This window comes from Xiphophorus couchianus, chromosome 7 (genome assembly GCF_001444195.1).
Source record: "Xiphophorus couchianus chromosome 7, X_couchianus-1.0, whole genome shotgun sequence".
In the NCBI taxonomy this organism is placed as follows: domain Eukaryota; kingdom Metazoa; phylum Chordata; class Actinopteri; order Cyprinodontiformes; family Poeciliidae; genus Xiphophorus; species Xiphophorus couchianus.
The window spans coordinates 14,850,448-14,994,626 of record NC_040234.1 but is presented as its reverse complement, the minus strand read 5'-3'; the positions used below and the strand labels follow the sequence as shown (position 1 = coordinate 14,994,626).

The 144,179-nt window shown below is 37.8% G+C and overlaps 3 protein-coding genes across 5 annotated transcripts; 2 read left to right on the top strand and 1 right to left on the bottom strand.

The window, feature by feature from the left end:
• The first annotated feature begins 3,283 nt into the window (after window positions 1–3,283).
• Window positions 3,284–8,400, top strand: sox21b (SRY-box transcription factor 21b). Of its 2 annotated transcripts, XM_028024495.1 has the most exons (6): window positions 3,284–3,389; window positions 3,545–3,667; window positions 3,971–4,045; window positions 5,974–6,070; window positions 6,510–6,626; window positions 6,765–8,400. In XM_028024495.1, exon 6 carries the CDS (start codon window positions 6,778–6,780, stop codon window positions 7,522–7,524), a length of 747 nt encoding a protein of 248 aa, XP_027880296.1. In that variant the 5' UTR covers window positions 3,284–3,389; window positions 3,545–3,667; window positions 3,971–4,045; window positions 5,974–6,070; window positions 6,510–6,626; window positions 6,765–6,777; the 3' UTR covers window positions 7,525–8,400. The 2 variants fall into 2 exon arrangements, with proteins under 2 accessions (XP_027880296.1, XP_027880297.1); XM_028024496.1 differs by lacking the exon at window positions 5,974–6,070.
• An 18,911-nt stretch (window positions 8,401–27,311) lies between these two features.
• dct (dopachrome tautomerase) lies at window positions 27,312–32,510 on the top strand. The gene is made up of 8 exons (XM_028023424.1): window positions 27,312–27,833; window positions 27,915–28,214; window positions 28,895–28,995; window positions 29,090–29,256; window positions 30,344–30,523; window positions 30,631–30,766; window positions 30,857–31,058; window positions 31,540–32,510. The coding sequence occupies exons 1-8, from the start codon at window positions 27,545–27,547 to the stop codon at window positions 31,710–31,712; spliced, it is 1,548 nt and encodes a 515-aa protein (XP_027879225.1). The 5' UTR covers window positions 27,312–27,544; the 3' UTR covers window positions 31,713–32,510.
• Window positions 32,511–32,740: 230 nt separating this feature from the next.
• Window positions 32,741–140,464, bottom strand: LOC114148266 (glypican-6-like). Of its 2 annotated transcripts, XM_028023422.1 has the most exons (10): window positions 139,947–140,097; window positions 102,793–102,951; window positions 90,638–91,029; window positions 85,722–85,887; window positions 66,740–66,870; window positions 65,949–66,092; window positions 64,356–64,385; window positions 39,290–39,426; window positions 37,339–37,514; window positions 32,741–36,672 (listed from the first exon to the last, which is right to left on the bottom strand). In XM_028023422.1, the coding sequence occupies exons 1-10, from the start codon at window positions 140,095–140,097 to the stop codon at window positions 36,467–36,469; spliced, it is 1,692 nt and encodes a 563-aa protein (XP_027879223.1). In that variant the 3' UTR covers window positions 32,741–36,466. The 2 variants fall into 2 exon arrangements, with proteins under 2 accessions (XP_027879223.1, XP_027879224.1); XM_028023423.1 differs by lacking the exon at window positions 64,356–64,385 and having other exon boundaries at window positions 139,947–140,464.
• Between the last annotated feature and the right edge of the window lie 3,715 nt (window positions 140,465–144,179).

Below are 144,179 nucleotides of genomic sequence, written 5' to 3'. Positions count from 1 at the left end.
ACCAAAGAAGCCTAAATCCAGGTGTGGAATATGGCTAGCTTGTATTTAACCATAAACCAGACACAATCAAGTCCTCCATGTAGGACAGAGGAGATGACCAAGATCAAAGGTCGACTTCAAAACACTGTGGTGTTTGGACGTGGAAACAAATTGATGTTTTTCAGCAGGTTGGCTCTGGACGTTCTTATGACTGAAGATTTATGGAGAGATGTACTCTAGCATTTTTGGTAAACATCCGAAGAAGACCCAACAACGATCCCAAACACAGCCAAGAAAACTGTCAGTTTGTTTTAAAAAAAATAAAGCTGCAAAAATGGCCGCTTTTCTCAGGTGGAATTCAGTTCCAAATCTGTGGAAAGAACTGATGATCAGCGCGATGGGAAAACCTTCAACATTTGACGACAGTTTATGAGGATGAATGGATCAGTAGCACACCTGAGAAATGCTGGCGACTCGTCTCTACATACTAGAGATGTCTTGAAGGATTGTTACTGACATCTGGTAGGAATCTTGTGTGAATAGCCCCATTAGAAATATATTTACTGAGATAACCGCCATGTTCAATACTTATTCTCCCCACTGTATGCCCTCTGGGGGGTGGCAGTGATCACAGTTCAAAAAACTGACTTCTCAAAGGCTAGGAAAGGCCGCTACTGTTATTTTTTTCTTTAATGATACAGGAAGCCATTTGATTGCTGCCGCTATTTTGTGTGCCCCTCGGGGTGCGGAGATATTCTGCACTGTGAGATTACGTATAATACTTTGACAAGCGACGGTTTAAAGATGAAGGTCTTATCAGCCCCGGCGGACTCGTCGTGCTTCTGTGTTGCCATTCTCCCTGGGTAATGTGCTTTCAAAGTTTGTTGTATCTGTCAGTTCAGGTCCTCGAAGACTCAGCTGACAATCACTCCTCTTCTCTCACCATCATTCACAAACACACACACACACACACACACACACCCCTACACAGCCCTCAGGCCCAGTTGCCTGTATGAGTCCACAATGTTGGATACACACCACTCTGTGTTGTATTTGTGCACGGCTGTGTGTTTCATTGTGAATTGCAGCTCTCCTCACCAAGGGATCATGACCACTATCAATAGTATTTCCCCCTAATGTGATTAAGTTAATACTGCGCTCTATGAGGGGATTATATCTCAATTCCTCTTGATATGCGTAATATTTAGGTTGTGGTTGAGTAAATATTTTGGTTCTTCACCAAAATAATTCCCACTGAGACAAAGACACACAATTCTGCCCTAAGGAGCAATAAAGACTGTATAATTAGAATGATTAAAGAGCTGCACAACTCATTTGGCACTTACTGAATGTATTTTCAGAACACAAACCTTCAAAATAGGTCACATATTTAGACCACAAAAAACTTTATTCACATTAATTACACTTTTTTTATTTGAGACATTCAGTGTGACTCATTTGAAGTGATGCTGAAGTCGCCATTGTCTTTGCAAGCAATCCCATCATAATGTTGCCTTGCTCTTAAGCACATTTTCTGTGTATTGTAGCAGCCGTAAAGGCACTCATTAGACAAAATGCCATCTAATTCAAATGCATTCATCTTTAAACTGTAATCAATTGGACCGTTTTACAACCTTAAACTGTTTGTCATTAGCACTTTATCAAAGGAGAGATAAGACTCTGGGGGTAATGGTGCATGATGGTGACAGAGGAGCTTCTCGGTATGTTCCAAGTCGTGCAATTAAAGATACTATCCAGTTTTTTTCTTTTCATAACAGATGTACTCTATAAATAAAAACACACTTGGGCAATGAAGAATGGATTTACAGAATAGGATTTTAGAAACTTGAACGGTGGTAAAAAGCTGTTAATTCTGCTTTGTTGGCATTTGTGTCAGTGACATCACAAGAGGCACAAGAACAAAGCAGGTCAGGTGGCATTAAGCATTAGGTCCACCTGTTGACGTCAGCAGACTGACAAACACGAGAAAGTTTGGCTGCTTTGAAATATTTATAGGTTTTTTTTTTTTTAAAGACATTTAAAACTACAATTGGCAAGCTAAGACTAATATTTGGTATAAAATAAAATTGGCATTTTATTCTATAAAGATCACAAAGCAAAAAGATTAGGTTGAATTTAGTAGGTGCTAAGTCTACACCTTTGTTTATCCATGCATTGTGGTCTAAACACATTTAAATAAATTATATATGAACCCCTATTGTAATATTATTTTTTAGCAGACATGCAAATAGCTGTTGCTTTTCTATTTTAAATTAAACAATTGTGTTATTATTATGTATTGGGTAAATACAGTATGGTTTATGTTTAAATGTCATAAAGCCAAACTACTTTAGATAACCTGAAAAACTTTTCTCCTTATGACTGCTGAGTTATTTCTCATTTTTTCCATCTGGTTGATTGGTTGTAATGATAACAATGGTAAATTCTGTATACAGCCAATTTGGCAGTGTTAAATCCACACTGTGTAAATTCTGTTTGGTCCTTCTAAGAATTGGTGTTAATTTAACTCTTTTAGAATTATTTCAACAAGAGACTGAATATTTTTTAACTATTTTAATTGTTAAAATTACTCAATTTTAACAGACAATTTTCTGTGTAAGTATTTCTGCTGTTGTGCAAGACAAATTGGACGCAATGATCAGATCATATTTATTTTTTTTATATAACAATTTGGCCAGGAATGATCATGGAAGATCTTTGATAATGAAATCTAATGAAACCTTAGTTCTTCTCACAAAACACCTGTTGGCACATTTTGCTGCAGCCTTTTAAAATACAAGGAAACACCTGTGAAGGAAAGGGATTATGATTAAAAACATACAATTTAAAAAGACAAAGATGACAGATGATTAACTGAATATGGGATGTCAGCAGATGGATGTATGAATGGAGGGTTGATTTTAAACTGGTAGAATTTATTATTATTTATCAGAAATTTACAAAGAGAAAAATAAATGGAACATTTTTTTCAGCAGATGAAAAACTCTGCATAAATGGAGTTTGCTTGATTTTACACAAAAGCCTCAATAGCAATTTTTACCGCTTTACTGGGGAATGTATTTAAACTGCTTAGATCTGTTTTTATTATAAAAAATAATTACACTTTCCACAATAATATTCCCACTTATCCTTCTAAATGAATTTCCAGATTTGTTCTTATCTTACTGAATCTTAAATCTGATAATTGGCCATTAGAGCAGGACTGGTCTTCACAAGCATGCGGATCATCAAACAGCTCAAAAGAGGGAGGCTGACCACTTTTTTTTTTTTTTTTATCCGCAGTTTCCCTCTCTGCTCGGCCTGCACTGGAGCAGCCGCAGCTGTGGAGGATAAGGGGAAGATGGAGGCAGAGCTGTGATCAGGCAAGCAGAAAGAGAAGCCCACATCAGGTACACAATCAGGACCCCTCCCTCTTCCTCTTCTTACAAAACCTCCCTGATAATGAGCAAACTTTCATGTGGCAGTAAATACTCCCCCTACTTTGTGGGGGTTTGAAGTGCCAAACACCAGATATTGTTGTTTACCCTCTCTTCTTCTTTCATAGTCAAAGAAAAGCCATCTGATAGCAAGAGGTCAACTCGTGTTCCCTTGAAATCAATTTATTCCCAGACCCGATTCCTCTCCCTCCTCCTGCTGTGGGAGAATAAGAGCTGTGAAGGATGAGGAGGTAAGTAAACATCCCACAATATTCTGTAGTGCATTTGCTGCTCAGACTTGGATTATCCAGGGACTCCTCATCAACTTTCTTTATAATTTACTGTGCCTTCTCCAGCACTTGAGTTGAATAAAGTACTGAGTGCTATCATGGAGACTCTCGCACCTCCAGGGGACTCCTTTAACAAAGTGATGGCTTTAGCGCTTTAGTGTGAACTGTGTGCGATCTGTCCAAGGAAGGGGGAAAAAAGACCCCATGGGCTTGTTGTTGCTGCTGTCTGCTTTCTATTTGCATGATATTCTTCCGCTTTTTCAGCCTTATCACTGCTTCGCTGTGAGGAAGGCAGTGCTGGCTGCCGTCTCAGAGGTTGGACCTAAGCTTTATCAGCAGGTAATTCTGCCACTCTTACTAACTCATGTTGAATTATTTAAGTGCTATTTCTAGGAGCCGTGTGTGCAAAAGGAAGGGGGACCGACTTGAGTGTTTATTTTCCTTTTAATCAGATTTCAATGAATCCAGAAAATGCCATAAATGGATGTTCTCACCTTCTGATGATTTGGGAATGCATCTCTGGAAAAAAAACAAAACATATTAGTTTCTCTTATTTTGATATGTAAAGGTATATGTATGAGTTAAATAAAAATGTTGTGATATTTTGTAACCAAAATTCCTAAAAACAAAATTGTGATTTTGGGCATTTATTTGGAGGAAGTCAAAAATGATCAAAATAACTAAAAAGATCAGATCAAACAAAAATGCAAATAAAACATCTTATTTTAAATATCACAATAATTTTTTTTTTCACTTAAAAAGCATTCAGAAATAATTTTTGTTAGGAATAGCCCTAATTTTTAATCACAGTAGTTGAGCATAGCCACATTTCTTCCGCTCATGCTGTTGGGTTTAAGCGATAACCTAATCAGTACCTTATTAAGCAGAATAAGAGTGCTGGTGTCGAAACTCAGCAGATAATGCTATATGTGGAGATGCAGAATTGCAGATAAAGCAAATTGATTTAATAATGTCAACTGAGTCAATATTCTAGGTAAAGCCTTTTAGTAGATCAAATCTACCACTAACACTAGAAGGCAACCATACCCACCATCATGTTGCTTGCCTAATTTGCCACGACAGGCCACAATAAATAAATAAATATGAATATTTTGATGATAAGAAAACACACTGGATGTGACATTAGGACATGCTGAACTGGGCCAAAACATCTACACGGTTGAAATAAGGGACTTATTTATGATTATTTATTATTTTTAAATGGCATTCCAGTTGTCTTAAATATGAAATAAAACTGACGTAAAGCGGAAACGCGAAGTGAGGGGGCTTATCAAAAATAAAAGCAAAAATGAAAAAAGAAAGAAGGTAATCCTGAAGGCGTACATGTGTGCAGACACTTCTGCTCCGATAACAACTTTCACCACTTGCAAGGAGGCTGCGCATGCAATTGTGTTTGCACGCTTGTGTGATGAGAGGCTACATGCTCCTGCCGAGGGAGTGGGCCGCTTCTCTGCAGGAATGTTATCGGGAGGCTGAATGACAAGGCCGACAAAACAGGGCGGGGGGGCGGAGAGGCGCGGCGTTGAGAGATGCTCGGGTCGGTTTTGAGGGAAACAGGTCTACCTTTCATCTGGCCCTTTTTTGTTAATTTCGCGCGGATCATCCTCACCTTGTCAGGTTTCCTCTTGAGACAAAGGTGCGCGGCAATAAATCCCTCTTTAATCCTTGTTAAGAGATTTTTTTTAAAGTCTCAATTTAAAAAAAAATGTAAAGGACATAATAATAATAATAATAATAATAATAATAATAATAATAATAATAATAATAATGTGCAAGCTGATTAGAGCGGACCGTTAAAAAGAACAACTGGAGTGAATTGAATGTTATATCCTAATTTAAGCGCTCAACCTGCAGCTTAATTTGTCATTTATAATATTGCTCAATGCCGCTTCTTTACTTTTTTTTTTTTAACATATAATTATGTACAACAGGAGAAAGTGCCAGAACAAGCCACTTAAAGCCTACAGTTTACGCAACAGGTCCCGCTGATAGCTGTAATTGCTTAGTTGAATATTGGACAACCTAATTTCCAGTTGTCGACTCGCTGCCCTTGGGAAGGTCCTTTGAAGTGAACGTGGAAGTGGGAGGGAGGGGGGGATTTCAAGAAAGTAATTAATTTTAACCGAGCATGATTAGAAACACTCCAGACCTGCTCGATATTTTTGCTTATTTATTAAGCGAAAATAAAATAAAAGTGACAATATATATAAAAAAATGAAAGAGCCATTCTTTACCTTTCTTCTTAGAGGGGCGCGCCACCCACGAGGAAGAGAAGACCACCTTTAGGATGAGAAGTGCGCAAAGTGGACAGATTTTTCTTGGAAATAGATACATGTGAATGAGGTGATACTCTTGTTTTTTTTTATATAAAGGAAAAGATTTTATGTAACTTAATGTACTTAAATGTGCAGCTATTAGAAATAAATCTTAGAATAAAGCCATAGCTGCCTATGAAACAGAGGCTAAGAAAATAAGCTCCTCATACAGGTATAAAAAGGATAAATATCTCAAAGATGAGATATGTTCAAAAAGTCACAGTGGAAATTAAGAGAGAGAAGAAAAAAAAAAATCAAGGGTCTAGTTCTAGTGCGCATGCGTGAGCGCCACTTTCACTACCTGCCACACACAATCCGGTATTTCACATGGGGCAAGCGGGAGCTGTCATCCACTTGTGTATAACGCTGCTGCTGCGCGTTTAGGCTGACAGTCTCAGGCGACAAGGGAGAACAAGACAATCTTTCCTTATTTATTTATTTTTTATTATTGTCATTTTTCACTTAAGGTGAATCAACTCTGGATGGCACTATGACGCTGAAAAGATTTGAACTTTCATAAGGACGCAGAAACTTGACGATTTCTCCGGATAATCCACGGGTGGGATGAAGAACTAAAGTCTAGAGTGAGTAATCTTACCAGTTTGAAAGAATAACATTGTTATGAAGCTGATTGTCTTGTGTGGGTGGGTGTGGGGTGTGTGTGTGTTTTCTTTTCTGCCTGCTTGACGAGTTATTAAACTTTGCTTTATATTTTCTTTTAGAGTTTGAGACAGCATGTCTAAACCAATGGATCACGTCAAACGCCCGATGAACGCTTTCATGGTCTGGTCCAGAGCCCAGCGCAGGAAAATGGCTCAGGAGAACCCGAAGATGCACAACTCCGAGATCAGCAAGCGGCTGGGAGCGGAGTGGAAACTTCTCACGGAGTCCGAGAAGAGGCCGTTCATCGACGAAGCCAAGCGGCTCAGGGCGATGCACATGAAGGAGCATCCAGACTACAAGTACAGACCGAGGCGGAAGCCCAAGACTTTGATGAAAAAAGATAAGTTTTCCTTCCCGGTGCCCTATAATCTTGGGGAGCACGACGCGCTCAAAGTTAGCGGACTTTCCGCAGGAGCGCTCTCCGACTCCGTCATCGGGAACCCGGACAAGGCTGCGGCGGCCGCGGCGGCCGCGGCTGCGAGGGTCTTCTTCAACCCGTCCATGTCAGCGAACCCGTACTCGTTTTTTGACCTGGGATCCAAGATGACCGAGCTTTCCCCGCCTTCCTTTCCTTACGCCTCTCCTTTGGGTTACCCGCCGGGAGGGGCGGCGGCGTTTACCGGGACTGGCGGCGTTGGCGGTGGGACACACACCCACACTCACACGCACCCGTCACCGGGTAACCCGGGGTACATGATCCCGTGTAACTGTACGGCCTGGCCCTCGGCGGGACTCCAGCCGCCCTTAGCCTACATCTTGCTGCCCGGGATGGGGAAACCTCAGCTTGAACCTTACCCTGCATATGCTGCGGCGTTATGATAGGCCCGCTACAGAGATGACTGTGACTGATCTGTTCATGCAAGATTTTTTATTATGCATGCAAAAACTTGTACATGTGATGAAGTGCTCGTCCTCTCAAATATCACATGTGTATGTACATTGATTAATGCCTTTATCTAAGGTAATGCTTATTTAGAGAACTCTCTAATCTATTATTGCTCAGCCAGGAAGACGACTGAACAAGGAGCAGAGATTTGAGCTGTTGAGCATCTTTTTCACCTGCAGGACTGACCTGTTGGAATCATGGCCAATGACCCCACCCCCCATCCTTTCTCCTGCTTCTCTCATCAGGACCACAACTGTTTACTTTCAGATGGGTGGGAGGGGGGCTTATTATTCAAGGATCAATGAGGAGGACTGCCACAACACTGTAAATGTAAATGTGTACAGATCCAAAATGACCTTTAGTTTATTTGCCGTTATAGGCTTTAGTGTTTGAGATATTTCACTAGAAACATGGTGTATATATTTTGAGGGTTTTTTAAAAAAAACCGTTTTATAGATGTCTGTAATATTTATTGTTTTAGTGGAATTTATGGTGAGCCAGACAATTTTAAAAAAGGACAAGACATTTGCACATGAATCTTACAAGATGTAATTTATTTTGAAGCTTTCTTTTTCTTTAAATAGTAAAAAAAACAAACAGAAAAAAAAAGTTTGGAAGCAGTTGGAAGTTTATTATAATTTTCACCATTCCCACTTCTTGTGTCATGTGCAGCAAGGGAAAAAAAGACCCCTTTTAACTAACTCATATGGAATTTGTATGTTTTGTGTTTTCCTTTAACATCCCGTTATGTACATCAAACTATTGTTGAGCAAAAGGACTACAATAAAACCTATTCGGATTAAACGGAAGGGAATCGCTGACTGTATAGTTCTTGATGAGATGAACAAGATTGGTATCTTTTCTTTTTTTTTTCTTTCTACCTCCTCTTGCTCCTGCCTCCTCAGTCCAGGTGAAGTGTAAGGTATCCTCCAAAGGCCGCTTTTGTCCAAGCTTTGAATGGCATTACAGGGCGGGGGGTGTATGAGGGGGAAATCTAAATCAACCCATTGTTATCAAGAGCCAAAACCTTATTTATCACAATTTTAATCGGAAGATAAAACTGTGCCCTGCTCTAAGCTTTCTTTTCCCATGCAGGGACAAAAAAGCAGTGGTGGGAAACAAGCTCCTCATTGAGGATCTAAAATAACCTGAGTGTGAGAAGAAAAACAAAATAGGTTTAATTTAAATAAATGGGTGCACCCAAGAGAGTGTGAGTGAGAAAGTGTGTGTGAAGCAGGTGCGGACTGTCCGAATCTCTCAGCAACATGTAAAGCACCAAAATGAAGCAAGCCGTCTCTTCTAGATTACACCGGGAGATTAATTCATAAGGATCAGAGCGATTATGCAAAACTAATTTGGACAGTCCAGGGATAATTATCTCCGACACGGTTAATTAAACCTTTTCAGTGCTTTGCTCTCCATTGTGACACCTCGATCCCTTCTCTCCACGGAACTTCCTCCTCCTTGGCCCCCAGAGTGACGCGCTGTGCAGGCTTTCAATTCATTTCAAAGCTGGAAAAACAAGAAAAGTGTCTGATTGTGTACTTGCATTTATTTATTGTTATTTTTATATCTTGGGTACTTTCAGCCTTAAACAGAAATTGTTTTTCTTAAAAAAAAAAAGTATTAGACATGGATTAAAAATTTAGGCATCTTTTAATAATGTTCTGATCAAATCCCTCTACAAAATGATCTGTTGAAATAACCAGTAAGGTTGCTGTAATATTTGTATGCCTTTAATTTGGAAAGCTTTAACTGCTGAGTGATGCCAAGATAAATATTTACAATCAAACCAATTTTTACAAATGGTTTACTTGAATAGGTATTCAAGTAAATTTGTCAAATTCCAGACAATTTTAGAATATCTGGATATTTACTCCTATTTAATAGTAAATAATCAAAATTAAAATTTTATTCTAATTAAGGCATAAAATGATAGTGATATACAAAAAAACCCCAAACATCTTAAAATATGGCATGTAAAATTGCATTTTCTAACAACAGCTAAGCTTCATTAGCATCAAATACATCTGGGTTAAGAAACTGATTTTGTTAGCAAGTTTAACTTTAGCATTAGCACTATAAATAAAATAATTAAAACTGGATCCAAACTTTTAAAATTTGTTCTGAAAAATGGACATTACCCTCACAAACACAGCTAAGGTTTGTTATTACCTGACAATGACTCTGTTAGTTAAGAAGTTCGGCTTGATAGCAAGTTCCTTTTTCGGGTTAGCACTGTCGCTAGGCTAGATGGCTGAATGCAAGCCTTTTGAATCTGAGCCAACAAGTTGACATGCAAATCTGCCTTAAAATCACAGCTAAGATGTGCTGTTCATTTGCAAGAACTGACTCAAGGTTTAGTTTGCCAGCAAGATTGACTTTAGCATTAGCGCCTTCACAAAACTCATAAAGTTTGACCCTACGTTTTTGCTCTTGTAATTAATTTTTTCCCTCTGTCAAAACTAATTGTTCTTTATTTTGTCTAAATTGATAGATTGGCATTAAAAGCATTGTAAATAGATATATTAGTCTTACCAGACACAATAAATGAGAAACAAAATGACCAAATAAACTTTTTCAGTAAAATTATAATTAAAATGTGGGATTTGTTACCAAAATAAAATAATGTTGCTTGAAGGTGTGGAAGCCACTGTTGAAATGAAGAAGTGTAAATTAGTCCTTACTTAGTGTCAAACATTTTAATGACTAAAATTTAATATCCTCCAAAATTCCGTTTTGTAGTATAAATGAAGTTGAATTACAACTTCCGCGCATTTCTTTCACTTTCTTCTCTTTTTATTTTATTTTTCTTAAGGAAAAGGGGGAAGAAAGCTGAAAGAAGTTCCTTTTTTCCTCGGGCTCTGGGAGCGTTTAGATGGTCGAGGAGGTTTTGTCTGGGAACAAAACATGGGTTGGGAGGTTTTTGTGAGAGTGTTGTTTGTTGAAGTGGAGCTCAGCAAAAGCGGCTGCTTTCCCTCATTGTGATGAAAGCAATCAGTGGTATTTGGAAAACTGTTAGCATTGTCCACTTCTTCTGTGTCCATTGTGGAGGATTTCTTTTCACAAGGTTTTTTTTTTTCTTTTTCACCCGATCCAGCTGGCCGGAGTGAATAGCGGTGCAATGTGTACACGCTTTGTCCCTCCGAGCCCTTCAAGTAGCCCACGTTGAATGGAGTGAGTTGACACTGCATGACAGTGAAACAACATAATAAAAAATACATGAGCGCATGAATGGAGGCAGGCGCATAAATAAATAAAATGGGTGGCCAAAACTGGATAAACTGAATGACAAAACGGTGAAAGGGGGACAAAAAGATATTTAACACGCTAGATTAGCATTAGAATGCCATCTACAAGCCAGAACAATTGATGAATGGGTTTACCGGCCAAGAAAGAAATGGACTAAATGCCTTTTGAATAGATAGGCTATGTTTTTTCTTTTCTTTTTCTTCTTTTTTGGTTAGGGAGGTTAGATGGGAACCGAATGGGAAAGGTGGAGATACAGCTATGGAAAAGTTTGAGAAAACTTTAAAAATAATAATAATAAAAGATTTGGAGGAATATTTGTAAGAGATCAACTGAAATGCATGCTAACAATCACCATTACATTATTAGACTAAGGAATATTTTGAGATTTAACACTTTGAATTTGGTTTTCCAATATTTTTATTCAGATTGTTCTTCATCAATACAAAAGGGAAGCATATTTTAATGTGGCTGAACAGAAGATGACAGAAGTAGCTGTGCTGTCACAGACATCTGAATAAATCCAAACACTCATAATTATTCAGGTTAAATAAAGATTTAACACAAAATTTTCAGGTGGCATTGGATACATTTATTTATCTTTAAGGATAAAAATTATTTACTTATAATTAGAATCATACATAAGAAAGTGTTTCAGTCTTTACTTACAGTACTCAAAAAAACACACACACATATATTTCACATTTAAAAAGAGAGGGAGAGAATTTAAAAATAGAGTTAATTGTAAATGCTTGCATTTTTCGTGTAGACTGCTGTATTTAAAAAGGTTGGAAATGTTTGCAATCATGTGATAAAACAATGGAGAACGGTTGTCATACTTTTATTATATCGCAGGTTTTTCTAACCTTTATCTGAGTATGAGCATTCAGAATGAGTTTTGCATCCTTTACGACTGGATCATCAAAGTGTTAAACATACATGCAGATTCCACTAAAAAAAGTGAAACATTTTCTGGTTCAAACATTTTTAGAATATTTACTGTATACTTTGTGCTTTACTTTATACACTAACAGTCACTTTGGAGGTTTTTGCATCCAATTTAAAGCGACGGCTGCCTCATGTTTTCATAAGCTGCCTGCCTGATGCCCTGATATGATTATATCTCAGTGTTAAACCCTTTATGTGCCTGTAAGACATTTGTAGAAGTGAGATTAGGCAAATTAACATACATATGTATCACCAGTTCAACCATGTTGACCTCAGAGGGCTGCACAATAGTTTGCTCATCCCTAATTTGCCTGAGGGCCAACCCTGGAAGCTGGTGGATTATCACCTGGTTTCAATGGCCTGAGATGGATCATTTCAGTATTTTTTTCAGACATGAATAATACATCAATATCATCTTGTTGGAGGATGTTTTCTCAGTTTGTTTGCAGAAGTCTGCTCCTTGCTCACCTGGCTGTCATTGCATGTGTGTGTAAGTGTGTGTTAAACGCTGGGAGACATATACAGCCAGCCCCGGCCTCTCTGCAAGGAACCTCAAAGAGTCTGATCACTGACTCCTCCATCTCATTTTAGGCAAATCAAAGTGTGAAAAGTCTCTCCTGAAGCAATATCTCCATCATCAGGTTGGGTCAAGAATGTTTATGAAGGCTGTGTGTCATATTACCTGTAATCTCCAGAGTATGAACCACTGTATTTCTTACTTTCTCTATGCTCCCAGGAGGGGGAAAAATGCCAAAATTATCTTGCATTGCACCTTTTCCGCAACACCTCAACATAGCAAATCAAAGCCTCAAAACCGTACATGTCGCTGTGCCCAAGGTCACCGAGAGAAATGAGAAATCTCTGTGTACTGTACAGTCCACCCCCATAAACATGCCACACAGCCCTCTGAAGTCTGACTTTGCTTTAAAGAGAGTCCAAGTTTGTTTAATAGTACATAATGCAATAAGTCGATGCACCCTCACTGGAGTTCAGAGGTAACGCTTGAATTAGGTTGGGGGGCAAGAAGGTGGATGGAGAGGAGGAGCTGCTGAGGTGAATTCTGCAGGTGAGACGGGTGTACTGACACAGTGTCTAACAGAACACCAGGCTTTACACTTCTGAAGTAAATTGCAATAGCAACAATATTTCACTATAACTTTTATTTACATCTGAACTGTACCTTTATATCAGTGAGAGATTTTTGAACCCTGACTAAAGCTGAGCAAATCTTATTGCAGTACTTCACTGAAGTGTTTGGAAAGTTTTTATCCAATTATAATGGCACATGTGTGTGTTTTTCATTTCACAAAACAACTTTCATTAATTTCAAAAATAGGAATTATATCTTCAAGTTGGAATTTATTGCACATCTTTCGGCATGTACTCTACCCATTGTCAAAATTATATGTACAAGCTTAAATATGTACAGTACATTAACCCCCAAGATTTAGTTAAAAGTCCTATCCAAAAAGATTTGCACATTTGCAGACTTGCATATATATATATATATATATATATATATATATATATATATATATATATATATATATATATATATATATATATATAGTGTAGAAAGAAAATGAATAAAAATAGATAAAAAAATGTATAGGGGAAAAAGAGAAAGGATATTGAACATTGAATATATGAATGAAAAAATATTTAATTAAAAATTAAACCAACAAAAAACAACAAAAATATATATATATATACATATAAAACATTTATTAATAGCACTTGACAATAAATGAACATTGCTGCATATAAGAGGAAACCATTTCAGGGTGTATTAAAGCAGAAATTATGTGAAGGTGTGTTGTTTCAGTGGTGAATGGCAAACTTGTTTTCTGACCCAAAAGCTCCCACTGCTGTCTAAAATACCTCACTACACTTTTGTGGCTGTGTTTGGATTTAAAGGAGTTGAAAGTTAATCAAAACTAATCTTAAAAATAAAAAACTAATTAAAAAAATAATTAAATTGAGAATAATTTACCTGTTTTAGTGGGACACAAGTCACCTTTTATTTTGACGAGATTAGACTTTTTCAAAAACATCTTATAGATGCTAAATAGTCACTCAAATCACAAAGTTAATAACCCAACAGACGAGGCGTGAGATTATTCTCTGTATCCATCAATAAGTAGAATATTGTCAGCGAGCAGCCTTAACAAGTGTTCCTTAAACTGACATGACATTTTTTGTTCCATTTCCAAATGACCGCTGGCTGAGATTGCTGGCTCTCATATTAATTCTCAGGTTTTCAAGAGAAAAAATACATCTGTGATACGTAGAAATAATGACGTTGAAGAGCCGATGCCCTCAAGGAAGAGTGGCAAAGAATTATATCTTTCTTTAACACAGGACACAGGCAAAAAACGATAAGTACCTGTCACTTGGCATACTCTCAGCTACATGTGCCTATCAATGAAAGAGATTATTTTCCCCAGTTATTACAACAAAGATCTGCGGGGCTCGAAGATTGCACCTTTAATGAGAAGGAATGATTTCCTCCTGCACACTCACAGCCACACTTGGGCGAGTGAGCTGTAAAGCCATCACTCCTCTCTCCTCTCCCCAACACGAGCCACCCACCCCCTTCACTCTCGCTCTCTCTCAATTCTACTCGAACTTATTAAAATGAAATATTGCCAACATTAATGCACAGGGATTATTTATTACATTTTAACAGGATTATGGTGTGCAAAGCTTGATTTAGGATCCCCACACTTTATTGTGACATTGTGGCGCAGCAGTCAAATTCCACAGACTTGTTGTAATTAACAGCGACAAAATAGATCATTTCCGAATGATATGTGGCACCAGAACTAATCTTTGCATACAGAAATTGTTGGATACTGAATAATACATTTACTAGATATAAACTGGCTTTCCTCATCATTCTGCTTTTAACTTGTCTTAATTTTCCTTCTAAATTGTTTTGTACAATTGCCCAAGTGTCAAAATACGATAATTTTTGTGTATATATATATATATATATATATATATATATATATATATATATATATATATATATATATATATATATGTATATGTATGTAATAAATGCAGCTTTTTGCAGTTTTATGATCTCTTGCTGGAAAATCCTAGAAGAATTTAACTATTAATTTATTTGGGCACGTTAACTATATTCCAAATGGAGAAATACATTTTTCAATGAAATCAGGTTTTACTAGACTGTCTGCTGCTTATACTTTGCACATCTTCCTTTTGCTGTTAGTCTTAAGAGATTTCATAAGGTTAGTGGATAATGAGGGATCCTTGTACTTTGGTCTCAATCTAAGGTGGTCTTGGTTTGTAAAAGAAAAACATGCAATGAATATTTGTTTGTTTTTTATAGATAAATCTGAAACTTCACTTTAAAGAATCTCTGTTTGGTGTAAAACAACTTCATTAAGGTTTTGAAGTACAGATGATTGAAAGCAGTCCAGTTCTGCAGCTCAGGCTCAAATCAGAAACCAAGACTGCCACCGTGTCCACATGAAGACACCTGTTGGTGTTTAAATGTGGTTGAAAAGTTGGCTTGAAAGTTCAAATTTTATTGTTTTAGGGGAACTTTGGAAAGAACCTGATGTGGGTATTCCTTGTATGGTTCAACCACTCCAGCCTGATTAGCCTTTTCTGATTTGACGAAAGCCCAGTGTTTCAGTTAAAGTTCCCATAGAGTTCAGCAAATAAGCAGCTGTTGCGTGTAGGCTATTTTTGCACAACTAACTTCTGACCTTGAACAATGACTAGAAATCACGGATTACTGACTGTTTCTAGACATCGCGTGTACATCACAAAAGTGCACAAATAAAAGTCAGATCTTTCAACACTTTTCAGCGTGACATTGTCCTGTCACAATAACAGAAACATTTATTTTAAGGCTTTTCACATATCTTTTCTTGATGTGCCAACAAGTGTGGAGGAATCTGTATGAATATTGATCTATACTTGTCAGGTTCCCCCGTCCCCTTGCAGCTTTGCAGACATGCTGGAACAACCATGCAGATGCCTGCCTAATGAAAATATAAAGAATGCAAGTGTATGCACCTTGATGACAGCATAGTGGTAATTTTGTGTGGGCACCTTATCACATTGAGCAGAAAACATGCCTTTAATCTCAAAACATGCCCGGCTTGTGAAACGTGCCATTAGTTATACTGATGAAGGAGCATGACTTCCTCCTCTAATTGGGAAGTGATGCGAAGGAGGTCCTCAGAACAAATCTATTATAAATGGTTCTGCTACACATCACACGCAGGGTTACCTCATACGTCCTGCACGCTTTAGCCACACCATCACTCTGTGTCGGGGGCGAACTGTGTTGTGGACATTTTTCATGTTCTTTGTTACCACAAAAAAAAAAAAAAGAAAAAAAAAAGGGGGTTGCTCTGAGGGTAATGGCTTTTGAACGTGACGTTTATAGTTGCTTTGTTTGCTTGTGTGCCGGAAGAAAAGACATCCATGAAAGGATGTGAAAGAGAAAAAGCAATCAAATGTCTGGCCTTCACTCTCACTGTGCTGTTATAAGAAAGACGACACAAGGCTGGGAGCTGCTGAAGTACCTGTAGACAGAGAAACATCCCTGTTCCGGTTCTCCTTTTCTTTTCAGCCCCAAAATCCATCAACAATAATAAAAAAATAATAATAACCTGGAGTTTTATTCATCAGCCTCAATTTAAAGTAATAAATAAATAACTGCCTGACACATATGACAGGTCTGCTGAAAAGTGAGAACTTTCAGTGTGCTCATTCAAGTACACTGAGGTTGTATGCAAAAAATAAAATAAAATGGGTCAAGTAGAACAGTGCTCTTTGACAGTCCTTTTCAGATTGAAATCAAACCTTGCTGTTGCACCATGTTTTCCCCCCTCTCCTCCACATATAGACTCATACAGCAGACACAAATGAACTTAAGTGTCTTTAAAGCCAACCTCTGCTCTTTGATATTGGCAGAGACAGGTGTAAAAATATACAGAGCTAACGCGCAGAGATAATAATAAGAGATTTATGTATGTAGGGCGCAAAAGAAATGCCGAGCTGATGCCTGCTGCTGTCAGGTTGGTTTTCCTGTTGCGTCATTCACCGTGCCAGCCATGCAGCGGAGCCAAATGTTGCAGAGAGGCTCCACTTCTGGTACCACGTGCCACGTGATCTTCTTGTCAGGCAAACAGATGTCTGAGCGCTGCGGATTGTTGGATGTCTGCGAACGAGAAAAATGAGTAAACAAGTTGAAATATTGCCCCTCCTTAATTTGATGCACAATGCATCCTGACAGCCAATTCAGTTAAATATCCAGTGTCATGTGTCAGGTCCTTTCTGTTCAGATAGATAAGTTAGTTTGGCTGCAAGTTAGTAGTTGACAACCCCATATTCCGACTCAGGACAATGAATCGCATGTTTATGCTGTTCCTGTGTATTCATACCCCATTAACATTTTTACATTTTGTCACATTGAGACAACCAACAATGTATTTTGATCGAATTTTATGATCAAATTATGATCAACGCTAAGCATAATTGTGAAGCAGAAAGAAACAGATGGATCATTTTAAAAATGTTTAATAAATAAGTACATCAAAAGTATGGTGTACATTTATATTCAGTCCTCGCTAATCTTGAGAAGTCATGTAATCAGTAAGTAGAGTCCACTTTTCGGTAATTTAATCCCAATATTCAACGGATTTGTAAGGGTATAAAAGGTTTGTTAGAGAACATTAGTGACCAAACAAAGTCTTAAAGATCAAGGAACACAGCAGACAAGTTAGGGGGATGAAGCAAGAGGAGTGCTTGATGAATTTGATTAACCACTGGTGTGCCAGAGAACAGCCCAACCCACATAAGCTATTAACCTCTAAAGAACTAGCGAAAAAGGAGGAAGCATACCAAGGATTATGTGGTAAGATGAGACCAAACTATAACATCACCCATGGAAAATGGTTTGTGTGGTGGAAAACTAATACTGCATTACAATAAAAACTCCATTCCCATGGTGGAACATGGTGGTGGCAGCCTCAGGCTGTTTGGGTGATTTTCTTCAGTAGAGACAGGAAGGATGGTTAGAGTTGATGGGAGAATGGATGGAGCAAAATACAGGATAGTCCTGAAATAAACTTGAGACTTTGGTGGAGGTCTCTAGCTGAAGAATGAACTTAAAATGCTGCCAATACAATAAAAAAGGTTTAAATAAAATCATATTTCTGTATAAAAATGGCCCAGGAAAAGCCCAGATTTAGATCCAACTGAGAATCTGAGGTGTAACTTGAATACTGAGTTTTCTTGCATCCAATTCTGAGTTAATTTGAGTTAATCTACAAAAAGGAATGTTGAAAAATGTCAGTAATATCCCAAAAGATCTTCAGCTGTAATTGCAATAAAATATGCCTGCTTTCACTTTACAGATTTTCGATGAAAACCACAGCTATGAACTACCTTAAGTAAATCTATCAAATAAAACCTTCATAGGATTACAGTATGTTATGTGACAAGGTTCAAAGAGTGTAAAACCCTTTTCAGGGCACCTTATTCTGACCCCATCCAACCTTTTTTTCTGTACAATCAATGCAGTCCTGGATGATAAAAGACCCCAAGTGAATGGATTGTGTGTAATGTTGCAGCCGGCAGCGATTACAGAGGTAACACGAAGACTTGGAAGCATTAGTAAAACAGGGTTTATTGTGTGTGCTAAATTGCTGGACGGCTCCAGGGCTGACATTTAAAACATAACATCACTAAACAAAAAACACATTAGAGGAGAAAAGCTGAGCAGGGCGCTTTAAGCTAAACCTGAAATTCAAGTTTTTGGCGAAGGCGACTGACCCAAATTTCCTGCCCCTTCTTCTCCTTAACATGCTTCTGCGAGCTCGGGCCCCGGGGGTGACGTATCCCTTACACTGGGATTGCCAGTGCATTTACATAGCATGGTTAATGAGAGATCAACACCAGGAAAGCGCTTCAAATATAAAGCTTTCTCTTGAAAAAAAATAAAAAATAATATAATGAGTGAGCGATTGATCCATACTCAAACAAGCCGGTTTGCTGAGTTAATACCAAAGGCAGATTATAGCCGGTGCCAAAAGTGCCCTGGCGTGCGACGCCTTTTGCTTAGAGCATCCCCAAAGTTGTCATCACATTAGCACATGGTCAAGGACTACATCCTACCACTCTCATAATCTGCTTTGCTGCACAATTAGCCTCCTATAATAAGGCAGCTGTCTGTCAGGCAGCGGGGAGTTTTACCCAGGATGGATGGATCGCTTACTGCCACTGAAATATAGCCTCTGAGGTTACTCTCTTTTCAAGTCAGCACCAGTTCCCTCTGTAGGTGTGAATATGGTGACAACATGGAGGGTTGTTCTTTTTTATTGTGCCAAACATCTATTGCACTTTGATGAAGCCAGACAAAAGCTGGATAAGGAGACTGTGGGGAGGGGATGGGAGGCGGTTGATGAGAAAGCACCCATGGCCAGGGCGGATGTGGTTTTTACCTCAGAGAATCAGATGTTGCAGAGTGGTGAAACAGCAACTTTTCTGAATAAAATAATAGATAATTTTATTGCAACAATGGCATAGAAACTATGGGCAAGAGAACAAAAATAGCAGGAAGGGGATGGGGTGGGGAAGGGGTTTGAAAAGAATAAGAAGAATTCAGTGCTGCTTCTTGCGAGGAAAAAGAAGAAGGAAAAAAAAAAACATTGATGACACCCGGTTCCATTCTTCCGCTCTCCCCTTTCTCTGCTCCTCGCCTCGCAGCACGGCGGGCTAAGCTGGGAGCTGTAATGTCATTAAATTGCAAATGCTTTTTTTTTTTCATTTCCGACACACACTGTTTACTTATCTGGCAAAAACATATGTTGGAAGGAATCCGTTAAATTCTGCCCATTGCCTTGGGTGAAAGTGCAATAGAAACGGGCCCACTGAGCTCCTTCTGTCGTCTCCTTTTAGCACTTTGCCTTATCTACAAGGCTGCTTAGCAGCAAACTGGCGAGTTCAATGAAAAATGAAGATACAGCGCAAGATTAGGGGAGAAGAACAGTGACGGGGGAGAAATGCTCGGAGAGAGGGTCATCCCATTGCAAATGATTTCACTCCTCTCCATCTGCATAAATGACTATTTTTAAGGCATCTCCAAGCGTCTGTATATTTTTCTCACTCTGCCACACATTTAATTTCACGCCCCGTGTTCTGAATATGCTTAAATGCATATCTCTGATGCACCTTTAAGCCAGAGGAAAGAGGATGGGGGGGAGGGTGGGAAAGGGAGTGGGGAGGGCACGAAAGCAAAATTAAAGATAAAATGGTGTGATTTGCACTACAAGTCTATTACTTTATGGCATTTACATATAGTTTACCTCTGCAATTCCAAGATTTTCTTCTACCAAACTCCTATCAGTACTTGGGCTTGTATAAATATGTATAAATCTTTGTTGAGGGAAAAAATAGAATTCCTTGCGCTGCACTGGAAAGTTTGAAGGGTGCACTTTCTTGCTTCAACTTCTCCTGCGCCCACAAGACTGTCAGCATATCTTTTTGGAGGGTATTCTTTGCTTGCCTGCCTCATAAAAAGGCACAGACTCCAAGCACTTTAGTTGGACAAGTGGGGAAAAAGGATCTCGGGTCAAGACTTGGCCTAACCTTCAGCGGAAAGTGCCTGGGCGAAGCAATGAGTAGCAGAAGAACAACTAGCACTCCTTGTACAGCATGAAAACTGTCATACGGGGTAAATGTACTAATCTGATAAAGTGCAACTACCTGTGTGCAGCTGCTGTGTTGTTCATCAGTGGCAAAGAAAGTTGGAGCTGTGAATGAAAAAGCCCGCCCCTGACAACAGAGAGAAGACGAAGGCTGTGGATTGGCCTGGGAATGAAAAGGAATCAGAGAGCGAAAGAGAGAAAGAGGAATAGAGAGAGAGAAACAGAGAGAGAGGCTATTCAGAGCACGATTCCTTTCCTTCATTGTCTGCCTGCTCGGATTTGAATATGCACACTCAAAGAAGACAAGAAAAATGCTTTAGCCTCTCGCTTTGTTGGCCTTCTCTCTCCTCTTTTCTATTTGCAATTAAATGCATTTCAAATGGAACAACTGTACAGAAAGCATTTCTGATAAGAAAGAATTCCATTGCCTTTAACCTTCTTTGTATTGGCTTTGCAATTTCCAAGCGCTCTCATTATGAGGGCTGCACAATCAAAACATATCTCTGAATAGAAAATGCCAGACAACAAGCACTGTAAGTAGTGCCTCATTGAAAATTAAATTGCATTTAAAGAAATATTTTTTTTCCTGTGTTCCTTCATGCTTAAGCAAGCCTTAGTGTCTCTGTTTTGTTGCCTTGACAGGGACCCTTGTGTCCTGAGCAGATTCACACAAACCGGTCCGAAGCATGGGGATGAGATCAGTCAATTAGAATTAATGTCAGCTGGTCATTTATGGCTAAAACACCCTCCATGTGTCATTGTTGTTTGCTTTGTGTGCAAAGCATCAGCTGCAAGAAAAAACCCCAATCTTATTCTCCAGACAGGGAATTTTTATATTATTTTTTTTAAGGATTTGAATGCTGTAAATAACTCCAAACCCTCTCTTACGAGGTTTACCCCTGCAGCACTTTGTAACTTATCAGGGCTGCCTTGTGCCTCCTCTAATGCTTGCATTATGCTCAAATGTAAATCGGTAAGCTGCCAGAGCGGTGGGCGGGAATCACTGAAGAAAGAATCACTGAAGGGGTCTAGCCAGAGTTCTGATTGGGGCACAGAAAAATAAACAGAATAATTTTTTTGTGTTTCTGAAGCCTTCCCGAACAAGAATGTATCACAATGCTCTGTTGAAGTCACACATAATTAAAAAGAAGCAAAGATTTTTCTCTAAATAAGTAAAATGTGACACTTTTGCCTTTAGCATATCGTATCTGGCAAAGTTTTGTAAGTTGAGAACATTAATTTTGTTTAAATGCCAACACCGTTATTAAAAGAAAATCTCTAATATATTCTAAGTGAATGATGCCCAGGGGTCTGTTTTGTATTTTTTAATTTCCATCTCTAATAGTACAAGAGACTGATTAGTAATTAGGACAGAACCATTTTAACGCATGTAATGAGCATTATAGGTTTCCCATATGCTCTGATGAAAACGGATAGCATCTCCGTCAATTTGAACGCATGTTGACCTTTAATGGCAATTATTTTACAACACTCTCCTTCATGCTGCTTGTCCCCCAATTGGCTTTACAATGTAATGAGAATATCACAGGGATCTCCCAAATAATTGACCTAAAGCGTATTTTGCAGCATAACTATTAATCTTATTTTACAGTGAATAATTCTGAAGTGGGTTTATACATGCACAAAACTAGTGCAGCGGGATACGTGGCCCCCAGATATTAATTTTGAGATGGATAGAAGTCTTAAAGAGGATTAAAACTCTATACAGGCGACTCATTTCGCATAGCTGCATGGCACCTAGCCTACTGTATATATGCTGTCAGTCACTCCCTGGCATGGTCGAGATTTGAAATGGTGACAGTTAAAGTACAAAGATGTTCAATCCTAGACTATTTCATGGCATATTTGGTGGAGGAAATGCAAACTGTTAAAGCCAGTCATTCCAGAGAAGCAAAGGCAGACAAACACAGCAACAGTGCCCCCCTCCTATTGTGAATAGGCACTGCAGGCGCCCATCTTTTAGTCGTATACATGCATATTTTTGTTCATTATGAAGAAGAAATACAGACATATGAGTAATGCGTCTTTCACTACACCTAAATTATTTCATAACAAAGACACAAGCAGATAAATCATGCACGTGCTAATGGTTTATGTATTTATTATTTTAAATGTCACAAAGCTTTAATAACTACACAATTGTCATAGAGCTCTTATAATATATGTACTTAAAACATGTGAACAAAGGTGTTATGGTTAGATAAGGCCAAAAACATAAACTTATAGACTCCATGCAAAATGTTATGTGTGGCCGAAAATTAAAACAAACAGAAAATCAACCTAAACACATGATCCCCACAGTCAAACATGGCGATGGCAGCAGCAAAAACATGGGGATGCTTTGCTTTACCCTGAAAAGAGAAGGTGGTCAGAGTTGATGGGACAATGAATAGGGCTAAAAACAAGGAAGAAGACTTTGTAGATTGTAAAACACTTAAGACTGAGGCAGAGATTTACCTTCTAGCAGGACAGCAACTCTAAACATTTAGCCAGATCTGCAGTGGAATAATTTAGATCAAATAATATCAATATATTACACCAGCACAGTCAGTATTCAGTAAATCCAGTAAACCAAACATCTGTGACAAGAGTTGAAAATTGATGTTAACAGATGCTCTCCATCCAGCAGCATTGAACTTATGCTATTAAATTAAAGTTGAGCAGAATTTCAGTCTGTGCAAGTCTTATGGAAACGTAATGAAAATGGACGGTCAATGAAACACTTGAATTCAAATCACTTCTTTATTTTGAGACAAATCATAACAAATTTAATCTCAAATTGTGTAGTCAAATTCAGATAAAAATACAGCACACTTTGAGCACTACAATAAAAATCAGCTCGTCATAAAATACCAACTGAAAGTAAAAGTTGCATATTAAAGGAAATTGGTTTTAGATAATCTCGTGAATTGTGAAAACTTAAGAAAGATTTATTTTCAGTTTTAATAATAAACAGATATTTTTTTTTCTTGCTTATCTGGTCTGTTCCAAAATAGCTTAATACATAATTAAAGACCTCAGTAGAAGACATGACTAAACACCAACAAGATTTGCATTCTGTTTTCTGTTGCATTTGCTCTGGGCTGATTTGAAAGACTAATATGAATATGTATTAGAAATCTCCAAAAGCCCAGTAGTGCTGGTTGAATAGCTCCTCAAGTTCCATATCGTTAATGAAACAACCAGCCAAAACATTGAAATTAGCACCTTCAATTTGGACACAGAGGGCTGTTCTCTGGAAATGTAACTGAAGTGCCCTCAATTAAAAATGTGAAAGGCCTGTAATATCAAGCCAAGACATGTTGCTGCTGTGAAACATGTTCATGGTTTAAGTGTTAAGTGCAACACTCACCTGTTGTCAAAGAAAATGGAAACATATTTCTCTGTCTGCATGATTCTGTCCCCCCCCCACCCTGCAGTTTTCTTTGAAAGACAATAGACACAAGAAATAATAGATTCAATGCTTAATAAGTACTCATTTAGAGCTTGGTGGAATATTATCAGTCACCCAATGTTGAACCAGAGGAAACTGAATAACTAAAACTCTGTGTGAAAAGACTAGCTACAATAGACCAAACAGGGCTATTATTTAATATGCAAAGCCATTCTCCATGTTCTTTCTCTGCTTTACAGTTTTCAAAGGAGCATATTGGAAGAAATGCTGCTTTCCAGCGCTGAATGTTCAAGATCTTTTTATTAAATGTGTCTGTAAAGCTCTTAGCAGCAATGTATTTAGCTCTTACAGCCACGTCCTGTGTGTCATTATGTGCATTTATTATTTCCTGATGGCTCTCTGGCACCATCCTGTGTTTCAGTGGGAATAACAGATTCCACTAGAAATCTGTCAGTGCTGAAGGAGCAGTTTTCAGTAAATGGCTGAAATGACTGAAACTTCTGTGCGGCACTGATAATCTTGCTGAGGAAATGCAACACAGCTGGAATGCTTGTGTTGATTCTGAAGTGTCACAGTTCAGACTGAACAACAGTTTGATGTAGCATTATTGGAACGTAGCTTCAGTTTTTCTTTGTGTGATTTTTTAAAATGCAAAACACCCATGATAACCAACAAAATATTAAATTCTTTAAAAAGAAATATTCACATATTGATGTCAAATCTTATATTTTACTTCTAAATAAGAAAGTGACTACTTGAGTTTGAGCCTGTGTTCTTCATTGGTGTCCAGGTAGTTAAATTTTAAGATAGGCTGTCAAAACAAAATAAATGCAGAACTTCTGGTCTCTGTCTACTTTCTCTATAGAAACTTCACTCTGTCCTTTGTGTTTTCCTTGGATAACGCCCAGGGAAGTTAAACTGCGGTAAGTCCCATGATGTCTTTTTGGAGAGTCATGTTAGCATCTTGTGTTCTGCTCTTGAGGTGAAGATATTTGAATGGGCAGTGCCTTTATCTTGAACATTGTTGTGTCAGTTTTGTGTCATTGTTCAAAACTGAACATTGTTGTGTCAGTTTTTCTTTTCACACTGTTTGTTGTATCATAAATTATAAACTGTATTATACCTGAGAACAGCAGGATTTGACAAAGTGGCTAACAAACTGCATGCTCTTCATCATTTACCAGCAGAGACACAACTTAGGTTTGAAACCTCTATCTTGGAGAATCGTAAAACACCAAAAACTGTCAGTGAAATTCTGTAAGACAACTACTATATAGTCGAAAAGCTAAATATTTAAATATCTTCATATCTCAATTCCAACCTTTTTTTTTTCTTTTTGCTCTATGGTTCTTAAATTAGAAGTTATTAACTTCTCCTACAATGCCTCTTAAACATAGAGGACCGTGTGCAACATTTTGTCTGGCTGAACAATCAGTCATACAAGCAGTTCGGTGCCATGTCTAAATCAAAATCTAGACCAGTTTTATCAATAAAATGTTTCAACAAACATGAAATCGATAATATGATCCTTAAATGACACACGAATATGGAAAATTTTGCAAGCAGTAAGTAAAAATATTAAAAGTAAAAGTAAATGAATGAAAAAATAACTAACTGGAGTTAATTACATTTTCCCCAAATCAAAATAAAAATCTAAATAAATAAATTAAAAAAAATTAATTAAAAGATACAGTATATTGTTTTGCTAATACTCAAAAGACTGCTCACACCAACCCTATGACTGAATACGATCCAGGAGTTGGAGGATCAAAAGCTTTCGAGAAAAGTTTGAATCACCCACATTTGTGCCTTAAGGGAAGTAGGACTCAGATATCATCAGTAAATAACAGAGATTCCACATGACTCTCTTGTATTTTTTAATTTCCAAGAAAAAGAACATAAATAAAAACATTTATGTTTATATAATGTGGTTTGTACAATGATAGCTCTTACGTCATCCATTTTATACTCACAGCTTATTTGACATGTGATCATTATATAATTTTCGTATTTCTCCTATTACTCATTTATAATTTTCCAAACAGGCATAGGGAATTTTTTTTATTGTTTACTTTGTTCAGCAGACAGATGTTTGTTATTGTAGAAATGTAGACTTCCGCCATATTTTCCCTTCAAGGGAAATACCACGTTCTGCGTAATATAACAAAATCATCTCATTGTTTCCTTTTATCTACCACATTATCCTCTGATTAGATGCATCCGGAAAGTATTCACAGAGTTTCATTTATTCCACATTCTGCTATGTTTCAGCTGCATTTCAAATTGTATTAATCTCTTTCCTCAAAATATTTGTCTTTATATGGAATTTTCTGAATAGCCTCTTGTTAAACCTGGCCTTTCTGAGGTCATGCAACTGGGCATGTCAGATGCCCAGTTCCAGGAAACTGGGCATCTGACAAGCTATCATATAGGTGGTCATGTGCTCAGAGTCTGACTCCCAGCTCAAAGCCCACACCCCACCCTTCTGTTTTTGCTTTTTGTATTGGCTTGAGTTTGGTTTAGTGATTAAGTTCAAGCTTTATAAAGCCCATTTTTGTTGATTTTTTTTTTTGTGTTGTATAGACTGAAAAAAACAACAACAAATAAGTCTGGAAAACAATGAGTAAAGTATTAGGTTAAGTTTTCAATTTCAATTTTGAAAAGGTGAAACGCAAATAAATAAGAACTTCGAAGCATAATGTCATGTTCCGTGTTTTTCTGTGTGTTTATTTTGAGTTTCCTGTGTCTCTGAGTCTCCTTGTTGTCCTGTCTCCCCTTGATCATTCCCAGGTGTATCTCGTTTCTGTGTTTACCCTCTGTGTATTTAATGCCACCTGTGTGTCTGCGTCCTCGTCGGGTCCTTTCGTTTGTCTAAGCAGTTGTGTGAAGTGTGCTCTGTCTGTCTTTTGGTCCATTCGTGTAGCCTGTCGCTACCAGTGTTGAGCCTTAGCTTCCGCTCAGCTGTGCTGCCAGGTTTTTGGACTGTTCAGGAATATTGTCACCATTAAATCGTCATCATACATCTCATCTGGGTCTGCTGCGTTTCCCTCACCGCTTCCACCACCACCTCACACCAACTTATGACACATAACGAGCAACAAAAATATAACAAATTTCTGGATGAAATGTTCCTTCTCAGAACTCCAAAAATCCTGAGAGGTGGCATTGATCTGAAAACTGATTTTGTTTTATTGTTATTCTTGTGAATGACTCGACCGCAGAGAACCACAAAACATCATATTGTCTTCAGCTGCTACATAGTAGTATTTACAACATAATAGCCCCTTCAGACAGTTACTTGGTATCTTTCCAGATCATGCTGGAACTCACAGCCTGGCTGTCAGGTGATCATCACAAGACCAATGTCTTAATCCTCCCCAGCCCTACAAAAGCAAGAATGCACATTAGAGGCTTTCTTAATCTGCACGCAACTAGCTGCAGCACAACGTGATTTGGTTTTAAGTGCTATTTCCACAGATGTTAACTTTATCACTCCATCTAATTTGAAGATTCACAGCAGCAGACCGTGGTGGAGGGAGATTCCACACTCCTTGGGGGGGGCGATCAAATCGACTGCCTTACAGCGACCGCTTGATCTGCAAACTGATTTTTCACCACTCACTGGAAGAAACAAATAGGTGGAAAATGAGAATCGTGCTGGTTCTCGGCACTGTGTCTTTGCTGCTCTGCGTTAAACCTGCTGAAGCTCAGTTTCCTCGAGCTTGCTGCACAGTAGAGGGGATCCGGTCCAAGCGGTGCTGCCCTGCTCTGGGCTCAGATCCTGCCAACGTCTGCGGTTCTCTGTCAGGGAGAGGGAACTGCAGGGCTGTGCAAGTGGATTCCAAACCCTGGGGGGGACCGTACAGACTCAGAAATGTTGATGACAGAGAGAGGTGGCCCACCAAGTTCTTCAATCAGACTTGCAGGTGCAACGGTGAGTGAAAGAAATTTGTGTAAGCCATCATAAGCCCACCTTGAGTATCAAGTATTTCACAGTTGGCTTTCTGTGTTGCAGGTAACTTTGCTGGCTATAATTGTGGTCAGTGTAAGTTCGGCTGGACTGGTCCAAACTGTGACCAGAGAAAAACTCCTGTGGTGAGGAAGAACATCCACTCCCTTACCAGCGGGGAAATTCAGGACTTCCTGGATGTTCTGGATCTGGCTAAGAACACCATCCATCCAGACTACATGATTGCCACACAGCACTGGCTGGGTTTGCTGGGACCAAACGGGACTGAGCCACAGTTTGCCAACATTTCCATTTATGACTTCTTCGTCTGGCAGCATTACTACTCAGTCAGAGACACTCTCTTAGGTAAATCTATATTTATGTATTGTCTTTATCAGTGTATGTTTTATTACAAAAAGTAACCAAATTACACTTTATTGTAATGAGAATGAGGCATATTTGTATATTTACATATTATGGACCACCTACTGCGTATTACTGTTGACGTATTCAGGAGCTCAAAACTACTTCTGCTAAAAATATTTTGTTTTATATTTAAATACAAAATGAAAATCTAGAATAGATTGTACCATACCAACATCATATAAAAGAGAGATGTAAATACATTTTTAAAAACTGCTGCTGATAGAATAACAATCGCTATTATTAGTTATTTTCACTACTTTCTCCATCAGGAAACAATTTTTAGTGTGTGAAAATACACAAGTCTTTAACAGAGTTATGAAGATTAACTCATAAGGTAGACTTAATTTCAGGGGTATGCATTTATAAAAAAAAACAAGATGTAACTTTAGCAATTTTAGGAAAGCCCTGTGTTTAAATGTAATATCCAAAATGATCTTTTATTTGCCCAAATATTTTGCTGATTAATCAACAATATCTGTCTGTATCACATTATAATTGGATTTGAACTTGTTTGATTTGAAAAAGCTTTGACTGAATTGGATTCTGTTCAACCTTTTTGGCCTGATTGTCTTATGTAAGCTTGAGATCATGTTAGTTGTTAAATAATACTTTTCCTGCAGGTCCTGGTCGCCCCTTCAAAGCCATAGATTTCTCACACAAAGGTCCAGCATTCATTACCTGGCACAGGTACCACCTTCTGAGCTTGGAAAGAGAGCTTCAGGTAATGTTATCTAATTGTCAGTCAAGCATAAGTGCAACTTAGATTTTGTGTAAGTAGAAATAAATAAATACTTTATTATTGTTTTTTTCTGCAGAGACTGACAGGCAATGAGAACTTTGCAATTCCTTACTGGAACTTTGCCACAGGACAGAGTGAGTGTGATGTGTGTACAGACTCTCTGCTTGGAGGCAGGAACCCAGACAACCCTTTCCTCATCAGCAACCAGTCAAGATTCTCCAGATGGGGAGTGGTGTGCAACAGGTCAGCACAACTAACGATAGAATAATACTCTGCCTTGGAAAAGCTTTTGACATTTTGTCATGTTGCAGTTATCAACTTTAATGCATTTTATTTGAAATGTCAAGATCCAATGGGTGGAGACAAATCCTGGAAGATTTGATGACTTTTTGTGTTGAGTTGTGGCATTAATGTGATAGTCGCAGCCAACAGATGCATCATGGTTTCCAGATTTTAGACATCAATTAGACAGATATTTACACCTCTGGATATTTAAACATGTGGTGCTTTGTTTGAAAGCCAGACTATATAAGACACACATAGGCAAATATGTTTGGCCATTTTTTTTCTTCTCCGCTCCAGGGGGTCTTTTGTGGGCTCTAGTGTCCCTTATATGAAAGTAGGCTGACAGGAAAGGGGGAAGGAGAGGAGGGAAGACATGAGGCAAATATCATCGGGTCCGGGAGTCGAACCCACGATGGCTGCATCGAGGACTCAAGGCCTCCAAACGTGGGTCACGCTATCCCCTACGCCACCACAGCACGCCCATTGGCCATTTTTATTTGCAAAAGGGCTCAAAGTCAGTGTGGTTGGAAGGAAAGGATCAATATGCACCAGTTGCCACATTTTTACAATTGGATTTCAATTTGATTGGTCTATTTTAATACATAAATTTGCTCTGTTATAAAACACTCAGAGTTAGATTTAGAATCATTGTTTGACTGTAAACTGAAACTCAGCCCTTGTCTTAAGTATTTGCAACTTCTAACATGATTTCTCACAGGTATTTAGCTCTACCACCTTATTGCTATCTCTGGACAGCTTCTTTGATTTGAAAAAAAAAGCATCTCCCAGACAAACACTGGCATCACAAAGTTTCACTGTTATGGTTCTGTTTTCAGGTTGATGTTAGTTTTCCACCTCAAGCTTTTTGCATGAAAGTTAAAAAGATCAGTTTTACTCTCATCCAACCTTTATGCGAAATGCAAAAAAAAAAAAAAGAATAAATAAATGTGCATAAATATTTTTCCAAGGCACTGCAGCTCTTGCAGTTACAGTGAATGTGCATCCACTTCTTTCTTTAAAAAAGGCATTTTTTTTCTCCTTCTAGCTTGGATGATTATAACCGTCTGGTGACTCTTTGCAATGGCACGAATGAGGGTTTTATTCAGAGAGGGATGATAGGGAGAGCCAACATGTCTCTACCCACCATGAGTGACGTCAGAAGCTGTTTAGGAATCAGAGAGTTTGACAGTCCTCCATATTTCACCAACTCCTCCTTCAGCTTCAGGTAAAACTCAACAGTTTGTGTTATGAATATGATTTTGGCTATTAGGCCACAAAAAATGTAGGGTTTGGTAGTCATAGGTCATTGATTAGCTTGTTTTAAATGAACAGAAATGCACTTGAAGGGTACGAAAAGCCAGACGGAGAACTAGATGATACGGTCGACAACCTTCACAACCTTGTTCACTCTATGCTCAATGGAACCAGCTCTTTGTCCCACTCTGCAGCCAATGATCCCATCTTTCTGGTAGGAATTCAACGGTGCATAGTAAAATTTGAGTATACAGTTAGGTTCAAGCCAATTAACCACACTTTTATTGTCACTTCAAATTTAAAGGTGCTCCATTCTTTTACCGATGCCATTTTTGATGAATGGATGCGCAGGTTTGTTCCTTCCAACGCCACCTACCCGGATGAGATGGCTCCTATTGGTCACAACAGGGACTATAATATGGTTCCTTTTTTCCCTCCAATCACTAATGAAGAGATCTACGTCACATCGGATCAGCTGGGATACTCTTATGCTATTTCCCTCGATGGTGAGTGAATACTGAGCTAACAATAAAAAAATTTTTTTTATGATTACGTAACCTTTTTAATGCATACAGAACTCAAAAGTGCCACAATACAACCAATATGACTGTATAAAATTGTGCACGATTGTTTAAATAAAACTGAAAATATACACATAAAGAAATTAACAAATGGCTATTGAAATATTTTAGTACTTCAATTAATTAAGACCAGTTTATAAATGCTTAAATGATTAAAATAAATGGAATGATTAATTAGTTTAAATTCATTAGGAATGTTAAATAGAATGTATAATTATTTATTTATTATTTCTGTTTTACATTGAAGTGAATAAGTGGGATTTGCAGTGTTATAGTGTTATGAAAACTATAATAGTTTACAGTTAGATGTTGTCTTGTCTTTGTTACAGCACGAGTCGTCACATACTAACCCCACTGACGATACAAACCTTTGGATTTTCAGAGTATTTCTCCTTTCTTTCCACAGATGCAGATGAGGGAACTGTGTTTGTGCTGGGTTCCACTTTGGGAGGCGTCTTTGTCGGCCTACTGGTGCTTCTCCTTATCTTTGTGCTCTACCTGCGTCAGAGGAGAAACAGAGGCTTTGAACCACTGATAAGAGCCGATTTCACAAACAGGAAGTACACAGAGGAGGCCTAGCTGTCACCTGTTGTTCCAACATGCACCTCAGTGCTCAAACTTACCTCAGCGCAATGGAGCTGTCAGTCTGTGATGTTAGAAAATTACTGATCCTATGACTGAATAAAAAAACCCTCCTTTTAGATATTAAGACTAACCATAGAAGAGTTCTCTGAATCATGCAGTGCTTTGCAAAGGTATTCACATGTCTTGGACACCTTGAAATTGTGTCATTTTACTACCAAATATTTGAAAAGCTGTTCACTTTTTGATGGAATTAAAACCCCCAAAATTAAAACTTGTTGGTTAAACCCACAACAGTGTTTCACTGCCCTTCATGCTTTTTTTGAAAAAGCTAAGTAAGTTAAGCCAGTGTCATATATCAGTCTGTCAACAGTGGCTTTCTTCTTTTTCCATAAAGGCTAGATTTGTGAAGTGCACAGCTAATGGTTGTTATATCAACAGATACTAGCAATTGTTTTGCTGATGAGTTTCCATAGGCCTATTAGCAACTTCTCAGGAAATGTTTTCCTTACCCAGATTAGTCAGACGACCATGCCTTGGTAAGCTTGTAGCGCCAATCCATTAATTTTTAGATGATTAATTTATAAGAAAATCAGATATGTTAAAAGCTTGGGATATTATTTATTAACCTGCTTTTGAATGTCAGATATCTTTCTATTGTCCCATTTCACATTTCTATTTCCATTGTGTTTCTTGGGCTTCCTGATACAGTTTGTCTAGAAACCCTCAGTCCGCTAGAGATTTGTACCGAGTTGGGAACCGACTGCACTGGATTTTATTTAGGGGCACCAAATTTTCATTTGTAAAAATAAAACAATAAATCTGTCATCTTCATTCCATTCCACATTTCTGCATTATTTTTGTTGTGGGTCTGTCTTTAAATTCAGTAAAGTTTGTGATTTCAATGAAACAAGTAAAAAGGTTTCTGCAGTTTTGCAGGTCACAGTGTAGGAGTAAATTCTTAATCCTATTCTCAATCCTAGTAGTTTTTTTTATACCTTTCACAAAGTTATAACAAGGAGAAATCTGTTTTAAAAATGTTTAGAATTTATTCTCAATAGTAATAAAACAAATGCAATCATCTTCACGGTATGGTTGAAATACATTAAGGCATCTTCGCTCAACAAACTCTCTACCTCCAAGGTAAAAGTAAAAATAAATGTGACTTGTAAAGAATTGATGTAATTCAGCACTGGGTTAGCTGTTGTTTTTAACCTTTTATTGCAAAAATATTAAAAGTTCAATGATTTAAAAACAAAAATGGCATCCTGTGAGATCAATAGTCAGAATAAAGAATAACTTAAAAAAAACACATTGAGTATTTTTTCTGTATTGTTGTTCTTGCACTGTGGATGTAAATGAGTACTTCAAATAATATTGAAAAGCAAAAGTTTTTCTTGATACATTGTGAAGGGCATGACATAGGCTAATTCTGTGGATGTGTATGCTCAGTTGGCCTGCTGGTTATGAACCTGACGGGCTCTCAGAGAACAGGGAGCGCACATCCAGGCTGGTTTTGTCCGCGCCCCTCAGCGGTGCCAAGGTCTCTCACATTCTCTGTAAGTACGCTCTACTGAGGAGCTTCACTGAAGCATTCAGCCTTGTCCAGTCCCCACAGATTCTCATTTCACAGGTGACTGTGGTCGGCTTCAAGCCTGTCTGTGCTGCAGACATAACCATTCAAGCTTTCCAGATAAATTCAGGGAGTCATTCTTAGCATTCCCTGTCACCACTGTGTGATGTTTGCTCCCTGCCTCTCTTAATAACTCCCAGACATACAACAAGTATGGTAATATGTACTTATATATTCTTTTCAATTCTGTCATTTGAAGTTGACATTTTTAAATACTGCCTGGGATTAGAGTAGAGCAGTTACTCAATATGCAAAGAAGTAGCATGTTTTTGCGTTTTTCTAAATGTAGTTCCAGTAGGTATGAAACATCTGATGATAGTTGGTAAATACGTGTAATATATTCTGAGGATGCAGCACTACAACATGATACAGTCAGTTAATTTAAATTCATGTAAAGTTCACAGCAGCACAAGAATATAGGTTTGCTCTTGTAGACCAACCGAATAATTTTTATTTGCATATAATTTCATTGTAATTCAAATGGAAAATGTTAGTGGGAAACTTAATTTGAGATGCCCAATAGGAATCTCCTAACTTGATTGTCTTCAGAGCCACAGGTGTGAAAGATTTTTCTGTATCTGGTTAGAGATTAGTAACCTGAAGTAGATAACTCTCTTAGTGTTTTGTTAAAAACATTACATTTGACCTCCTAATAAGTGCTAAGACAAAAGTACATATGTGCCATCATCTATTACCTTGATGATTTGATCAAGGTACCTTAATAGATGATCTAATACCCAACAATATCAGGTAATGTTATTAGGTAACATTACCTAATGTTATTAGGTAACATTACCTAATATTGAAAAAGTTCAATATTAGGTAATGTTTAATGGGTTTAATTTTGTATTTAATGGCTGTGTTAAATAGATAATGTTTTTTACAGTAAAGATCGGTCCATAGTCCATTGAAATGACTTTTTGTTTCAGTGTTATCCGCACTTGACTTTGTTCAAAATAGTGTTTACATAAGTGGCGTTAGCTTTTTCAAACAACTGACTTGAACAAAGCTGTTTCTCAGTTCAGAAGCATGAATTGCTCCCTTGTGATATCCTGAAACGTATCACAGGGATCACTGGTTTGCTTTAGGCTTTTGTCTCTAGCACATTTATCTGTCTTTATGCTCAGACATTATTGAAAATGCACACACAAACATACCTAATATTATAAGCTGACGGTCTAAATCAAGACTATTTAAAAGAAGTAGATTATGTTGAGTTGTTTCTTTACTCCAGTTCTATCAGTATTGTGTCAAAAAATTCATGTTAAGGTTTTTCTATGTACAAAAAACAAGCCTAAGACTGAAGCAACACTTAAATGGATTCTGTCACATCTACCAGCTATATAAGGATAACCAGTATAACAGTGAGGATAATTCACATGAGTGAAGGGTTTTCTAGTTCGAGTACTGAAGCAGAATCAACATTTTCTGCTCATGTTGATCTCTTACAATTCAAGCAGGGAATTCTGTGCATGAGAAGAGGTTTATTGATAGTTTGGTCAAACAAAAAAAAATGTTTTATGTGAGCAGAGAGACTCACCTGGCAAATGCTAGGCTGCAAAATAATCAAAGTGCTAATTAATGTTGAGAATTGTAAATTGAAATTTTATGTGGTGTGACTGTACACAAAAATATTAAAACAGTGAATTTTGAATATGAACCAAATCTGTTTTAACCTGTGTGAATTGAAAGTACAACTAATTCTTGTGAAAAGTGAACTTGCATAACAATGGTTTGAATGGAAAAACACTAAAATCTATTCTGTTTCAAAGTTTGTTTAGTATAGAAATATCATTGTTATGGACCACAGACGGCAAAAGTCTTCATAATAAATAGCTACAGACCAAGGAGAATAATCATCTCCTGCATATCTTAGGTCATTTAACAGCTTTTGAATTTCTTATCTTTCATCAATGTTAAGACACTAAGAGAGTTATCTATTAAAGGTAAATTACTGATGGGCCATTTCCTCTCAATTGAACTCAGCTTAAAAAATCCACAAAAGACCCTTATGGTTGTAATAGAAAATTAATAATTAGCCACTGTAGCTACCTACCTGTTCCATTATTGATGAAATTAAATTATGACAGTATTTATCCCTTTAAACTAGAAGTAAATATTTTAAACTATACTGAACGACCACATCTTAAACAAAATGTTACCATAGCTGTTTAGCCATAGAGCTACATAACAGTAAATTAGTGGCATATTCTCTGCAGATAAAACAGAAAAAAAACCCTCTTAGAAATGATTTTAGGTTCTAAGCTAAGTTAAGAAACTGGCAAGATATGAGCATATTTTGCAGATTATGGAGTTGGTGCAAGGCAAAGTAAATAAAATGTTAATCCTAACCCTTCAAGTCAGCTGTAGCACAAGGCCACTGCTGAACAGATTTTGTGAGTATTTGTAGGTTTTTGCAGATTGTGTTTAAAACAATATATGCATCTACAGCCCCAAAATGATTGAAACTGTATGAAAGATCTCAATTTGCATTCACAAAAAGGAAATTGAAAAGAATTGTTTTTCCTTCACAAATCAATAAATGGCATAATGTTATATTTAATCAAATTCTAACCAAAGCGGACATGGTTCCTGAATCCTCTTGCACTTAGATGTACATCACCTCTTTAAAATATATTATCAAACATTTATTAAGCTTATTGTACCTTTTTAAGGTGCATAATTTAACCACATCTCTTTTTACATTTTCTTCAGACAAAAAAATTCAATAAAAAAAACTCAAAGTGCATACTATATTTTTTTTCCAATTGGAAATCTATGTTTATATTTGCCATATGTGAAAGAAATGTAAAGATTTATTTATTTTTTTTAAATCTCTGAAGCAGAGTTTGTTGGATCCACATCAGTTTTAGAAACTGAAATGATTTCATGAAATATAAAGTCTAGGGATGGAACTGCATGATTTTTGGAAAAGTGGAAAATCATGATGTGGATGACTACTCTCTTTCTCAGAGCAGAATCCTGCAGCATCAACGCTGGTAGGCTGAATGCTCTTTGCTTGACTGTAGCTCCAATGTGCTTGAATACAAAAACTGCCAGAGAGGAGAAAAAAGGGGACAAAAACCCTGCAGTCCATATCTAGCTTGTTGCTCCATCATTATCTCCATTGTCGGTGCAGAGTTAGAGCTAGCAGAGCCAGCACGGTTGGCAGTGCTATGGACGGTGCATGGTGGGGGGCAGAATCCTCCATAGGCCCGCTCCGGTCGGCTCTCACCACTGGGGCTTCAGTGGCAGCGCTGTACATGTCTGTGGTGCAGCCCTCTGTGCAGCCGCTTCCGCTGCCTGAGCCGCTGCCTTCATCACCTGAATTACAAGAGCAGAGCAAAAAAAACCAAAACGTAAGAGTTCATCATTGGTAATTCAGAATCAAGGCTGACCTTTGATTTTCTGAGAATAGGTCATATTCCTTATAGATGGAATATTGTACCCTCTTACAAGTTTGTTAAAACATATTTTGTACAGAAACTCCTTTACGTAAAGTTTGCTTTAACATTTCCAGGGCAGTAAGCAGTAGATTTCGTGTTTTAAGTAAATAATGATATTATCCTAGCCAGCTACATGGGGGCACTCAAGCTTTGTGTTTTCACATTTAATTTCTTTACCATCATCCCAAGATGATCAAATGACCATTAAGTTCATTAAGACCACATACATAGTAACCAAACAGCAAAATAACATTTTAAATCCTTATGCAGAAGCACACTTTTCACATTTTGCACATTTCTTCCCAGGGAATTGCAAGACATGACAGATATGCATCCGTAGCAATACACATACTTTAAATGTGAAGAAGGACTTCCTGATTAAAAAATACTTGCAATGTCTTTGAATGTGTTCTCATGTAAGAAGTGTTTTTCAATGTTCAAGCAAACAATAAAGATGAAAAAAAACTATGACAGCTGCCTAAAGCAAAGCAGAAAAAGCATTCTGATTCATTCGCCTGCATTACAAAAATGGCTAACAGCTTACTTGTGTCCTGAAAGTAGATGTCATTGCCATTGTATGCATTTCTCAGCTTGTTGGTCATCACCCTTAGAGCCATGATCTGCTGACGGATGAAGGTGTCGGGTCGTGTGATGTCGACGCCCACCTCAGGGTTATTCATCTGGTTGGTAAGGCCATCCTTTTGGACTTCAGGAAAGTATCTATATTAAAAAAACAAAACAAATTCAATTAGCCAGGGGTACATTTTAGAAAGGCACTCTTTATGCAAAGACATAATTCAGAAATAATTATCGTCACAGGCTTTAGGAAAATAAGCAGCACCAAACAAGTGCTTGGAGGGTAGACTAATTCCACCCATAATTGAAATATGTCTAATTTTCATAAAGCGATTGGAAATTGGCTCTTTAGGTTTACAGCAATGTTTGTAAAATGGGAATTTGACACCATAATGTCAGTTAATACACTGACACACTTGTGAGGTATTTCTTCGGGGAAAAGTATGTCAGCTGCCTGCTCTCCTGTTGGATAAATAGGTTGCGGGTCGCCGTGTGACAGAATTCCACAAATCAGGTGACACAACAACGTTTGTTTTCCCATAAGCGCTGATCATTCTAGCTAACATATACCCCTGAAATGTCACTGAATTTGAAAAGGTAATGTTTTTGTTTGTTTTTTGACTCAAGGATGACAAAAAATAAAGAATGATATCCTACATTACGAGCCTTGCAAACGTGTACATATCGCTTGAGTATTTTCACATTTTGTCATTTTAAATACCGTTTTATGCATTTGTAGTTCATTTTATGTGATACACCAACACAAAACAGTGTATAATTATTAGGTGGAAGAAAACACAGAAAATCACATTGAAAATTTGTGTGGGATGCCTTCATATTGAGTTTTATTTACTATGACACCAGTAAAAAAAATCTAGTGCAAGCAATTGAGTTTTCAATCAGCTGAAAACTGCAGACATACCAAGAAATTGGTAGGTCAGGTACTCCAAAAATCTGACCTTTATGAAAGAGCATTAAGATAAATGTTGTTGGGGGGGGAAAAAAGCCATAAGAAGCACTATTTACAGCGTATATGCAGGGGACGTTGCTAACATTTGGAAGAGGGTGCTCTGCTCAAATCAGGCCGAAACTGAACTTTTGCTCTTTAATGCAAAAAAGCTAACATTGCACATTACTCTGGACACGCTATCCACACAGTGAAATAAAGTGTGGGCGATGTTTTTATTCATCAAGGACAAGAAAAGTGGTCAGAGTTGATAGGAAGATGCTGAGTAAAAATTACAATCTGAGCTTGAACTATTTTACTATTTTAATCTGAGCTTGAACTACAAACAAGAAAAAGCAAGATGTGCATAGCTGATTCTGATTCTCTAATCTTTAATCCCTGGAATAATTGGAGGAAAATGTGCACATTTGCAGAGCTTAACACAAACATGGGTCACACAGATTTTTATATGTAAATGATTCTCCAAACATTCGGTTTGGTCTAACAATCAATGACATTGACAAACATGATAAAACATATTGAGGTTTGTAGTTTATAATGCCTGAACAAGTAAATAATGCTCAGTAAAGATTTTGCAACTCAGAAAATAAAAGTCTGTGGGCAGTGGAAGTTTTTTTTTCAAGTAAAGAAATCAGATTAAGAGCTAACACCGAGCTGGCACAGCCTAATTAAGAACAAAGAGAAATTGATTCTCTAAAAAACAATATATTTCATACAACTCAATACATATTAAAGGAAAACCGTAACAATAAAAATGACACATCCTTTTTTTAATTAAACAGCTCTAAATGAAAAAATGCCCAGCTCCTCCACAGTGCACTGAAATGAAAAAAGCTTTCCTCTTAATTCTAGGATCAGACTACTTAACGTCAGGCACGCTGAAAAGACTTTGGACTTCTAAGTAACCTTTTGTGTTAGTCTGCATTAAGCTCCAGGGCTGCAGTCTCCTTACCTGCCCTTGGTGTGTCCATTCCAGCAGTCCTCATCACTGACGTTTCCGGCAGTCACTCTGTCCTCTACACACATTGCCTCGGGCAGGCTCGACCAGAACTTCTTGGACAATTTCAGTTTCTCTTTTATGTCGACAACCTAAACAAAGACAGGGGCTGTTAGGCAAGACATAAAAGGACAACTGTGTTTCAGTAAAGCTTTTAAAACACATGAAAAAGCTTTGGTTTTATGTATTTAAAATCTCTTTTTTATTCTTAAACATTGTTTATTAATGTTAATTCACAGACTTGTATTCAAAGTAGTGTCTGACATGAGATCAATCTGATACTAGAAAAAAAAACATGAATATTTGTTCTTAAAGTATAAATAGAAATGGTAAATCGACAGAATTTACTTTTCTAGTTATACACACCACTTGAAGCACTCACTACCACCAACACATTCATACATTCATTGCAAAGATTTGCAGGCAACTTGAGATTAAGTGTCTTTCCCAGGGACACGTTGACATTTGACCCGAGGAAGCTGGAGCTGGACCTTCAGATTACAAGGTAAGTAAAGAAAAATATCACAGCCTTGTCAAACAGATTGTTGCAGGACTGGGGTTAGACCACTGCGAAATGCTACTATTACTTACAGTTATAAAAAATATACTGGTAAAATGATAAAAATATATATATTGATAATATATAATTTTGAATTTGAATAATTTTGGTCTTAACCAAAGGTAATCACATTTACTGTATAAGTCAGACATGTACTAGCTATATCGCTAACTATCCATGCATAAGTTAATCAGTTGATACAGAAATATATGTGCATTTTCATTTAAGCTGCATATCAGTGATATGAGTGATGAGTTTTTTTATACAGTAGGTGTAGACATGTACAGTTTAAAAGTGTATATAGCGAGTTAGATGGGGTAAAAATTCACTTCCTCCAATTCCTTTTCAAACAGGAAAAAGCTGGATTTATTACTTGTATAATCTACGTTTTCACTTTATGGTGTTTGACATAATTTCTTTGTCAAAAATTTAATTTTATACTTGTTTTATTTTCATTTAAATTTGTTACTTGCTCATTTGAAATAACGATTTTATTCATTCATTCATTCACCTTCAATATTTGATATGAAAAGCCTTTCCAACTCTTTCCAGGGTAAATGTCTGGGATTCAACTCCAAGACATGAAACCTCTTAGACTGCTTGAGTTTAACTTTTGCTTCTGTTAACTGTTAAATATTTGCATAATAAAAAGTAAGACCATGCAGGCTTGCAGCAATAATTTCAGCTCGAATGTCAGACCTAAATGGTCCCTTTGCATCCCAGCCATGTGACACAGTCAGATATCGTTCCCTGACTTAAGCTTGTTGAACTCAAATCTTTCATCAAACACACAGAATTTGACATATTTCACTGCAGCTGAAGGAAAGCGTGATAGCAGCAGGTTGGCCCCATTATCTTTTTCCGTCTGACTTGCTGTTGGCTTACGTGAAATTGTGGTGAACCTGAGCAGAACATGAAAGGTGCTGCACTGACTGTGTGACGCCGCTGTAGGCCCCAACTCTGCTTTTGATGTGTTAATCCTGTCACACTGATGCCAAAGCACTTCAGCGGCTCTGATACTGCCCAGAGGGGTCAAGGCTGCACTCAATACAAGAGTTTTGACTGGCAATGTTTGACTAAACCTCACACATTAAGTTTAGTTTCACAAATAAGAGAGATTCACAGCTTCACCATGGCATCTGTCGAGGTGGGTGAAAAGTGTGAATTTAATTGGGAGTGACTCCCATTTTAGCAATGCAAATATTTGATTAGCACATCTGTTAGGCGCAGTTGCAGAAAATAAACAGTTTACTTCTTACAATTATTTACGCACAGAGGGGGAGATGAGTTTTGTCTGAAGTACAGACGTAAAAAAAGATGTGTTTAATTGTAGATTCATTATGCAAAATGAATAAACTGCATTCTTTCAACCAGCTGGAATAATCTAACTGTTTTAGAGGCTGCATTTCAAGGGAATCCAATAGGATTAATATAAACATTTAGGATTAAGTTAGAGTATCAAAAATGTTAGATTATTGAAAAAAATAAGAGGAGGCGTGAAATAAATATGACACTGGGAAAGGTCTGCCTTTTCTGTCATTGCAGAATGAATCCATAGCATCAATGCAATGAGCATGTATACTGATGCAATACACTCAAATAAACACTAGATGGCAGTGTGCTGCTAGTAAATGAGGAGCTGACGGCAACAAGAATGAAGCCTGGAAATAAAACTAATAAAAATATGTCAAAGCAACAATCTTTTTGCTAACGACATAAGACTTCAGTTAACCCTGGATCAAGTGCATGAAACTGTTGCATGTGGAGGGAAACAAAACGGCATAAACACATCTAACACATCATTAGAATAACAACAGGACAATTTGTCTTAGCATATGAGGGAGAAGCTTATTACAATCAGCTATTACAGCACTGACAGCTCTGACATCCTCATTAAAATCACAACAAGGAACACAGAAGACAACACTTCCACCTCCTCCCCTCAGAGGTGGAGGGATATTATTCTGTATTTGTTTTCACTGATATGCTTACAAATGATTTTTATGATGGGTGAAAGCGGCTCCCGTGGTAAAATGGCTCTGCTCTATATGAAGGATTTACAAGACGGCTGAAAAGAGCGTTCTCTTAAGAATCGCTGCCTCAGTGTGCGATTCCTGGATATCAAATTATAAGCAGATTACAAAAAATAAATAACTAAATAAATAAAAAAATTAAGAGCGTAGATGTTTTTTCTATTTTTTCACCTATGCTGAGAACACATATGAACCATTAGCATTCAATGGTGAGTTTTCAATCTCCAGTTTGAATAAATTAAAGTGTAAATAACTTTGGTTCTAAGTTTATATATTCTTTATTTTAGAGTGATGGAAACATTTGATTAAAAACACGAATTTAACTTCACTAATATTTTTTGGAATATTTATAATGACTTTCAGACTTTTTGGTCTGACTACTAAGACTTACAAGAAATACACATAGTTTTCCCATTTCCATGGGACGACATTTATCTCATCTCATAAATGTAAAAAAGGAAGCATGTGACAACATTTACTATCATTTGCTTTTAGGCAGTATGCCTATTTTTGCTCCAAGTTCTAGATTTGTAAAAAGTAACTGGTTTCAAAGTCGATGCATAAACGCCTTTTGATTTACTGTTGTAGTTTGGAGACTCTCTGTTGACAGTGTAAATGCCAACATTTTAGTCTGACAGACCATGAACATCTGAGGTTCTGAACCTCAGCCTCAAGCACACTTACTTTCACAACACAACACAACACAACACCATGTTTACTTCAAACAAATACAAAACATTAAAACAATCAAAGTTTTTGGGGTGGGCTAGACAAAGTCTACATTTGAATTTGATTGAGATACTGTGGCGCAATCTTAAATGGGCCATTCAAGGTGGAAGACCATCGGGTGAGTTAAAACAATTCTTAATACAACAACTGACCAAATTTCTTTTTAATATAAAAGGTTCCAATTATACCAAGAGCCTGAATAGAGTTCCTGCCACCAAGTTTGGCACAGCCAGTTTTTATGATTAGGAGTCAGTTATGTTTTTTTTTTGTTGTTGTTGTTGTTTTTTTACATTGGGCCAGTTTAGTTTGGAAAGTTTCTTTTCTTCATAACTGAATCACAATTTCAAAACTTTGTCTAATATTTGAATTTGTCTGATGACTTTAAACATGTGCCTGTGGCAATTAAAGCAAAAATAGAAGAAATGTGACACAGGCTAAGCATTGTTGCAATGTACTGTTTTTTGACAGTACAGTGCCATATTCTTGTTTTCTATTTCCTGATTTGACAGTAACTTTTGCCAAGTGTGTTTTGTCTGATTTAGTTCCCTCTGCTTTCTGTAGCTCCTTTTGCTCATTATGAACCTCTGGCCTGGATAATCTATGCCCTACTTAGAACCTTTCTTGATTTTATAACATTTATATTATTATTATTATCCATTTTCACATTGCAATTTAATTATAAATCTACAATAATTAGCAGATAGACTTTAAATTTATGGTGCTGTGCAAAAAAAAAAAATACTACAGCCATAAAAAACACCTTAACTTTTATTAGCTGCTCATGTTTCTTGTGATGAAGCCTAGGCGCAAATTCAAACTGGAAGACTCTTTTATCCCCACTGGGACCCGTTAATTGAAGCGACCTGCCCACAATCGTCGACCTATCAACGCAGGACCAAGCCACGTCACGTCCAATCATCGACCAAGTCCCAGCTGATAAGGACCTTCATTCATGGTGTCCTTCGCTCTCCAGCCGAGCTCAACCCACCACCACCCCTTCTCCTCCATTCGTCCGGTCCTGAGGCCCCCACCCTTCTTCAACCTCCACCACCAGTGCCGGGCCCTGGGGGATGACGTTCCTAACAGCATCGGGAATGCTCATCTGAAGCCTATCGCTAACGCTGCGATAACCGTTATCCCCAGCCGGGGCCCGAGCGCCAAAGACTTTAAATTCTGTTTGTCAATAAACTCTTCTAATTGTCTTCTTATCTCCGTCTGAGTCTCTCCAGATTGAACTTTCCTCTGACTAACTTTAGACTTTCTTACTAAATAAAAAAAAATCTATTAATCATGCAACAGATAAGATGATCAGAAGGAACACTCACCCATTTAGGTCAATCTTTACAGTGCAAATAATAGCTACGCAGAAATCATAGTTGGAAAATAAATTTACTTTATCACATAAAATAAAAGGATTTCCAGGGAATTAGCCAAATAAATTACACATGGGAAGCAACAGGGATGTGACTATTAAGACACATCCGTCCAGAATACAAGCAGAAGTATACTTAAAGAAGATTATTCTAATTGCTTGACACTGAAACTCATCAGTTTGCATCCTCAGTGATAGCATGAGGATAAAAACAGCTGCTCTAAACGCAGTGTTGTCCATTATTTCCTTTCTTCCGCAGGTCTGTTTTTTCTCACAAGCCCTATTTTCTTGCCTCCTGTCGTGAACCATAAATAATTTCATTGTGTTTTCCTCTTTCTGTCTACCTTCTAGCTTCGACTCTGCATGGCTTCCTTCCTGTTCCTCGCTCTCTTTCCCTTCCTCTCCGTCTTTCTTACTTTAGTCCAAAGCAAAAGTGAAGGTTTCATGGCTAGCTGACCCGTGATCCAGGAGCAGAACTCCAATTCAGGGGTGATTTGAGAATAAAACCCTGGATTTTCCTCTCTTCTGATCTGCAGTGTGGGCTCAGTCTGCTCTGTACTTCTTGTTGAGTTTTTTTTCTCATCCATCATATTTATGTGACCTCCTCCTATTCACTACACCCTGACTGAGCCACAGTATCCCACATATTTGTTGGCACCCCAGGTAAATATTCACAAAAACCCTTTAGAATAAATAAAATTAAGTTTTTTAATTACTGATTGGCTAGGGTAAGTAGCCATTTTGTTGTAACAATTTCCTGAGATTAATACCACACACATCTGGTTATTATACTGCCATGTCTACTTCTCTTTCCCATTTTGAAGAGTGGCTAGCAGAGCGTTTGTGTCATGTCTTACTAATACACTGAGAAAACAAAATCAGAAAAGACCATTTAAATATTCTCATTATCTTACGGTAAAATGATGCTTATGCAACTAAAATTTATTTATTCCACGGCTTGTAAGGCATCTTTCCAGGGGTGGCAATAAATATCAGGGGTCCTTTCTAAAGCTTTCCTAAAATAATGAGATTATCAAAGGTGAATAACATTTTTTTTGGGTTGTTCTCTTTCTTTAAATATAAGCAATGAGAAAAAGACAATCAGGAAGGAAATTAGGTGTAAAAACGATAATATTTCCATATTTATTCAAACCTGCAAAATAAGGGCATAACTGAGTCAAATACTATTCTTTTTCATCTTGCATACAAACACAGCACAATGTAGCACCTGCAATGATCTGTATTGCAATAAAGCTAAAATATTAGTCCTCCAAACACCACCACACTTTTAAAATTGCTTATATGGCCAACAGAATCCACTTTAAAAAACTGTTTATGTATAAATGCACGGGAGTGTTTACTTGCAGTAAAAGTAATTAACTACCCTAAATGAATACACATGCAGAAAATGTTTACAGAGAGTAATTATATCTAAAAACAACAGCATGAGTCACATAAATAATTGAGTTAGGAGGTTTAAAGGCTTTCTGTTTACAGGAGCTTTAAGTATTTTGAGAAATACTCTTAATTGAATTTTGTGTATTTAGTAGATATAGCTGATTGACAGATGACGTATCTGAGTGTCCAGAGACTATGTCCAGCTTTTATACAATCCATTGCAAACAACTCATGCCTTATAGGTTTGTTAGAGAAAATTAGTGACCAAACAGCGTCATGAAAATCAACAGGAAACACTGTGATGGCAACATTAGGCTTTGTGGATGTATTTTTTTTTACAAAAGGGATGGAAAAGCTGCACAGAGCTGATGGGATATGCAGATATATGATATAGGGCAGTCCTGAATAAAAACATGTTGGAGGGTGTGAGAGACCTGAAATTCACCTTCCAGCAGAAGAAGAAGCCCAAGCATATATCAAAGCATATTCATGTGTTCGAACTCAAGGCAATACCTTAAACCAATTGAGAATTTGCATCAATACTTCAAAATTGCTGTTAACAGACATTTTCCATCCAATCCAACTGAGATTGAGCTTTTTTGCAAAGAAAAATGGACAGAAATGTTACAGTCCAGATTTGCAAAACTGGCAAAGTTATACCCCAAAGGACCTACAGGCATGCAGGGCATGCAGTGAAAGGTGGCGGCTCCGGTCTCATGTTTTTTGCAGCCATTAACACTTTTGTTCCAGAACTAGCTTCTGTTTAACTCTGTTCATCTTCCCATTAACCCTCACCAGAATCCCTGTTGAACTGATTATTCTGACACTGCCAACTCTGTGTTTCCTGCATGTTCCTTGGTCTTAATGACACTTGTTCATTAATGGTCACACAGGTGGACTTTTAACTAATTAAGGTTAAACTGGATTATTTTTTAATGGTATCAGCTTAAAGTGAGTTAAATACAAATGCAAACAAAAAACCCCCCAGAAAACAATACATTCTTCTCCGTCCACTATACAATTATGGTTTGTGGTACTTTGGATTGGTTGACAACTTAAAAGGGGTTTAAACATGAGTATTGGACTTTTACTTTTGAACATTGAACTCACACAGCATACCCATGATTAGTGATAGAAGCTTGTTCTGTCAGCTGGCAAATGTCCCACACGCCCCCTCTAAAATGTTTCAAATGTTGTAAGAACAACTCTCTCTTGTTAAGCTGTCAGTCCTTGCCTGTGCACATGTCTGCCGGTTGTCAGCATATCCCCTGGCTTCTAGTCTGAGCTAATTTAGTGCAAGTTCAATCTAATCACAGACTCGACAGCAGGTCTTACCACTCAAACCACAATTGCCAGACAAGTCCTCGATCAACCTATTTTCCCTGGCAACTGCTCCTCCTGTCTGTGTTAAAATAGTTTTTCTTTTGATATGAAAGCAGCATTCTTCCTGCATGTGAATTACTGAGGTCAGCCAGTTGGTTCAGCTCATACTGAGACCTTGGCCATACCACATGCCTGTCCAAGACCAGTGACCACGCTGAGGACAAACCAAAGATTGTCTCACCAGGAGGATGGCCACAGTAAGAATAACTCTGCCTCTTCATCACATTTTTCATTGTTGTGTGGGGGAAAAAAAACATAAAAAGTCTGATGCTGACAACCTGCACCGTCAACTACCAGGGAGAAACTTTGTGTAATGCGTCATAAAGTCTTCCACAATGATTCAGGTCAACCCATTAACAGCAAAGCCTTTCAACCAAAACCTGCCATCTGGCTCCAAAGCTCTTTTAGCATATTAAAGAAAGTGCCTCAATAGAAATAACATTTACAAGCCTATAGCACACCCTGGCGCAAATGATGTGTGCGGTAATGTTTTGAAAAGCTGTTGCCACCACTTTGGCACGTCCACTTTGTCCTTGTCTGGAAACATTCACCTCAAATGTGACTGGCAGTGCTGCTTAGAGGAGGTAACTATCAGAGTGCATAAAGATGTGGGGTGTTCTTGTTCGATCAATATCCATCAACAGAATGCTGAAGCACCTACTGTAGGTTTCCCCTTTGTGACTTTGCAACAGGTGAGACTAGAAAGACATCTCCTTGCTGTTTAGTGTGCATGATGACAACAATACACCAGAGGAAACCACAGAGAAACTAAGCTTTTGCTTCACATGCTGTTGGGGATGCTTGCCATGTGTTGATGATATGTCCATATTTAGAAACATACTCTTGGCTGTCATGCTTCATTCAACTCCCTTCTTATTTCTCCTGATTGCGACTGATAATAGTGTCCTGGACTCTGGTGCAGACATGTAAAAACCTTGAAATACATTTATAAAATATTATTGCAGGATTATCTAACGCTGAAAATGTTATTTGTGTACATTTATATGTACAAAAAAAGTTTTTAGCCTAAACATGAGGCACAATTTATTGGGACTCTTACAGTCAACATTTTGTAAAATGCAATCATTGTCATGGATTATCGACCTGCTGAAAGACCCAATGACAACTCATTTTTAGATTTAAACCTAAGTCCAAAATACTTTTAATTCAAAACTTGTGGTATTTGTGTGATTTCATACACAGTATTAAGACTCCTAGTTGCTTAGGAAAATAAACAAATCCACAGCATCACAGGTCTTCCACCAGACTACATGAGGATAAGCTTATTTCCCAGATATTCATTCTTTACACCTGTTTTTAGTCAGAAACCTAATTTTTATATTACTTTTAGTTTATAGTTATACTATAAACATCTAATCATTCAACTCTGTTATACATTCCTTTGCCATCAAAGAACTTAATGAGTTGAGATCACTGGCCTTGTGTGCTTTCAAGTCATGCAGGCAGAATTGTTGAAACAAAGAGACAGTAGAGGTATGGAAATTTCCCCTAAGGAAACCCCAAATACAAAACACAGGTCTGTGTCACAATCCTCATGCAGAAGGTGCTGTAAATACTTCAAATGCTTCACATTCCTCTGATGAATATATTCTTCTGATCAGACGGACACTTTAGATTGACACTGTAGATGTTTCCTCTGTGCAACAGCTGACTCATGATGCTTCAGATGCAGTTCCCTCCCCCCGATATGGACTATGTCACAAGCGTTCCCCAATCCCATATTGCCTCTTAAAGTTCAAGGTGGTCTTGAGTTGGATTGACTTCAATCCAACTCGAGAGGTGGACATTTTATGTTGGAACCTTCAGTTAATCGTAAGGCATAGATCACAGAACTAAAGGATGATTTTAAAGCAGTTGAGGCTGAACCTGACGCAATTACACAGTTCCAGTTAAAGCTCCAGTACAGTTCAGCAAATTCCACACATTTACATTTGGAATGGTAGGCAAGAAGATGGCATACCTCCCACATAACAATAGCATTATGGTTGTGAGATTTGGTGACCCCATGATGTCACCACTGTTATCTAACAGAGAGTTTGAGAGGTGCTGTATGTCCTTTGCCATCCTGATCAATGTTGGTGGTGTAGAGACTACCAAGGTAACAATATAAAGCCATCTGTCCATAAATTAAGTAGATGTGCACAAGTCACATGAATAGAAATCTATTACTAAAAATAAATACAGGCATAGGAAATATTATCAGAATAGTAAAGCATTTCTTCTACGAGATAAAGTCCTGGTCAAGCCTAGTGGCCAGTGCAAAAAATACATTAAAATACATCAAATTTAATGGAGTTGTTTTTCCTGAGTTCTTAACTTTACCCAAATAAATAAATGACCTGAAATTAAAAGCATGATTCTTTTAAATGTTTCAGTGGTGAACTATCTAGCTGTGATTAGAAAAAAAACACATATGAGGTTTTACACATCTTCCCTAATAGGTGCCAGTAAACGCGGCCAACACTGTGCAACCTTTTTTGAAAACCAGCCAGAGCACAATGTGACAACTTGGTTTTGATACACAAACATATCAACAAATCATCAATCCAGGCTGTGTCTCTTTCTGATGCGTCTCCTGGTGACAACGCTGTCAGACTTAAATGATATGGCTCTCTGTGAACAGATACATAACATAAAGATAGTTTAGTTGTCATGAAACTGGCTTTTTATCTCCCATCTTTTCCCATTTCCAGCCTGGGTTTCACACAAAAGAATAAATGCATCGCAATCCATCCCAATGATATATCCAACAAACACAGTGGAACTAACGCTGTTGAGGCATCGCTTATCAGTGTTGCATGAACAGATTGCAAAAACTCCTCCTGTAAATAAATGTTGCACGGCACGTTTGCACGACCGCACCGCTACGTTTAGCTACATTTGGTGGTGTGCTCTCTCCATGATGGGGCTGTCAAATTTAATTTTAATCCATATCATAGTCAGAAACAACTGAACTGAATTTAAGCACTCAAATTTGCCCAAATCCCCTGAGGCACAACTTTGCTTTAAACATTTTCTTTGGTTGTTTTAGGAAAAACAATTCATCGTGCCTATAATTCAATGTGACGGCAAATTTCTTTGTACACAGAAAAGAAACATAAAAATTGCTGAATCTGAAAACAGTTGCCATTGTAGGATTCATGAATGTAAAAATATATTGTGCCTCTTTGGATTCACTTAATTTAATATTACAACTTCAACAAGAAAACAACTATTTTGGAATTTAAGGACATAGAAAGAATTCTTTATTGTTTGAGAATATTTAATATGGTTGTATTTATTTTTAGTATTAGCTCTCTAAATATTTCATGTGCATGATATGACATCTACTTTATTTATGGACAAATGGTTTTATACTGTTACTTGGGTAACAAGTGTCTACTCCCAGCGAACAGAGCTGCAGGTTATACTCAGTGGCCCATTTAAATATTACAACCTCAAACCATTTGCTCAGTCCCATGATAGCTGCACAGTTTCGGCAATATGCTTTATCATAGAGCGCAAAAAGTATCAGGCAACGATCCCTCAGTGAGAAGAAAGTGACAGAATATTGATGAGACAGTGGCGAGTTTGTGCGTGAGGCTCGCCCAAGGCTACAACAGGAGAAGTTTGAAAAAGATAGATGATTAAAGGAAAGCTGCACTCTGTGGAATACAGACTGAGCTATCATTGGCAAACCCGCCTTCCCCCCATGCTGCCCATTTTCCCTGGAGAGGCGGGAAGCCTTGAGCATAATGGGGCCAGTGTACCTCATTAATATATTGACACATGTGAAATGTAGCAGAGCATGGACGACACCAGCATTAGTCCATGGGAAAGATTGGGCGTCACACCTCGTGCATCTCCAGATAACAGCTGCTTTGGTATTTGATTTTCAGCTGAAATGAGATGAGATGGTTTCAAGTGACAAAATGACGGCCTAGTAATAAAATTGAAAATACATAAATAAATGAGGAAGAAGCCATCAGTGCAATCCTATATTTATTAAACGACCCACAGAGTATGCATTTACTGAAGCATAATCACAGATGTACTGGTATAACATGAACTTAATGAAGCATTGGTTGTATATTTTTTTCATGTCATCAAGCTTTGTATTTGGATTAGATTAACATCCAGTTGTAGTTATAATTCATTTCGAATGTACTGCTTAAGAGAATAGTTTTTCTAGTAAAGACCACACCACAGCAAAGCAAAGTGAGTTTAACATTAAAGTTAAACAAGAAAGGGTGAGGGTGCAGATGGAGCAGAAGACTAAGCTTCATCTACTAAATTATGAAGCTCTATTGTGTTTAGTGAGCAAGTAGAATGAAGGAGAATGAACACCCGGAGTATTGCAGTGAGTCTTGACAATTAATGTACATCAATTTGTGCCTTTAACACTCGTTATAGAAGTTGCATTGAAGTGTGCAGAGAAAGGACCGGTTAGTGGACAAAGGCCTTTGATAGGTTTAACTGATTAAAAAAGGGATCCTTGGGCACTGTGCTTTGGAGTGTCAGCAGCAAGTGTGGGTTCTTGCATAGAAATGAATAGGGCCATACTCCTTTGATACATGTCTGATCCTTCCTATGTGTGTTGCCCTTGAGACTCAGAGAGAGAGAGGGGACTGTCCCCTGTTAGCACTGTAGAAAAAGGCAAATATAATAATCGTAAAATACTGGATTGGTTTGTTTGTGTAAAATGGAGTCACTGCATGAAAAATGAGATTTTCATCAGTATGCGGTAGGGATGGGTACCGAATTCTGTTGGTACTACCGAGTACCTATTCACGTAAAATCAAACGGTACCATGTTTGGTACCTAAACGAATCATTGTGACAATATGCTCCAATTAAAATGACCTTGTTATACATGTATGACAGTAAAAAGAAGAAAATCATTTTATTCTTCTAAAGTAGTCTTAGTTGACTATTGTTTATTCTGTCTTCAGCTGTGTATGGATTCCTTAGCTAGTTGCCATTCTCTAAGCAGGAGCTTTTAGCAATAATATGCATAACTATAAAATAGCTAATATACAAAACCAGTATATTAGCTAATATAGCAATAATTTATCACACTGTTACTTTATTATTTGCATATCTGCTAACTTAATGCGACGCTTTATGGTATTTTCTTTATGTAGTCACATGGAAGATTTTATTGGAACATAGTTTAAAAGAAAAATAAATACAAAAGAAACCAAAATAAACAAATGGTCCAAATAATTTCAGTGTAACAAAATAATAGATATCCATACTGTACACATCAATGTGAGTGTAACATAATCTGCTAAGCTGGAAATACATTGATCTATTATTTATAACATCTGCTCACAACATTGACATAATTACATACAGACAATAAATAAAATTTAAGTACCTAAACGTAAACTGGCTTCGAATGACGAACGACAAAAACTTGTTTTAAATCTACAGTACAAAAAATGTGTCCATTCTTTTAAGGTTGTCACTGTTGCATTTTATACATAGTATTTCTCTGAGAGCTGTTGCTCTCAGCAAACCATTAGAAGCAGAAATCTGTGTACATATACATAGTATACGGTGTATACATGGCTTATAATGCATAATAAAACAGTTATGTTGTATTATTTAGTCAGAGTGATGATGTGTCTCTAGTTTAGCTGCAACAGAATGTGATACGGTGTTGCTGTGAGCTGGGGCAACACTGTGTGTATCTGCATTGCTTCTGGATTTTCAACACCACTTACGGTGGTGTTTTACTAAAAAACGTGTTGACCTGGCTAAAAAAGCAGATCTTCAAATATAACTCATAATGCTTTTAAAGAAATATGCTGAACAAAAGCAAAAATACAGATTTTACATTGGACTATAAAGGGTACAAATACACAACATCCATAGTTACTCCAAGACAATTAAATTAAAAACGATTATATAACAGCTTTTTGAGTCTTCATATCAAATAGAAATGGCCATGAAATATTATTTAGCTACAAAAAACTTTGCTTTGTGGAAATAAACAAGATATCAAACCAGACAAAAGTTGCTTCAGTCTATTAACTTAAAACAAAAGGTAACCATCATAAGTCTGGAGGGATCAATAACTAAATCTACTTGGGTTGAAATACCAATTTTTGAAAAGATATTGTGACATTACTGATAACTTATCTGCATTCAAGAACCAAAGAAATACAAATTCTTGCATCTTTTAGAGCTACACAAAACACTCTCCAAAGATTCTAGCTTTAAAAAATAATGCATCTGAATCACCTTCCCATACATTATAAATACACAATGACCTAATAATAACAGTAGTGCTATGCTAAACAGATGCTCTGTCTGCACTAAAAGATTCTGAACTGACAGCATCATTATGTGCTTTCTAAATAATTGAGTCTATAGCCATTTGACTATTTTGTGGGCACTAATAGTGCTCTTAACTTTCTCTGATTGATCAACTGATCATTAAATACAAAAATTGAAAGTTTGTGACAACACAGAAGAGGAAGCAGGCAAACATTTCACTACAGAGAATCTGGATGCATCAAAAGTGACACAAACAACACTTAATGCTAAAATGGGCTTAATTTTCTCATACGTAGATGCACTTAACACATTTTATAAGACAGCAACATACATGTAAGATAAGAAACTGAATTGCAGCAGCTCTACAGAAAGATACAGTGGCCAGTATAAATGTATATATCTTTTTTCTTTCTGTTACCCAAACAGAACAGAATAGCAGATGCATTTAGAATACAGATGAGGAAAACATTTTTGTTCTGGAGGTATCAAAGTGATGGTATAGGAAACTACTTGAGGGATAAATAAGTTGTTTGTGCTGCTCTTCTGCTGATTCATCTTTATTTTGGCATCATTCTAGCCACCAGTTTAGCGTCTAATTTAGATTAACTTTTACTAGTGCACGTACTTAAGAATAAAAGCATTTTATAAATATGAAAACAACTACATTTCGTGGCCTTATGCATCAACATATAAAATAACTGCTACCCTTAATAGACTGAATAATTAAAATAATCCTTTTGGAACCACAGGCCCTTTACATCCAACATCTGAAAAACTTTGAAAAAGAGATATAATATTTTTGCCACATATAATCCTTTAATAAAAGTTATACTGCTCTGCTAGCTTGGTCAGGATGACCAACAAGTTATTACCATTCTATGTGTCACCCAGAGGAAGATGGGTTTATCTAATACATATTTGTGCCACCTTACTCCTTTTGAAACACAATTCATCACATGTGCCTTCTGTCAGCAGAAAATATTGACTGAGTGTCTTTTTTATATATTATTTCATCCAGATTTGGTGTATCTTTATATTGTGCTTTGGTTGACATTTAACTTTGTGAATTTAATCTTGAATATGTTGATAGGTTTTTGCTGCAAATTCAGCTTTGCTTGTTCGTAGTCGTCTTGATAGACTTTTAAATATTGTTACATAAAAACTTTAAAGCTATCCTAAATTCAGGCCAATTTTTTTTCTTCTAACAATCATGAAATATGTAAATTGAGGTATGCTTGGGGTACATGATACATTCAAAATGTGGAGAAACTGCCACGGAAAATAAATACATCAAGTCATTTTTCTTTTATTTCACTTTATTTTCCCCTCTGTTAAACACTAAGGCCCTGCTTATTCAGCTGTCACTGCTTTCTGACAAATCCAGCATGTGTGATGCATTTCTGCCATTACACAACCAAGCTCATAAAGCTTCTGAGTACAGTATGATTGAAAACCCCATCATCCTGATTGAGCTGTGTCGCTGTGGGATTTGTCTCTCTGTATGTTTGTCACGCGTTATTTAATTGTAAGAAATGACGGGTACGCAGTGAGAAAGGGCTCAACTTCCAAGTCATTTACATAAACAGCTCCTTTCTCCTACTCAAATGGTTTAACTTTTCACTCATGCAATCAGAGTAAAGAACACTCACAGCCACAATTGTCCCTGTGTTTTGTTTGTGTGAGTGCTTGTCTCTGAAACTTACATGTGTCGGCGGAGGAGGTGACATTTAATTACAAGTCATATAAAGTACTCAATGACTGTACACATATATACACTTTGTGGAGAGCACTCTGAACGAGGTCTTTTCCTAAAAAACGTTGTGCTACACATCCAGCTGCGTTCAGTGCTTTATTTTCATAGTATGTTCATCTATTTAAAGCAAACACTGAAGAAATAGTTAGAATGATTGAAATATACTTTATTGAAAATAACTAAAAATTTTATCTGTAGAAAAAAATATCCAAACAAAAAACATTTAACAAAAATGCTGATATTGAGCAATAATGTTGCTATTAACGTCAACATAGGAAGGAAAGATATAACAAGCAAGGCTAACACCCCCGTGTTTCATTTCAGTGGTTTTGAAAGATATGCAGGCGTATTTAAATACAGCTCCAGGATTGCCTTCCTACACATTCAACACGTTAGCATACACAATCTGATCCTAAACCTGTCTCATGGGGCAACTCAGACGAGGAATAATTCTTTCAAGCATTAATGCAAAAAGGCAAAAGTAAACAGGATATGCAGCTTGGAATAGAAAACCCAGAGCAATTTCCAAGAACACATTCTAGTGCAGCTCCATATTTTCTACACCTGTGAAGCAATACAAGATGCTGAAGGGTCCAACAAAATCCTGCGACATGGATCCAATTCATCCAGAGAGAGATGTTAAAGTTTTTTTAACTATGAGTTGGGTGGCAGGCCAGGGTGGTTAATTCCCAGGATCATAAGCTGGAAAAAACAATACAACATCCTCTAGAAGCTTTCCATTTCTTTTGTACCATAAATAAGTGTCCAAAAATTCCATCATCTAAAAATGTCCCATTTTCTTTTCATAATAATCTTCTAGTTTTATGGTGCCACATAAAGATTGATCTACAGTTCAGCAGGTGCTACTCCTGAAAGAGAACAAGAAGAAAATAATACAAAAAAAAAAAAATCCTAAATCATTGAGAAGTCATGGGAAATATGAGGAACCTTTCCCCAAAGCGCTTAACCTTAACCCACAGCAACTCCACCCAGGATTCCTGGTTTACTGTTTGACAACAAGCAGACTTAACACTAAGCTGAAAATGTGCAGTCAGAGCCGCGGTTAGACCATACAAGTAAATAATGCTTTTGCATGTGGCATGTTTTGAAGAAATATTGTCAATACTTCTAAATGAGAACACGTCACTCAGCAGCACACATTAACTGGACCTTTGTGTTTAGCTTTTTGTTCGCTGGGAAACGGAAAATATTTGCATGTGGTGTAATGCCGCAGATCTTTGTTTTAGAGACCTCTTGTCTTTAAATAGAAGTTGGATTTATCCCACCACCAGTAAACTTGTCTGTTTTACTGAGAAAGTGTTGCCTTAGAATAATGTCTGCAAAAGAAAGTTTTTCATGTCTTTATCTGCCCGAAGTAAATATATAGCAACACTAAAATATAAGTGGTGTGTCTACAGCAGGTATATAATTTGTAAAGAAAACATTACCGCCCTAAAAATGTCATCAATAATAAAGTCTCTTAAGCTCATGCTTGCAGCACTTCTCCCTGTAATCCATTGTTTTTGTGTTAATATCACCAGCAAATCATGTAAAAATATATATGTGAATTTGTAGGCTCAGTCAAACGTTGACACTGGAGTGCCAGCATCAACCCGGGCAACTGTTAAGTTCATGGTCGAACGGTGCTCTGAAGAACTGTGCCACATGTGCACAACCAGACTATTTATTTTTATGCGGTCTTAGAAAAAGTATCAGTTATGGCTACAATCTGTGGAATCTACATAATTACATGCCTTGCTGGGCAAAAGCCTGCAGATACAACAACTGAGAAAATGGAGCTGTGGATAGGCCCACTTTACTTCTATTACATGTATCCCAAACAAGAATGTTTCAGTGGCTTGACATGTTCCTGAATGGCAGAAGTTTAATTCCAGGGTCAGGACTTTCGAGAGGAGTGGATGTGGTTTTGTCTTTCTGTTTTTGTCCAGGACGACTGACTACAAACCACTCTTTGATTGCTCTTCACTTAAACCTAGAAAAGAAAAAAAATGCTAACAGGAACACTCAATTCCTTTCGATGTCATAATATTATTGCTAGAGGTCTATTGCTCAATTGCTTAAACAATTCATTTATCCTATCGTAAAAATAAACAGCGAATTGGAGATTATATTTAGCAGCACAAAGCAAAATATTTAAACCTAGCTAAAAACTTTGCTTTTTGCACCTTTCTCTCCTTTATTCTTTAGGCTGCCCTTATCATAGTCATAGAAGACTTCAACACATTCTTTGGCTAAAAAGCAAAGTAGAAACTTGAACAGATCACTAGTCTGTCATAAAGCCCGCAAACAATCCAACTGTCACACTTAGCAGCTTTTTATTGACCTGCGAGTTTTCAAGGTAAGGTAAGAAATTGTGCTGCCAAGACAGATGGGAAAAATAAAATGCTATCATGGAGAAACCTGACAACAAAGTGTAAAATTCCTGGCTAGAGGGCATCAATTCTCAGCATTTATCCAATGCTGTCCAGCAGATTTATTGCTATTTTCTGACTGACTGGACTTCCACCAAGTAAAAGCCATAGAAAGGGAAGACAAGAAGTGATTTAATGTTGCAGTGAGGAGGAGAGAACTAGGTTGTTTTCTGTAAAGTCTTACTGAACGATATGACTTTTATTTTTATTTACACTGAATATTTAACACTCATTGCAAATACTGTGCCTTCCCAAAGTAGAAATATCATGTCTCACATTATAATCACAAACTTCAATGTAATATATATATATATATATATATATATTTTTTTTTTAAGGACTCTTTTACTTCAGATGTCTTTATTTTACAGTAAACAAACAAAAAACTAGGCTATGAGACAGGGGCAAAACCTGCGGCAAAGTTCAACTGGACCAGGATTCTAAAGACTTGTTAGAGTATGGCACAACTGCAAACCAACCTTGACATGGCTGTTTACCTATATGGTGGCCTGTTAATGAGGGAAACGTATAGCAGTCAAAGCCCCGAGGCGACTCTGGTGGAGCTACAAACATCTCCAGCTCAGATGGGAGAATCTGTTGACAAAACAGCTATTACTCAAGCACTCCACAAATATAACCTTTATGACAGAATGGCAAGAAGGACATCATTGTTAAAAGAAATTAAAATAAAGTCCCATTTGCAGTTTGCCACAAGCCAGTCCAAGGGACACGGCAAACATGTGGAAGACGGTGCTATGGTCAGATGAGACTGAAACTAAACTTTTTGGCCTAAATGCAAAATGAGGAAAACCAACACTATGCATCGACTTCAACGTAACAGCCAACACCAGTAAAACCTGGTGGTGGCAACATCATGCTTTAGTGCTCTCTTCAGTGCAAACAGATAAGCTGGTAAGGGTTGATTGGATGATGATTAAGGTAATTACAGAAAAATACCAGGAGAAAACTTGTGAGAGGCTGCAAAGATTTGACACTAAAGCAGAGATTCACTTTCCAGAAGGATAATAAACTTAAAATTCAGTCACAAATACAACAAATTACGGTACTTAGACGAAAGCATACTGATGTGTTGAAATAGCTCAGCCAAAGTCCAGACTTACATAGAATTGAGAATCTTGAATTGAAAATTCACGTTAAAGACATTCTTCAGTCGATTTGACCAATCTTGAGCCATTTTAAAGTTAAACTGGCACAAAGTTCAGTCTCCAGATGTAGAATGTTGTTAAACTCATGCCCAAAGGCTCTGATAACAGCCAAAGATGGTTTCTAAAAGGCATTGTCTTTGGAAGCTAGGATTAAATCCCAGCAAAACACATTGAAGTTTGTGGTTGCAATATTACAAAGTGTGAAAAATGTGAAAAGGTATTTTCTTAGTGTAGTTTGTCCCATGTGGTCCTCTTCTATTTTATATCCAAGACTTGCACATAAGTTGTGTTTATTATTATTTCAAACTTTGGGCCAAATTTTATGATAAAAACTAAACTGGAGAGATAGATTTATCTAATAACTGATAAAACCTTTGAGTCTTATTTTTATTAACAACAATCAGAGGTAATACATGTCCACCTTAAAGACAATTGTATGATGTTCCGAACTACCTTTTTACTCTTGGGAATGTTAACCGTTTCATGCCACAGCGCAAGCTATGAGCTACTAATGTTCAATAATTTATATTAAATCTCTTTGTGTTCCACTTTTCAACAGCTCACGGTAATTGTTGCAGCAAGTTTAAAAATGTACTAAGGAGTGGATTGCGTGACTGGATGCCAGACAGCCTGAGTGTTGATTGTTTGCTTTCGAAACTGTTTGGAGTTTGCAAAAGGGTGAGACAAACAATGGAAAGTAGATGGGAGTCAACATTTAGATATATCCAGGAAGAAGTGAGATCAAATTTGTTTACAGTTCTAGATTTTCCATTTGTTTTGTGAAGACTGAGGAAAACAAAAACCTGTGTGCAAACTGAGTAACCGCAGTGTTTCAGTTCTGCTTTTTTTTATGTTGAACACAACTTTCGGAATCACTCTGAAGTGATATGTGAGGATAAACCACTGTGAAAAAGCATTTGCACCTTACAGACTTGATCAAGATTTTCTTCTTTTCCGCACATCAACATTTTTTGGATAACCACATACATGTTCATTTCCAACAAAGACAAAGTGAGTAAAAATACAACATGCAAAATTATGATTTTATGTTTCATAATTTCATCTATGTGAAAAAGTAATTGTGCTAAAACTAATAAGGCCTTATGGTTATGAACTGACTATTCTTGACTATCTGGTAGAGGGCAGAATTTATGGTTCAATCAATTGGGGCAAATTGTCCTGGTTCTGGAGCAGCAAATCAGCCCAGAAAAATCACACTATTGCTGTTACATTTGACTGCCAGTAAGATGGTCTTTAACTGACATGTTTTGTAAGCTACATGCCAAATGCAACAAGATGCACACTTTTCAAAAAGTTTCACTGCCATCTCATCACTCAACATATTATTTTTCCCAAAAGCCAACAAGATGATTTCGGAAACATGAGATTGGTGTCCGATCAGAGTAGGAGGCTCAAGGACTTCACCTATGGAAAGTTTTTCCTGCAACAGAACAAATAAAACAAAAAGAGGGAAAAACAAGAAAGAAACAAAATCCTCTGAGAAAGTTCAAATTAATTACGATATATATTAATGTGAGTAAGACCCTCCGTGTTTATGAATCATATTCAAAATACTTAGAGGTATTAATGCTTTAATTAATGTTTATATTAAATTCATCTGCTGAGCAGGAACAATGTTTTTATAGAGGGCTAACTGTGGCCAGTGATGGTCATGGGGTGTCACGCTTAAAAGTTTTCATGAGAACTGTAAAACCTTTAAATGGCTTTATAACAATATCAAACAATCAATGCACATGACGTTTTTGTTTTTCTCTTTTCTTGAATTTCTTAACACAATGAGCATGATGTGTTGTTTTTTGATCTTTTATGTTACTTTATGTTGTCAGACAAGTTCTGCTTAAGGAATGTTTTGATTCTGAAGGCCAAGAAGTAAATAGGCCTTAACTAGAAGGTGATAATTCTTTTGAATACTAGAATAACTCACCTCTACATGCAAACTGCTCATACCATAGGATCATTCAAATGGCTTTTAAAAAAATAATTTCTGTTCCTTAGTTATAGAGATTAGAACATGAAACACAAATCAAATTTAATCTCTTGTCACTACTTTTTTTAACTATTATATTTTTATTCCTGCAATATTATACATTTGTTATTGTTTGGTGAAACCTAAACACACTGGTGAACGTTTGATTTTATTTCTGCAACAAAAATAAATTTGACATTGATGATGATAAATGTTCAGGTTGCATTTGATGGCTCTTTCCATTGCTAAATAAATCATTGTTTGAAAGCTGCATTTTGTGGCTATCCTGGCTACCTTTGTCTGATATCTACAGAAAAGTGTGAAAGAAATCTGAAACGAACGAAAAAACCTAAGGCAGCACACATTTTTTCACCAAATAGAGTGAAGTTTCTGAATTTAAATATGAAGTCCTCCAGATATATTATGCATTGTTATTCAAGGAAACTGTTTTGAAAGTGCTTCAAAAATAGAGCCCAGTTCAGCTGATGAGCCAAGAGTCATGGATGAATGGTTTAAATTAACAAATATTGTTCTCAACAGAGTCTCTCTTTTGTCAGCTTTCAGTGTGTTTCTTTCATTTCTTTCTTATTGCATCACACACACATGTAAAAACAGATTTACACAAGGGAGACAAAAGGAACACCTTTTACAAAACTACAGTAATTCAACAGCATAAAACTTGTTACAAAAGTCAAATTAAAGGCTCCACTCCTTATCTTTAATGTGCCTCTAAGCCTGACAGCGTGCCGAGCCTTTATCCTCTCTTTGGACTTTAAAATCTCCATTTCTCCCCAAGCTTCGAGGGTGTGTGCTCTGACAGAATGTCAGGCAATTAAACAGTCATGGCTCATTGAGCCGGAGGTGGGTCTACTCCTCCAGTCTCCTCTATAAGCAACGGCAGAAATGAGTACAGCCACTTCCTGCCTTTCCTTGCGCGTTCTTTGACTCACCAACTTTGCAGTAAATCCAGACAAGAAGTTCTTATCAAAGGACACTTTAAGCCATCGTCAAGTTCCACAAGGTTGAGCGGTGCCACTGTCACGGGTAATTATCCTGTACCAGAATGTAAACGAGGACAGAAAGTGGGACAACAAAGAGGAGCTCTTGTGGGAAGACCTCAGATCTGCAGGGAGTGCTGCAGCATAAACACATAAATGCTGTCACGCTAATGAAGGCATGACAGAGCTGTTAGAGAAAGACTGACAACTTTTCCCTTTTACACCTTATTCTGCTGTACACTGTGAAGGCAAGATAAATAAACACCAGGCAGAGATGTCAGTCAGGATGTGTATTGAGAGGAAAAGCTGCCGGCAAAACCAAAGTTGCTGTGTTCTGGCATTTCTCAGGTGTAACAGGCCTGCAAACAGAGTCGGCTACAGTCTGTGTTTGAACTTTTTCCTCATTATTGGGTGGAAATAAAGAAATGAGCTCAAACCAAAGCTTCCTGTGGGAAAAGCGTGTGTCCTGTAGCACAGTGAGAAATGAGTGCCTACATTATAATTAGGCAAGGATAAACATACCCATGCCATGATGTTTTCACACAGATGTTTCAATATTGCTAGGATTTGCAGCTACTGACTGTAGCTACCAACTGTAATTACCCCGAGCTCTATTTTAAGTCACTTACATGTCTTCAAAAACTAGAAAAAAATTGGTCTTTTGTTGAAATCTCAAGGTCATAATAAAAACAAAGCATATCCCTTTAAGTCCTAAGGTTTTTTGTTCTTTTTGTCTTTGTATAATAAACAATAGTATTGTGCTATCTATTGTGTAATTGAGGCTGGACCAAAATTGTTTTAGAGTCTAGTAATCATTACCTAATTATTCTTAAAACCAAAGAATTAATAGACACAGTGTTTATTTTTTGGCCATCACTGTAGAATGAAAAAAATGTTGTAAAGTCAAACATCGGTCAAACTTGTGGGTTTATCCTGTGGACTGGTCATCACTCCATTACAGGACCAGTATGCTTTTTGATGTAATTTAATACATTAGCTTGACATGTTTTTATTTGATCTCAAAATGTTTTATTAATGTTTAGCTAATCAGAATGAGCTCTACCAGTATAGGTTATTGTTATTTAATATAACACTATGTCAGCATTTCTAGTATCTGCCAGCTAAATTTTGCCAAATGCAGCTTATTTTACTAAATGCTGTCTAATATTATTGCAATCTTTAATACACGGTAAAATATTCCCTTGATGTAAACATCCACTTTTTAATGGTTTATCTTGTGTAAATAATCCTAAATGTACTAAAAATATTAATAGATCACTTCAAAAACCCTAAGGCAAAAGCAGAAATTACATGGACTATATGAGCTTTTAGAATTATATGTCCAGATTTGTCCTAGATATAGTAAGATGTTTCTTCTTACTGTAGGAATAGCAACGAGGAACCACAAAAAAGGCAGGGCAGCATCAGTAGGCAACTCACAAAAAAATGTAAAGGAAATTTCTGCGTCGGTGTTTATATAAAAAGGCAAGATACCTGTGACAAAAAAGCCATCAACTGTTTTTGAGACAATAATGGCACAAACTAAATTAATAAAATGTATGCATTTTCATCCTGGCAAGAAGAATGAACAGTTTTGTTTTACTGGAACAGATATTGTTATCAGAGAACTGCTATCTAATAAGGCTCACAAAATGTGTATATCATTATCCAAAATAAAAACGAATGCTTAAAAAATGGTCACAAACGATGACAAAAAAATGTCACATACAACAATAAGCACCTGCTGCTTGGCTCGAAACATGAGGAAATTATGATGATTGCAAATTGTTTTTGTGTATGCTAGGGATCACTCGGTTGAAATTCATAGTCTTCCTTCGTTTTGACATAAATTGCTTCTTGTACAGAGATGCAAGAAGCAATTGATAGTGGACATTTTATTTATCACAATATGTTGTAACATGTTTTCTGCTCATTCAGGCTGCAAGAGAGAGAGAGAGAGCAAGACTTTGAACAGGAAACAAAAAGGCTGGAGCAGAGCGAAGTTGCGCTGTTGAGTATTCAACCTTTAGAACATGCTGGATTCAGAAATGGCTGTAGCCTTTAGAAAGTCTCAGAGTTAGGGTAAGGATCTACATACATTCCCTATGGAGAACATCAATTATATTCTGTAATTTAAAATAACTGGAAAAAGATTAGTAAAACAAATCTTACAATGCAGGCAGTAGGACTTATCTGCCGCTGCTCTGCAAATAAACAACTAGTTGATATATCACAGCAACATGTGAAGGTTTTAATCTTACAATAAATAAAGTCGCAGTTTTGAAACAAACCTAAGGTAAGAACATAAAGCCAAACTCAGCTAAATGGAAAGTCATTTTCCTTTTCCATTTGTACATGGTAAATGCACCATTGGGAAATACTCTTTGTAGCATCATGTGGTCAGAACAGGGTAGATCAGGTTGGTTGATAATGGAATTTGTTGCTTTTGTAAACTTATTTAATGAAATTGTAATAGAGGAATTTAAAATCCGATTTAATGTAATCTACGTAAATTAGTTTTTAGCACTTAAGTTGCAGTGGGTAATATCCTGATTTGTTTCTCCAGGAGTTGAGTTGGCTTGAGGGATGACAGGAACGTAAAATGGACTTCAATAATAACTGCAGGCCAGATGTGTCAAACAAGATCTGCTTGTTTTGAAAGCTTAGATTAAGTGTATTTTTTCTTCATATAGCTCATATAAAATATGTCATATGCAGGCATATGTGAATCCAGTGAGATGAAAATATGACTGTGACAACAGATCATATTTATTATTGGTTGGATATACTGAAAATAGAGTTTGAAGCTCTCAGAATATGCTAAATAAAAAAGGCTGTTTTCCCTTCCAGCCTTAAATCACAAAACAACACCACAAAACAACAGACCAAGCAAAAAGAGAGTAAGTACAACAAATATTGAATCTTACACTGAATTGCATCGTCCTCCAAACCATCCTCTGGTTTGCAGCAAAAAGGCAGAAACACAGAAAAATCCTTATTAATTTAATTAGGTGTGGATGGAAGAATCAATTGATGAGCACAAACAGCTTTAAATAAAGGCTTCTTCTGCATAAGAGAGATCAAAAATGCTTTGTAATCAATCAAAATGAACAACAGCATACAATTAATACTGCATCAAAGTATTTAATGTGTGAGAATGTTACTGCAAAAATCCATAATTATTGTTAAAACAGTAACCTTCCCAGATACGCAACCAATAAATAGCTTATCAAGAACATGGCACGTTTTGTTTTGAGGATGTAATATAAAAAACATACCAATAATTTTTTTATCAAAAGTGGATAATTAATTTTTCAAATACAGTGCCTTAGTTTGTTTTTTTTATTGTGTTGTTAAAACCACAAAGTCTAATGGATTATATTGGGATTTCTTTTTATGAAAGATCACCACAAAACAGAGCATAATTGTGAAATAGGAAAAAAAGATACACAATTTTCAACATTTCTTACAAAGAAGTCATGAATTTGTATTTAGCCCCTTTTAATCTGATACCACTAAATAAAATCGCTACATAAAACCCATTACTCAATTGGCCTAATTCCAACCCTATTTTCCAAAATTCCTTCCAACTTTAGGGATAAATTTAAAACTTCAATAGAGTCCACGCCTCCAGGAAACAATCGCTTCTCCACAGTCAACAGCCCAGACCCTCTGCACAAAGCAAATCGCATAGGACAAGGGTCTGGTTTTTACCAGGCTTGTGGTTGCATGTTCTGTGGAGAGTTTTAAAGTGAAGTGAGAAATCCACTTATTCACTCAGTCCTATATGTTTTCATGTCTATTTCCTTGTTTTGTTTCCTTATCTTGTTTTTATATCTGTTTTTAACTGGAGTTGTTTTTATCACTTTGTTAATGTTCAGTGATTTGTTTGAAAGTGCTTATAATATTATTATTATGTTAGAAAATGACAAAAGTGGAAAGAGGGTTTGAAAACTTTAAGGCTCTGTGAATATCTACAGACACCAATATTGAATATTTGAAAGGAGTTGACAAAGTATGGCTCGAAATAAGCCTCAAGATGGGAGCTTTGTCAGAGCTAAATTGGACTCCAACCCTCTTGTTAACCTTTAACATGACTCAACATTTTAGATTGCAAGGTTACTTGAGATGGATATTCCTGTAACAACATCAAGATGAACAAACACGGAGACAATCTGACTGGAAATAGAGGTATGCTCTAAAGCAAGAAATATTTTGGTCAGCCTCACAAAATCTATCCATCATTGTTTATCCTTTTCTCTTCTGTTTGCAAAGTAAACAATCACAAGAAGGGCACATCCCACCCTTCACTGCCCTCTCGGGGTAAAGCCGTTGGTTTGTTAACAAACAAAAATCGATAGATGGGGCTGAATAGAGGACAAGCCAAAAGAATTAATTTCCGGCTCCAAGGGCTTACGATGGCAAATCACCTGCTTTAATCAACAGTGTCGAGGCAGAAAGACAAATGATGTTTACGATGTTCTGGTTGAAAATGGCAGTGTTTCACCTCATGTCCTTACCAGCTTGTCCAAGCTTGTGCCAGCTGCAGCGGTGGGCGGCTCCTCTGGGTTGTAGGGCCTGAAGCGGGCGCTGAACACATCCGAAGTATCACGAGCAGACCTCGAGATTTCTGCAAGTTTCGGCTGGCCACAGCCTTGGAAAACCTGCAATTACAAATACACGGGCACACAGCTGGCAGCGGTCTGAATGGCTGTGGATGCTGAAAATAGGAGAAAACATGCAGCATTTTTTAAAGTCTCCTGAATCATTCAGTCCACACCACCAGAGTGACGGTGCTATGTGTCAAAGCTGAGGAAACCGCACTGATAAGTCAGAGAGTTAAGAGCTGTGGTCAACGCTATTTAAGCTGGAAGGGCTTAGTTTTTACAGGCTTTGGGGAAAACACCACAGATCTAGTTAAACCGTCAACAAAACTGCATCTGTTGAATGAGGCAGCCAATAGAGCGTTGAGCTCTGAATGGGGACTGGCATCTAAATCGGTGTAGGCAGAAACAATATTCCTCACAACCACCTACATTTTTTCCCTTCCTAACTGCAGTTTTGTGGGCAAGGAGAAATGCAGTAAAACACAGGAAACACATTAAATACTGTTAGCTAAACTATGATTATCTGACCAATGTGAAACATATAATTCAGAACCTAAATTGGCATAATTAGAATGTGTTGTACACACCTTAGACACAATCCAGCCTGACGAGCAAACTGCTTTTTTGTTGAGAAAATATGAGTGGACCTCATCAGAATGTGTACGGAGCAGCTTCTATTCTTCCGTGGAGTATATCTGACTTACCCTGAAAGAAACCTGGGCACTATTATCTTGCATATTCATGATGGCCTCTGAAATCTTGACATCAATAGGATCCATGACAGATTGAATGTTGAAAGGCCCTTCTAGCCTCTGCGCCACCAACAGCATGGCATCTGTCACAGTGGGGGAAAAAAAAAACAGGTTATAGGGATGAGTCAAAGGGTGTGGACTGACACACATACGATTAGTAACGGATGTGATAAAAGGATAGATGCAATGGAACAGAGACAGTGTCTTGCAGGATCCCACAAATTTGAAGGTATTTTTATTGGAATTTTATGAAAAGTAGAGGCAATATGTACAATCAGGGTGGTGTGCAGTAGCATACCAGCACTCATAGCGCTCTGCATGTAAACTAAACAGTTTCATTTTGGTCTTGCTTGAACAGGACGCCTTCTTCCGAATGTATGCTGTGTCCCCAACTTGTGGTAAAGCTTTAAATCAAATTCCTTACGGCTTTGTGTCAACAGAAGTATTCATATAATAGCTCTCCCAGCCAGATTTGTTAGTAGCTTTGGTAATATTTGACCTGCAGAGCATCACAACTGACCTTTGGATCTCTCTAGATCGTTCAGAATTCCTTATTTATGGTCTCCTTGCCTAGCCTTTTAGTGTAGGCGGACCACAATGTCTCAGTAGATGCTCTATTAAATGTTTCAAGCTGGAGAAATAGTTTTTATTTCATCTAATTCTGCTTCAAACTTTCCAGAACCTCACCCCTAATGTTTCTACAACATCCCTTTGTCTTCAGGTGCTGTTTGCCATCCAGTTTTCTCCAATAACTCAGAGGCTTTCACAGAAAAACTGTATTTGTCCTGGATGGATAGTTTATTGAAAAATTAAAGGACTTCCACAGGCAACTGGTTGCACTGAATCTCAGGGCGAAGGGGCAGAACTCAAATGCACAGCACATATGTCAGATTTTTATTCATTTTATTCTACACCTTAGTGCTGAGTTTATGTGTCTATCACATGATGGCCTGTAACTGAAGATTTTTGGTTTTATCATGTGTAATATGGAAAATAAAATAAATGCAAATGAATACTTTTACAATTGAGCACAAGAGTATTAAGCAGTCCACTATCACTACCATAAGGGGAAAAAAACAACTATTCTAGAAAACGATGAGGAAAATGGTTTCATGTGGGTCCCCAAAGACAATGCTATCAGGGTGCGTCTCATCTCAGTTATGTAAATTGCCTTTCTCTTTATTTCTACAACCCTTGCATAATTAGTTGGATTTATTTTATGTGAATTTGTCCTGCCCCGATCTGAAAAGTGCTTTTCAAGCAGAGCAAAGGTTAGGAAATTGGTTAATAGGCTTTCTTTTTATTGTCTTCCCAAGCCTCTGGTGGGTTCTCAAGCTACAGATGTGTTGAGCTCCACTAGCTTACACTGAAAAAAAAAGAAAAGAAACATTGGAAAAAGTCTGCTTCTGCTCTTTTGTAGGAATTCTTTAAATACTTAAATACTTTGCCAACCCAGTTAGGGGTATACAGAACTATTCATGCATGGGTAAAACAAGCTATTGATCAAGATAAACACCACATATTTGGCTCAAGTTACTAAAACATAAACATTTGCCAGCCAAATGAATGGGTTTCATGTTTCCGCTCTTCTTTGAATAAAACTGGAAACATTTCTAACAGGTTTGCTGTCAAAATGTTGCTCTATTTAGATCTGTCTACTTTTTCTCTCCCCCACCCCCATCAACTGTGACCAGTTCCGCTGTTCCTGCTAAAGTAAAAGCTTCCCGGCAACACATCGGTGCCAACACCAAGTTTCACAGCAAAGATTATGTTCAGGGTAATGTGCAGTGTGAGTTTTCAACCAAACATAATATTTTACATGCAAGCCAAAAAAGTTGTTTTGATCTCATTTTGTAGCAAATTGCAAACAGAACTTCTTTTGGCTTTCTACCAGCAATGGTTTTCCATTTACCATCCTGCCAATATAACATTCATCTGGATGAAGGATCTAAAATGTAAGGATTTGTTTGCTTGAACAGGTTTGAGGTTAGTACGCTCATACAGCTGGAGGCTATTTCAAATAAACCAGTATGACAAACAGCCAAAAATGTTACTTCTTCTGTTCCCCTCTCACTCATTACAATCATGACTGCTTTTTGATGCAAATTGAATTTTTATGCAGATCCACTTGATCGAGTAAACAAACAGCAGAAAGTGCTGATGAGTTGTTGATTTAATAAAAATAAAAATAAAAAACACTGAAAGCCCAGCACACCTGCTGCAGGAAGGATAGAGGTTTATTAAATTGGCTGGACAAAAGCCGGAAGGGCTTGTAAAACACAAGACTCTTCTCATTACCTCCCATCTCTTTCATGCATCATAAATGACAGCTTTAAAAAGCATGTTGCATTCATAATCCTGAAAGAATGTGAACAGAATGGACTTCAAATTAGCTTGATTTTGCACAAGGTTAGCTGAGTGAGTTGCAATAAACAGAATTAAAGTGCTTTAAATCATGTTTCTTTAATATATACGGTATATATATATATATATATATATATATATATATATATATGAACTCATAGGTAGTCTCTTGCCACGGCACAACAAGACCCAAATACTCCAAGTATTAATGTGAAATGTTCTCTACAGTAGCAGATCTGAGTTTGAAAGTCATGAATAGGGAACAAGACATCACCAAACCACCAACTCCCCACTGAGTAATTTCCAGATCTGGAAGCAGAGACATGTTTCTCTGTCCACAGACCTCCCAGGACAGGACCTCACCAGCAGGCTGTCATAATGACTAAAAATTACCTTGTAACTAAACAAGGTCATCCTGTCATTTGGACACTACGGAAACAATGACTTCTAACGTGATGCCTCTGACTTCCTTGGCTGTTTATTTATTCTGCACACAAACCAAAAAAGGAGGCTAGTTCACTTAAAAGTTTGCAACTTTAGTTACCCCACCCTTGTACACAAAAAGATAAGATCTTAATACACTTTAATTAGAAAAAGAAAACAAGATAAGGTAGCAAGATCATACAGGAAACAAAACAACCGAGTAAACAAACAGAAAGAGCTGTTCAAATTTTCATTTTTTCCAGGAACAGTAAATGTCAGTTGAATAGGGTTTGAAAAAAAAAAAACATTTGGCTCTGGCTCCATTTCTTTTCTAATTATGCTGGATTCAGAGCCTTTGAAAAAGCTCTTCTGTTTGTTTACACTGTGATTTGCAAACAGCCTGTGATACTTGCAAGGATCTTAATATGCCAATTACTTCAGTACTAATTGTGTGGCTTGCACTGCACCACAATTCTAAAGAAGCAATTTTCAACAACAGTAGGTAGACACCTGAATTAGACTATAAAATAAATTGCATTTCAGAATATATCAAGCACCAATGTGCAGTAGGTATGGTTAACTGTACGAGGATGCATCAATATTTTGAAAAAATAACTGATTCCAAACTAAAGAAAAGATAAATGTATCATACATTCTCTAATTAATGTAAGAATGTTATAAAACTTCAGTTAGAAAGCAGGGAGGAGCATGTCTGCTAAGGCTGACAGCTCTGCTGAGCAAATATAAGGTAATACCCTCATGGGCAAATGTACAAAGCTGTTTCTGGATGCCAAATGTGTGCAAACCAAGCGAAAACACAAGTGCCATTAAACTCCATTTAAATGAGGTAGTATGCAATTAGTGGAAGGTCCACCCACATTTATGCAAAGTATAGATTGGTAAAAGTTGAGAGCTGTTTTTGTTTCACAGTTTCCACAAAAAAAAAAAAAAACATATGTTGGAATCTGCAGGTAACTTTCTAGCTTGAGAAGGAAAAGAGAAAAAGCAACCTCCTGCGCTGCTGTCTTTACATACTGTGCAAGATGGATGAGACGCACTGTGGAATCTCTGCCTCGCTTGCTGTGGTGAGGCTGAGACGAAGGACCAAGGGGAGGCGAGGTAGAGTGGGAGGAAGAGGCAGGAAGTGAGTGTACAGCCAGCATCCCATGATATAAATCTAGACCCCTTTTTTCCTTTATCAAGTTAAATTTTCGGAATTGTAATTCTCCACAAGTGTTTTGGTTTCTAATACAATTATCAATTTGTACAGTGTAAAACAATCTGGTATGTTTTTAACTTCAATCAGTGCTTTTTAATCTTGAAATTAATCAATTAAAGATGCGTCTTTCCACTATCAACAATCTGCAGTGGCACATTAAATCCAACTTATTGATTTTGAGACAATCAAAATAAGTTCAAAGAGGAAAATATTTTTCCCCATACTGCATCACATACAGTAATAACCTACTAAGTTTGTAGAAGAGAGGACAACTGGGAATTAACATTATTATGTTGACCCTTCTTGTGATTTTATGGTGTTTTAAATGAAGGCTATCAGGCTGTCAGAATCTCTTATGACCCTCATGACCAAACAGCTGAGATGTTTCATTTGCTAAGATGATATTTGTAACTTTTAAATATACTGTTGTTTCAGACCTCCACTTTATAATTAAACTAACTCAAATTCATTATTGATGCCTAGTTTTTAATTTTAGCTAGTCATAACACACTGAAACAAGCAAGAAAAGAAATGTATGTTTTACAATCAAGGATAGTGAAAAAGTAAGAGATTCTGGTAATCTTTCCAAACACTGGTGACTTATCAGTAACTCAAAAGACAGATGAAACTACTCGGATGAAGGAAAGCAGATAGATATGTCAGAAAGAAAAGACAAGGCAAAGAGAAAAGCAGGGGAATAAGAGATGATTGGGTTGGCTTGTTCCCATGGGAGAGGTACTCCTGCATTGCATTTGAAAACTACCTACTTGAAGAATTAATGACTCTCATTTATGTGGAGTACATGAAGTCCAGTCCGCTGTGGCACCGGTGACACACTGAGACAAATTTTTACTGCGTCACGTTTGCAGGGCTTAGATAGGCCACTGGGCAGACAGAGGAAATCTTGTTATCAACATGACACAGCCATTGCAACTAGACACATTTTGTCCCATTTTGGATTGAAGGTTTTTTGAAACAAATTGGACTTACTGGATAGAAATATGGAGACCAAAAGTGACAAGACATAAAATTACAGCAGGAAAAATGGTTAGTTTTAAACCTTAATGTTTAAGTTCATGATATGAAACAATCTTATTTGTTCTGTCTTGCTGTAAAAGGACTGTGAAAAAAATGGAAAAGGTAATATTACTCTGGGCTCTGCCTCTTTATCGAGATTGATGTCCACTTAAATTCAGTCTTTGTCAGCCAGCGGTAACCTCCAGTAGACAAGGACAAATAAGGAAAGTAAAGAGGCCCGTTTATGGCTCTTTGGCTACAAAGAGTTTAGCAGAATGAAAAATGGCCTCCAATGTAATTCTGATTCTGCAAAGCATTGCTCATCTGTAGTTCACTCAACTAACTAATAGTGCTGTGAGACAGACCAACAAGGGACGGAAGGAAAAATGATAGTGTTTACAAGGTCACAATAAACAGATAACATTGATGTGGTCACAGACAGCAAAAAGAAACGAATAGTTGCAGGTGTTACTACTACAACACCTGCAACTAATACAACAAATAACATCACTATTATTACTACTGTTATTGTGATTACTAATACAAATAGTTCTGCTACTGTGAATGACATTACTACAATTAGTATTACTATTGAAATTACTAATTTGCTAATTGCTAAGTTGCAATAACTACTTTGACTACTTCTACTGCTGTGAATACCAATACTACTACCAATATTGGTACTATCAATACTGCTATTACTGTGACATGTACTACTACAACATCTAGCAACACAAATGCTGAAGCTTTAACTGTAACTAGTGTTAGAAATACCACCTGTATTAGTACTACAACCAGTCCAACAACTACAATTAAAGCTAGTGCAACTACTACTACCACTATGAAAACAAGTACTACCACTCCCCCCAAAAAACTCCTACCACCACTAACCCATTTGGCTAGCTTTAAACTATCCATCATCTGCCTAGTAATCTGTAGTCTAAACTTTCTTTAGTTGAAACTAAAACATAAACGATTCCAGATCCTGATTTGCCAGATCCCTGCTCTAGTTTTTTACTTTCTTCCTAAAAACTGAACTACCTAGAAAAGTTGCCTGCCGATCTGCCTATCAGCGGATTAATGTGTGCGCATTTGGGAGAGTAAATTGTATTGTATTTTAAAGCGCTTTGGATGGTAAGTATGACTGGAAAGTCCATTTACCATTTAAATACTCTTTTACTGAGAATTCCTATAAACACCCTCGTTTTGAGAGTGAATAATATGAACCCACAGAAGGATTTTGGGTTAATAATATGAATAAATTACCTCTGAGAACACATTTAGGCTAAAACTGGGTTAATTATAGTCAGCATATCAAAGCTTTGTAAGAAGTTGAAGACATGTTTCAGATGTGTAACAGACACTGTTAGCTGATATTGGAGAAACTAATTAAGCAGTGCCAGGCTCTCATAAAATCTGTGCTACAACCAGCCACACAAAAAAGAGCGCCTTTTCAGCAGAATAAAAGTTGTTAAAATAGATCAAATCAAATCACATTTTATTTGTATAGCACATTTCAGCAACAAGGCAATTCAAAGTGCTTTACATCATAAAAACACAAAAATCAACAACTGAAACATAATTTTTCCAAGGCCTGTCAGAACAAATCAAAATGTTGCTTAGTGTTTCATTAATTAGGGTACAAAAGCAACACAAAGCAGGTGGGTTGGTAGTCTAGATTTAAAAGAACTCAGTGTTTCTGCTGTTTTATAATTTTCCAGACGTTTGTTCTAGATTTGTGGTGCATAGAAGATGAATGCTGCTTCTCCAAGTTTGGTTCTACTTCAGAACGTGAGCAGCTGCATGGAAGATTAATTTTTTATGCAGATCTGTGAAGACACTGTTGCAGTAATCAATGCAACTAAAGATAAACGCATGGATACGTTTCTCTGGGTCTTAGTGAGAAATTAGTCCTCTAATTATGGAAATGTTTTTCAGGTGGTGGAAGGCCGGCTTTGTAATTATCTTTATGTGGCTCTGAATAGATGTGGTTTGAAATTATGATTCAACCTAAAATATCACCAATACATATTCACACATTTCCCTGGATTTGTGGCTGACAGCCATTTTGTTGTACCATCTCTGTGTGAGGAAAGCGGCTTATGTGTCAAGAACCTGAACAATCAAGTGTAAATGAAGCCGACAAATAGCCTTTGTTTAGAAATAAATATTACTGTGGTGCTAAAAAGGCAACACTGATTTAGAAAAGAAAGTGATGTAGATAATGTTTCATGCTGCAGTCATCCAAAAATTATCACCAGTTATGGCCACAACCTGAGAGAGTGTTTGTTAATAACTTATTTTCACAAAGTTTTGAGTGTCAGGGTTGATGGTGGTACTGTGAATTGGCCACCATAAATCGCCATGAAGAGTATTCAGAAGAAACTATTTGCATGAGTAATAAAAGTTAACTTGAGCCCAAACACCTAATTTCCACTGTATTTTAGCCGTGCTATTAAATGATTCAACATGCCTGTCTTAGGGCAAAGCGTTAACAAAGACAAGGTAGCTAGTTGATGTTATTTAAACTGAATTTGAAGAACAGGGTGGATGAAATTAGCAATAAAGCATTACATAGCTTCTTAGACTACTAATAAGATCATATCCAATTTAAATATTTACTTAATCGTGGCTGACTTCAAGGAAAAAGGTTCAATTTCAGTAGCGAAAGAATAAGCATTCCCAAGAAAACTTTAAAGTAGTTTCAGATAATATACAGGGCTGTCACTAGAGCAGAGATAGCTCAGGAATGGAAGGAGAAAGGTGTGAATGATTCAGTTTGCACGGTGAGGCAGAGAACTTTGAAAACTGTTATTGGCCAGGACTCGCCTGAAAAAAAAGATCTTTAATCTCAATGAGCTATTCCTGGTTAAATAAAAGTTGTGAAGAAACATGCATACTGGCATGGGGTGAACAGGGATAGGAAAGAAGTCACATCTCTGAAAAAATAAAATAAATAAATAAAAAACACACCAAGCAAAGATTGTGCACAAAATATGAAGACTGGACCAGAGACCACAAGTTAAAGTCTTTTTTTTATTCCAGATGATAAATAAATCAATATCAGCATGATGCCAGATCAAGATTTGGTACTGAGCAGAATAAGTAAAATTTTTTAAAAATCACTATTTTATTTCTGTAGCTTTGTAAATTTTGGTTATGGCATGGTTACACAATAAACTGAAATCATGGCTGACTTCAAGGAAAAAGGTTCCTTGAATCTTCCTTGAAGACTAATTGTTGTTGTTTTGTTGTTCTCTTAAATCTTTGAACGGGAGAAACCAAGAACATACAGCAAGTGTGACTTGTAATGTATAGTCAAAAACTAACGCAGCATCAGAAACAGGGCTTCATCGCTAATCATATGAGGCAGCATGGTTCACTAATGAGCAGTTCAGGATTTCATGGAGGTTCAGACACTGACTGCTGACAGGAATGGTTTTACATGTTTTTTTCTGTGCAAAAGTGTTGAAAATGTTGAATTACTACAGCTAAGCCCAAAAATGTAATTTGTAGGAGCTAAAAAAACAATTGGGAATAATTAATCACTGCCAAAAATGTTTACCATTTTTCTTTGCATCATATATAGTAAATAAATGACTCCATATGTTAGAAGATAAATGTAATCAACAAAAAAAAAAACATAAAATAAATACAATTTTACACTTCTCCTTGAAATGTACATCTATTCTGTTTCTGATATGCTTCTTTGTTCAGTCCAGGTATATTGTTCATTTACTAAAACTAGTTTGATATTCAGCACATAAAGCAGATGCCATCTTGCTTGTGTTCGCTGAATTTTAAGCTGTCTTTAGATGCAAGCCTCTGGACTAACCTTGCACTCTGTATTAGCAAGTAGTATTAGATGTTCTCCACAAAAATAAAGCATGCAAAATGATCTTATATTTAATGGATGATCGAGTTATGTAATCAAAGCTACAAGAAGAGAACCATGTATTTCACAGGTAGGTGAATTGAGAAACATCTCTTAATATGTGGTTATTTCACTAGCTGAAAAATCAGTAAAGAAGCAAAAGGAGCACATTCCTTAAATTAAATTCATTTAGAGTCATTTTATTTAGACTAAATAGTACATAAATAAAAAGCATATCTTGTGAAATAATTAATCCTGCCACATCTTGGAAGTATGTGTAGATTTTGAGTTACCGTGTTTTGAACACTATGTGTGTTTTGGGGTAAAGAATTTTAAATTCACCTTGTTCTACTCCTTTATGTAGAGATCGGCAACAGTTGTATCATTTATTGTTATTAGTAAAAAAAAAATAGAGTGAAAAAAATAGTCATATGTTATAATAATAAGAAAACTTAAAACTAGCAGTACATTTAGGATTGTTATTTTACTATTTATTGAGCTTTTGGTTCCAGGAAAGTATCAATAAATGTCAACATAATTGAAAAATATGTTTTTATAAAAGTTACACACTGCAGCTTTAACAGCAGCATTTGTATTTGTGGGCCTCTACAATCTATTGGCAAAAAAGAAATGTTATCAATGCACATTGATCATATGTAAACTGTGGCATGATTTTTCTATGTATGATCAGCGGTAAAGAGCTGATGAAGGGAATTATATAAAAATGTGCTTATTTTAGTATTTGTTCTGATGTTCTACAGAGATGTTCAGTAAAAAACATAAAAAACAATTAAACCGTACAAACTCTAGCATTATAGTTTGGCTCAAAAGTATTCATACCTCTGTTAGGTTGAGGGTTAGAGTAATCTTCAAATATTACAAACAAGTTTATTTAATTCAGAAATAATGTTTAACAGTGAGGCTTCTTTGTAGCAAAAACATGCAAACATGATTTAATAAATACTTTTTCAAGTACGTAGCTACCTAACAACTAATCCTAACAAAGAAATATGTAGAAATAAGGTAATCTGTAAAATTAAATCATTATTAGAAATTCGGCATGGAAATTGGCTAAATTGTACAGTTTTACATTCTTGTCAGAAATCACTTTCAGACATCAATATTTATTTGCGTCCCAAGACAGCTAGTACCCATTGAGACAGACAGTTTAACTTAACCAGCATCAATCTATTGGTATAAAACAGGTTTACATCCTTATGGTGAAGAGAATGGGATTTAGAGAAATTATATTTTTCATTCGTAGCATAAAATTGTAAACACTCCAGCATCCTTGTAAGCAGCAGCTATTTGTGCTGTCTGAGTTTCGGCTGTTGACTGACCATTTACAGAGAGCTAAGTGATCCTTTGTTACCAATGCTTTATTCATGAGGATTAGTTGCCACAAAGGGAAGGTTTTGCTGCCTTGAAATTAAATAAACAGGTTGCAAGAGGATCCAGTTACCATGTGAAACAAATCAGCTAATTAAGAAGAAATGAGCAGATAGAATCAATGCAGATTGCTTCCAGTGGTGACATGCCTCTCCGGAGGGAATAATAAAAGCCTGTAAACACCAGCGCAACAAGACAGGAAAAAAAAATATACAAGCATATTAAAGGCTGGCAGAGTCAACCAGTTCACTTCAGACTTTCAAAGGACTGTGAGCGTGCCAGAGGGGGGAAACAAAATCGTCACAGGAATCAAAAACTTGTCAGCAGAAAAAAAAATTACGACAAATAAAAGTCAAAACTGCAGAAGACAATATTTTCAAAAGTCCTTGTGATTGATATGCAAACCACCTGGAAGGTAGAAGGCCATACAGGAGAAAGGAGGGTGGCAAATAACAAAAACAAAGATTTTTTCAAGAAAAACAACACAGTTGTTGAACTGATAAAAGAGAAACAGGAATACATTATCTAAGCGATGAGTATAAAAGATATCCTTAGACCGATACCCAGAGGACTTAGCTGTACATAAACATGGGAATTCTGATCACATTCAGAGATGGCCCACAGATGGACAGCTGTTCATAATAATTAATTAATCTAATAAGAATCTAATCCCATTTTAATTGCATCAAATTCAATATGGCCTACTTTTTGCAATGCATGTTTATTCTATGTAATAGGGTACTGGAAAGGGGCACTGTATATAAATTGCAAATACACTCAAAATTAGCACTACAGCTTGAAACTTTGTTTCAATATTTTATACACTAAGCAAGTTTTAGGGTAAGTCAGCAAGGATTATGTCCTCCTGTGGGAAAAAATGGATTAGTTACTGGCTACTCAGCAGAGTGCTTTTAATTAGTAATTCAGGCTGGATTTGTTCAAAACAGAATGACTTTAAAAATGTGTTTAGGTTTTTCCTATGTTATCACGATGCATGACCGATATCATGAAGCATACATGTTTTATACCTGAAAAAGTTTGTTTCTGATAGATAATGAGATAGGTGTATCTCAAAAGATCACCCAAACAATGTAAAATGACTACTAATGTAATAAAATCATCTGTTTTTGTAAGCATAACGTGCCAAAAAGGATTTTTACCCTTCCCAAAAATTGGTGGAAAAACCCTGAGTGGCGTTACAGCAACTCTGTCAACAATCTGCAGTGAGTAGACTGTAGATTGTTGATTATTAGAGTATTATTAGTGTACTCACTACTGACCAGAACAGTCAGCTGAAAAAAGGGACTGCATAAATGAAAGGATCATAATGATGATTATTATGTGATTACAAACTTATAAAAACACCTTGGTTTATTCAACAATATGACCAAAAATGACATAAAAAGCATTTTGGATTTAAAAATACTGGATTCAGGTGGTATTTATTCAGATACCACTGGTCTGTAACCCAAATAACCTCCTTATTATGCGTAAGATGAATTAATGTAAAATCAGTACTGTACATATGTTTGTCGTAAGTGTAGTTTTTGAATAGTATTTTTAGACAATTTACACTAGCACTTTTGGGGTTAAACTGCTCTTTAAAATGTCCATTAGGAAAAACGGTATTTCTAGCAAAAAAAAAAAAAAAAGTATAGAAAAAATATGAGCAACTCAATAAAATCAGAAATGAAAATTTGGTCTAGGGATGTTTTCTGTCCTTTATGTAAAATGGTCTTAACAAGAAACAGAGCCAAACATAAAATTGAAACATAGAAATGAGAAGGCGGAGCAGTGCACTTGTGTTTCCCCATAATCCAGAAGTAGAATATATTTTCAGGCATTTCTGATTTTTTGTTTTTACATTTCTGAAGAAAACTCATGCTTTTATACCACATATGTCTTAGTTTGCCTCTGGCTATGCCAGCCTCTTTCGGCGCAACACTCTTATTACAGATGAGGTGAGTTAAAGCTTTGCTTTAATGTGCATTGGCATATTTTTTTGTTCAGGTTCTCTCATGCTTTTGAATTTTTCTAAAAAGGGGGTGTTATCTCCTGCAACATTAGAGAGGGAATGCTCCTCTCAGAAACTGGATGAATTTTAATCTTCCAAGCATTTCTGCTTCTCTGATCAGTGGAGCTGATACATGATATTAACCAAACATACACAAAGAAAATAAAAACAAATATAGTGCACTGTACCTTGTATGACTATTCCTTTGGGTATTTCAAGCATCATAAAATGGGCTTTATGCAGTACGATTTGTATCAGAATGCAGCTCAGCCAAATGGCATTTCTACATAGCTTTAATTTGTCTGTCTTTGTAAAACAGGTTTCCCTAGCAATTTAACACCTACAGCCAAGTCAAAGCTTTTTTTTTGTGCTTAGATCGCAAGTTAATTGAAAATCATTCAGCCTGTAATGAGCATGAAATGCCAGAGCCAAGATATATAGAACTGACATTTCCTCTGCACCAGGGAACAATAATCCAATTGACAAGAGTGCTGATAAAGACAGAAAGAACAGTGCTCAGGATTAATGGGAGTAATGCAAAAGTTTCAAAATTGATTCTTTATTACTTTTCACTGGAATAAATGTAAACATTTCTGAAAACATCTGCTTTTGAACAAAACACTTGAAGGTTGCAACACAACCCAATGTTTGAGTTTGAATACTTAAAACTAATTCCTATGAATCCTTTGATTCATAGTAAGTGCGAATCAATTTCAGGGCGCATAATGTTTATGTGCATGAGCTTCAATGCATTAGAGGCAAAGCAAAAATGCAAGCTGGGATTAATAACAGAGTCCCTTTCCAGACACTTTATTGAGTAAACCTTGCTGTACTGGCTTGGTCCTTTTTTATAGTTTAGAACTATCTCAGTTATTTACTGAATAGATTTAACAAGGTGCCAGAAACACTCCTCTAGAAACTATGGTTTATATAAGTGGTTCCCAAAGATTTTCTGGGAACCCCTATGGATTACAATAAAATACACCCCCCACACAAAAAAGAATCAACTGGGCACACACATCGTTCAACCAGACATAAACCTATACAAATATTTTGGTTTCAAACTCCACTTACGTTTATTTCACTTCAGGTTGCAACAAAACACACTACAAACCATCTTTACAGTGATACACTTTTGTGTAACTGTTTTTTTGTTTGTTTGTTTTTTCATCCATACCAGTTTGAGATCATTTAAGGCTTGTGACATAGTGCAGCAGCCTGCTGAAAGTACCAGTCCAAAGATTTATGCAAGGTGGTAATATGAGACAGGCATGATCATCGACGATGCTTAGGTTGGCATGCTCAGCTGGTACTAACAGGTCCAAAGTGTCCAGAGCAATACACCCCACTAGCTTCTGGTTCTAGCACCAAGCCGTAGTGTTTACACAAGTCAGGATACATGATTTCATGATTTTTATGTCAAAATTAGACCATAGCATCTTGATGCTATTAACACCCATATGACCAGGTCAACATTTTTCTAGTCTGTTTTTACCCAGTTTTTACGAGTTTGTGTGGAAAAAAATGAAGTACTGTGATTACGTTCCAGATGCACTGAAACTGGTTGTCATGGTAACAATTTCTCTGTGGTATGTTAGTGAAGGAAGTTAGTGGAAACGCTTGAGTTTTTTCTAATTATTACTTAACACTAGCATTGAGCAAGTTGAGTGGATAACACTGTAGGCCAAGTACTGTGCAACACATGTTCAAACTAATACCAGCACCTCCTGCTGGCACGTCTAGAGACCTCAGAGGTAATTGGCTCAGGAAAGGGGGAGTCGGAAAGAACAACTTTCCAGTCACCTTTCAGTGAAAAGTCAGAGAGGGCAAAAACTGTAGCCAAGGCACTTAAATTTTTCAGATGCCTTATTTATGTTGTGGAGAATGTAAAAGTTTTTTTTTTTTTTAAAGCATAATGAAATCTCCTATGAACCAATCAGAATTAGAATTTATCTAAATCTGTTTTGAGCTTAAATGTCCCATATGAGAATATTTCTTTCCTCCACATAAAAATGGCTGTGGCAAGAACATGAATCAGCCTACTGAACTGCATGCCTCTTGGGACCCCTGGATTTGTTTTTAAAGTAGGATCAATGAGTTGCTGCCAGATGTGTACTGTCTCCCATGTTGTGATATTACCTGATTTTCCTCTGCAAACAACATGACAGCAACAAAACTTCCAAAGCTGTCAAAGAGGTGTGTAAGATGTTGAGAAAAGTGCAAAACTTCTAAGGCTGCTGAAATATTCTATGAAAATGAAGTTGACTATGATATACTGTCAACATGAACATATTTAGGGAATTTATTATTCTGTCACCTTAATTTCCTTAACATTTTTCTAACAGTGTCCCTTCTCTGTAGGTGCAGAGTCCCCTCACTAGTTTGTAGTAGTAGCTCTGCCTACCATTTCAAAAATGACATGGCAGATAAAACATCTGATTATACCTTGTTAAATCAAGTTCAGGGTCAAGTGTTTCTTTTATGAGGGCTGAAGTAGTCTCATGTGAGATGCTGAAGATGCTCACCAAGGAACTACTGATAATAAACAAGCTACCATTTATTTTTTAAAGCTCCTTAATCCATCCTAAGGTCAGACATTTAGACCCATGTTTGACTAAATCCCCCTGTGACTGTGTGTGTTATTGCACAGACATTGTGAATTAACCACACCTTCAATATTGCGGCCTGCTGGCTGTATACAGCCCACACACGGATTAAAAGGAAGTAATTTGTCAATGGAAAACGTAGATGATACAGGTCAATACTTTTATTATTGCAAGATTACTTTTATAATCTTGCAAAATCTTTTTTAAAAATGCAAAGTAAAATTCATCATTTTATTTATTGACCTTTTTGATTTTTCTGTGCTTTCATTGGACTTTCGTACAGAATAAATAAAATCCAGTGTCAAAACATTTTGGTAGAGCTGTTTGCTATGCTATGAGCTAATATAGCTGTGCGTTGCGCTTGATGCTAATGTTCAAATACCACACCAAAATATAAGGAAGCAAATTGAAATCTAATAATTTCTAATTTGTGCTTTGAGGGTAAAACCGACTTCAGCTATTTGCTGCCACAGTGCAGCTGCTCACAATGAAAAATATCTAAATATATACAGTATATACATAATATATTTATAAAAACTTTCTGGTCTTTTGTAATTGGAGGAGAAGTCTAAATTCTTTCATAATTTGGCAATTTCTGCACAGATAAAACCTGATTAAAATTCTATTGAAACCTCAGTTTTTTTTTAAGAGAAAAATATAGCTTAACCTAAAATGACAGAACTCAAGGAGAATCAGCTCAGAGTCTTTGCTGTTCTCCCACCTTTCAGAGTTAGTTCTGACTCACTGGTCCATACCGTCCCAAGGTATTAAATAGTATGGACCAGTGCTGACCTGAAACTTGTATCAAGACAGGCAGAAAAAAACTGAATCACACTCAGGGGACAACAACAAACAAGTGCTTAAAGGTGTGTGAGCCCATCTATCAGGTAGCTGACTGTACGATTGCTCTGTGTTGCTAATGTTGCAATGAATCTGGCTGATGTGTTAATTTGCTAATGCACACTTAATGAGCTAAACATGACACTGACATATGGGGGCTCTGTTACTGAGCTTTTCTCCCACAGTAATCAAATATCACTTCAGTAGTGAAATACAACCTGAGAATTCCTACCACTTAGCTTGCAATGCACAGAACTGTTCCAATATTTATGCTCCAATATTATTCCATCAAGCAGAAGCATGAAATGATTTGTGCCTAATTTATTCTGTAACATGGAAATGACCCCAAACAAGCAGCCAGGAATGAACTATTTCTAGTCACAAGAAGAACAATGAATTCTGCAACAGATGGTAGGTCCCGACAGAGCTCTGATCTAGGCATCAATGAGTCAGTGAGGGATTACATGAGCTGAGTGAAGCCAGCGAGACTCACTAAATCCATGGAAAACTGAAAAAGTTCTCAGAGCAGTATGGAAGGACCGAAATTCAGCAGAAGCATACCAAAGGGAAGCAACTAATTCCTTCCAAAAAAAAAAAAGAAGAAAAAATCATACCAGTTATTTATAGAAATATTCAATAATTTAGCAGCTGCCATATGTACAGTAAAGAGGTATCATTCAAATATTTATCAAATATACATTTATTTTTTCTTGTGTTAAAATGTTGATAGTTTAGTCAGATTTTTATTCAAATCCCTTTTTCACCTGTAAATGGTGCTTTAAATAAGTATTTGTTGGATCAATAGGGACACATTGATATAATTTATAGTAATCGGAGCACAAATGTCAGGTCTGGTAAAGTTAACAAGAAATTCCAGATTATGAAAGCACTCTTTTTTTCTACTCACAGGCAGAAAATATAACTATTAATAAATCTAAAGATGAACATTTCTACTGTAAGCAGTCTTAGCATTCAAATATAAGAAAATGAAAAAGTGCTTTGTGACTTTTTTCCTCCGATAAATCATTGCAAAGTTGCATATAATTACTGTCATAAATGCTAAAAGAATTGTATTTTTAGGTGGAAATTCAATCGACCAGGCATTCTCAAGCTTGCCACTTCCTAATCACATTTTTCTTTGTAGAGCTCAACAGGCCAAGGCTATTTGACAGAATCATTTGATGTTCTATCAAATCTTCTTGAAATATATAAATATTACATGTATATTTGTATTCTCTGTGCCCAAACTGACAAGTTTCTTCTGAACTTCTCTCCAGTTTACTTGACATTCCCCTGCAGTGCAGTTCTTTCCTGTAATCAGTCACCATTTAGCACAGCAGGAGAGCAGAATCCCATGAATAAAATCTTTTCATGCAGAAAAGAGTTGAGAGAAGAAAGACAGAAAAAACAGCACCTTTTGACATCTCGCTCAAAGGCCAGGCCTGAATATATGGGTGTGATGTTAAAGTAAAAAACCAGCACAACACAACACAACACAACACCAGCTGCAATATTTGTAAGCTAAACAATACAAAACAAATATGTTGTTTCAGAATTACATGTATCAACTATAGCAATATCTAGTTGAGAAAACTGGTAACAAGCGACATATTTGGTAACTAATATATAACGTCAGCAATGTCTCACTTTTTGGCTAATAACAGCTTGAGATAACTGGTTGTAGTTTGCAAAAACTCTTTGACCAATGTCCTTACAAACCCCATGCCATTCTTCTTGTGTAAATCTCTCAGGCTTCTTCAGATTTGATGTCTTTCAGGCATAAGAGCTAATCTTCAGCTTACTCCAGATTTTTAATGGGACTCAAGTCAGACCTCTAAGCCAGTCAGTCAGTGATGTTCATTTTGGTGTGCTGCTAACCGCTTTAGGTTTCTTTCAATACCTTCATATGATTTTTCATAATTCCTTCAATCTTATCAAGATTCTCAGTTCCAGGCACACTGACGTCAGCTAGCACCAACACTGCTTCCTAAGGGTTACGAGTACAGTTATAGTCCCATATAGTTAAGACTTAACAGAGACAAACCTTTAGCCATTTTTAAGCTACGTTTGAGAACTGAAAAACAATATTTTAAATTAAAGGGTCCATTATTTCATGTACTCCAGACAGGTTATCTAAATAGATCCATGTTGTTACAGATTCTCCTCAATAAATTTTGCAATTAGAGCTTTCTATGGAAATATGGTTACATTTAGGTGAGGAGAAATTAAGATTTAGTTGTTTTCTAACTTATGAAGATCAACAAACATTGAATGTCATGTTCTCTTTACAATTTTTAAGAGCAGCCAAGATACAGGACCGCTTTGGCAAGTTATACCTTTACCAGTGGAAAGCATAAAAAAATCTTTTACAAAAGAAAGATACTGATGAACAAAATACTTCAGTAAAATGTTTATTCACTTTAAGTGATTCAAGACATTGTAGCAACAGTGATTTGCTAATTACTGTCTAATACCTTGGGACAGTATAATTATTTTTCCAGCCATCGTCTTCTTCTAATTGGATATCTTTCACTGAGGTCCAGTTAGGAATCCTAACAAGGCCTCACCTCAGTAATACTCTTCAACTCATATTGGGAGATCCAAGTGTCCCAAATACACCGACGATATTTCACAAAAGGTTTTCTGAGAAATATTCTTGAAGTTAGGAATTTTTCCCCAATGTGTTCAAATTCTAAGCTTTTTTCTTTTAATGTTTTTTTATTGTCAGATAATTCCACTGACATGCAATAATCTATTTCAAGACACTTTGCAGTTGTTGCAGTAAACGTATTAAAACAATATTATGTTTCTTCACTTCAGTGCTACTGAAATAAATAGTGGTTACTTTCTTTCTCATTGAATTTATGTCATTTCTATTAAACATTAGTCTCAAAGCACATGAAAAAAACAATTTGCAATTAACCAAAGCCAGCATTGAGCACAGAAGCAACAGTAGTAGCTGTCAAAGTGAAAATTGAATCCATGAAGTGTCTCATCCTTGGAAACTCGTGTTATACATAAACTGCTCTGTACTTTATCTCTGCATCAACTGCATCCATTTATTAAATACAACCACAGTACAGAGCAATTCTCCCACAGGTCCGCATATTAACACATGTAACAGGATCAAATGGAAAGAACAGAACAGCAGGTACAAATGTTAATGACTGAGACAACGTTTGACCTACCGATGTACTGGTTCCACTCTGGATCCAGATCAGCTTGATTTGCCAGGCAGCCCTTCATCACGTTAAGGCAGTAATTCTTGCAGGGTTTTACTCCCGGCATGCCACGACAAAAGGGACAGAACAGCATTTTTGTCAGCCCTCGTATACAAGCAGGGGTGCTGTTTACCTGCAAGGACACAGAGTACAGAAGCTGTCATTAAAGTCTGTATATGCTCTGTGAGACTGATTATAATCGTAAAGAGAAACTTTTCTCACATTCTAGTGACAAAAAGTCTGACAAACAAATCCCAATTTGTCCTTCAGTTGGTCTTAACAGGTGATGTGTAATTTTGAAGCGCCATTTTTTTATGCAAAAAGAACCTTTGCAGATAATGGAGTAGGAGAATGCAAGAAGAGCAAGATTTGATGTAAATAGAAAACAACTTTTTTAATGAGCATATGCAAGTGTGGCCGCTCGTTGACGCCACAGCCTCGTGTGTCGGATTAATTCAAAGTGGTAGTTCAGGGGGAAAGGGCTGTCGTCGTGAGAAATTTAATTGAAGCCAAACTTAAAGGAATTGAGTGCTATGACAGCGTGTTGGGGAACACATCTTAGTTGGTGATGCCCTCAATACCTATATTTTGTGGCAATAACTTATTCATTGATGCCTGAGTTCAGTGTTACATATATTTTCAGTTTGCTCTTTGCTGCCTTGTGCTCTTGTTATTTCTTTTACACAACTAAAAACAAATCTTCATGAACTTCTCAATTTCAGATGTGGAAATGAATATAAATACTTGGAGCTATTACTCTGAATGCAGCTGAAAAAACTAGTTCTAAAGACCTTTTATTCACAATATGTGGCTTTTAAATATATAAATTTACCACAATTCATATAGATGATATTTTTGTTTTATTAGATTACAGAACATTTAAAATAAAACCTGTGAACTTAGTTCTGACATTTGTTGTATCATAAATCAAATTGGGCAAATATCAGGAATAATGAAAGTTGATATATTTTTGAAAAAAAAGCTGGTTATTATTACTTTATCTAAACATACCTCTTTGATCATGTTTGAAATTCCACTGTTCTTCTTTTGCAATCCTGTTACCTAGTTTCTTATTCAGTGAATTTTTTACTGAAACAACACCTGAAACTACCTCCCATTCTATCTCATATCCCATTTTAGCAATGGCTGGTGATAAAATACAGGCAGAGTAGGACGGTGCTAGGACAAAGTTCCCACATTTCACAATTTCTAAATAATTGCACCTTCTACTCCTGTGCAACTTGCATATGTTTTTTTATTCTACTCTCTGCAGCAACAGATTTTCTTTCTCAGGAAATACTGTAAGGTTCTTTTGCTTGACGTTTATCAAATGCTTTCTCTGGCAGACTGATAACCATAGCAACAATATCTGGATTTATTAATATTTTCCTGTCTTTTAAGAGGCCTAGAAGAAAGCAAACACTTATAACCCACTGAGTGAGTGGTGCTTCCATTTAGCTGATTCTAATCAAGCTACTTAAACAACTCAGGTTATTTTCTGGAAAAAGAAAACCTCTCTTAGCTTCAACAAAATGTTTAAGAATTTTGTAGATTGTTAAAATGTTTTACTGTTTTAGTGTTAAATATACAAATAAGCCAATTTGATTTATCTGCAGATTTTTAGAGAGAACACTGTTAAATGGTTATGTCTAATTGTGGAAGTCCAGCTGCATCAAAAGGGTTTGCTGCAAACATGATCACAAACATCTACAAGAGAAATTTTCAGGGAATTCAAGTTAAGCTTTAATAGACCACTAAGCTGCGTGAAAAATTACTGTTTTGCATATAAAAATCTCTGAAAGGGCAAATATTATATCAGCTGAAGTTATACAACAGTTTTAATTAGTAAGCCTTATGTTTTAATGTTAAGATCCAGAGGACCAGATGCTTGCAGTGCTGTTGAGATGGCGTACAGTGGGCTTGCAGCTATTTTCTTTATTCTATGAAGCAACAACCAGCTTTTTATTATGCATTTCTCAGTGTGAAAACTTGCTGCTCAAGATTACAAGTCGCTATGCTCCTACTTTTCTGTTGCTCCTTTAAAAATTCAAAAGGTAGAGCTATGAGCCTTTTATGTTTCTCGAGGAAGAGACGCATAAACAAGTAATGACGTTAATTTGGCTTTTGTTGTCTTCTACAGAAATGTACTAGTTTCAGTTTGGTTTGGTCAAATTCCTGTGCCACATGAATACTTTGATAATGATAAAGAGGCTTTTTCCTAGGATTGTGCTTTTTATGTTAAGGCTGTATGACTTTGCCTTCTCGATAAGCGTGGGAAGATAAAACATGAAAACATTTGCTACAAAAGAATATATAATTATTAATAGGTTAAATGGCCCTGCTCCAATAAAGCTTTTGAGGAGCTAACAAATCATCAGAAGAAACTGAAGTTAAATGTTCATCTATCCATCAGTCTAATCCCATTTAAACCCAGTTATAATAAATGACAGGATTAAACAACAAAATAAATATAAAATGAAATATTTTTTCAAAGTTGGACACAGCTGTTATTTTCTTAATGGACCTTGTAGAAAAAAACTAAAGGGCTTATAATATGGTGAGGTTTTATGCTTTAATAAGGAGAAGAGGTGTTATGTAGAAATAAAGGGATTCCTTTTATTTGTCTCTCCATTCAGAGAGAGACATTTTCAAAATGCTATGCAGCTCTTTGCATTTTGAAAATTCAGACCATTGTTGAAAATGGGATGCAATTTCGACAACTATAGTTTTATTCAGTATAAAAATAAAATTTCTGTGATTCTGTGATTAGTTTAATCTGAGTATAAATTGCTTTGAGGCCTCAGAGGTTTGCTAGGGAACGTCAGAGAACAAACAAATTCACAAACAGTTTCACCCTTGACTTCTCAAGGGTGAAACTGTTTCCGCTCCAAAATTAGAAAGAGTATAGAACAAATGCATCCCTACCAAACTATCACCATACCGAATAGGCCATGCAAGAAAGATACCTATCAAATAAGACATGCCATACTGAGGGTAAAATATGGTGGAGACATCATCATGAAGTGGGCATGCTTTTCTTCAGTGGGCACAGGGCAAAGGTCAGGATTGATGGTAAAATGGGTGGAGCTAAATACAAGAAAATGCTGGAAGAAAACCATTTTGAGGCTGAAAAAGACTTGAAAGTGAGACAGAGGTTCACCTTCCAGCAGAGCAATGACCCAAAACATAGAGCCAGAGCAACGAGAAAATGATTTAGATCCAAGTGTTTTCATGTTTGCAAATTTCCTAGTTAAAATCCAGACCTAAGTAAAACTGAAAATCTGTGGCAAGCCTTGAAAATTTAGGTTCACAAACTCAAATAGTCAGATATACTTCACAAGACATGAACTTGATGGTCTTACCAAATAATGGCATAATGGGATATAAAAGCAAACACACGTCTCACTTTTCAGATTTTTGAAAGTAAAAATAAGTTAGAATCACAAATAATATCCTTTGACAATGACACATTACTTTCAGGTGGTCTAAAACACAAAATCTACACACATACGGTAAAACTTGTGGCTGTGACGAGACCAAATGGGAAAAATGTACAGGGGAATGCATATTTTTGCAAAGCTCTTTGTTGAAGCTGTAGCTAAAGTGTATTTTTCTCACTTCTGTAGCAAAAAAGAAATGTAAGTTCACCCTCTCTAATTCAGTGTACTGTAAATCTCTGCAGCAATAAGCCCGGCTGTCCCGTCTTGGTGGCACCGTGAAACGGTCGCCTCCAGCAGGGTGTCTCTTTTCATTATGCTTTCCCTCAATCTGTCATGATGAGTTTATACGTCACGGATCAAAGGGCTGCAGTCCCAGACACCTGACCTGCATCCCAGGGTCCCACTGAAATGTCAAGAGGTGAAGTTGGGACATGCTGGCTCGGAAGGAGAGCGGGATGTAACCCAGTAAACACGTGCTAACAACACATCCTCTGCGACTGCTTCTAAATGAGCCTCACTACTGTTACTGTAGAGGGGGGGGTGAAGCTGAAGTGAAGGAAATATCTTTTAGGTTCACCGAGTTCACTGTGGTGAGGACAGCCTGAAATGAATCGTGGATTATGTTGAGAAGAGCAGAGTATCTGCTTCCTCTTCTCCGTCCGTCTCCGATAATTGAGGGTTACAACATTTCCACTGGCCTCTGCTTCAACTGTACAAAGGCTCGGTTAATATTTATCATATGGCTGATAATTGAATTAAAATGATTGTTGGGAGGGACGGGGGTCAAGTGGGGTAAACAGAATGGCTTGCAGCATGTTGAATCATCGTTTCTTTCAAACCTTATGATGCCTTTTACAAACAGCTTTGTTGTTGCTGAATGTGACTTCATCTAAGGCTTAGCCTTTTGCTTTTTCTTTTATCTAACTTTTGTAGGTAATCAGAGCTGCTCCAATCCCAAGGCTGCAGCGCCAACACTATATTGCATCAAACTGGAAATGACTCCAACACCATGATTAATGGCTTGTGTATGCCGTGTGAACAAATATTAGGCGAGAGAGCAATAAACCTTGATAGCAGAAATGCTTTTCTCTTCACTTTCATTGTCGGGACGACTCTCCTGAGAAATCCACACACCCTTCAAGCCTGTTTTCCAGACAGTGACAGAACAGGCTGCTTTGAGTCTCCCATTTCCTGGAGATGACTACATTAAGAGCGTGAACTAGTCTGAAAGAGTGCAGGAATTCATTGAGAAGAAAGTTTTTAAGCATGTATTTGTTTAGGATAAAATTTTTATTTCATTTGGAGTCAGATGGTAAATATTTTCCACCTGACTGAGAAACCTAAATCAAATTCAGTCTCTTTAAGGTGACAGGACAAAGCATATTTGCATTAACTTATAATCAAGTAAAAATTTAACTCAACTAAACTGGTAAAGAACTTTACCTTTGACACTCTCTGGGCCACTTCCCGACCTACAGAGAGTCCCTGGACGAATGTGCGTGCAGCGATGAATGCACGGGTAACCTGAGCCTTGAGCTTCCTGGGAACATCTCCAAATGGCTTGAGCTCGTCCGTGTACTTACTGATACACTCCAGATAGTCCTCAGTGATGACATACTGGGAGTTCAGCAGCGTGAACATGCGCTCCAGCAGCCGGGACCAAAAGTCATTAAGCATTTCCTCCAGATTAACATTCCCTCCTGTGTAGTAGCGCTTGAGCTCAGCAAACAGGTTCTCAAAGACCTCTGCATTCTGCATGTAAGGCTTGCCGTAGGTCCTCACAAACATCTCATTCAGGGACCGCTCCGTGTTCTCCAGAAGCTCCAGGAAGAATTCTGGGATCAAAAAAAAAAGCAAAGACGGTCGTATTTACACATGGAAAAATACGGAAATACAGATTCATTAAAATGACAATAACGTGTACAAAAATAAATCCAGATATGCTGATTAATAAAAATACACAGCACCCATCACAATTACTACCATCCATTTCTGTACACAGCTATTTCTCATTGTGTATAATTTCAAACTAAGACTCAGCGTTGGCACCCAGATGTGAACAAGGCAGCAAACACACGTGCAGCTTTACAATCATATTTTTTTACTCTGAATCAAACCTAAAAGCAGAAGTGGAGCCTCCTGCATAACAAGCAAGAACGCCGCAGCGGCTTCTGAATGGTAAGTCAACAACAAAACACTTGTCTTTTACACCAGCCATTGTACAGACCCTTCACTTGAGTTGTGAAAGGTTGGGCTTTGCTGAGGTTGCTAGATAATGAGGCAATGCCTTGGCGATTGTGACTTCACAGACAGAAGGTTTATGAAACCATCTGTTTTCCAGACACCAAATAACATCAACTTACTGCCAGAAAAAAGAGAGATTTTTATTTGCTTCTAGAACCAGTAGAGCCAAAAAAAATAATAAAAAATGGCAAAAAGTGGATTTTGTGTAATAGATTCCATTTAAGTACGGTGGAGATTTTTTGTTCCTCTGGCAAATGGGCCTTGTGGCTTAGCTATCGTGCTTTACATCAGTGACTAGCTAAAACACCAAGACGTTTTGAATTAAAATGTGGTGAATCTTTTTTTGTATTGGATAATGGGCTGTCATTGTAATTAAGCAGGATAACGATAGAAAACCTGTGGCCACATCAACTCAGGGATGGTTCATTTGACACATCAACCTTCTTCCACAGCCATCTCAACTCTCAGCTAAAACATATGAAAAGCTATGAGTAGAGCTGAAGAAAACAGTATGAGAGAGGATACAGGAGATAGGCTCTGTCTTTCCAAATAATAACTACTAAGTCATAATTTGCCTGGGACCTAAATGTTTTTCCATTCCATTTAGCAAAATGTTGCAACTTAAATTTTAGCAGCTATGAATAATGTTATTTTGTAGATTTGATTGGCTTTCTTTTTAAAACTATTAAAAAAGAAGCTTTCCATTCATTTCAACTGATTAAACATACAAAATCCACAGGGGATCAAATTATTTTGTCTATGCAAAATTTTCCAAAAGTTCCTTTATGTGCTGCTAAAGTTTCAGCTTTATTTGCCGAGTTTCTCTTCCTGCTGCTTTTATTTGAAGATTCATATTTTCCTCCTGCCTATGATCCTTCCCTCTCCCTCCAAATATGAAAAGAGCTTCCACAAATAGATACAACTGTTCTCCATATTCATACAGCAAAACAATACAATGCACCACCATGACAAAATCTCTGTTTTTATAGTATCTTATGGGGAGCAGCTTAATGTTTTTTAACACTGACACACTCTGCCTGTCTGTCCATGTCCCTCTGTGCCTGGCTTTGTTCCCTGTTCTTTGTCCACCTGACAGCATCATAAAACATTTTATAAGAACATCCTCCGTTTCATAAAAAAGAGTTTAGGCACACTGAAAAAAGAAAAACGAATTCTTTCTTCTCTAACCATTGCCAAATTGATCCAAATTTGTGACAACTGTTCCTTTTATGTATTATTTCAATACTTACAACAAGAGTGTAAGAATATGCCCATCTCAGTACTAAGTGTATATGTATGAAACAACATGTTTTTGTAATAAAAATTTCTCAATTTTCAAAGTGTTTTGAAAAAGCATGCAAATAGTGTAGAAAAAAGTCAAGTTTTAGCTGGTGGAAATATTGCAGTTTTATGCTTGCCTGGTTTTAAGGTCAAACACATGCTTAAATATGAATTGATATTGGTCATTTTACATTTTATAAATAAAATGTTTCTTGATTCTCAAACTGCTTTCCAGTTTTTTTTTATTGTCTTATGGTTATTCATGATGAAGTCACAAGGAGAAAATAATTCAGACATGCCTCTCCACCACCAGACCCTCCAGTTCACACTGGGGGACTCGAATGCGTTCCCAGGCCAGATGACTTTTATACACCCTAATGATCAGTCTAACTGGTTTAAGACATGTTTGGCCATGGTGTGGCCAACATGCAATTGGCAGCCATCAGAAGGATTTTGTGTGGCCCCCTGACCATAAATTAAGAAATACTGGATCAGGTGATAGATGAAACTGGACTCTATCATTTTTTTGTCAAGATTTTTACAGAAAAATGAAAATTGCTAGGTACAAGAAAATGTTTTTTTGTTAGCTAGTCTTGTGTTTTAAATTTAACTTTTCAGTAAGGATGCAAACACCCATTGACGTCTACTCAAAATCAGATGATAGAGTAACATACATCCTGTACCTTTAGCATAATGGCCAACATCCACTTGCAGTATGCTCACACTGCTCAATAAATCATCATTATCTTTTAGTTTTCAAAGTTCTGCCACAGGAATGTTTTAGAAACATTGGAGACTTCCTTCATGCTTATGTAAGTGTTGTCATCCACCCAGAAAAATCTTGCCAACAGTACAAATTTTGCATAATTGATTGTGTGCATGCAACAATAATGGATGGTGTGGAAGAGAGAAACAGTTGTAAAAAGAAACTAAACATGTTGAAAACTACAAATGAACCTTCTTCTGCTGCAGTTTTAGTTAAAACTAATTTTAGCATTGCAACTTCAGACTCCTCCTTTCTTTGTCCTGGGCAAAGAAAGGAGTTAGGTTTCTTTCTTAGTTAGGTTTTATTTTAAGTATTGCCTGGTAGATATTTTAGGCAAAGAAAATGTTGCATTTACACCCATCAGCCAGCGGTGGGTTCATACACATGCAACTATTTTGCAATCTGGATTCAGAGCGGTGAACATCTGCTCTGACTGCAGATGGGAAGGAGCGCTGCATGCCACATGCTAGTGCTTTGGGACAGGGTCTACTGCTTCTCCTTAAGATGATTAAGAACAATATGTGCTTTCACTTCGGTCTCCAAGTGCCGCAAAACACCAAGAAAATGGCTAAATTTCTTGCTAGTTCATTTTATTGAGAGAGTTGCTGGCAGTATCTGATTACTGGCTATATGAAAAGTTAAAAAACTTTAATGGCAACACTGATCCAACAGAGAATATAAATGGAAAATTATGTCAAGACATAGGACATCCAAGACATACTTCATTTCTTAATTCAAAATATGATTCTTAGACATAGATGAAGAGTGTGAAGCTTAAATCCCTCACTTTCATCTCAATGGAAAATAATACCATTTTAAGTTTGCTCTCTGCTATGCTGCAGCTAGCAGAGCCTGCTGTGAATGTTCAGGCTAGTTAGCATGACAGCAAATAAACAATTTTCCTGTAACGGTAAGCCGTTTCTCCGTCTTTAGCACATTGAGCAGCGGTCATGAGGTTGAGTGACAGCACTAACACTCTCCTCGTGGCTCTGATTGGTTGTTTTTGGCTGGGAATGGTGCATTTCTTCAGATATCAATAGCAGCTCAGTGGAAGAGATTGATCTTTTCACAGGTTTTAGCAAATATGTAAAAAAAAACAAAAAATTTTTATAAAAGTTGCATACTGCAGGTTTAATGTGACATTTAGTCAAACACACATTAGTTTAATTAATCACTGGGATATGACATTTATAGTTCTGGAAAAACAGAATTGCTTCATAGCTGCATTAGGTCATCCTGAAATGTTTCCAGTAAAGTGCATTGAGTGAGTGCACTGAAGGCATGTCAGGCCTGGCTTGGGAGATGAAGTAGGATAGAGCTGCAGAGTGATGTGGCCATGTGGGGGTTGAGTTTGGACTGCAGCAGTGTTTAGGTGGGTGGTGAAAATCAGTGGTTTTATTATCTTCATCATTTTGAATTTGATCACCAAATGTTTAAGTTAAAAATCTCAATAATGATTTGAACTCCTCCAATATAAAGTAACTGCTCATCAAGCAAATTAGTGTTGTCAGATGCCCTCTGTTCATCACCAACTTTCTTGTATTAAATAGTATCAGCAGACCAAAATATTTTTTCTACTTGCTGCTGCTTGTAGTGGACTTATAAGAAGCAGAATTTTAGTGAACAGGTTGATTCGTATGTAGGCGACAAAACAGGATTATTTACGTCACGTTCAATATGGCCACCATGGCTTAACATGTCTCATGAGTGAGACAAAGTCTGCCAGACAGCTCATGCCATCAATTATGATGTTGCTTTACTCATGCTCTTCAATGCACTCCAAAAAATGGATCAAAATTTCCTTACCAATTTTGGCAGTCTATTCAAGGTAAAAGCTTGAAGCATCACACTACATGCAAAACCTCCCGCTTGCTGCTCACTACCTGTTAGATTCTTTCCAGTCCCTTCACCACCCCAGCATCCACCCATGGGCTCTATAATTAGAGAGTTTCTAATTCCCTGGCATGGAGTGAGACATGTTCAGTGGGAGGAGATACTCATCACTTCAGGAAAGCAGCATGGACATGGAACAATGAGCTCTGAGCCAAGAGTCTGAACTTATTTTAGACAACAAACCCAAACTCGTTTGAATTGACAACAATCTCTATTTTATATTGTAATTTCTTGGGTTCACTGATGAGCTGCAATACAGTCCTGGCTTTCCCTGCCTAAACTATTTCAGATTATGAACTAAAGGTGAATGCAGATAAAAAAAAGAAGGAAAAAAGCCTTTTGATCAGCATCATTAGGTAGTGGCAGTGCATGGCTGTATTTTCTTGCAGGCATCACCTGATTGACTTCCAAATAAGTAAAAGAAAACTCATCTGGAACACAACTCACAAAAAACTATTTGTTATATTCAATTGTTTGTGCCGCCCTTTGATGGAATGGAAATTTGGGTAGAGAGTCACATCACCCATGAAAAAACAGTCACTGATCTGATCAGCCAATAGAAAGACTGTGATAATGTGTTCATCCCCTGATGGCGGGAAATGTCCAACACACATATTTAACGTAGACTGTTACTTGTTACCTAGCTTTGTCCTCATCTCACACAATGTTGTAGTATTTGGCCTGATGGTCTGCTCTGTAGTACCTGGTTATTGTAGGTGATATCACACCTGGCCCTTGGCCCCAGTGTGATATCACAAATCATACTGGGGCCCTGTGAACACCAGTAAGAGAGTCTAGTTTTTGTGGCCATATCATGGAAAGATCCTTTGAGTATTTGAACTATGTAACTGTCAGGATTTAACTGAGTCAGGCTCTTGAGTAGACTAATAAATTTTCTACAACTACCACTTTTTTCTTGAAGTGAGAATGTTCTTAAAGCAGTGCAGCAGAGGTAGGTCACATTTCAACCCCACATGAGAAATGCATATTGCAGCCAATTATCATAATGGTCCAGTCAAAAGTGTAATGGATTTAAAGTGGTCATTATCTCTGAGCAATGCAGGTGAAGAAAAAAAAGACATAACACTCAAACTATATCACAAATCACACTGGACTAGTTTTATCAAGAGAACAGGAAAAAAAAGTGCGAGAAAAAGGGTCTTCTGTTCCTGGATGTATGATAAAGAATGTAAAAGGTCAACATGAATGAGAATGTATTTATAGTAATTATATAGAAACTTAGATTCCAGCGGCTCCTATATCTGTTTAGCAGGAAACTGATTTATCACATACAATTAGTCTGAAATGAAGCTGATACGTTGTCACAAATAATTATTGTCCATTTCCACGTCGTATCAGGTTTAATACGTTTTAAATGACTGCAGTAGTTCCTCTGGGGAGCTGATAAAATTAGCTTACCTTTTGCTACACTTTTGTATCTTTCATCACAGGCTCCTTTTGTTTTACATCCAATATAAAAAAAGAACAGCACTAGAATGAACTCAGGTAATATTAAATATGCAGAGTTTCAAACATTACTTGTGCCTTATTGATGAGTTTTACTTAATAGGATCAGTCAGCAGTGCTGGGGGATATGCTAAATGAATAATGACAGCTTCTGAGAAAAGTTCACTCAAAAATAAATAATTTAATTTAAAATAAATTCAGTGCAGTCATTATTAAATTTAGAAAATAATAATCACTAAATATGAGCAGTTTATTCTCAATGTGCATAAGACAGTTATGTAAGCTGTCCTGTTTTGGAGTGATTAGAATGAATAATTATGGCTCATTATGAATAGTCTGAATCTGAAAGCATGAGAAAACAATACATCGTCACTGAATTAATTAGCATTCTGTTTGGAAATGTAGCAAAAGGCAAAAAAAAAATGTGTAAGGCTTTCATAAATCTTAACACATCAGTAATAAAGATGTTTGACCAAATTAAGATGCAAAAAGACAATAGTGAAATATTGGGCAACAGCATATCTAATAATCTTGGCATGCCGGAAGCTCATAATATTTCACTGACAAATCTCCGTTTGGCACTGACTTCTTGCTGTGTACACAAGGCTGTGCAGAGGTTTTACAGAGCTTTCTTGCTCTCGGTTTCTATGCTTGTATTGATGGATGATCTCTGTGATGGCAAAGATATCAGTAATCTATTTCAACAGTCTTGAAGCAGTACTCATTTTTTGAACTTTTGAGCTACATAATAAAAGTAGAGAGATTTTTATGAACTTGTGGAGAAAAAGTATTTTTGGAAATCGTAATTATAAAGTTAGCCAGATAGAAGAAGGGGGAAAAAAAACAAGAAGAGTGATCAGGTTAATTTTCCAGTTTTTTCATTTCAAAATGACTCTTATTTATCTTTATTTATCCAGTGCTATAAATTCAATTAAGTAATAACAGCTAATTTCAAGGCTTACCACATCAAATAAATACACCAAGTAACATACAGGACCTTGCAAAGGTGTTATTAACCCTTTAACCTTTTTACATTTTGTCATTTAACAACAAACTGCTCTGCATTTTATTTGGCTTTTCTGTGACAGAAAGGCACATAGTAGCACAGATAACTGAAGGGAAATAGGTAGTACAATAAGTAACTAAAAAAGCATAGTGTGGTTTTGTCTTCAGTCTCACAAAAAGGACGTTCTAGAAAGTATTATTTTTCTTTTACCTTCACAGTTGTGCACTACTTTGTGTTGATCGATCACATAAAATCCCTAAAAACTGTATTGATGTCTATGGCCTGCCATGATGTGAAAAAGTTCAAAGTATTATGTATTATTATTATGCTTTTGCAAGGCAAACTGAAACCAGTCGGATGTTTCCAACAGCAGCATTGACAAAACCTCCATCTATAAAACCAGGCCTGAATAAGCTACAGAAATTGTATGCTGTAGAGTAAACAGCTGTTATTACCAGCAGAACTCTCCGTGTTCTCAGCAGGACTCCAACCAGCCGGAGACGGAGTCCATCACTATGTAGGTGACAGTTAAAAGCGCAAACAATAACACACACAAGTTGGTTTTCAGCCCTTTTGAGGTTTCATTCCCATACATGAAACAAGCTATTGTGCTGCACTTTAAATTCCACATGTCAATCATAAACTGGGTCATCGATTGGCCAGACCAAAGAGAGCTGCTCTGAGTGGAAGAGAGAGTCCTTTTATTTCTCCATTTCCTTCTGTTCATATCTAATGCAAAACTACCACCCAGTTACACAGTGGCACTTAAAATCAGAGGCTTTAAATGCACTAAGGTGGAAGGAAATGTCTGTAAAACGGCTTTACTTTAGAAATGTTAAAAATCCTGAAATAATATGTGGAAAAATCACAATTACTTCTTAAATTACAGATATATCACATGTATTTATATAAGTTCGACCTTTGGCACTATATTGCAAGTTTTCCTGCCTTCTCTCTCCCCTGTTTCTTGTCTGAAAAAAAAATCTTCAATATGTTAAAATGTTTAGCCATTTGTTAAATAAAACAGTATCCTCAGAATCACTTCTAAACAGTTGCATTAGTGAAGCAATTGCACGTCCAAGTAAAATGGTGAAAAGGGAGACTTGCACAATAATTGTGCAAGTCTCCTTCAATTTACACTGCTTGCGTCTCCGCTTCACTCCACCACAGAACGGACTCCAAAGAAAATACATACCCAGTAAAGAGATGGACAATAAATCAGTATCAACGTATGTCACAATAGACACATGATCAATATCAATAGATAATACATCTGATAGAATATTCAATATATAGAATATCCACTGAACTTCGATCCAAAACTGCATAACTTTCAAGTAGATATAGGCAGAGGAAAGCCTTTAACTGCTCTACCTCTCACTGTGAGCAAAGCAAGGTGGGCAGCATCAACTTTACACCATTTCAGATTTTGCCACCATGCATAATAACTGCATAAAACAAACAATGGTACTGAGTGAAAACTATGGATGAAACAATAAAGGAAATAAGGGATTTCAGATATTTAAAACTCAACAAAAAAATAAATTTTCTCAAAACACAACATATATTAATTAATTTATTTGCATAAGGGAATTGCAGTAGAGCCGCATCCAGTGTAAGGGGTAATGCTAAAAACAATAAATAAAATAAAATTTATTCTGATGACATGCTTGCTTGGAGAGATTGGAGTATTAAGGCCTGTGTGCAAATGCTGGTCAGAACAACCAGACATTGATCCATCTAACCTGAATACTGACAGAAATTAATCATTTCATCTTGTAGTTTATGGCAAAAGTGATCATAACCCCAACGTTAATGCAACGTTAACGGGTAGAGTGTCTGTTTTTAGGTCTCTAGATTCCAGCAGCCACATTTCTCCTGACCTCTTTGCATAAATTACTATATAACTCTCCAGTTTATGAACTCAAACTAAAACTAGAGATTTTGCTATCACCATTTTTGTCATGGATTGCCATTTTGTTATGATGCCTTAGTGTGGTATTCCATACATAATGTCATCACTCAGCAGCAACGTCTAGTTCTCAGTTGCCTTGAGCAAGTTTTTTATTCTTTATTTTCTACACATTTCTTGATTTCATCTTGGAAAATAAATACAGCTCTTTTGAACTACAAGCTGAATATATTTGAAAAAGAAGGATTTTAAAACTCTTAGATTTTCTCCTTATAAAATTATGGATTATATGGTGTCAGAGAGTGGACATCAATAGTTCAAACACTCACACAGGTACACTGAGCTTTGAATATATTTCTAAGTGTGGACAACCTTAAAAGACCAAATGCATGCTCTCTTTATAATAAATGGTTGTTGAACAAGATATATGTGTGGGCTGCTTAACAACTGCCAACAACCGTAGACTCATCAAAGTCTGCACAAGGAAATGAACATACACAAGGGCTGTACATTAACTATGCGTAGGTGGAACACCAGAGTCAGGTGCTAAATGGATTAGAAAGGGCATTTAAATAACCCAATGCTGAGGTCTTGTTTAGATCTTTGGAGCAGTATTAAGAAAAACACAAGAAAATATTATGGTAGAGCAAAAGAGAAACTAACATTGTACTGAATAATCTATTGCTGCAAAGACACATTTCAAACTGATTACAAACAGTATCAACAGTGAGATTAAATATTAATCAAGGAAACAACATCTCACACATCCTAAGCAGCTTGTCAGCATACACAGACAGTGTCTGGCATAAACTCTGCATAGGACATCTTTGACTATTGCGACTAAAATATGGAGAGTGGCAGCAAATCCCAAGGGAAAGAAAGATAGCCTGGAGTCATGCATATAAGTGCTGCTGCTGGAAACACCCGCACCCAGTCCCCACCCCTTTCACCCATCATTTCTACTGCAGGAAAATAGTTGGTTTTCACCACTCTTTTTTAATGAAAAATTTAAGTATCATTTATTTATGCTTTCAGGAATCCCTTATTGTTACCTTCCTAAAATACCCGTCAATTTTGGCAAAAAATTACGTAGGCCATTATTTTAGGAAGGTGACGATATGCATTTACGAAGTATAGTATACAGGTAGAACATATAATGTGTAGTTCAATAATTTGTATGAAGCTATAGGAGTTAAGACTATGCAATTATTTCATGTTTCTTTTTCTGCACTTGTGAAACAGTTTTATTCTAATATACTGTACATTCAAATATGGTACTACACAAGATCTGTAAAATAAATTTTCCCCAAACTGTTAACATATTAGTTTGTAATCGGAGGTTTCAAAATTTCCTATTTCTCTTTATAGCATCCCACTGCTGTGGAGACTGTTGCAGCAAATCCTAATGAACTGTAAACATCCCCAGATAATTACTCTTTATTTCAGAGGTTGACTGTAGTGTGACAATTAGAGAAGTCTTTGTTAGTTATTTCTTAATAACACTATCAAACATGTTGTGTTTTTAATTTGATTTGATTACATTTATTAATTGGGGAAAATACTCAATATTAAAATATCTGTAATTTAACTAAACTGTCAGTGCTGTACCATTTTCATTCCGGCAGTTCACCCTTTGCACCAAAAAGACAACACTGATCCTTCTTTTTCTAATATAACATTTCAAAGTTCAAGGACACAGAGATCTCTGTACATGATCTCTACAACATTCAGAAATCGGGGTCCTCAATTTTGCCCTTTTCTCTTCTAAATCTATGGGGTTTATCTTTGGAAAACGAGATAGCCTGGAAAGAAGGTTGATCTGGAGTCTAAACCTCTTCTGTACGAATTTGATCATGTTTTGGTCCTTATCCTGACAATTGGTTGGCACCAAGATTTATGTTTTTCTTGCAGTTCTTAACTTTGAGCTTGTGATTAAAAAAAAAAAATAATAATAATATATATATATATATTTATGCATTTAATGATTATCCTCAGTGATTTTGCATGATGCAAAGATAAATATGGGTCATTATCCAGTCTTGTTTGTCACAATTCTAGGTGTTTTCATTTTTTAAATGAATACATCTAGACTGTAGGTATGCGCACGTTTAGGGATGATGAAATTGAATTGCAACCATTTCTTGATGAACAAAGATTAACAAGCAGATTTGCCCTACTTAAATATGTTCTCTTGTATCTTCCTTCTTAAAGAGTGGCTAAGTAGAATGAGCTATATTTATTTATTTATGTAGATTTACAAGGTGTTTGATAGGAATCTTGCACAGTAATAATTACCAAAATTTAATGATCATACATTTTACTATCCTCATGTGATAATACTGATAATATTCTAAGATTATAAAAGACAAGAATTTAAGGGCTCTTTAGCTTTAACACTTCAAAGGTTTTTATTAAAATTAAAAGGATATGTGTGTCAGTCGTTTTAAAAAATAATAAGAAATCTTTCCTCTGACAAGTTTAACCCTGCCACGCTTTGTCCTTCATGATAAGCTGCAGCTATCAACACAGTCTAATGGTTGCAGAAAAAAATTATATTCCTAAAAATAATTCTTGAGAGAAATAAAAAACAGTGCTAAAATTTTGAGATAAAGAGCTTTAATTTAAAACTCAGTATGTTCCAATTCAAAAGAAACTAATTAAACAAATGGTGATTTGAAGAGTGAAATAATGTTTGAGACAAAAATCACACATTGCACAAAACCCCCAGCAGTCTCAATAATGTAGTTCGTCTTTATGTGAATCTTGTCAATTCGTTGCACAAGAAACCGTGTTTGTTTAATCCAAACAGAAGCATATTAATGAGATTTTCACAACTCCTCTCTTCCGAATGGAAGAAAAAAAAACTTCAGACAATTCTTTACAATTAGGTCTAGCAGTATAAATCCTTTGATTTTTGCTTTCTGCAGCCGACAGCAATATGGTGACAAAGTATTTAAATAATTTTAAAAAGAAAAGAAATTAAAAAAATAAATAAATATGAGAAAAGCATTAAAGAATGAAAGACCTACCATCAAATCTTTTATGTCTGGAGACAAATGTGCTTCTCAACGTGTGACTGGTTTCATCAAGCAGATTTTCAAAGTCCAACTTGCTTTGCTGACCAAATCGGTCTTCCATTTCTTGGGTACAACAGGTGTGTTCATAGGTGCAAACACGCAGATCTTCTCCTGCAAAAGGAAAACAAAGCAGAAGTATTTTTATATTACTGCTGAATTGATAAAAAAAAATAAAGATAACACTTGACCAAGTTGAAGTAAAAACACAGACTGTCTAAAGTTCCCAGATTACTTTAAAGTAGTTGGGATTAAAAAGGAGGATGTCCTATGTTGATAATTTCGGTGTTCAGCATTTAATCTAATTTGTTTTAAAGTAAATTTAATATGAAGCAAATAATTCAGACCTTTTATAATGAGCAACATAGTAGCTCTGGTCCACAAGACCTTTATTTATGGCCCTTCAGTTGCCTTTACAGCATGAGTGAATTTGATTAAATCTGCTTTAATTCAATGTACATAATTAATAAGACACACTCAGTAATTACGGTCTGACTGTTGGCTATGCAAATTACATAATCTTTAAGGCATTTTATTGTTGACTGAGGGAAAAGGTCTATACTTGAGACAATACAGCATAGAAGAAACTTTGCAAATATTTTTCAAATCAGAGCACAGTCTGCACATGTTCATTCAAACTTGAATTTTAATGTGATCTAGAAGTTCATTTTTTCATAAACTTTAAGTAAAATTGTGCTACAAAGGAATAGTTTTTGTAGCAAAAAGTAAAGCAACACTACGACTGAAAACGTGTTCCTGTGCACTGCCAGTCAGGTGGTTTAAAGAAGTCTACTATATGTTCGCCAAAAAGAAGGAATTAGAACTCAAAGAAACATTTCCTGGTTCTCAGTCATAAGTTGAAACTAATGGATCTAAATGTGAGGAAGTTAGCCAGTCTTCTTTTGTCTTTAGAGTCTTTGTTAATCTAATGATATTAATTTTGAACAATGCATGGATAAGAATGAAGGGTGCAGAATTCAGTGCTCAGCTTCATCAGGATGGGTTACTTTATAATGATGTGACTATTATGAAAAGTGGTAACAGCTCGTTCCACATCAAAATAAAACAGCAGGTTTTGAAATAGCAAATGCAAACGAGCAAATAGGGAAATACAAAAAACAAAATTGCTAATTTCTCTAACAAGTATGGGTTTTCATAAACTTTTTACTTTCTCTAAGCAAGTATTGAGACATTAATTGGAAGGAGAAATGAAATGGATTTTTAGTCAAAGACAGTGAATGAGATGGGGAGCAACAAGTATGCCCACTCCTGCCCGACGCCTCTCACCTTGGGCAACTCCAGAGTGGAAGTATGTCCAGCCCCTCTCAAGGAGGCTGGTTCCAGAACCAGAGCCGTGCGTCGAGGTGAGACCGACTATTTCTAGCCGGAACCTCTCGACCTCACACACTAGCTCCGGCTCCTTCCCAACCAGAGAGGTGACATTCCACGTCCCAAGAGCCAGCTTCTGCAACCGAGGATCGGATCGCCAGGGTCCCCTCCCTCTGCCGCCACCCATCCCACACTGCACCCGACCCCTTTGGCCCCTCTCACAGGTGGTGGGCCCATGGGAGGGGGGACCCATGTTTCCTCTTCGGGCTGAGCCCGGCCGGGCTCCATGGGTTAAAGCCCGGCCACCAGACGCTCGCCATCGTGCCCCCCCTCCAGGCCTGGCTCCAGAGTGGGGCCCCGGTGACCCGCGTCCGGGCGAGGGAACGCCAAGTCCAATGTTTTTATCCATCATTGGGGTCTTCGGGCTGCGCTTTGTCTGGTCCCTCACCTAGGACCTGTCTGCCTTGGGTGACCCTACCAGGGGCATGAAGCCCCAGACAGCATAGCTCCTAGGATCATTGGAGCACTCAAACCCCTCCACCACGATAAGGTGGCAGCCCAAGGCGCCTGTACGTTGGGGTTTACTCCGGTGAACGAGAGGGTAGCCTCCCTCCGCCTACGGATGGGGGGACGGGTCCTGACTGTAGTTTGTGCTTACGGGCCGAAAGACAGTTCAGATTACCCACCCTTTTTGGAGTCCTTAGAGGGGGTACTGGAGAGTGCTCCTCCGGGGGACTCCCTTGTTCTACTGGGGGACTTCAACGCTCACGTGGGCAATGACAGTGAGACCTGGAGGGGCGTGGTTGGGAGGAACGGCCCCCCCGATCTGAACTCGAATGGTGTTCTGTTGTTGGACTTCTGTGCTCGTCATGGATTGTCCATATCGAACACCATGTTCAGGCATAAGGGTGTTCATATGTGCACTTGGCACCAGGACACCCTAGGCCGCAGTTCGATGATCGACTTTGTCGTCGTTTCATCGGATCTGCGGCCGTATGTCTTGGAAACTCGGGTGAAGAGAGGTGCGGAGCTGTCCACTGACCACTACCTGGTGGTGAGTTGGCTCCGGTGGTGGGGGAGAAAGCCGGTCAGACCTGGCAGGCCCAAACGTGTTGTGAGGGTCTGCTGGGAACGTCTGGCGGAATCCCCTGTGAGACGGAGCTTTAACTCCCATCTCTGGCAAAACTTTGAACACGTCCCGGGGGAGGTGGCGGACATGGAGTCTGAGTGGACTGTGTTCCGTGCCTCCATTGTCAAGGCGGCCGGTCGGAGCTGTGGCCGCAAGGTTGTCGGTGCCTGTCGCGGCGGCAACCCTCGTACCCGTTGGTGGACACCTTCGGTGAGGGGTGCCGTCAGGCTGAAGAAAGAGTCCTACCGGGCCTTTTTGGCCTGTGGGACTCCGGAAGCAGCTGATGGGTACCGGCAGGCGAAGCGGCATGCGGCTCGGGTGGTTGCTGAGGCAAAAACTCGGGCGTGGGAGGAGTTTGGAGAGGCCATGGAGAAAGACTTCCGTACGGCTTCGAAGCGATTCTGGTCCACCATCCGGCGTCTCAGGGGGGGGAAGGCACCAACACTGTTTATAGTGGGGATGGTGTGCTGCTGACCTCGACTTGGGACGTTGTGGGCCGGTGGGCAGAGTACTTCAAAGACCTCCTCAATCCCACCAACATGCCTTCTATTGAAGAAGCTGAGCCTGGGGACTCTGGGTTGGGCTCTCCAATCTCTGGGGACGAGGTCGCCGAGGTGGTTAAAAAGCTCCTCGGTGGCAAGGCTCCGGGGGTGGATGAGATCCGCCCGGAGTTCCTTAAGGCTCTGGATGTTGTAGGGTTGTGTTGGCTGACGCGACTCTGCAATATCGCATTGACATCGGGGGCAGTTCCCCTGGACTGGCAGACCGGGGTGGTGGTCCCCCTGTTCAAAAAGGGGGACCGGAGGGTGTGCTCCAATTATAGAGGGGTCACACTCTTAAGCCTCCCTGGCAAGGTCTACTCAGGGGTCCTGGAGAGGAGGGTCCGTCGGATAGTCGAACCTCGGATCCAGGAAGAGCAGTGTGGTTTTCGTCCTGGTCGTGGAACACTGGACCAGCTCTACACCCTCGGCAGGGTCCTGGAGGGTGCATGGGAGTTCGCCCAACCAGTTTACATGTGTTTTGTGGACTTGGAGAAGGCGTTCGACCGTGTCCCTCGGGGAGCCCTGTGGGGGGTTCTCCGGGAGTATGGGGTACCGGGCCCTTTGATACGGGCTGTCAGGTCCCTGTATGACCGGTGTCAGAGTCTGGTCCGCATTGCCGGCAGTAAGTCGGGCTCGTTTCCGGTGAGAGTTGGACTCCGCCAGGGCTGCCCTTTGTCACCGATTCTGTTCATTACTTTCATGGACAGAATTTCTAGGCGCAGCCAAGGTGTTGAGGAGATCCGATTTGGTGGCCTTAGGATCTCATCTCTACTTTTTGCAGATGATGTGGTCCTTTTGGCTTCATCAGATCGTGATCTGCAGCTCTCGCTGGAGCGGTTCGCAGCCGAGTGTGAAGCGGCCGGGATGGGGATCAGTGCCTCCAAATCCGAGGCCATGGTCTTGAGCCGGAAAAGGGTAGAGTGCCTTCTCCGGGTCAAGGGGGGTGTCCTGCCCCAGGTGGAGGAGTTCAAGTATCTCGGGATCTTGTTCACGAATGAGGGAAGAAGGGAGCGGGAGATCGACAGGCGGATTGGCGCAGCGTCTGCTGTCAAGCGGGCGCTGTACCGGTCCGTCGTGGTGAAGAGAGAGCTGAGCCAAAAAGCGAAGCTCTCGATTTACCGGTCGATCTACGTTCCCACCCTCATCTATGGTCATGAGCTTTGGGTCATGACCGAAAGAACGAGATCGCGAATACAAGCGGCCGAAATGGGTTTTCTGGGCTCTCCCTTAGAGATAGGGTGAGAAGCTCAGTCATCCGGGAGGGACTCAGAGTAGAGCTGCTGCTCCTTCACATCAAGAGGAGCCAGTTGAGGTGGCTCGGGCATCTGGCCAGGATGCCTCCTGGACGCCTCCCTGGTGAGGTGTTCCGGGCACGTCCCACCGGGAGGAGGCCCCGGGGAAGACCCAGGACACGCTGGAGGGACTATGTCTCTCGGCTGGCCTGGGAACGCCTCGGGATTCCCCCGGAAGAGCTAGAAGAAGTGGCTGGGGAGAGGGAAGTCTGGGCCTCCCTTCTGAAGTTGCTACCCCCGTGACCCGACCTCGGATAAGCGGAAGAAGATGGATGGATGGATGGATGGACAGTGAATGAAGTCTGACTTTTATTTTTGCAAAATAAACTGATTTGTGCAATGAAATAAGATAATTAAAATAATGTAGTGACATGAAAGCAAATGAAATGAAATGCTGATGTTTATTATTAACCTTTGCCTCTGGTGAAACAGATGAAATATTCTTTTAAAATATTCTCCCATAGTACATAATTGATGTAACCGTGGAAGTACTTAAGCTAATAAAAACTGTATGACCCTTATAATTTCATTTTCATCAGCGGCCAATAAAAGAAGACACAGATAATCCAAACTCTGCCCGACAAAATTCATTTTAAAACTGTATGACCCTTAATTTCACTTTTGATGATTTTAGAAATGGCATGTGCTGTCTCGTACTCGGTGACCTCAGTGTGCAGCTAAACAATATCAGCTGATGCATGTACTATTTTCGGTTCCATCTCATGATCATCATGACAGAAATACTTCTAATTTCATCATATCACAAATCATGTGATGGCACACGGTGGAGTGATCCTTTCACTGCTGCAATCTAACTCTATATTACAACACAATTTGTGTCTAAAGTTAAGGCAGACCTACCTGCTTGAGGGCACACTATTTTTAGCAATTAGTATTACACAAATCAGAATTTCTATTCAATATTCATTGAAGCCAAAACAAAATAACAGACCTTTTTTTTTTTTGAAACCGCATCTACAAACTGTAATATGGCAATGTGAGGGGGATGTTTGTGTTAATAAATGTGTGAACAGTGCAATGAGGAAAGGCGTGAGACTTGATGGCAAAAGGGATTTGCATAAAATTAAAGCCGGGCAGTTCAGCTGACTACTGCATGGTCTATAAAATAATACTGAATCTTCACAGAAAACTTTAAGTAAAGTGCTGCTCAGGTATTATGGTTGTGCATTACTGACGTATAGCCTTTATGATAAGTATATAAAATATGCTGCCTTCTTTTAGAATGGCTTTTGGCTGAACAATGAGCAGAAAATATATTTTCAATACAGCAAAGACTAAATAATAAGTTCAAGAGCATGTAATGTTTTTAAGACAGAAAGCCTAAAATACTGAAAATGTGAAACATAAACAAATTACAGTTTGCCTTATTTAAGTTTTTTCTAGAAGTTTTACAATATACTTGTTCTGAAAGAAAGAAAGGCTTATGAGTCAGTTTCACAAAGAAAGACAACAATGCTATGTGACGTTCCATCTGTAGCAACCCTTGAGAAATGTGACTCTGTATCGCTGTAGACATATATTGGATTGTTACCTTTAAAATTATTACCTTAAAAATTATTTTTTTTATGAATTGTGGCTTATTGTCAACAGAAAGAGTAAAGAGGGAGCACATTTGGTACAAAAAATATATTTTATGCAGGAAAAATGAGACATCTTTGTGGAACACGTGAGGAAGATGGATTCCCACAAAAAATGTGTCTCTATTCAGATCAATATTTGCCCCAAGATTATGAAACAATGGTAAATGTTTCAAAGTGTAACAGACGGAGATATATCTTAGCTCATGCTCTAATACAAATATCCCTGCAGCAAAAAGTCAGACCAAAGTGGGGAATGAGGCTGTTATGCGTGAGCATAATGTTTAACAGGAAAGAAAATGCCTTCTAATATAAAAGTTTTTACCTTTTATGCCTTCTCTGCCTAAACAAAATGTATGCTTGCATTTACAGCGAGCATAAAACCAATACTTTTTCTCTCAAAACAATTGCTAAGAAGGTTCAGCCACATTAATTATTTACAGTTTTTCTCAATGTGTCTGACCCAAAAGAACCAGCTGACGTGTGGTTGAATATTAGTGTGTTGACTTTGCTTCTTTCAAAACTACTGTGTTGTACAGGAGTCTTCAAACCCAGTCGTCGTAAAGAGCAATATGTCTTGATAGCTGTCTTAGAAAATGAATCTCATATATAACATAGATTCATCATACTTGAGGTGATATATTCCAAGCCATTGTTTCTTGTAATTTCAATTTTGATTATGGCTTACAGAGGATGAAACCCCACAATTCAGTGTCTCAGAAAATTAAAATACTGTGGAAAATGTCATTAATGGAAACTTGTGGTGTCACATCCTAATCAGCTAATTAACTCCAAACACCTGCAAAGGTTTCCTGACCCTTTAAACAGTCTCTCTCTCTGGGTCAGTAGGCTACACTATCATGGGGAAAACTGCTGACTTGACAGATGTCCAGAAGACAACCATTGACATCCGCAATAACCTTTTGCGGTGAGCCACAAAAGATCATTGCTAAGAAGTTGGTTGTTCACAGAGTTCAGTATCCAAGGATGTTAACAGAAAAGTGAGTGGACAAAAGAAGTGTGGTAGGAAAAGATGCACCAGCAACAGGCAGAACAACAACAGATTTGAGAGAATTGTGCCGCAAAATGCATTCAAGAATTTGGTAGAGCTTCACAAGGAGTGAGTGGAGGTTGGAGTCTGTGAAACAAGAGCAAACACACACAGAAGAATACTAGACATGTACTGCAAATGTCACATTCCTCAGGTCTCTGGTTTTCTGAAATACAAGGCCATTGCAGCCATCTACCAGGACTTTCTAGAGCACTTCATGTTTCCCTTTGTTAACAAGCTGCATTCAGATGCTGATTTTATTTCTCTGCAGATGCACTTGTCTTATACACATCTCCCTGAATCTGTATCAATCGATTATCATCTGTTATGTGAAACAAACAAACAAAAAAAAATGAATATGCCGTAGTGAATAGGCCCACAGGATGTAATTACTTTTAAAGATAATCTTAAGACTCATTAAAATTTCAGAAAGTTTTTTTTTATTATTATTATTTCTGGTGAAACCACCTTAAGACAAAAATGGATTAAATATTTCACGAGGAAGGACATACCTCCAGATTTCACCCTAACATAGCTGCAGGGTTCAAAAATACAAAGTGTCAGATACTCAGAGATAAGGTCAATGCAAAGTAACATATAACACTAAAAACACTTAATATGACTCATAAGGTAAAGCATCAAGATCAGACAGGAAACTCCAGTGACTGTCACTGGATGAGGCAGATGTAAGGTTTGGTGGAGGTTCATTGGTGGCTCATGTGAGGTTGAAGAAGGAAATTAGTACAGACAGCTGTTCTTAAGGATGACCCAGTTAGAATAGCTGGATGATTTCAGCTCAAAAAAGGGACAGAAAATCATCTCAAATACCTGCTGCTGCAGTTAAAGAAGAGTGTTGCTTTTAATAACCTTTAGGCAGTTTCTTTTTTGTTATGTTGCTCTGCTTATGTTTCCTTTTTCAAATGTTAGTTTTTTAGGTTCAATAAGATTTAAATTGACTCAGAGCATTGTACTTGTTCTTTCTGAAAATTAATCCTGGAAAATGTAGTTTGCATTAAATGGCTGTTGCACAGGCAATGTATGATGTAAATGTTGACTTATTGGTACAGTTTAACAAAGCAAATTAAATTTCCTCATAAATGTAACCTATTTAGTTTTCGCAGAAGATATTTCATAACATTGGAGCAAACAGAGAGAGTGCTATTGGACTATTTGTTTCTACACAATTTCTCTGCATCATGCAGAGCTAGGTTCTCTCTTATGCTTTCTTCTTACCTTATAGAGTATCATCTCAATGCTTCTCCTCCAACTGTTGCTATATACAGCCACTGATGAGTTATATTCTATACTACAAGCACTTGACAAGGTTATCCCAATAAACATACTTTAAATTTTATTAATAAGGACTAATTCTTACTAAAATAAAATAGAGAATTTTCAATAGTTTTGCTCAAATCTCTCCTCACAGGCAAAATAATGAACAATTGTAAGAAATAACATTGTTGTAAGTACAATATTCAGTTATATTGAATACAAATATTTGTTGCTTTTCTGTTGAAAGGCATTTAAATCATGTTAATATCTACTGAGGCAATCACATACTGCTCCATGTTTCACATCCTGCTTGGCTGACAGGTTGAAAAATGAGGTGAAATTGTCTAAATACATCTAGCAAAGTTAAAATATTACTGCAGCTTTCTAACAGATTTGTTGCCAAAAAGGAGCAAGGACAGATCTCACCAGTGCACCCTTTCTGTTGAGTTTGGTCTCTTCAATGGAATGTCAGGAAGAGTTAAAAAAAAAAAAAGTCTACCTTGACAACAACTCAGTGTGCTCCAGCAGTCTCAACAGAGCAAAACATTACTTAAAAATAAGCTGGTCGTACATCAACATATGGGAAGAAGCTTTCAAGGGACTTCAGCACTCAGCAAAGTGCCCCGACCTTCCAGACAAGGTTAAAACAGCACTGTGGCCTCGAAGATAATCCATCTACTGAAGCACAGAACACACGTTGGTAACGGGCGGTATGGTTCACAGAGCTAACTGAATACAAATACTTGCATTGATGTCACCTACAGTTTTAAAGGCAATTTTCTTTGCCCAAGTAGAACCAATATGCTAATATTTTTCCAAGTTATTACTTTTAGCCCTCTAAACCAGCTTAAGTCATTCAGTTAATAGGCTGCAACACTAAAAAAGCCCAAAGCAGCTTTTACAAAGGGTACAAAGAGCAGTGCACTCAGCTAAAAACTTTTTCATATCAGCTTGTTTTACAATGAGAGAATTGATCTGCTTTGAGTTGAGTTAATAGCAGCAGCAAGTTGAGAATGAGACTATACATTTTGTAGCAAATTTGAAATAAACTTAAACTTAAGAGTAACTGTGTGTGTTCACATTGATATGTAAAAGATTTGATCCGTTGAGTCAAGTTTATTTGTGTAGCGCATTTCAGAAACAAGACAGCTCAACGTGCTTTACATCTTAAAACATCATGCAGTCACCAGCTGTGAAGCAAACAATAAACATAACATTTTATCAAATGCCATCATCAAAATCATCAAGCAAATATGTTGATCATTGTTCCAATTACTACTGATCAAAGGAAACTCTGAAGAGGTGGGTTTTAGCCTTGATTTAAAGGAACGCTGTTTCATCTGTTTGCAGCTTTTCATCACACCCCGAATAAATATATTGTGATTTGTTTACAGCTTTCACTATGAGTTGGTTTTAATATCTTATAAGTAATCGTGTGACTCTTCTCATCATGCCAACTGTGACAACCTTTCAGAGGTGTTGACAGCAAGTTGTCAAATTGCATTACATATTGCAGAATCCATGGCAATAATAATCTTACCAAGTCTAAAGTGGACATGGGGGAAATCACTGGATATGTGGATCTCCCCAAAAAGCATGAACTGTCTTACCCAATAGTCTGCCATCACTCTCTTTGCTGCTGATTTTGTCTTCCTACTCCTATTCAGTGAAATCAATATTAGAGCTTTCCTCTTTAATTTGACCGATGGGTTCCTCAATAGAGTCTGCAACTGGAGAAACTAGCAGAAAAGCAGCACCCAGAGATGTTGTAGTCAATCTTCAGTCAATAATTCTGTAATTTTCATAATTCCTCATCAAGATCTAAAAACTGAATTAATAACTTTGAATACAAGTTTATTTCAGTAACACAATTCACTAGGTTAAACACACACAGATTGGTTACACAGAGACTGTATGAAGCCTTTATTCCTGTTAATTATGGTGACAATTATGATGATTTTCTTATAGTTAATGGTAACAACACTTGAAATTAGAATAATTATGCCACTTTTAATTCAGAAATGTGGGACTAACGAAACGTATGTTTAATACCTGTTTAAAGGTTATTTTGAAAAAAGTTCTTTTGATATATCAAAATAACCTCATCAGAACGCATATTCAAATTTATTTTAGTCCTTCTGTATAAGGAGGAACACAATCCTGCACATTACTAGAGAAACTATCTTAGTATTTTTGCTATGAAAGTAGATTTTATTAGTTGCTCAATGGTGAAGTTATGGCATAACTTTAAACCTTTGTCTTTCTTTAATTTATGTCTTTTCATTCAAAGAGGGAAAAAAACATGACAATCCAAGGAGGCTGGAAGGGGTTTTCAAACACTATTATCAAAACAAAATGTTTTCCCAGATAAATTGTCTACATTTCTCAGCAAAACCAAGAATAGTAGCTGAAGGGAGTTCCAACTAATGATCTCATCTCAAAGCTGGCCTATGGCAAGTCATTCAATATCAAAAGGACAGTAAGGCTGAAACAATAGGCCCAACATTCATCGTCTATTTGTCCATGACTAACAGAGCAGAGCAATGTTTCCCTTTGCTCTGATCAATGTGTTTAACATTCATACTGAGAAGCAGATCCTACTTCTATTAACATATTAATACCAAAGCAGCAGCAGATTTAATGCATACTAATGTTTTACCCCTTTTCCTACAATGGAGCAAAGCTATAAAAATGTATTTATTATTTTAATTTTAATGAAACCAGGGTTTTCATGCTCTCAGGCATTCATTAAAACCCATGTAAAATGTCATAAAACTCTGTGATCACCTCCTGTCACTTTTACATCTTAAACAGTTCAACTGACGTCAGCCAGTCTATCACCAATACTAAGGGAACCCTAAAAGAAGATTTCAGTGTATTTTTTCCTACTAAAATTGGCTTTCTTTCAGTGCTCTAAATTGGATCTGGTTGTCATGTTAAGTGGTAAAGGTTAAAATGACACTGCATAAATGAATTTAGCTGGATAGAATTAGCTGATATTCACCAGATATGCATAAATACATATGAAGAAAAAGGGAGTAGCTCCCCTATGGATGAATCGGCATACACTTTTCTATGTATATTTACTATTCACATAAATTACAAAAGAAAAATCAAATTGCTTTGATTTAAAGTAGACCAGAGTTGTTACTGGACAAGAAAGATGTAGATTATTCACAAGTTTTATGGCAATGTAAATAGCTGAAATGTTATTCACTAAAAGAGGTGAAGTTTTATATTTGGTTTATTTATTAGAAAGTAACATTCCAAATAAAGACCAATCCTTGATTAAAATTTTCTTGGCAGTGACCAAGAAAGCCATCATGTGGAAAAGGGGTAAGGTAGGCCCCCCACCTTTTTATTTCCAAAATGTATTTATACTTTAACTAGAGGGTTAAGCTAAAGACAGTATAATACTGATATAGTTAACAGCTTACCATTAACATACAAACAGAATTGAGCTGCAACACACCCAACTATACAGACATACAGTATCTACACATACTGTATGCAAAATACAATAAATGGATCCAGTCAAAATGACCATACTATGGTAACAGATTTACTTAAATATAAGTAAATTTATCACCCTCAATCCACATAAACACTACTATCAAGTGCCAGGAGATATTTCTGTCACTATATCAAGTTTGTCAAATTCGACTCAAAAAAAGAAGACAGAAAAAAAATATATTGATAACAATAATAATCACCAGCAAGTATGTAACACTTTGTGTAAAATGTTACATACTTGAGTCTGGAATATCAGGAAAATTTTTCATCCTGTGGGTTCTTACCAAGGGGCTTCACAATCCCAAAAATTTTGCAAAAGAGCCTCTTAAAGTAAAACAGTTTCTTTCAAGTTTAATAGGTGGGCCCCCACCTTAAACAATTGGATGGACCTAGTGGAGGAAATTCACAACATGGAGACATTTGAATAGACAACAACAAACAGTAGCTGAAGAACTGTGGGAAAAATGGACATTGTTTAGAAACCTTTACAGGAACTAAACACAATAAGATTGTAATAAGATGCCACCTGCACTCTGTTCTGTTTTTCTTTGACTATGCATGTTATTTTTTGTTCTGTATAATGTAACAAAGGAAAATAAAAAATCGTAAATTAAAATAAATGTTGCAGGACACCAATCCTTTATTACAGGAGTCTTACAGCACTGTCTTACAGCTTGGCTTACTGTTGCCTCCAAGATTGTACCACGGCTTGGAGATGGCCATGGTAGAATCTAAAGAAAAATATTTTATATTTATAAAGTCAAATTAAAGTGGTGTAATTAGACTACATGAGTAATGTAAAAATCTGGTTCATTTTTTATTTTTAGAGGATTTCCTCATCATATCAGAACCTGGAGTTATCTAAATATTGATAAAAAATGTAAGTTTTTCTTTGTGTCTTAGATCACTTCTGTGTTTGCAGCTGGAGTAAGAACTACTGTCACCTGATGAAAAACAGGAGCATACTCCTCCTATTTGCTGAACTCGATCAACATGAATTTAGTGCAATCTGCTTTCTGAATTCATTGGAGAAAATAAATTAAATAGTATGCAAAATGGTTTTTTAAAAAGGACTTTGAACTGCACTGGGAATTCTCGGTAATAAGGATTAGGTGGACAGTCATTTTAATGTAGTGCCTCTTAGTATTCACCTGTATGTGGCAAGACAAAATCCCTCGTCAAAAAAACCTTTTAGAACATGTGCTTTGCTATTCTGATCTTCCTGATGTATCTACAATGAAAAGGTAGGACATTCAGAAATCCTACTGCATATGATTTAATTATAGATATTTCAACTGCATGTTTAACATTTAAAGGAAGCAATACCAATATGTGTTTTTGTTGATTACTGAATCAAAATGCAAAATGTTCATTTTTCATAACATCTCTCAAGGTACTAACCCAAGCTACCTCATAAGCTTTATCAGGCACATGTTCTCCACACCTGGGTTTGTTTTTGAAGTTCTTTGCTGTGTAAAATTAAAGAGATCTTTATGTGTAACTCATGACATTGTGACAGGGATGTACTGTGTAAATAATCTTGTGACTCAAGTTGATTCACAGTGTCCTGTGCATAAACTAGCAAAGGTAGGCCACCTCTCTGAAGTATTCCTCAGAGTGCGAGGCCGAAGAGACTCACAGCATATGGTCTCTGCCATCTGCTGTGTCCCTTGGTCCTCCCTGACAAGCCTTTTATGGAGTCACAGTCGAAGTCACTCTCAGCCCTTATGAAATCAATGTTGGGGGTATGAGTCCAGCTTTCCTCTTCTTTCCAAGATCAATTTGCAAGGATATAAAGCTTTGAATTTAGTTGCTTTTGTTTAACTTCAAAGTTGTGAATTCAATATTATGGCTCAGTATTTCTTTCAAATATTTCCAGTCCATAGGTGATTTCTATCACCCATTACATTTTCATAGGAAGCCTCTGGTTGCTAAGTGAATAGCTGAAAGCAACCTTTCTGCTGATGATGAGCCAGACTTGTGCAGTGCCACAACTCTCTTCCTGATATCTTGGCTGATTTATTTTGATCTTCCCATCGTGTCAAACAAAAAAAGAAATGTGTTTCAGGTTTCAGGTATGAGATCCACAGGTGTGACTCTAATTAACTCAAATGTGACACTTGACCTATAGAAGTTTCTGGAAGGAAACCCAAAAGGTTTGACCCAAGTCATATATTTTAAAATACGGTTATCCCTGATACTAACCAAATGTATGTAAACTTTTCAATTTGAGGAATGTTACAAAAAAAATTATTAAAAAAAGCTTCTCACCAAATTATCTGGCTTTTAACAAATAGAAACGTTGGTAATTCTAACTAACTTAAAACAAGAAAAATTTAGTCTGATTTACCTTCAGACAGTGAGAAAAAAATCTCTTCATGTCTTTTTATTCAGTGTATGCAAATACCTGATTTCAACTGTATATAGGCCTCCTTGCTCGCAGACATCTTTTTCAGCTATACTTACAAACTTTCTATGGGATTGAGAGCAGGTCTTTATAATGACCTTTCCAAAACTTTGACTTTGTTGTTCTGAGTACTCCTTGTAACTAATTCTGTTACCCTTATGTTGAAGGGTTATTGGAAGAAGCCACCCTGAATCAGAGACAACATCAGAGGTGTCTTACCTGGGCTAAGGAGAAAAGGTGAAGGGAAGATGAGAGGCACCAGACCCAACAAGGCCCGAAAGGCAGCTATCAAAGCAATCTGTGCTTCCATTACACCTACACAATGCCACCGGCTGCTGCCTCTACACCATGGCACATTGATGCAGTAATTCATCCAAGAGGAGGCCCAATCAAGTATTAGGTGCATAGAAATGTACATACTTTTCAGAAGCCTGACTTTTGTGCTTAAAACATTCATTTTTGATTGGTTTAATGTAGTGTACTAATTTTCTGAGACACTGAATTTAGATATTTTTTTTTTTTTACTTTTAACTGGGAAATCAAGTCAAGTCAAAGTCAAGTCAAAGGGAAGTAAAACATTGCTTGGAGCTAAAACTGTTTTCACATGCAGGTATAAGCCAAACACACTTAATCAGATTGGATGATAGGTTTGAGTCTTTAAACTTCTTTAAACTACATCATTCAGTGGTGGAGAAAACATGGGCATTCCTTCATTCTAAAAGAACCACATGTAGGGACGCTGGGCGGCTCAACATGAACCCTGTGCAGAGGCCATTGTCCTCGACGTGGTTGTCCTCGTTTCAATTCCCTGTCTCATGATTTTCACTACATGTCTTACACTTTTCTCTCCACCCTATTTCCTGTCAATTTACTGTTCAATAAAGTGCCAAAAAAAAATCTGAAAAACATTTGCAATTTTGCAAGAGTAAACTTAAGAGCAGGACATATGAGGGAACTGGGCTAAAATAAGATGCAAATTGAGTAGATAGGTCAAGAAAAATCCCAACTGCTAACTGATAATAAGTAAAACATAAAAAACAAATCACAGAATAAGTAAACCTAGAGAGATAAAAGACATATTTTATTATTACTGCAATATTTTCCTTTTAGGTCACACAATTGCCTGATAATCTTTTTTCTCATAAATATGCAATGAAAAAATTTAAAATTAACTCAACAATCATTCGACTGACAATAGTTACTTAAAGCTCAGAATTGAACACACTGAATACAAACAAACACTGGAAAATATGCTGTTACAAGCAAATTAATACCCACCTGCTATGGCTCAAGGGGTTAGGATCAATAGACTATCTGTTAGGGAGTGTTCAAAGACATGAAGAGAATATTTAATGAATTTAGCTTAAAAGCATGTTGGTGAATTCTGCACAAATAAATGAAGATGCAACATTCTTTCTGGCATTATGATCATATGTGGAAATTATATAGTGCTCATTAGATCTGAGCCTCGATAGACTAAAACTCGTTTGTTTCCCCATGGTATTAAAACCAAATGAAATGTAGAGCTAAAGGTTGTTGTAAAGTTATTTACAACAAAAGCAGAAACAAGCACATTTCAAAGTAGGCACACAGAACGTATTGTAATTCTGAGGCTATTAGTTGAATGCTGATGTAAACTAATTCCATATTCAGTTAAACAGCCAAGTCATTCACAGCAGTAATTTGAATGCAGAATGTATGCACTGTGTCATCGCCTTTTCTCTGGGGTTTGCTGGTACAATCCCATTAACTGATGGATAATCTAGACGACAAGAACTCCACGTTTAAAATGAAATAACAACACAAAAGAATGACTTTCAATGGCACGCCAGTCCCAGGCATTAAATAGCATTCAAAGCATTTCCTTTTCTCATGGAAATTTGATCAATTGCTATAATGAATTGTTGCATCGGCGCAAATGTAATGAAGCATTCATTCAGCAGAAAGCAAGAATCAAAACTAGGGTTTTACAGAAAAAAAGTCAAATTAACAAAAATTGTACAAATATATTAAGTGTGTCCCTATCTAATCTCAAGTGATTGAGACATAGATGATTCTCCATGGTAAATTTTTGCTAAAAGAAAAAAAAAATTAGCTGTTTTTCATCTGAGCTATGTTATTTCCTCTGAGGTGTAAAAACACCAACATGAATTCAAGTCAAAATCAAGGCAAGCTCAGTGAGGCAGAAGCTCTGATGGAAACTGCAGCTTCAAGGAGGAGCTTTGTGGAAATAAGCACCTAAACCCTTGATTTGGTAGAGCAAGCGTTTAGGTGGCCCCAAATGGCTGGCATGGAGACTCAAGCATTTCTCAAACATGGATGAAATAATTAAAACAAAACTCCATGTATGTTGCTGAAGTCAGAGGAAGTACAAAGATGTAAGAAGTTATTTAATAGTAAAGTACATCTACTCTAAGTTCAGACTTGTCTACCTTTGATTTAGAATGTTGGAGAGTGAGAGAAAGTCTTTCAGCAGGGAACAAAGTTGTTCTATGTTATCCTTTTGACCAACACCATCTGTCATAAAACAAGCAGCAATATATTGTTAGTTGTTGGCAGCCTTTTGAAAGTCACAAGACAATATGTTGATTTTGTATCGCTAACCATGTTAGTCTTTAATACATGATTAAAAATGACGATGTTTCTGTTTAAGATAGCAAAACTGTTTTTTGCAGCAACGGCTCTCACACAGTACTGGGGCATTGCCTTTCCTCTTAGCATTAATAATTAATGATTTCTTTACAGCAGGAAAGCTACACTAAGTATTCTCAGTGTTGTTCTCCTATCTACTTATTTTAGTTCTCAGAAATTGCATATGTTACAACAGGTAAAGATGGACTGGTATGAAGACTGATGAATGACACAATTATGTATTTACCTATTGATACAATCCCTGATAATGTTGTTTTTGTTCATTCAAGTATTTAACATACAGTATTTTCACATTTACAAGGCCAAACTGCAAAAATCTTTGGTAAAGACTTTTTTTTTTTGCTTTATTATTGTGCTAACACAAACAATAGATGGAAGCTGCATTGCTGACGTCTATGCCTCTAGTCTTATGGTGTATTAAAAGTATCTATTCTCCACATTGACTAATGTCTCCAGAGGGTTTTCCTTCCCGAATAGCCAAGTTCCTTCTTGAAATTAGCACTTGCCTCAATCAAAATTAAATGCATGTATTCTTATCACATTTTGAGGCATGTCAGAATTCATAATGAAAATCCTGTTCATGTTTTATATAAGTGGGAGGAGAACATTTCAATGGGTAGATGTCCTTGGGTGAATGAGGACATATTCAAGAGGAAAGAGAGTCTCACTGATACGAAAACGTCTACAATAAAAGAAGGAAAGTGCGATGGTATGACAGTATTTTTTTTTATCCTCCAGAGATTCTGCATAAAGAGAAAAAGAAGAGACAAGAATAAAGATTTTTGGAATAGCTATATGCTCCTAGCAAATGCACCATTATTTTTCATCTATGAACATATATCATAATAATCCACCTCAACATGCCATTGCTACAAGGATAAAAATGCAGTAAAACAGCACAAACACAACGCCGACTGAACAATAGGGTGTTTTTATACAGAGACATTTTAAAAGTGTCAGTTCCAGCATAGAAAAATGCATGAAAACACAGAGAGTACAGACAACATATTAAAGAAGATTTGAAGACACTGTTTTTCTAGTAAATACACTAGTGCATGTAAAAGTATTCATAACCTTTGGACATCTTTTTTTTATTTTATTTTGTCAAGTTTTCATCATAAAGTTCAATGGGTTTTATCTGAGTTATACGTGGTAGAGTACTGACACAAAATAGCACACATTTGTGAAGCGGAAGAAAAAATGATATATGGTTTGGCATTTTTTTAAAGAAAAACATTTCAAGTGCTCGTGAATTTGTATTCAGCCGCCTTTCACTGCAATTACAGCCTTCAGCCTTTAGAATGTCTCCACCAACTTTGCACATCTAAAGAAAATTTTTTTTGCCCATTCTCGATCGCAAAAAAGCTGAAAAGGCTGATCTAACAGAGAAATAGGACTTAATCTAATAAATTCCCTTGTAGTTCTATGTGTTTGTGGTGGAAATGGAAGCTGAATCTTTGCACAACTCGTACCATTTTTGTAACCTCTAACAGGTGCCTGAGATGTGGCTATGTGAAGCTCTTCCATAGTTAATCAAATCTCTCAGCTGCTTTTGTTGTTGATGCTCCTCTTGTCTGGTCTGTCAGTTTAAGTGGAGACCAGTGTCTTGGTAGGCTTGCAGTTGAGCCACACTCTCTCCACAGCTTGGGATATTGTTTTAAAACATTAAACTGACTTAAACTTCTCCACCACTTTATCGCTGCTCTGACTGATGTGCTCCCTGGTCTTTCTGACGCTGTTTTTTCGCTAAGGTTCTTGAACAAACTTCTGGAGCCTTTGCAAAACAGCTAAACTTGTACTGAGGTTAAAATAACAACAGGTAGACTGATTAGGTCACCTCAGAAAGCAGCTGGTCAAACAAGATTATGTAAGTGGTGTGATAGGGGGTGTTATGTAGCTGCACATCCTACTTTTCAGATTTGAATTAGAAAATTGTAATCTATTTCATAATTATATGCCACTATGTTGTTGGTTATCAACAACAAATGTCAAAATACATTTAAGTGAAAATGAAAAAAAGAAAACTGTGTTTCATATGTTTATGTTTTTAAACATGAACCTTCTAGAGGTGTCTCTGAAGTTCAATTAATAAATAAAAAGTCTGCATAGAGAAGAATCAATTTAAGTATTTTTAGTTTTTAATTATCTTCTTAGATATTACCTAACTAGTTTTTCAATTAAAAATAAACCTGTATTCTTGTAAGTTAATGAGAATTTACATCACATGTTTGTCATCCACACAGTACTAAAAGGTTAAATTTTGACTTTGAGCAGGTGCTTCTGGAAAATGGAAACATTCATTTTATCAAACTCTGGCATTTTAAAAATGCTTATTAAAATAAGAACCCAAAAGGCCTAAATCAGGGACTGTAAGCAGGTAAAAAATATGCTAAACCCTCAATTTACTATTGACAGGAACATAAATATACAACCACCACATATAGTACATTTGACATGGAGGGTAATAGTGATAAAATATTTATATGCTTTATTTGCCCTTGTGAAAGGTGTCCCGATATAATTACGATTATGATTAATGTACAGAATTTCCCACCGCCATGTGCGCCGCATTTTGGAGTGACAAGCACAACAAAATTAGCATATCTAGCTCTATGTCTGGCCTTTGATGAGTTGTATGCAATGAAAAGCCAAGTGGATGCTTGTGAAGTCCAATGTGGATATTTGATCTATGTGGGGAGCACGCCTAGAAGAACCCCCAGCACCCCCGCCCCACAGGGATGAGAGGTGAGAAGGGGAGCCACTCTGTATGTCGGTTTGCTAAGTGGAACATTGCAAATTGCTGTATTACATGTAGCAGCTGCTGATAGTTTAAAAGACCTACATTCATAATTACCTTCAACTCATGATTAATGGATATGTTTATAGGAATAAGCTGTTAAACCTTAAGGCACTGCAAATGTTCTTGGGTTGCAGCACTAAGACGTAAAAAATGCTAAAAGAGAAAAATATCCAAAAACAACTTCAAAATCAATATGAAGGAAAACATCCAATCCACTCAAGTTTCACCTCACGTCTCCTCAGACGTTCTCAACAAGACGGAACTGGCAGCAAGTAGCTAAAGATAGATACAATGAGGCATTGGAGGGGGTTTTGTTTTATTATGACTAGGTTTGGACCTGGCTAGATGAGACGTTGGCACCCAAATGCCAAATATTGATTCTAAAGTCAATAAAGAACCAGACAGTGATCAGGAAGATTGTTTTCGGAACGGGCTGATCAGTGAACGGGTTGAAAAGAAGAAACCACTGGGAACTTTTAGAGTTTTTAGGAATAAATAAACAATGAGAATCAAAGTGCTCACACATCATGGGAGAGGCAGATGCCAAAAATGTCTGAACAATTACTCATGTTGGAGATGCTTACATCCAGTACCTTGGCACCTTTGACAGCAAAGAATATATACTGTATGTCCTCAGTTTTGATAGAGTATATGATTTTAGTGATAGATTTGAACAATTCTTTTTCCATGTGCAGTCATTACACAACATATCTGTTCAGCAATTTTTTGAGATTATTGTGCATCTTTTGTAATCTACACCCTGTCAAGACGACATAATAAGAAATATATCTCATTAATATGTGAATAGATATCCTAAAGCAAGGTTGTAGAGAAGCTATATGCTTTTTGTAGCCATAAATAAAGGCCTTGTAGAATTGGGACTGTATTTTTGATCATTCTTCCTACTAAGATTGACAGAGCTAATTTAGGATGGTTAGTTTCCTAACATTTACAGCAGGGCTAAGGTCAGATCTTTGTGGAGGTCAATCAGGAATCTTAATGCCAGCCTTCCAAAGCATAATTTGAAGTGTGCTTTGGATAGTCGTTCTGCTGGAATACCCAGATTGATTGAGGTTCAACCACCTGACCCAAACTGTCACCCTCAGATAAAAAGAAATTGGTCTGGATGCTCAGCACCTAAAGTCTGCCAAAAACAAGACACTGCTTGAACTCTAGAGTGACTGTTCATAGTGAAGCAAGTTTACAATCAGCCTGGACTGAGAAGGTGCTGTCCAGAAAATGGCCCTTGTTCCAACTGGCATCTGGAAAAAGGTCTAAGACAAGGAATAAATTATTTGTGCAAAAACAAGAGGTATGTTTGGAGGAGCCACGGTAAGGCATGAGTGGAATGATAAAAATATTTAGATCTTTGAAACTTGGACTCAACCATGTACGGCAACAGGACATTGGTTCAAACAATCATCAGAACTGTTTTGGAACACAGGCAGGCTAAGGCAGACTAATATAGACCTTGTGGAACGGAGTCAGTCGCTGCTGTTTTGAACATGTGCTAACTGTTCTCCATAGCCTTTTCCATGTCATAAAATGCTCCAATTTCAATGGAATTATACCAACTCCACCAAATATCCAGTCGGTACACAGTCATACAGTAGCTTCTAAAATTATGCAGCTTCCCTGCAACTAAGCCTGTATGTATACTTTTGACCCTGTTTGGATTAGAGAAAATCCACAGGATAAAATTATGCATAAAATTCTTATTTTTTAGAAATTGCAGCACTTGTATGTTGTACAATCACCCCCCTATGCAAAACAATTATTAAATTAAAAACAAATCATCAAAAAAACAATCAAAAAAAACAAAACAAAAACAGAATAAATATATGACAAGAATGAGCGTATGTGTATTTCTTACCCAAATAGTCTTACGCATCGTTATTTTCAACTGTATTTTTTTGTAACTTCACTGGAATTGTATTGTCTGACTTTCTTAGCATGGCATTCTTGCATAAATTGAATAAGGTCGAAAGAGATAACAGACTGTAAGCGAGCTTCTATTTTTGTAAGCATGAAGCGTGCAGCCCCGTGTTGAGTGGGCAACAGTGTTTAAAAGCAGGATTATTAAATGCTGCAAATGTGTTAACACCTGCTCTTTTTGGAAAGAATAAAATAAAATATTTTTCTTAGTAACTGCAGGTTCAAATTTAATTGGACAGTTGCTGACAGGACCCAGAAGCTCAAAATACCAGCAAGGATTTAGCTTAAATGAGTCTGACAAACATTAATTTTTTATGGCTGTGCATGCAGTAATAGTTCCAAACCAATTTAGTAAAAAGTACAACAACTGTGTGACAGCAATGTGAACAAACCACACAACCTCTGTAGAAGCTTCTGTAACACTGTGTGCTTTATATGTAATTTTGCTTTCACTTGTATGTTGTAGAAATACACTAGATACTAAAAGGAAAGATTTTTCTGCCCATTTTTGTAAGATTAATAAAGTACACACCTCGGTGTGTTGCCACACTCAACCTTATAAGAGCACATAAGGTGCAATGCTGACACTTAAACACCCTTCTATACACACTTTGTTGGTGATATAAAATTTAAAGAAGGGTTTAGCAGAAAAATAGAGTTAGACTTAAGCTCTGCTGGAGGCAAAAAGCAAAATAAGATAAATGTTTGAGTCACAAATAGGATTGGAGTCGAGGGATATTTTACAGACAGTACTTTGTTATTAAAAATAGCAACCCTGAAAACATAAACCTTCCCTTTGTTAAAGAAACATTAAAATTGATCTATGCACTGGGATGTGCAGAGAAGCAGACATAATGAAATTAAATTCAGGTCAGGAAAAATAAAATTACTGTACACTGACATAATTAACTTTGTTGGCGTCACAGAAGCAATCGTCTAACTGGCCTTTTCTTACAGTCAGCTCTGGGGATTTGGGGAAGGAACTTCCCTTCTAATCCTCCCCACAGTCAGAGATGGGAAGATGAATTTGGGGTTTTCCAGTTCCAATTTTTTTTTTTTTCAAACGTTTTAATTATTACTGACTACAAACCTAGGTAAATGTTGACAAGTAGGCATTTTCCTAAAGCCACTTCCTAAGTTAAAATCAAAACAGCCCCGTCTCATTTAAATGCGATGGTCATCTGTCTTTGCCAAATTGAGGAGAAGCTAAGAGAAGAGTCCTCTGTGATTTGCTACATTTACTGTATACCCCAAGGAAACAAAAAGTTTTATACCTCTTGAGCTTATCTATATTCTGATATAATTACAAATAAAGGATCTGTTTTTGTAATAGACCAACAGAATAGACCAAAAATAGTGGGGTGGAGAGAAAATCATACATAATTTGTATATTTATTTCAGAAATTCATGGCATACAGAGTTGAAGGAGAGATAGATGAAGCTAAATACAGGGAAAATCTTGAAGAAAATCTTAAAGAAAACCTTCAAGAACTTCATTTTCAAAAAACTTGAGAATGGGATGGATGTTCACCTTCCAGTAGGGCAACCCTAAATATACAAGCAGAGCTACAGTTGAACAACAAGTTGAAAGCTTATGCATGTATTAGAATAGCCCAGTCAAAGTTCAGACATTACTCATATTTAAAATCTATAGTAAGACTGGAAAATTCATATTCACAGATACAGAATACAGAAGAATTGCACACTTTTCTGGTAGTTGCACAAAGGATTAGACATTTGTAGGCTATCTTTTTTAAAAAACGTTTAAGTGTCCTAGTTGAAAATGCAAATTTCACACAACATAAGGAAACCACTTCCGCTTCACAATTACTGTTGGCTTGTCATATGAAATCCAAATAAAATATATTAAAGTTTGTACTTGTAACATAACGTGAAAATGTCATGATCTGTGTTTTTCCTTGTTTATTTAGAGTTTTCTGTGTCGTTAAGTCTCTTCGTTGTCCTGTCCTCCCCTTGATTGTTCCCAGGTGTGTCTCGTCTCTGTGATTACCCTCCCGTGTATTTAACTCCACCTGTGTTCCTTGTTCGTCGTCGGGTCCTCGTCTATGTCTAGTCAGTTCGTCGTCAGTGTTTCCTTGTGCCTGCTGTTCGTTGTTTTGACTGGCTTTCCGTAATTAAAACATCATATTCATCATACCTGGGTCCGCTGCATCTGCCTCACCACTCTCACCACCCGCATTTCCTGACAGTAGGACCCGACCAGACCGAACGGTGAGGCTCGCTATTATGGACCCAGCTGGAGTGAGGTTCCCTCCGAAAAAGCAGAGCGGACCGAGGCGGAGATCCAGCAGGGAGGACAGGGAGCTAGCTGAAGCTCTCGCCGACCTGCAGCGGGAGCTTTTCCGGGGAACAAGGCTGGTGTTAGCACCCCCCGGGTACGGCCCCCGTCGATTCCTTCGTCCGGGAAGCCAGCGACCTGAGCCGCCGGTGGAACCGGCCCCTCGTCGCTTTCCGGAAACACCTCCTCCGCCGTCTACCCGGAGACAGCGACGTGAGCCGCCGGTGGACCCGGCCCCTCGTTGCTTTCCGGGAACACCTCCTCCGCCGTCTACCCGGAGACAGCGACGTGAGCCGCCGGTGGACCCGGCCCCTCGTCGCTTTCCGGAAGCACCTCCTCCGCTGCGAGCTCGGAGACAGCGATGGGAGCCGCCGAGGGACCCGGCCCCTCGTCGCCTTCCGGAGCTGTCGCCCCCGCAGCCGGTTCCAAGGCTTCGCTGCGGCTCGCCCCCGCAGCCGTTTCCAAGGCTTCGCTGCGGCTCGCCCCCGGAGCCCGTTCCGAGGCTTCGCTGCGGCTCGCAGCCGCTTCCGAGGCTTCGCTGCGGCTCGCCCCCGCAGCCGCTTCCGAGGCTTCGCTGCGGTTCGCCCCCGCAGCCGGGACCGAGGCTCCGCTCCGGCTCACCTCCAGCCGGCGCACCCGAGGCCGAATCAGCCGGCGTTCCAGCCGGCGCACCCGAGGCCGAATCAGCCGGCGTTCCAGCCGGCGCACCCGAGGCCGAATCAGCCGGCGTTCCAGCCGGCGCACCCGAGGCCGAATCAGCCGGCGTTCCCGCCGAGACCCCGACTCCCGAGACTCTCTACGTTCCCTCCGAGACCCCGACTCCCGAGACCCCCTGTGTTCCGACCGAGACCCCCTGTGTTCCAACCGAGACCCTCTACGTTCCTTCCGGGACCCCGACTCCCGAGACCCTCTGCGTTCCTCCTGAGACCCTGACCCTCTGTGTTCCTCCTGAGACCCCGACTCCCTGTGTTCCTCCAGAGACTCCCTGCGTTCCTCCCGAGACCCCGACTCCCGAGACCCCCAGTGTTCCGACCGAGACTCCCTGCGTTCCTACCGAGACTCCCTGCGTTCCGACTCAGACTTCCAGCGTTCCACCCGAGACTCTGACCTCCAGCGTTCCACCCGAGACTCTGACCTCCAGCGTTCCACCCGAGACTCTGACCTCCAGCGTTCCACCCGAGACCCTGACCTCCAGCGTTCCTCCAGAGACCCTGACCCTCTGCGTTCCCTCCGAGACCCTGACCCTCTGCGTTCCCTCCGAGACCCTGACCCTCTGCGTTCCCTCCGAGACCCTGACCCTCTGCGTTCCCTCCGAGACCCTGACCCCCGAGACCTTGACTCCCGAGACCCCGAGGACCAAGACCCCCTGCGTTCCTCACAAGACTCCCAGTGTTCCGACTCAGACCCCCGGCGTTCCCACCGAGACCCCCTGTGCTCCACCAGAGACCCTGCCTCGGGGGGCTCATCATCGCCACCTCCCGGGCCGCGGACAGCCGCTGGACCGCCTCCTGGGGTCCCGCCTCTGTGGTTCCCGCCTTCAGCGCCGCGGACGGCCGCCGGACCGCCTCCGTGGTTCCCGCCTCCAGCCCCGCGGACGGCCGCCGGACCGCCTCCGTGGTTTCCGCCTCCAGCGCCGCGGACGGCCGCCGGACCGCCTCCGTGGTTCCCGCCTCCAGCGCCGCGGACGGCCGCCGGACCGCCTCCGTGGTTCCCGCCTCCAGCGCCGCGGACGGCCGCCGGACCGCCTCCGTGGTTCCCGCCGCCGCGGACGACCGCCGGACCACCTCCGTGGTTCCCGCCTCCTTTGCCTCCGCCCACCCTGTGGGTAGTTTTTTGTTGTTTTTGGACTCTTGGCCCTTCTTGTTTTTCCGCCCACGATGGTGGGTTGTTTTTTTTTTTTGTTGGTTTGGACTCTGGCCCGCCGTCCGGCACCCCTCCACCCACCCTTGCTGGGTTTTTTGGTTGTTTTTTTTTTCTTGGGCGTCTGGTAGCCGCCCTTGAGGGGGGGGTACTGTCATGATCTGTGTTTTTCCTTGTTTATTTAGAGTTTTCTGTGTCGTTAAGTCTCTTCGTTGTCCTGTCCTCCCCTTGATTGTTCCCAGGTGTGTCTCGTCTCTGTGATTACCCTCCCGTGTATTTAACTCCACCTGTGTTCCTTGTTCGTCGTCGGGTCCTCGTCTATGTCTAGTCAGTTCGTCGTCAGTGTTTCCTTGTGCCTGCTGTTCGTTGTTTTGACTGGCTTTCCGTAATTAAAACATCATATTCATCATACCTGGGTCCGCTGCATCTGCCTCACCACTCTCACCACCCGCATTTCCTGACAGAAAATGTACCAAGGCATGAATACTTTTTCAATGTACTGTACATTCCTTTTATAGTAGGAATTGATTGGCTCCTACTAATTGTGATGTGGGTAATTTTGGTGTCGTTAAATGATTACGTTTGAAATTATGCTACTGAAATGAAAGCTACTTTTTAAAGATTTTCTTTTACCCACCTTTACCAGGAGTTCCCATAAATTTGCAGGGTGCTGTGTGTATAAATTGTAGGGTGCAATGTTTCTTGCAGCTTTCAGACAGAACAGCCGCTGAAAGAGCCCATCATGAGGCCACTTTGGCATTCATAAGCATGATTGATGACACAAGGATGGAGACAGCGCTTGAGAAATCCCCTCTGCCACGGGAAAATTGATGACTGTTTGGACTTTTTTTGTCCCCCTGACGGTACCCCCCATGCCGAGAAAGATTCACATTACATTTTATAGCTGAACGGCGGCACAAACATTGTTGCAGCCATATACAAACACAAAAACCAACCACGAGCCATATCGTCTGCACTTTCATCGCAAATACTTTGATGCTTGTTGAGGGAAATGGAGAAACATAAACATGCCACAGATCTATTGAAATTCGTGATCCCTTTAAGGAGCCTCTGGATCTATTTCCACACGTGTGTACTGACAGAAAGGTCACAATAATTTCACAACCTATCACCGCTGCAGTGAGATATGCTGGAGAGGCAAACTTGACATGGTCACTGCGAGTATTTACTGTTATGGCCCTTTTCATTGACCGGGGTAAATCTGCACAAATCAGAGTCCTCAGTGAAGGTTGTTTGCCTTCTGTATGCAGAAGATCACATAAAATATCAGCACAGTTATTTCTGTCCTACTTCTCTGTACTTACTGGCAGTAAACAGAGATGGACGTCAAATGTTAGTGCTGAATAGAAGCTCCACTGAATCCAGCAGACTGCTGTGTGACTCACTTTCCATATCTAGTCTCAGACATTGGGTAATCCTCTTGGAGGAAACTGAGACAGCAGGGACAAGACCAAACCCAGATCAGATCCTTAACAAGTGCTGTCAAAAAGCAGACTGATGAAGAGGATGATAGTTAATTTGTCACACCCGAATTAAAAAGTTAAAGTTAGACGCGACTTGGATTTCTGGATGAGTGAACACCAAGGTCTTTTATTGCAATCCACAAGTTTATCAGGATGTAGCTGCTGACAGGTTTCAGCCATGGTCAGCAGGCAAAGGAACGGCCTCGGGGTTGTCAAATTACCTTCTCAGCTTTTAAACTTTGGATCATAACAGTCTACTTGCTGTCATGTCATCTGACCCGGTTCCTCTAATCAAACACAATGAATCATGGAAACTAAGACTTTCATTTTTAACTCTAAAACCATGTTTTGAACACCGGTTTAGTCTATGTGGAGTTGGCATAGACTGGTATGAGATTGTTATGATATAGTAAGATTGAGTAAAACATGACCTAGTTATTCTCAAACAGAAAAGCAAACAGTCTTACGACACTGCTAAAATAATATATGAGAATTTTAGTTACAATATTTATTCTTTATTGTCATTTTAACAGTCTTAATATAAATATAATACATTATAATACAATTGAAAAGTATTTTACAGTAATTTTATTCAAAAACACATACATAAATTCATTACTGATATACAATCATTCAATAAGTTAGAATAAATTTGCTAATAAGGGTAATTTGTCAGAGTAAAAGTATATTTTGAAAATATGTCCTTTTAAAAAGTACATATTTTCATAATTAAAAATTATGTTTAAAACCTACTTAAAGGTTTTAAACATAATTTTTATTCAGCCGTCATTTCTGTCATAAAAATGTTTTACTTTATTGGTCAGATGAAATATTTTACTTCTAAATGTTAACTTTTCATTTGATGTAAGAATTAACAGAAATAAAGGCTTGAAAACACGAGTCTGTGTGTAATTAATAAGGTAACTAATATAAGGAGTTTCACTTGGTGATTTGAATTTCAAAAATAAATGAACACTTTAATAGTACTGTAATTTATTGAGGATGACTGAATGTCAACTGTTTGTTTCTGCTAAATTTGATAATTATGGGTTTCAGCTAATAGACCCACCAAATTCAGTTCCAAAGAAAATGTGAATATTGAGGCGATAAGGAAGCCCAAACTGCTTTGAAAGCAGTTTTCATTCTGTCTGCATTGTTAGATCTGGTGTCTCCCACCTTCCTTTAGCTATATTTCACAGATTCTCTATAAGATTTAGGTCAGGTGAGTTTGCTGACCAGTCAAGCACAGTGATCCAGTGTTCACTGAACCATGTACCAGTGAGGACAGGTCTAAGGTCCGGCTGAAAAATGGAATCATCTCCAAAAAGCTTCTCGGCAGAGGAAGCAGCAACTGCTCTGAAATATCCTGGTAGATGGCTGCATTGACTTTTGAATTGATAAAACATAGTGGACCAAAACAAAAAAGCTTGACATGGCTGTGGAAATGTCACTCTGCTCTCTACTCTTCCTCCTATAAGGAGGACTACAGAAGGAATAGTCCAGTTTCTCCCACTAGCCTAGGTAAACTGCTTCTGATTTTCCCACTGGTTCAGGAATGGCTTAATAGAAAAAAACCTTCAACTCATGCCTTTTGAGCAGCAGGGCTGAGCCAAGCGCTTAAATTTATAACGATTTATCTCTAGCCAAAAATTTAAATGGTAAAAGAAAAAAAGGGAAAGATCTAATGAATAGCATTTAAAAAGACAGTAAAGAAAATCTGCCTTATATAACTTGATGTGTAATGTCTCAGTCTAATCTCATGTCTCACAAAGTAACAGGATTGAAACGCTGCTCATATTAAAAGCTGATGCTCAAAGCTATTACAAGAGATTTCAAGGAATCAATCCATGGCAGTTAATCACTCTACAAGCACACACAGCATGTAGATAAAATGACTCATTTAGACCAGGACCAGTAATATCAGAACTGAAATTTTTCCCGTATCATCAGCGAGCTATAAGAGTGTGGAGGCAGCTGCATGGCCAACAGAAACACTAAGCATGAAGCTTGGAGAGTCACTCTTCACCGAGACCCCCAAGGACCAACTAACATACAAGCAGTGCAATACGAACTCCAAGGTAATGTTGCCACTTAAGCTGTTCACCGTCTGCCACACACGCATGCTCCCGTGTCACCCCTTAAACAGTTCCTTAACACATTGAAAGCCCCCTGCATTGCCATGCCACAATTGTTACATAATTACATTTATTGCTGTTTTAGGGGCTAGCAGTTATCATTTTGTGTGACTGCTTACATTATGCACAAATGGCAGATGTACATCATTTTTATACATGGGCTTTAAAGTGGACTTCTGGATTTTAAAATGACATCTTTCTCTGTTCCCCCTTCTTTTTCTCTGGTTTTATAACGATGTAAAGGTCTATCACTGCCAGCTGCTTATCTTACAAGTAGGTAATATTTCAAAGGTTCAGAATCAGAATTCATTTTATTGTCCATATGCAAGAAAGCAAGCAAAACAAAATAAAAAAATATCAACTCAAATAAATAAATAAAATTCAGTATGTGAAATTAAAAATAGATCTTTATATATGCTGCATAGAAAGACACATAACCTTTTCTGCAACATTACATTACATTTTGAAAAGGAATCTTGGGAGAGATTTTCTATGTCTTGATGGCACAAAAATGTAAGCTCTGGTCATAATGAACGCTACAGAGGTGCAACAAGAAGTTACTGGGTTCTACTTGGAGTTTGCATATTCTCTCTGAACTGTTGGTCAAACTAGGCTCTCTAAGATGTCCATGTCTGTGCATTATTGTTTGTCTTGTGTGTCTTTATGTTGCCCTACAATGGACTGGCAACCTGTCCAGGCTGCACCCCGCCTCTTGCCCATTAACTGCTGAAGATATACACCAGCCCTCTGAAACTTTCCAAGGATAAACTGGTTTGAATAATGAATAGATATATCGATAACAGATGGATGACCCAAATTACCCTTGTTACAATTTGAGGAAATAGGTGGAAGTTTGCAAGTTTGAAAACACCATCGCGAATGTGAGAGTACGAGGGAGGCAGCTTAATGTTGTGGGTGTGTTTTGATGCAGGAGGGGCTGGTGCACTATTACACAGAAGCAAAACCTTGAGATCAGACAGGAAAGCAAAGTTTGTGTGAAAATGAGTATTTCAAAAGGGCAATGAGCCAATATATAAGTGAGTTGCAAAGTTCTTTAAGGGCAAATGGCATGGCGTTTTAATCCTGTCTTATTCAGATATAAACAGACAGGCCAAGCAACAACTATTCACATCAGGTATTAAAATCTGCCGCCAGATACTTGGTTTACATGCAAGTAAACATTTCTCCATGTTATTCACATAACTATCAGCTCAATAATAGAGATGAGCTCTGATGTGTTTCTGTAACATCACAATTACATTTAATCACTTGCGCTACGTTATTATTCAGACATTTATCATGCTTGAAAATTACCTATGTTGCATAATGTGAAAGGTCTTTTTGTTACAAAACTCTTGAGGGGTTCAATTATCCATCTTAAGAGACACTAAATGAGAGGGGAGAAGGTGAATAAATAATGTGTGGCTTCACGAGCTCAGTGTCAGCAAAAAGACACTAATGATAAAAACAAACAGGCCGCCCCCCCTCAACTGTTAGCTGTGCAAAACATCTATAATGCAATCAGAGTGCTGCGTTAAAACATTAAGCATGCTGCCGTTGAGCTGATATTCTGGTTAGGTGGTTGACTCAAGACACCGTACAAAAATATATGTAAGCAGAACCAGCTGGTGCTGGTTGGTGGAGTTGTGAGGGAATACATGTTCTACTACAAAGCTGTCCAACAAGCATTTAATAAAATTTACTGTCTTTAATCTATTCCTTCAAAGGGCTGTTTGTTAGGCTTTAATTAGCTGACAGCAGTGATGGAATGTTCTCCTTAGTAAAATGAGAGTTATCTGGGTAATAACTGCAGCTTGAAAGAGAGTCCTTTCAGGTCAGAGGGTGGTCCTTCATTACTACTTAAGAGCGATTGTGGTCAGACTGCCAAACTAATCCAGATTTTAAAAATAAGATAACGCACCTTCAGTGTGTCTACACCTGCATTTAACACCGTCTTTTACTGCCAGTTGTAAACAAGGTCAATGTATGAGTAAATGAATTCATACAGTCTGTTAACCAAGTTGAAGTATTAAACCCCAGACATGCCATCTTTCCATCCCGACCCCCCAAACACACATCTATGCCCGATCAAAAAGGATTAAATGCCAACTCCAGTTCCTCCAACTTAACAGTTACCCAACTCAATATTACATGGACCCAAGGTTGCTCAATGGGACAGAACTAGTACACCCTTTACTTGTGTGGGAAATCCAGAGCTCAGTTTCCAAGAGGCCTTTCTTTCCTGCCAAACTCCTATGTCTATTTAAAGAGGCCATGGCAAGGTTAAACCTCCAAAATGGTCACTGCAATCTTAATTCTACTGTGGGTGAGAAAGATTTATTGCAGCAGACACCTAGATAGATCAAATCATTAGCCTTAAGAAACAAACGCATACAGGACTGTCACCAAGTAGAGGGAGAACGAGTAGCATGCAGCCTCCACTAGAATTGTGAGTTATTTTCCAAAGATTATACTATATTTTGACTGATTTGCAGTCAGTAGGAGGAATCCAACCCTGTTATAAAACAACAAAAGTTTATTTAGGTTCAGGGTTTTTTAAGCTTCCTCTCCATTCCTGAATACTTGTGTGACCAGCAAACCTTACCTTCCAACGAGGAGACTATTATTTCCAAGCAGAGAGTGAGGCACAGGTTGAGTCAAGTATAAATTACTGTGGGTCAGACTTTTGACGAGTCAAAAAATGTGATGCAAATAAAGCTTGCTCCACCATTTTTAAAAATAAGAAGTACTTTCTCCACTCTTCAGAAGGACATAAACTTAATGCCTCAATTTTTTATTTATAATTGATTATTAAACTAACACATTTGCTACAGTTTGGATGATCAACTACAAAGGAGATCATTCTAAATTGCATGGCTTAATAAAAACACAGTGGAAATGTTTTCTTTACCGTCTTACACTTGTTGCATACAGTTGTTCTAAATTACACTTTTGACAATTTAACGTTTCAATCAAGAAGCTAATTCACTTGTTAGTCACGTCATGATTTAATGTGGGATCTACACTGTTAGAATAAAGATGTTGCAATAAGGAACACGCCTGCAGCGGATGATTTTTGCTGAGTTGCATGTTGTCTCTGAAGGAATTCTTTTAATCTTGCACCTCATTCAAAGATCACAACAAAAGTATTCAGGATGCCGTCATTCTGGTATTAAAGAAAAAGAGAGAAATTTATCACTAATTTGGGAGATTAGCTGTGATGTCACCAACACAGATCCATAAGATTTAATCAATTTGTTATTCAACCAATCCCTGAACAGGTGTGCCTGTTATCAAATATGCAGTCGTTAATGTGTGCCAGATTCCCTGCTTTATAGAAAGAGTCGCTGATGATGGAGCATTACGCTAATGACATGTGACATGTGTCCGGCTGGGACAGCTTGAAAACAAAGCCTTTTGAACTCATTTGAAACTGATTTGATTTGTTTTGGGTTGTAGCAAACACTGTTTTAAAGTTCACACTAGAACTTATATTATTATTTCAGTTTAGCTAAAATGTGCACATCATATGCTCATAGTTAAGGCAACAACAGTAAATGATGTGTTAATTAAATGAAAGAAGCATAAGGTTTGAAAATTTCAGTGCACAACAATGGCAAGTACATCTATAGGTGTGCCAGTTGCTCCATTATGCCTTCTTTGTGTCTTTCTAAGTAACAAACTTTATAGAAGGTTGCACAATTACAATGATGGCAACAAGAACAACAATAAAAACAGATGTAGTGATGTTGCCGGGGTAAAGCGTGTATGGAGGCCTTAGTCCTTGACGAGGCTGTCACAGGTACAAGTCCTGGCCTGATGACCTTTGCCGCATGTCTTCTCCCTTTCTGTCATAACCCAGTTTCCTGTCTGACAACTGTTAATAAATACCAACAAAATCTTTAAAAAAAAAACAGAATCACTTGTAATATTTCCTTGCTGATAACGTTTTGCTTTTCTTTAGATCTGAACACCTGATCAATATTATGAGCGATTGCAAAAAAAAAGTGCTTCAGGTTTTTTGATAGAGGTAGTCATTTTGAATCCAACTGAAAATGAAAGATCAATGAGATCATCCAATTTTATGATTCAAAGGATGTGTCACTAAGCTTTATCTGAATTTTTTATTAAACTAAGAATAGGGCTAAGTACATGATTTTGGTCGACGTATTTATACACAGAAAATGTTGGGAGACTTTGGTTTGACGCATTTGTTGAATAGCGGAAACACAACTGTGATCAGAATAAAACTGATTCCAACCTATTCCTAATTGGTTGAGGCTTTATAATACAAAAATAAATAAATAAATGATCATTATTGTAACCATTAAGGACGAAGCAATCAGTGGTTCTAATGATTATCATGAGAACTTTTCAGCAGTTTATTACAGCTGTTTTAAAAATGAAATTACCGTTAAAACAGCACACTGTTACCATGATTTTAAAAGCAGAAAGTATTTTCTAAGAACTAGGGCTGAAGCAATTCCTTGAATGATTCAAGTACCTCGATTGTTAAAATTCCTCGAGGAAAATTTACGTGTCTCGAAGCTTTGTTAATTTATGTTTTATTATTTAGTGCACCGTGTTCCGGCTGGACCATTATGTGCGTTGCGTGGAGCTCTGACTTCCGCCTCTGAGTTGTTGACGAAAGCTAAGTGTTAGCGGCATAACGTACAATTTTCAAGTTCAGCCCGTGGGGTTTTTATTGATTGATGATAATGCCCGGGTTTTCATCGTTTTTGGGGGACCAATAGACATGCTTTAAATGACTGGCACGATGCCTGGCGTACGGCAGCTTTTCTCCTCTGGGCGCTGTTGGTTCAGAGCGAACAGTGAGCGCTGCAGGAGTATTTATACAGGTGAGCGGATAGACTGAACCCGGCGTGCGGCTGAGTAGTTGATGCTTACAGTGTAAGTGTAGCTTTACGGACGAACTGCACAATACATTTCATATTACCCCAGTTTCAACAAATGGGTGGCGGAAATCATCATGGCGGTACATGGCTGGTAGATGAGTTTCTGAGTGTGACAAACGAAGGTGCCGTAAATATCTAGTATTGCTCCTCCCGTTCTTACGTTAGTCCCCTGGTCTACCGGTCGTCTCCCCACCCCGGACTTACGTTCGTCTGTACCCTGGTCTATTTCCTCCCCTTTGCCCCCATTTTACGTTTGTTCGTCTTTCCACCCCGGAGTTACGTTCGTCTGTCCCCTGGTCTATTTCCTCCCCTCCACCCCCATCTTACATTGGTTTGTTCGCCTCTCCCCATCTCCCCCTCTCCAGATGACATTTCCCGTATTCTCAAACCCAAAGCTTGACAGGTATGGGGCAAGATGAGAGTTCATTTATTAAACTGATTGAATATGAACACATAAACTAAAAGCTGGAGCATAGACATTCTTTATAAGCGTATTTGTGAACCTGCCTCTTTATTATTAAATTGAAAATAATTTCAGATCTTTGTATAACTTTTCTTCAGGTTAACTTAGAAAGTTACAGGTTAATTTTCTAAACTACAAAAAATAACTGTTACGGAAGCGCAAAAAATTGGACTGATATTGATATCCGATAGTAGCACCGGTGTTATGCCAGATATACCAATATTTTAATTTGGAAATTTTTTTATCCTATTACTCAATTAATTGTAAGAATAATCGATAGGTTACTCAATTACTAAAATATTCGTTTACAACAGCCCTACTAAGAACACAGCCTCTCAGACAATTTATCTCAGGAGAAGGCATAAGGATGTAAAAGTAAAAATATTTGAATTCCAAAAGAATCTTAAACATGTTGGACTTCGAGAGGAAAGCATTTTGAGGATTTTGTTTTGTCCTTACTACATACCAAAGGAAACAGTACTACTAGTCCTTTGCCTCCAGCAGCCACTCAGTGCCTGAGTGGCTGCTGGATTGGATTACCTTCTGGTAATCCAATCAGTTAACTCTGATGCCCTCCTCAAAATGTTCTCATTTGTCTCTCTAAAGCCCTTTTTCCACTGCAGGGTCCGGCCTGGCCCAGCCCGGCTCCATTCGACCAGGTCCGGTCCTACTGGTCCTATAGCCCTGGTCGTTTTGCATTGAGCGGGATCATCACGTAAATCGAATTCTTCCCCCAAGCGACCACAGAACGGTTTTCTTCTTGGGTCTCCCGTCCCGCTTTTTCTGTATGCGCTCATGAGCCGAGGAAGCTGAGGGAAACATTTACCTCAGCTTTACATTTATGGGTCAAGCTTTACCCTCTTTGGCTGAAGAGGCGATTGTAATCCCAGTGTAGGGTAAGAATAGATCATGATGGGAATTTATTGATGCAGCATATTGAAATGACAGCCATCGAGAAAGTCTAGTTCTCCTCTGATCCAGAGATCTGATCTTTGTCCCGCCCCCGCAGCCAATGAACCAATCAACAGCTAACTCCAAACCGGCCGGGTCTGGCCCGCCCGATTGGAACCGCAGCTCTCGGGGTTCCAGAGAGCGGCGTGGTACCGGGCTGGAAGTGCTCATGCAAAAACGATCAAGCCGGGCCGACCAGGGTCCAGCTGTCCAGAGCAAAAGGGGCTTAACAGCTTGGAAGTTTTCTTGAACAAATAGCATTATATTTCAAGGTCTATTATTTTTTAAGGACAAAATACGGAATCTTTTTTTTTTCCGGACAAAAGCATAAATATGAGTTGCAAGAAAATGCACTTTGCATGGAAAGCGTTTATTTGAAGCAATGATCATTTGTGAATTTGTAAATTATTGTGTTTGAGCAGGGAGTTTGATGAAAATGTGAAAATAGCCATTTCTTTAATAATTCAGAAATTATTAAAGCCACAACCGATTCCACATTCCATGATTCATTTAAACCCATTTGTACATGCATGAGACAACAAACCTCAACTGAGTTCTTGACAAATATTTTAAGGCAGCTACCACAACCTATTACCTAGAGCTTTTTATTAGCTCTAGGTAATAGAGCTAATAAAATATAAAATATGACACTGACCCACGAAAATTACAAAATGACCCCTAATCACGTAGTGTTGCGTCTTCCACAAAGTGACCATTGGAGAGTAGAGTGACTGGTCAAATACGTAACACTTTTTAGCACCCCATAGTAATGTGACAACTGTTTGCCCCAACTCTAATGCCTTTGTCATACTGATAAACGTGATGAGTTTCAAAACAGTAATCACAATACATTTTTTTAAAAATAAGAATAACTAATACTTATTTGTATTTATTTATTTGTTGTTTATCCTAGTGATTAGAGCTTTCAATTTAGAACAAATTTTCTGAAAACATAGTTGAAACCATGGTAACACAGCTGTACTTTGTTATTTCGTTTAATTTTCACTGGACAGAAGCTGATTTCAGCACACTTAGCCACTTTTTACACCTGTCAGTCAGGAATCTCTGCTGGACACAGTCAGACCTGAAACCATCAATGAATTCATGAGGGGACCCTAGCAGCGTTGGAACATTTGGAAAGAAGTGAACATAAGTAAACAACGAGCAAATCTTCTCACTTTAATGAATAAACCAGACAGATCTATAGCCACCTCACTGGTGCAAGCTGAGGGACGCATGGAGGCTTCAACCTAGTCTTAATCAATATCCAGATAGTTAAAGCCCTATAAGCAGCAGATCCCTCACAGGAGGACTTTAAGTGACAGGTGGTTGATATGTTATATGAGTGATCTGTATAATATGCAAACTAAGGGTCAAAAATGCAGTCCCTTTTTTTAAAAGTGACCCACATTAATCTTTATGGTTGTTAATAAATTACTTTATAGCAATCCTGAACTGTCAGAAAGGTTGCGCAGACTTACCCGGGATCTCCTGGTGAGGAACATGTGCGAAGGCGAAGCCCCTCTCTTGGCAAGCCTCTCTCACCTCGCTGCAGTTCCGTGCTTTAAAATCTGCTCTTGCTGCGACTGACAGCACAGAAAAAGTGCAGATGATAGTCTCTAGTCTCAGCATTGTCCACTTGTGTAAAGATCCTTCAGTGATTTCAGGTTCCCAGCCGTGAAAAAAATTAAATTAAAATAAAACAAAACTTCTCCCCTCCTGCAGCAGGTCCGCAGGTACTTAATGACTGCTCATGTACATGTTATTTGGAGCTCAACTAGTATGAATGTCTACCGACACATTTCCCGGAGCAGAGCGGCAAGTCGAAGCGCGGCCAAGAATAAGTGGCGCAGAGAAAAGGACTGTGTAGGTGTCACATGAATTCAAGAGGGTGGCTCAACTTGGTCCAGCGAAAGGAGCCCCTCTGGAGGCTGCGCTGAAGTGGAAATGGTGAGGGCTGCTGGAGAGCGCTGCGTGTTCGGATCAGACGGACCGACAGGACAGAGCGGGACACAAAATATGAAGTGGAATCAAGCCTCATCCATTTCAGCTCAGCGGGGAAACGGGCTGGACTGACGTATAGAAACAAATATGTTGCCACCCCTGGTAAATATGGAGATTCTTTGTATAAATGTAGCTTATGCAGGATTGTGTATTCACTCTGAAATCTTTACATATAGCCCAACATTTAAACTCAATGCAATCATTGAGTGTGATGCAATCCCAATTGAGAAATAATTTAGGCTGCCCCAATAATCTAAATGACGACAAATGTCAAAACTGCAAATGTTTAGTTTCATCTATGAAGATTGGACCCTGCATGGAGGGGACTATGCTTCCAAAGCTTATAAGAAACATATTTTTGGTTTATTTAGAATATAAAGAACTAAAAAACACACAAGATGTCATTATTTATTGGGAACTAAATGCTTACAATCATAATTTAAGATTTTTCCCCTGTGTGAATATGCAAATAGCAATATGGCTTTCCCAAATTGTTTTAAGGCATAATAATTTCAATCAATATTAAAGCAAACAACTTGGTACTGCTTTTTTTTTGTTGTTTTTTTTTTCTCCAAAGATGGTTTTTACAGCCAGGGTACCACTTACTATGCACCAAGTGATTTAGTTAAAAACAATTATTTGCATGCTGTTTGTTTCCCCCAAGGATTAAATAACTCAAATTAGAGATTACATTTAACTAAGATTTTCAGAGTCCAACAATGTTACTGTAGTAAAAGATTAATTTATTTCAGAAGTTTTTACATGTACCAACACTTTTGTCCATTCAGTTTCATTAGAAGGTGAGCAGGGAGACCTTAAAATAATAACAGCATGATGGAAAAACTTGGGCTCATTTAAAATCCATGTGTGTTAAGATTAAAAAAAAAATCTCAAACCCTGTGTGGGAGGATTTGCTATGCAGCTAAAAATCTGTTTTGAAGGCCTTACCTCCTATTCATGCAAGTACTTCCATGAATTATGAAAAGCTAAGATTTTAAAACTCTCTTTATTTCTATCATCTCTACTTGCATTTTCCTCCACCAAATGGTAACCATGCTGTTCCTTAAATCATGCAAATGCTTACTTATTTTCTCATCCTTTCCCACATACTACTGTTTTATAACTATAAAACACATAGAGGTAAAGGATACAGTGAGGATCAGAAGGCAAGCTTATCAGGGCACTATTGATTTTTGAAGAGCTTGATCCCTCTGTAGATCAACAGTGGATTAATGTGACTGCCACTAGGATGTGAAGGATTTCCATTAGAGTGGTGTGCCACCTTGTGAAGGTGCTTTCAAGTGTCACCGGCTTGTCTCACAGGGAAACCCTGCACCGAAAGATTTTGGATCACGTTCTACAGTAGGTTAGCACAGGGAATCTGTCATGGTGTGTAGTTGTGAAGATTGGACCCAAATATAGAGCAGGCAGGGGCAGTGAGAAGATGGTGACTAATTTAATAAAAAAATAATAATTGAAGAAGAACTTACAAAACAACAGGAACACAAGACGTAAAAGCAGAAACAAACAGGGACCAGGGACATGAAACGAAGAGAATCTTGTGCAAAGTTAACGAATAAAAAGTGGTTAAATACTGGGAGTGTGATCGATGTAATGGGATGAAAGTGATTACTAAATGGGTTCAGCTGTTAGGGTAGAGGCAAAGGCAGGCTGAGGGAAAGAAAAAGATGGCTCAGGGGATCAAGGAAACATAAACACTAAGAGGAGAGCAGGAACTAAAAAAAAATATCTAACCATAACAAAAAATAACTAAGCACAATATACAACAGGTCTAACATAAATAAAAGAAAAATAACAATTAAGAAATACTGGTCAAAACTGAAGCTAAATAGGAAAGTGGGAAAGCAAACACAAAAAATCCAAAACAACACAAGATCCGGATAGAACCTTTCCTTTGTTTATTTTTCTATTGGAAACATTTGTATTCTTTGTTTAAGTGATCATATTATGTATCTTAAAAAGAGAATAATTTTTTTTACCCCTCCAGGGGATCTTTTGTGGGCTCTAGTGTCCCTTATATGATAGCAGGCTGACAGGAAACGGGGAAGGAGAGGGGGAAAGACATGCGGCAAATGTCGTCGGGTCCAGGAGTCAAACCTGCGACGGCCGCGTCGAGGACTCAAGGCCTCCAAATACGGGTCGCGCTAACCGCTACGCCACCACGGCACGCCCAAAAGAGAACAATTTTTGTTCATGTTGATCCCATCCATTGACAAGAAGATGGGATCAGACTTTAGGATCCATCAGACAAACAGTCCCTTCCTAAAGTATTCACACCTTTTTAACCTTTTCACCTCTCACTTTACAGCTTCAAATTTCATTGTATTATCTTTGGATTATTTATTATAGACAAAACAAGTAGTGCAAAATTATAAAGCAAAAAGAAAATGACACAGAGTTTCATGTAAAGTAACAAAAGAAGTGATCTTGGAGTATCTTCTATGTTAAAGTAAAGTAAAAGTTAATGGCAGTGGCTCCTTTAGTGGTTTCATCTAGGAGAAAAACACAGCTAAGCAGATAAGTTCAGAGCCAGTTTTTAAATCTTTAGGATGAAAGAGGGAGCACACAGTTAGTCACAGCAAAAGTTCAGCCAATGGCTATGTCTAAGAGAGAGACCGGGTTACACACTGAAAGTAGGAGAACATTAAGTTACTTGCAGCAGTAGGGTGTGAAAACTAAACAGGTCAGGTGTAGCTTATAAAATAAAAGCTGAAATAACTTTAGTTCAACTTTACAATTTATGCAACAATGTAAAGTAGCAGGAGAATGAGGAAAAGTGGTTATGCTTTCCACCAGCTCAAGCTCATAGCAGCATAGCTACACAGATTGCTCAGGATAAGTTACTTTAAGTTTGTAGTTGTAAAAAGACAAAATGTAAAAATGTGTGAATAGTTTTACAATGTGTGACTTGAAATTCTGAAAAATACACTTTTCACTATATTTGTCAGAATATTTCTATTTTAGAAAAAGATTTGACTTTTTTCCATCATGTGCCTGTAAACAATGCAGATTGACATTAGTGTTAAAAGTAAAGTGCTAAAAATGTTGCCTTCTGTTTTAATATTTACACCGAGGATTACAGGAACAGCTGTGAGTTTCTCAGCTCTCTTCAACTCAGCTTTGCTTTGATAGTGTGACCTTCGGCCCTGAAGCTGAACATGCCTTAATTTATTCATTTTTTTTATTTATAAATACCAGTAGGCTATGGTTTCACATAATTGAATATTTACCATACAAGGGAAATTTAATTTCATGGATTATTCTCTGCAAACAGCACTTTCTAATTTGGTTATTATATATTGACACAAAGACACAAGCATGCCTATTTTTTAAAAGCTGAATCCAGTTTATGTCAGATTTCCAGTACTAGTGATGTGGTTTTTCTTTCCTTTTCTTTCTGAGTGATTCCAGTGATTACATAGAGTTAAATAACATTCTAAAGATGAAATAAAAGTGGACATTTATAATCTTGACAAAATCACAGAGAGCTTTTCAGGCAGTGCGTGCTGCAGCCAAGTAACTAAATTGGCTTAGACTGCCAGACTGGCAGTACATGAGGAAAAATCTGATCTGAAACAGATTGTGCTCTCTACAACCAGACTGTCAGCTTTTTAAGCACAAAATATAATCACACAGAAGCTTATTAATAATAAAGTTTTTGATTCAAGCTAAGCTATTTGCAATTTACT

What these genes read in the sequence shown, in the direction of transcription:
- sox21b (XM_028024496.1), top strand. Translation starts at nt 6,778, where the DNA reads ATGTCTAAACCAATGGATCACGTCAAACGCCCGATGAACGCTTTCATG.
- LOC114148266 (XM_028023422.1), bottom strand. Translation starts at nt 140,097, where the DNA reads ATGCTGAGACTAGAGACTATCATCTGCACTTTTTCTGTGCTGTCAGTC. An exon ending in CAGACATAAAAGATTTGATG is followed by an intron (nt 91,030 to 102,792) that starts GTAGGTCTTTCA and finishes TTTTGATCCCAG; the next exon opens with AATTCTTCCTGGAGCTTCTG. An exon ending in AATGGACACACCAAGGGCAG is followed by an intron (nt 37,515 to 39,289) that starts GTAAGGAGACTG and finishes TTTTTAATATAG; the next exon opens with ATACTTTCCTGAAGTCCAAA.
- dct (XM_028023424.1), top strand. Translation starts at nt 27,545, where the DNA reads ATGAGAATCGTGCTGGTTCTCGGCACTGTGTCTTTGCTGCTCTGCGTT. An exon ending in GCTTGGAAAGAGAGCTTCAG is followed by an intron (nt 28,996 to 29,089) that starts GTAATGTTATCT and finishes TTTTTTCTGCAG; the next exon opens with AGACTGACAGGCAATGAGAA. An exon ending in TGGGGAGTGGTGTGCAACAG is followed by an intron (nt 29,257 to 30,343) that starts GTCAGCACAACT and finishes TTCTCCTTCTAG; the next exon opens with CTTGGATGATTATAACCGTC.